This window comes from Carcharhinus amblyrhynchos, chromosome 16 (assembly GCF_965287045.1).
Source record: "Carcharhinus amblyrhynchos chromosome 16, sCarAmb.v2.hapA, whole genome shotgun sequence".
Lineage (NCBI taxonomy): Eukaryota > Metazoa > Chordata > Chondrichthyes > Carcharhiniformes > Carcharhinidae > Carcharhinus > Carcharhinus amblyrhynchos.
Genome location: NC_137339.1, coordinates 42,927,574 through 43,057,566, shown reverse-complemented (window position 1 = coordinate 43,057,566; position 129,993 = coordinate 42,927,574). Strand labels below are relative to the sequence as shown.

At 40.5% G+C, this 129,993-nt stretch overlaps 3 protein-coding genes across 7 annotated transcripts; 1 reads left to right on the top strand and 2 right to left on the bottom strand.

The window, feature by feature from the left end:
• Positions 1–13,629: 13,629 nt before the first annotated feature.
• On the bottom strand, positions 13,630–45,801 carry tti1 (TELO2 interacting protein 1). Of its 3 annotated transcripts, none has more exons than XM_080205032.1 (8): positions 45,697–45,801; positions 32,861–35,221; positions 29,468–29,635; positions 27,372–27,523; positions 19,487–19,627; positions 19,010–19,214; positions 16,841–16,928; positions 13,630–15,233 (listed from the first exon to the last, which is right to left on the bottom strand). In XM_080205032.1, the coding sequence occupies exons 2-8, from the start codon at positions 35,172–35,174 to the stop codon at positions 15,050–15,052; spliced, it is 3,252 nt and encodes a 1,083-aa protein (XP_080061158.1). In that variant the 5' UTR covers positions 35,175–35,221; positions 45,697–45,801; the 3' UTR covers positions 13,630–15,049. The 3 variants fall into 3 exon arrangements, with proteins under 3 accessions (XP_080061158.1, XP_080061160.1, XP_080061159.1); XM_080205034.1 differs by lacking the exon at positions 45,697–45,801 and adding an exon at positions 41,521–41,694; XM_080205033.1 differs by lacking the exon at positions 45,697–45,801 and adding an exon at positions 35,850–35,948.
• Positions 45,802–45,918: 117 nt separating this feature from the next.
• Positions 45,919–87,831, top strand: rprd1b (regulation of nuclear pre-mRNA domain containing 1B). 2 transcript variants are annotated; one of them, XM_080205035.1, is made up of 8 exons: positions 45,919–46,315; positions 49,841–49,970; positions 53,239–53,372; positions 57,181–57,345; positions 73,859–73,968; positions 74,406–74,532; positions 74,678–74,853; positions 82,609–87,831. In XM_080205035.1, exons 1-8 carry the CDS (start codon positions 46,165–46,167, stop codon positions 82,756–82,758), a joined length of 1,143 nt encoding a protein of 380 aa, XP_080061161.1. In that variant the 5' UTR covers positions 45,919–46,164; the 3' UTR covers positions 82,759–87,831. The 2 variants fall into 2 exon arrangements, with proteins under 2 accessions (XP_080061161.1, XP_080061162.1); XM_080205036.1 differs by lacking the exon at positions 57,181–57,345 and having other exon boundaries at positions 45,921–46,315.
• A 13,719-nt stretch (positions 87,832–101,550) lies between these two features.
• LOC145353977 (protein-glutamine gamma-glutamyltransferase 2-like) lies at positions 101,551–129,650 on the bottom strand. Of its 2 annotated transcripts, none has more exons than XM_080205029.1 (13): positions 129,597–129,650; positions 122,867–123,046; positions 120,608–120,838; positions 119,000–119,118; positions 117,204–117,332; positions 116,635–116,812; positions 113,534–113,669; positions 112,691–112,794; positions 111,627–111,869; positions 110,978–111,250; positions 108,455–108,615; positions 107,223–107,356; positions 101,551–103,971 (listed from the first exon to the last, which is right to left on the bottom strand). In XM_080205029.1, exons 2-13 carry the CDS (start codon positions 123,036–123,038, stop codon positions 103,821–103,823), a joined length of 2,031 nt encoding a protein of 676 aa, XP_080061155.1. In that variant the 5' UTR covers positions 123,039–123,046; positions 129,597–129,650; the 3' UTR covers positions 101,551–103,820. The 2 variants fall into 2 exon arrangements, with proteins under 2 accessions (XP_080061155.1, XP_080061156.1); XM_080205030.1 differs by lacking the exon at positions 129,597–129,650 and adding an exon at positions 126,064–126,162.
• Positions 129,651–129,993: the final 343 nt, after the last annotated feature.

Genomic DNA, 129,993 nt, shown 5'->3' with positions numbered 1-129,993 from the left:
AAAATTCTGGAAAATCTCAGCAGGTGTGACAGCATCGGTGGAGAGAGAAACAGAGCTAATGTCCACGATTCTCCCATCGCGACCCGTAACTTTCAGATGGGTTGTGGTGGGAGATGCGCCTTGCTGGCCTTGAACCGGGATTTGCACATGCACCGGGAAAGCGTGTGCATCTCCCAGAGCCAACAAACAGTCGCTGGTCAAACCACACTGGAAACTGGCAGGAAGGCAGGTAAGTCATTTGAATCTTTTTTAAACGTGCTTTAAATATTCATTATCAGGAACTTTCAAGTCCCGATTATTCAGTTAATTATCGGGAACTTTCAAGTCCTGATTGAATTTCCCATCCTGCCAGGAGTACTTCATTCTGGTGGGATATACAGTAGCTCCTCACATTTGGGGAACTAGTGGGAGACACTGCCAGAATGAAGAGGGGGAAATTAGGGCCCCCCTCAGGGGGTTCGGCAGAAGGGGATGATACCTGTTGGGCATGGGCACCCTGGCACTGTCCAAGGGGCAAAGTGCCCATGCCCAGGGGAACTTCGGCACTGCCCATCGGGCTTCAGGCAGTGCCAAGGGGGTGGGGATATTGTGGGCGAGGCGTATGGGTGATTGGTGGGGGTGGGAAGTCTCACTGCCACTCTGCAGACAAGATCAGTCTGGGATGGAGGGAGGGCAGCGATTGGGGCAGTCTGCCGGGGAGAGCGGGATGCGGCTGCCTCCAGGGCAGGGGACTACCTCCAGGCTGTGGGGGAGGAGGGGGTGCCAGGCGGCCCCGGGGGAGGGGTGTTTGCCGGAGTGGTGTGAATCACTACTGATGGGGGAGTGGGCTGTGTATCGGGGCGTTCCGGGACAGGGGGAGGGTCAGGAATTGCTGTGGGGGCTGCGATTGGGCTGTGGGGGGGCCAGCTGGAGGGGCAGCACTGCAGGGGTCCCAGGCTGGCCAGCGATCAAGCTGCCCAGCAAACGGGGAGTCTGACAGATCAGAATCAGAACTGTAGGCACTGCCTGCTGGGTTTTTAATAAGATTCACGACTGGGACCTCCGCAGGGCACAGAGTGCGGAGATTTGGGTGAGAAGCTGAACTGACAAAACAGTTGGGATTTTGAATAGTTTTCCCACCAATTCAGCACTTTTGGGAGAATCGCAGCCAATATTTCGAATCTGGATGATTCTAACAAAAGAGTCATCCAGACTTGAAGCAATAGCTGTTTTTCTCTCTCCACAGATGCTGTTAAATCTAACATTTGCTGGCATTTTCTGTTTTTGAGGAGATACAGTTAATAGGTCCTTAAAAAGTAATTGAAGATCCATTGTTAAATGTTTGCTTATCTTTTCAGTGAAATATTTCTGCAATCAAATTGACATTTTGTGTGGCGTGTTCTAATCTTGAAATCTATAAAACAATTTAAGTTTCCCAGAGTGAGCAATGTCAGTTATCTTGCTGTATTTTTTTTTGAAGTGATGCTCTATAGAAATGCACATAAAGTACTATAGAACATAATATGAGCAAAATATAGACCCTGTGTCTCTGTTGATATTGTTCTCTGAAAGTAATGAGAAAATCGAATTCTCTGGTCTTTGAGAGATGAAGTTCAAAATGCCTTTCTAGTCTATAATCGTGCATGAAACATGAAAGTTTGAGCTTTCAAAATAACTTTTCAGTCCATGTAACTTCTACAAGAGTAGTTTGCTGTGATTTCTTAGTTTTGAATGTTATAAAATCAGAGAAATTAAATTTGGGACGGCACAGTGCTGCCTCACAGCACCAGAGACCTACGTTCAATTCTGGCCCCGGGTCACATTCTGTGTGGAGTTTGCACATTCTCCCCACGCCTGTGTAGGTTTCCTCCGGGTGCTCTGGTTTCCTCCCATGGTCCAAAGATGTGTGTGCATTGGCCATGCTCAATTGCCCCTGTGTCAGGGGGAACTAGCAAGGGTAAATTCATGGGGTTATGGGGATAGGGCCTAGGTGGGATTATGGTCAGTGCAGACTTGATGGACCAGATGGCCTTTTTCTGCACGATAGAGGATTCTATGGCAGTCGTTGCTTAATCAACAGTAACCAGACAGAGATCTGAAGTAATCATTGAAAGCTTGTTGAATGTTTGATTTTGCTGCTGAAATGCCACTGCAATCCTAATAAACAACTGGGCAGCAAGAAAGATAGTGAGGGGAATAAAATGATAGCATATGCTTAGTTGCAGATGCTATTAGAGATAGCCACCAAGGATCATTTCCTCTGCTTGTTGTCCAGAAAGGGATACATGGGGTCCTTTTCCACTTACGAAACATAACTGAGGTATAACAGAGGCACTCTCAAAGTCTGCTAATTGTTTCCGTAATGAGGCAAAGATGACCCTTAAGTGGTCTTCTCATTTCTCTCGGCACTGTACTTGCGAGTTCAGTTAATCACCATTTAAAGGCCATGTTATTGAACTACAGTTTGCAAAATTCAACTGTAGAACATCTGGATTACCACTGCCATTTCTCCTTTTCCCTTCAGGACAGGTGAAATGTGCTTATATTTACTACTTTTCCCAAAAATTGATTACATCTTGGGCACGATCCTACCTCAAGTTTCATATTTGTTAAAAGCAAAATACTGTTTTTGCTGGAAATCTGAAATAAAAAAACAAAATTGCTGGAAAAGCTCCGCAGGTCTGACAGCATCTGTGGAGAGAGAAAGAGTCCATGTGATTCTTCAGAGTGAAATAAATTGGTTATTTTGGTCTTATGTTATTTCTAGCAATTTGTATACCCAGGCAAGAAAAACACATAATATTTTCTTAGTTCAACCAGCAACAACAAAGGAAATGGTGCTAAGTATCCCTGACTTTTTAGAAATGCATTCATTCAGGATGTAGGCATTGCTGGCAAGATCAACATTTATAAGCCACTGCTAGCTGTCCATAAAAGGGGTAGGCCTTCTTGAAGCATTGCAGTCCATTTGGTGAACATACTCCTACAATCTAGGAGGAAAAGGAGTGCCAGGACTCTGAACAAGTGGCAGGGTGCTGTGTAATTTGGAAGTGTTGATGTTCGTTTGCAGCTGCGGCCTTTGTCTTTCTAGATGGAAGACATTGTAGTTTAGAAGACAATGCTGCTGTGTCAATCAGTCAGGTGACTTTGTCCTGGATTGTCTGGAGCTTCTTTGTTAATTAAGTTGAGTCCATCAAGCCAAGTCAAGAGCATGGCACTGGAGAGTCACGAAATGAGATGCTAACTGCAGAATAACAAATCTCTAGCAGCGATAGCCTTTATGTAACCGGCCCACTTGAGTTTCTGGTCAATGATGTCCTTAGAGGAGTATGTCATGAACATTGTAGAAAGCCATGGGGAAGTGGTTAAGTTCTCTTGTTGGCTTGTGCTTGTGTAGCACAAATGGTCATACACTGCTCATCAGTTGAAGCCAAGATGTTGTTCAGATCCTTTTGTGTGTAGCTGTGGACAGCTTCATCATCTGAGGAATTGCAAATAAAGCTGAATGCTGTGAAATCATTAGCAAACAGCCCAGTTTCTCACCTTACAATGAAGTGAAGGCTATTGTTGAGGCAGTTGGGTCTATCAGAATGCTGTTCGGAGGAACTCTTGGAGCAGTGTTCTACAGTTGAGGTGATTGCCCCTCAATAACCACCTACTTCTTGTGCTAGGTATGACTCCAACTGCTGTGGAGCTTCAATTGCCAAAAGATGTAAGGATAAACTTGCAAGAAACAAAGAAGTGAACTGTAAAAGCTTGTATCAGTACGTAAAAAGAGAAAAAAGAATTAGTGAAGGCAAATGTAGATCCCTTAGTCCGAAAAGGGAGAATTGGTAGTTGACAATAAAGAAATGGCAGGACAATTAAGAACATAAGAACATAAGAAATAGGAGCAGGAGTAGGCCATCTAGCCCTTCGAGCCTGCCCCGCCATTCAATAAGATCATGGCTGATCTGTTGTGGCTCAGTTCCACTTTCCCGCCCTCTCCCCATAACCCTTAATCCCCTCTCTTATCAAAAACCCATCAACCCGCTTCTTAAAAATATTTAGCGAGGCAGCCTCCGCCACTTCAACGGGCAGAGAATTCCAGAGATTCACCACCCTTTGAGTGAAGAAGTTCCTCCTCAACTCCGTTCTAAACTGCTCCCCCCTTTATCTTGAGGCTGTGCCCCCTAGTCCTACTGTCCTTTCTGAGCGGGAAGAGTCTCTCCACCTCTATCCTATCCATCCCATTCATCATCTTATACGTCTCAATGAGATCTCCCCTCATTCTTCTAAACTCTAGCGAGTACAAGCCTAGTCCTGTCTTCACAGAGGAAGACACAAATAACATAAAAGTAATACTAAGCTATCAAGGGTCTAGTGAGAAGTGGGAATTGAAAGAAATTTGTGATAGCAAAAAAATGGTCCTGGAGAAATTAATGGAATTGAAAGCTGACAAGTCCCCAAAGCCTGCTAATCTACATCCCAAAGTATGAAAGACCATTTAATTTCCCCTTCATGGTTGAATTCCTCTCGAGTCCTGCCTTTGTTCCTAACTGTAATGTTAATAGACATTTTATAAACAACTTTGATGTTCAGGTTGGATATTTTACAAGGTTTAAATTCCTCTTTCTGACTGCAATGTTTACAAAGCACTCGAGCTGCATTCAAATGTGAAGAGAAATAAAAACAAATTTAGCTCTTTCCTAGTGGATAAGTGATCCAACCTGTCCATCAAACTACTTCAAAGGAATCAGACACCTTACTCTTTCTATGTTAAAAGGGCACTGCCAGTGAAACTGACCATCAAAGGCTTTAAAGGAAGTGACAATAATGGAAATATTTCCCAGAATGGTGTCTGAAATCCTCATCCTGAGAGTGAACACTACACCTTTCCCAGGGCAACAAGGAGAGGTGCAGCCTGAGACCCCCTTCTCAGGGGAGAGTCCTGAGGTCAAACGCTTCCCCCCCCACACCCCCCCATCTGAGGCCATCCAACCCCCCCAGGTCCCTTGGGAACCCTCACACAGCAGCTTGGAAGTGGCAGATGGGTACATGGATCCAACACTTACCTCCTTGTCCCCCTCAGAATCATAGGTGCCAGGTAAGGTTGGCACTTCTTGATGGGGCCTGGAGGGGGCAGGAGAAGAGTTGGGTTACCCTCAAGCCTGCTTGGTGTGTGTGTGTGTGGCAGGGGAGGGGGTGTGGGATTTGACCTTCTATGCTGAGGGGTTGTGGGTGCTCCCCTTGTCAGTGGGAGTCACCATGTCTGTTATGGGGGGAGAGGGCTATCTCAATGCTGAGATTGGAAAGTTAGGGCCCCAATTTCTGTGAAACTGGGCCGGCCAACATGTTTCACTCTGACAGGCACTGCTAACACCTACAAGAAACACTCTTGATTTCCTACTGGCAAGAGCACTTATAGAGTAACAGGAAAGGGTGTCAATGGGTGCTATTCGGATTGGCGGTTGGTGACTAGTGGAGTGCCCCAGGGATCGGTGCTGGGGCTCAGCTATTTACCATTTATATAGATGATCTGGAGGAGGGAGCTGAGTGTAAGGTGTCGAAATTTGCTGATGACACAAAGATAAGTGGAACAGCAAATTGTGCGGAGGGTGTAGAAAGTCTGCAGAGGGATCTAGATTGGCTGAGCGAGTGGGCGAGGACCTGGCAGGTGGAATACAATGTTGGCAAGTGTGAGGTTATCCACTTTGGTAGGAATAATAGTAGGAAGGACTACTACTTACAGGGCGAGAAGCTGCAGCATGCTACGGTGCAGAGGGACCTGGGGGTCCTTGTGCATGAGTCGCAAAAACCCAGCCGACAGGTGCAGCAGGTGGCCAGGAAGGCAAATGGGATGCTGGCCTTCATAGCGAGGGGGATTGAATATAAAAGTAGGGAGGTCTTGTTGCAACTGTACAGGGCACTGGTGAGGCCGCAGCTGGAGTACTGTGTGCAGTTTTGGTCGCCGCACTTGCGCAAGGATATTTTGGCCTTGGAGGGAGTGCAGAGGAGGTTCACTAGGCTGATGCTGGAGTTGAGGGGGTTGAGCTATGAGGAGGGGCTGAATAGTCTGGGCTTGTACTCATTAGAGTTTAGAAGAATGAGGGGGGATCTCATTGAGACATACAAGATGATGAAAGGGACGGATAGGGTAGAGGTGGAGAGGTTCTTCCCGCTCAGAAAGGACAGCAGGACTAGAGGGCACAGCCTCAAGATAAAGGGGGGGGCGGTTTAGAACAGAGTTGAGGAGGAACTTCTTCACTCAAAGGGTGGTGAATCTCTGGAATTCTCTGCCCTCGCTAAATATATTTAAGACGCGGAGAGATAGGTTTTTGGTAGGCAAGGGGATTAAGGGTTATGGGGAGAAAGCGGGAAAGTGGAACTGAGCCATTTCAGATCAGCCATGATCTTATTGAATGGCGGGGCAGGCTCAAAGGGCTAGATGGCCTACTCCTGCTCCTATTTCTTATGTCCTTATGTTAGTCCTCCTCATAGCTTTGTGCAGTGGCTAAATGCACATACATATTTAATACAATGGAAAGCATGTGCCCAAAACATTTCCTGTCGTGGTGCTCTTCTGTGCAACTTAAAATTATTTTCAATAATTTTTAAAACTGAATGAATTTTGGGAGGAGAATGATCATAATTTAATGCTGGCAGTTTTCATTAATTATGCATTATTTTCTCATTTCCATTGATTATTTGAAGTCCAGTGGTTTAGTCCTCTTGCCTAACTGACCAACATTTTACCCTCTGTCCAGTTTCACAGAGGATCGATGTCAGCACGATTAGCTGAAAATATAATATTTTGCTTGTACAAAGGTATACTTTGCTGCTCCTAAACTTAGGGAGTAGTATCCAGTGTGGAATGCTGAAATGCACGTGTGAATATCAGGACTATACCAGGCTCTTGATGAAGTGTCTAACAAATGGTATTAAACTTTAGTTACTTAGTCTTGACTTATATTTTATCTTGTGATTAGATTTTTAATGTTAATCTGGGTTTTAATTGCATGCTTAAATTAAACAATTACAGCATTCACTGCTCCAGGTTTACTACACAATGCCACATAAAATGCAAATTGTATAAAACACATCGGATGATAGCTATTTTCGTTTTAGCATTTTCTTCTCTGTTCAGGATGGTTCTATCATGCTATTCCACATTTGGCCTCTCTACTCTGGGCATTGCCTCGTTGCCAGTGCCAGGCTGTGCCTCCTGGCACTGCCCAAGGAGAAAAGTGCCAATGCCTAGGGGGCACCTTGGCACTGCCCACCAGGTGTGGGGCAGTGCCAAGGAGGGGGGGATGATCTGTGGGACTGCCGGGGGTGGGGGGGAGGGGGGGTCCTATTGCCACTCTGCATCAGTGGCAGGGGGTCAGGTGTGTGGAGGGGGGGGCTGCGGAGGGAGGCTTGTAATTGGGACTGGCTATCGGGGGTAGGGAGTGGAGGGAGGGTTCGAGGCTGGCCCAGACATGTCCGGGAGACTAGTGATAGGGCTGTGGGGGGCTCAGAGGGCCAGCGATATGGGTTGTGGGGCTGGCCAGCAATCAGGAGGCCAGCAGACAGGGGCCCCTGCGCATGTGTCAATCTTGGCACTGTAAGTTTGGCGCATGTGCAGTCATCCACTCAGCCCTATGCTTCTGGCCTTCAGTGGGAATAGGCCCTTCCCACTGATATCTGGAGTGAATCACGCTAGTGCATTCTATAGTGCAGTGTGGGAGATTCATTTTGAAACTTCTGTGATTTACTTCAGTTTTTATGCAAATTCAACACTTAGAATTTTTTTGGGAGGATCCCATCCAAAATGTGCAGACATGTAATGAATGAAATTTAATGCAAAGAAGTTTCAAGTAGTGCATATTGAAAGATGAGACTTCAGCATTCATACATACAAATTTTTGAAGATGGCACTCCAAGTTATTCAGGTTGTTAATGTATATGGGATCCTGGGCTTTATTAATAGAAAAACGAGGTAGCTATGCTGAAAGTTTGTGAATCACTGGTTAGGCATTAGCTGGCGTATTGTGTCCAACTTAATGCATCACTCATTAGGAAGATGTTAATGTCCTGGAGAAGGTCCAGAGAGTCTGAAGGGAATGATGCTGTGGCTGAGGGCAAAGACAGTTAAGTCCAAATTTAAAAGCGATACTTAAAATTGTAAATGATTTTGATAGATAAACTAGGAGAAGCTGTTTCCATTGGCATCAGGATCAGAAACCAGAGGACAGATCTAAAGTAATGCATTAAAGGAGAGCTTACATACTACATATATATAGCATCAAAGCAGGTCACTGTACCCAACTAATCTGTACTCGTGCTTATGTTCTTTCTCTCTTATATGCGTCATCTGAGCCTTTTGGCTTATTTTCCTATTCCCTTTTCTCTCATGTACTCATCCAGTTCCCTTTTGAAAGCATAAAACCACCCATTTATGGACAAGTTTTGTTTTTGTTTAAATTTAAATACCATAATAAATTCAGTAGTATCTGGTAGCTGCTGAGCTGTTTTTTGCACACGGCATGTTATGATGTAGAGTGCACTGCCTAAAAGGATGGTGGGAGCAAATTTAATAGTGACTTTCAAAAGACACTTAGAAATGAGCTTGAATAAGAAACATTTGCACAATGTTTGTGGGAAAAAGAAACTTAGAATGAGGTTAATTGGACAGCACTTGAGAACTGACGTAGGCATGATAGGCCAAAGCCCCTCCCCCTTCCCCCATGCTGGATCATTTTATGAACACAATAATAAAATTGATTATCAAAGAAATTTACAGAGAGGTGGCAAATCTGTTAAAGTTTAAGTATCTTCCACTTGTCCTTCCAATTCCTCAGTTTTGGTTAACCTTATCCTGCTAGCACATACTTATTCTGTAGGGACAAGCATTCAAAAATGGTAAAAATAAAATACTGCAGATGTCGGAAGTCTGAAATAAAAACAGAAAATGCTGGAAAAACGCAACTGGTCTGGCAACATCTGTGGAACAGGAACAGAGTTAATGTTTCGAGTCTGTATTAAAATGCCAATTTCTCTGAGATATTGACAGAAAGCTGAATAAACAGCATATTCAACCTTTATTGTTGATTTTAAATGCAGCGGCTTGGTTCCACCAGTTTATGTTTGCACTGAAAACACAGCATTTCAAGACTGCTAACTGTTCCATTTAGTGGTGAGTCTAAACAAGTGCAGCAACCTGTTTAGGTGAAAGATGCCTGTTCATAACATGCTGAAGATACAAATAACATGAAAAATTGTAATGAGATTCATGTAATCAAATTAAGCAAGAAGTGCTATAGTCTTTATAATTAGGGAGTTAGGAAGTCATTTATTCTTTTCAAATGTCAACCCTGGATCAGTATCCTACTTAAATGGGTAACACTACATGGAGTGTGGGCTGAGTTGAACATTTGGAGAACATGTTTGTAGTAATGTACTGTGATTTCTTAAAAAAATGAACTGTGATGTATCAAAGGACTGCTAATTTTATCATAATCAAACTATCCAAGTGAGCAGTCACAAAACATCCACAATTAAATAAATTACTTAAAGGCAAAAGACGACACGCATGTCCTCAAGTTCTCCAAGATAAGATTTTACTGTTCGTTTTGAAATATAATAATTTTAGATCCTTTAAGACAAGTTAAAATTGTCAAGCCGGACAACGATCATGTGCAAGTGCATTGTGTGTGTCTAAGATTCTGTATTATTTATAAACTAATAAGAACCTAATCACATTAAAGTAGCTGCAAGCTGGAGGTAATGCCCACTTTAATCATTATAGTGTCACTGGATAAAGCCAGCAAACCACTTTTTTTACTGACATTGTACAAAGATATTGCCATATACCTCAGAGGATAATGTCTGGGTCTGTGCGGTAATGAGTTTATTACAGTCATTATTCTGAATGACTGTGACTTTCTAATGTCACACATTTATCTCTGTCGGCACTGCATGCTGCAACGTTCCTCCATTAATCTAAGTAATGTGGATCTAAGCAAATCTGCCCCAGCAGAGAACATTAATTTGCAGCCAAGGGCTGGACCACAACTCATTACTTCTCCATTTAGAACTAAAGGGGTCAAGTGCACAGAAGGTCAGCCTCCATGGACATTATACAAGTGTTTATCCTCATTCCACCATTCTAAAAAAAGTTACTCAAGTGGCAGTAGAATATTGATGCTGCAGCACAAAGGGACACTTAGCTCAGGCATTTGGCAACTTCAATACAATGGGTTGCTTTCAGAAAGTTTCAAATTTAGTTTCTGAGGTGGTGGCAAGAGAGGGGCAAAGCAGTTTTTGGAGTCAGTACTTGACACCAGCAGTTTGCATTTATATAGCACCAATAACATGGTAAAATATTTGGTAATTCAAAACTTTCAATGTTTGCTATATTGTTCCCTATTTATTCCCTTGATTGTCCTGTAACTGAGGGCCAAGAACATTACTACTGGAAGCAGGTTAAGAACATGCATTTAAGATTTTTGATATTGATTTTCCTTTCTAGTTCCAAATGGGTGTGTTTTTAAGTGATTTGCTCCAAATTCAGTGCTTAATATATATGCTTTAATTTCTCATTAAAAAATACAACTCACATGATTATTGGAGTCCCTAAGGAGTAGCACCATTTTGTATTGCTTGATTTTTAAAATTGACGTGGCAAAATTCCATTGGATAATATACAACACAAAAGCTGCCATATGTTCTCAACTCAAACCTCCTCCCATCTTTCTTCATCCAAATCTATCATCTATCCCTTTCACCTTCAAATTTTTGTCTACCTTGCCCTTCAATGCATCCATACAATTTGTTCCTAGCACTCAGTATGGTTGGAAATTGCATATCCTTATCGCTCTTTGGGTGAAGAGATTTCTTCTAAATTTCTTCTTTGATTTCTTGGGGTGGCTATCATATGTCGATGGCTTCTAACTATGCTGGTGTCCGCAAGAGAAAATATTCTCTTTATAGCCACTCTATTAACTAAAACCACTTATAACATTAGAAAGACCACTATTTAGTTACCCTCTCAGTTGACATTTCTTCATGAGAAACAGAGACCAAGCTTCTTGATCCTCTTCTGAAGCGTAACCTTGCATTTCTGTTATTACCTTCGTACATCTTCGCTGCACTCTCTCCAGTGTCATATTCTCATTGTGTGGCGATCAAAATTAAACGTGACTAAACAAAGATAGCCACAGGCAGTCAATGAAACTCTTGAATTTTGATTATGAACTGAACTCCACTGCTTCTTAAAAAATAAATTTAATTTCAGGCACATTATTATTTTAACTGTAAACTAGAGACCCTGGTAATCTATGCATTTTCTGTTTCAAATTGGAAACTGGTGGGCATTCATTTTAACTTTCTACCCCCTGCCACTTAATATTTCCAACGGAAAGGAGATCTGCATGCAATGTACAACAAATAGTTGATACAATGATGGCCATTTTACACAATCGAAGTTTAGAATGCCTTTCTTGGGATTTAAATTGTGGGAATAGGGGAGAGAAGTTCTAACAAATACAGAGAAGCATTGTCTAACTAGACATATTTGCCCAATGGATTTTATTTGCATTTCCTACCTTCAAGTTGCAACTAATTTACCTCTGGTGCACAGGTCTCATGCGACCTCTGGGCATAATTGGATTAGAGTTCATTTCAATTTCTTCTGCTAAAATATGCTTCAGTTTATAATAACAGTGCAAAGGAAGTTTGGTCCTGGACTTTGGAGTGTTGGTAAACAGGACTCAAAACTCATCACTGCGCTGCTGATATTGTAAGGCTGGCCTGCATTCTTTTCAAACCACGTATGATGCATGCTGTATGATTGGTCATCTGCATTGTACTTTGCTGCTTGGACCAAGTACAGTATATTTCAATTTGGAACAAATTCACTCACCTTAAGCCCCACTGTCAATGGTAAAGAACTAGGTTGCTTGCCAAAGCCATCTGAAATGAACCTTTTTATTATTTGTTGGAAGGTTTTCCTTGTTTTCCACCCCTCAGAAAACTCCTGTCTCCATTTTCTTCCAACCATAAATTCATCAGGATCACTGCCTGGAATTCAACACAACTATTCATGTGACTGAGTCTTTAGCTAGCATAAATAGGATTCGCAGGAGAAGGAAAGGAATAAAATAAGGATAGCGAACAAAGGTCAGTTTGTCTCTCACGAGCTGTGCTTCCAGTTGGGCTGTATCGAATAGGCACACGGTCAGCTCAGATCTTTTGACTAGAACATGCTATCTTCTCCTCTAGAGCTCAGCAGCGAGCTAATTGAGCTTTAGGACCACTCTCACTCAGGTTGAAATTAGATGTTGCCAGCCCTTACTAATAAAGGATACTGCTGCCTTCCCATGTGAGCACACATAATAAGTGCACTTATTGTGTGTGCAAATCCATTAAGTATTAACTCCAGAATAAAGGTCAACTTGACACAGATGATTAATGGAACTGGGGAGTGTTGTGGTTCGAAAGACTGAATAAGGAATTATAGATATCAGGGTCAAATGGGGAATATTTTTCTTACAATGCTCTAGGATGAAATCTTCATTAAAAAAAGCAAGATTTCAATAAGTTTTTTTAAAAATGTAACTTTTTCCTGATTGGGGCAGCACAGTGGCCAGCACTGCTATCTCAGCACCAGGGACCCAGGTTTGATTCCAGCCTTGGATGACTGTGTGGAGTTTGTATATTCTCCACATGCCTGTGTGAGTTTCCTCAGGGTGCGCTGGTTTCTTCCCACACTCCAATGATGTGTAGGTTAGGAGGATTGGCCATGGTAAATTGCCCCTAGTGTCCAGAGGTGTGCAGGTTATAACCATGGTAAATGCACTGCATTACAGATAAGGTGGAGGGTTTGAGTGGGATGCCGAATGGCGTGGTTCTGCACTGTAGTAATTCAATGATTACTTCCCTTTCTTAATAGAAGAGGTAGTTAATGTAACTGTCAATTCAAATGCAGAATTTTTATCCATTGGCTGTTTAAATCAAATCACAAAAGTATGTCACAATTTGTAGTGCCAGGAATCAAAAGAGAAGTCATTTATTTTTCAGGAAATGAGAACACAAGTGCTGGCATTATTTTCTTCAATATTATTTTGATAAAAATGAGAATCAAAATATTTGTTGCATCACTTAAGATACTTGAAGTTGCAGCAAATAACATGATAATCATGTGTTTGTTTTTACAGGCAGTTTCATCAAGTGCTGGACCTCCTTTGGCCTGGTTTTTAAGTGATTTTATTAATGATTTAAAGAAATGATCAAGTGTCAGATCAAGCCCAAGATGAGGAGCAATGCTTTATCTTGGATCTTCTTTGTCTCTCTTGTGGGGACCATGAAATAGATTCAATTGGAATTTGAATTTGGTTTTTGGAGAAAGCATCGAATGGATTTGAGTTTGTCCGGTCCACACTGAGCATTGGCTTTGTAACCTTAAGGATGGAATAAAAATTTTAAATAAAAAACTATCAGATATAATTGCTAGAATGGGGGTTTTATGGAACATACAGCAAACTCCAGTTAAATATATGATAAATAATTAGATGTCCAAAATTTAAAGTTAAATATTTGTCTAAAGTGATTTTGTGGATGCCTCAATGGTGTATTATTTTTGGTGCCATGAACATAGTTAACACTTGAAAAATAAACACTAATGCTTAATACAGTTTAATCAGAATTTAATTTAATCATTTAAAAATTATCCAAATGGTGGTCAATTACATATCTATGAGCAGGCATTAGAATAGAATCTAGCAAAAGTTATCAGCTTTTGTCCAAATTGGGTAAAAAGTTTTAACATATTCAAAGTATACTCACATTTAAATGCTCTTCCTTCTCTTATACTGCTAAAAGTTTGAGTAGTGGATGGAAGAAAGGAGAAAAAAAAAACTTGCATATAGATAGCGCCTATTATGACTTTTTTGAGCGTGACGAAGCAGTAAAAGACTGAGATAGGTAGGCCTGGAAGCCAGTTTGTAGGATGTCAGCTTATGCAGTTAAAAGTTTTATAGAAAGAAATGCAATGAGAAACAAAAAAAGTTATCCTGCAAGAAGACAGTGTGCAAGTATGGTTCACTGTATAATCCCTCCCCCATTAGACTCAGAAAGAAGTTGGACTGAGCAAAGTCAGCAAAACTTCCATTGACCGTTACTCTAACTCACTGTATGTGATAACAGCCACTTAATGTTTTGTACCTGGCTTTGTCCCACCAGCATTTAAATTAAAAAAACTGGTTAAGTGCAGATGCTAAAGTAAAGATAGCCTGTTCTAATCACAAGGGGGAGCTGCTGTCACACTGTTGGGTTATGCTATTGTTCAATTAGCCACAGGCATCCTGTGTACAGTTTAAGACACCCTGACCTATTGCCAGAGTGACCAGCACTATACTGTAGCTGCAACAAGGAGGACTTGAAATTTGTAACACAAATAAGTGACACTGTTTATAAAGTTCACTCATAATTCAAAATTTGACCTGCTGCATTTGTCAGGTAGCAAATTACTTGCTCCTCAGAATTTCTACATTCTAGCAACTAGTTATCTGTCCATGACCATTAAACTATCACTTCAGACAGTTAGATTTTTATTAGGAAGTTGAAAAGCTTTGTGTACAAAGTTTCTCAGATGAAGCAAATATTGATTGCTTGTAACATCAAAAATAAGAACATCTGATTACATTCAGTTATCCTTTAGACAATATTGAGAAGTGATGCCCTAAATTTGGTACAGATGTTGTGAAACTCAAATCTATTCAAACCTGATGAACAAAATGCTCCTTGTAGATTCTGAATGCAAAATAACCTCAAAGAGACAGAAAGGGTTAAAATAATTTGGAAACTCATCACACTTCTATTACTTGTATTTTCTTGGCCTTTATGTCATGCACTCTACATGTGGTCAGTGTAAACATGTGTCTTGACCTCTGACAGTGTTGCTGTACAACAAGCCACCGTACACTAAGAAGCACTCCATAAGTGCCTTTCCTCAGCTTTACACATTCCTGCATCGATGTTGATATTGGCAGTCCGCGTATGCAGAATTTTAGATATTGTATAGTACTGTCAAGGATCACAAATTCCTAAGTCATTCAAACTCTTTCAGAAGTTGGAAAACATTGTCCGTGAATGCATTCCTTTGCTTTCCCATTCCAGTCAGATGTATTGATGAGAGGCTGGGGTGTGGTGGATTGTAAGCATTTGGGCAATAAACTTCATTCAAGATGAGCCAGGTAACATCAGGATCAACTTCATTTAGATAACGAAAAACACTGGAGGAGGGAAGAATAGAAATATTACTTACACATTAACAAGAACTTATATAGCAACATTAGTTTCATACAATTTCCCAAAGTGTTTCATAGGAATATAAAACTAAGTACAACACTGAGCCACATAACAGGATATCAGGTCAATCAAAAAAGCTTGGTCAGAGGTAGGTTGTATGGAGTATAGAGGAGGGAAGTGAGCCAGAGGTGCAGGGAGGGAATTCCGGAGCTTAGAGCCTCAGCACCTGAAGGCACAGCCATTAGTGATGGATCTATTAGATTTGCAAATACACAAGACACTAGAATTAGAGTTCAGATATCATGGAGAGTTGTGGGGCTGGAGGTGATTACAGAGGTAAGAAGGGTCATGGTAAGATTGAAAACAAGGATGAGGATTGTAAAGTCAATGCATTCCTTGACTGTGGGCCAATGTAAACCATTAAGTACAGGAGTAGTAAGGGGATTGGAGTCACTGCAAGTTTAGACATATGCAGCTGAGTTTTGGATGACCTCAAGTTTTTTGTAGAGTAGAATGAGGGAGACAGCCCAGAAGTGCATTGGAATAGTCAAGTCTAGAGGTAACAAAGGTATGAATGAGGGTTTCTGCAGCAGCTGAGCTGAGATAGAGGGTGACGACAGGCAACGTTTTGGAAGTGGAAACAGGCGTAAGAGATGACACAAATATGACGGCTGAATCTCACCTTGGGAAAGAGCGTAACATCAAGGTTGCAAACAGATTGGCTTAACTATTGTCAGGGAGCAGGATAGAGTTGGGAACAAGGAAACAGAATTTAGAGTGGAGGCCAAAAATAATAGCTTCACTTTCCTGAAATTATATTTGGGAGAAATTTCTGCTCATCCAGTAGTTGATGTAAATGAGCATCTGTTAATTTAGCAAGAGGTGGTGGCGAAGTAGAGCTACGGGTCGTCAGTATACACATAAAAATATACTGCGCCTTCAGGTGATGTAGCTGAGGAAGGGTTTTCCTTTTAAAGTGCCTTTGATTCCAGTTGAAGCAGCTTTAAGATAAATGATTACTTCTTTTTTTTTTTACGCATTTTTAACCATCAATTCTCTTCCATCTTTTGGGTCTCTGCTGTAACTTCCTTTCTGGAGGTCATTCAATCAGTGTTCTCCTCTTTAATTCAGCACATTGAGGACAGTTTAGTATCCCACATCACCTCACATTCATCTGTTAATTCAGCACAGACCAAGAAGCTTTGTGGTGCAGCTAATCAATCTTAATTAGTTGGGTTCTGTTTCTACATCTAATTTTGATATATGATGAAAAGGGCTGTTAATCCAACCAGAAAATTCTCTGTTGTGACAAGTGTGACTACATGCTAATTTCTCCTTTTACTCAATAATGCAACCTCGCGCTGGGTCATATATACTTATTTATGGGGAGCAATTGCACTCCCATCGTCCCTCTGCTCCTAAGCCACATAAATGTTGGGAACAATGCATCCAAAGGGATTGTCAGAATAGCCTGGTTAAACTTCTCCCTGATAAAGGTATGAAAATGAATGCAAGAGAATGCTAGCACGGTGAAAGCTCTCTTTTTTAAACATTTGTGATATTAATCATTGATTTGAACAAAATGAATTACCTGCAAGCTGCATCCTGGAGTTTTAGAGGTTGCCTACTACTCAGGTATGGTAAGCAGGTGCTAGCAACCACATCCAGGTCAGTCTCCCCTGCATAAGAAAAACATTGATAACATCTCCTCCAGTGTAATTTAACCAATTGTGCTCACCAGGCAATATTAGGCAGTCCCCTGGTCAGATGTTAGATGGAAATTGAACTCAACCCAAATTTACTTCAATAAGTGTTTCTTTGCTCTAAATTCAAAGTAATAACTTGCCATTTCCTGGCCATGATTCTCCTGAATTGGGATAGATGCCCATGCTGGCAGGAAAACAGGAGCGCTTCCTGGTGTTGGCACCATCAGGAAATGCTCCTGGTTTCCCGTGGGATTCACCACCTGAAAGATACAAATTAGGTCATCTCGGGGAACCCCTCGCCAGCCCCTCTGTTCAGAGAATGGGGCATCATTTTTAAAGGGTGCCCTGATCTCTGCATCTGGAAACAGGTCCCTTTCCCACAAAAAAAGTGGTGTCCCCCGCATTGATCAGGGGAGCACCACCAACCCCTCACCAGAGAGGGACATCCTATTTCTCTACCCACAAATAATGGGGTCACCAGTCCCTAACAACGCAGGTACAAAGGTAACCTAACTCACCACTCAGCCCCTTCCCCCTCAGATCCCCCACAGCCTCCCCCCGCCCTTGCATCCTGAGGTGGGGGTGGCAGGGGAAATCAACTTCGTGTGCGTGTGTGGAGAGGAGGACGTCTCTCATTGCTACGAGGTTAGTGGTGCTCCCTGGACGTTCAACACACCGGATCCATGATTCTGAGGACCTCTACCAAAGCCCACCTAGTTCAGATCCTGCTGGCAGGTGGATAAATAGCAGGAAGGAATTGAATCGGTCCTCAAACCAGTAATGAGATGTAAACTAGTCAATTGGAATCTTTATTGGTATCCACTCATATTTTGTCTGACGCCCTATTCTCTAGGCCATCATGATTCTCATCGAGAACCAACAGGCCTGGAAAACACCCTCGGAACTAGACTGCTAACACATTACTATCTCATAATCAGCACAAACTAGATGGAGGCCTTGTAAATTCATTCCATTGTTAAACTCTGTTAACTAATTCATTTCTATTTGCTTCAAGCTCTCTTTCTGTTTGTTATCGCAAAATTAGAAAAACTACTATTTCAAATAATGCTTCAACATACATCAGAGTGGAACCTGCTGCCTTTTCAGCAATAATCTGAAGTTATATCTGCAGGAGTAAAGGAAATCAAGTCACCAATCTGGCCAATTTGGACCTACCAATTATTGTCTGTTGTCAGTCAGATTGTTTTAGCTTAATTAGCATGTGGTTTGGCTGCTTCTTCTACTCCCGTCTCTGGGTTTAGTATTCTGGTGAACATCCTTCTGCACGGTTAGTGCAATAGATGATTCAGCAAACTTAGCACCAATACTCACTTCACCAGCCACGTACTTGCTGGGTGCATTAATTTCTAAATCTTAAGCAATAACTTACTAGTTCTGCTTTGCTCACAAGAGATAATTCATTGCAGCAGGGTTGAGAAACAGCAGCCAAAAATGATAGAGTATGTGATGCACAATCTGTTATTATTCCACTTGGGTGACAATTAAACTTATAGAGGGAATATGTTCTAGTTTTGAAATTTGGGGAGGATTAAATCTCTCTACATCTTATTTCCTGCATGGCCAATCACATTAAAAAGTGTAACTCAATACTGGCAACCAGCACATTGTAAAAGCAAAGACAAGTGTCCATTGTGGAGAACTTGCTGGCCTTGGAGGTTAGCATGGCTACTGCATATTTCTGCAAACCATAGGGAACAAATGACCTTTGCCACAGAAGTCTATTGAATACCCACAATTGGAAAGAAAAGGCAACTACCACATAGCTGAATTAATTAATCACTACTTTTTCTTTAATACAGGATTTTGAACAAAAAGGTCTCACGATATGAACTCGGTGTCTAAATGTATGAATGATGAAGTTGAAATGCTGCAGCTGTATTTAGAAATTAACTGAATTAGAGCACACCAATGAAATAAAACTCTAGACCACACCAAAAAGAGTAGGAATATCCTTGAGAAATATCTTAGTTTTCTTTCCTAAATTTTCATAACAACATAAGTGGTTTGACTGTTGAATGGAGGTAAGTACTTACCAAGATCCAATTTCTCACAGAGTTTTCCGAGACCTTGAAGTTCAGCTAACTGCAATTTATAGGACAGGGTGTGTCTATAAATAGGCCCAGCCTTTGCACTGACCAGACCTTGGCTTACTAAAGACTTGGTCACCTTAGGCAGAATGTCTTTAGAAACCCTGCTCCTCAGGAAATCACCAGATGCATCTGCCAACTTACACAGCACCTGAAAAGCAAAAAGGAAATCACTCAAAGTTCTGCAGTTTGTTCATACAAGGTCAGAAAACAATTCCAATAAATTTCCGTTATTTCACACCCATCAACGCCCCAGCCGTTCAAAAAAAGCGGCTGAATGTCAAGAGATTGTGATCCAGAGCATGCCTGGAGGACTCCCATTTTCTCATCGTTTTGGCACTTAGAATTGTTTTTGGAAAATTCTACCCAATGTGTGACATACATAAATTCACCAAAATTGCTGAATAGGAAATATTACTTCACCTTGAATGCCCTGAGGACCACAAGAGGATCATCACTAGTCAATCTCTGCACAAAAGGACTCCACAACCGGTGTACCATTGGGAGCAATTCATTCACATGATGCTGAAGAACAACGACACACAGCTCCAAAACATCCAACACCTGTGGAAAAAAAGAGGTATGATACATAGTAAGTAATGAGGCAGAGCTTTGAAAGGATCTCAGTATAGAGATAATTTCCATATTCATTGCAATCATACTGCTTTCAGGAAACAATAATTTACTGTTAAAGTATCTTGCTGTTCAAACATAGTTCTTTTTTAATTTTATTATTTCCGTTATATAATATTTGAATTCATGGGGGTTTGTTAGTTTGACAATTGGGAGAGTCATAATCATTATGGCATGGAGGAAGGCTATTCAGCCCATCAAGTCCATGCCACACTCTATGGAATAGTGCAGTCAGCCTTATTCTCACATTCTATCGCGCTAACCCTGCAGGTGCTCGTTCAATTTCCTTTTCAAACCATTGATTCATCTTTCCTTTAGGCAACGAGTTCCAGGTCATTACCATTCACTGTGCAAGGCAGTTCTTCTTCACATTCCTTGTTTCTCTTGTCCAAAACTTCAAATTGGTATCCCCTGCTCCTTACACAGTGAGGGGAACAACTTTCAATAGTCTGCTTTATCTAAATCTGTCATAAGCTTGTAGTTCTCTATCAAATCTCCCTTCAATCCCCTTTGGTCCAAGATTAACCCCAGCTTCTCCAATTTAACCTTGTGGTTAAATTCCTTAATCCCTGGAATCATTCTGGTAAATCTTCTCTGCACCCTCTCAAGAACCCTCACATCCTCGCCAAAATGTTATTATTAGAACTAGACATAAACATTTTAACCAGAGCTTTATAAAGGTTCAACATAACTTTCCAGCTTTTGTACTCAACACCTCTATTTATGAAGTCCAAGGCTCCATATGTTTTGCTAATTATCACCTTCAAAGATTTATTTGCATGAACTGCCAGGACCTTCGTCCTGCCCAATCTTAATATGCTATCAATTCTATATTGCCTCTCCCTATCCCTTTTGCCAAAATGCATATAGACAACATCCACTGCATTTTCTTCAATGTTCTCTATTACTTCATCAGAAAATTCAATTAGATTACTCATGCACAATATGTCTTTTCTAAATCCGTGCTGGCTATTCTCAATTAATTAAAACCTCTCCAAGTGCCTGTTGATTTTCTTCCTGATTGTTGTTTCTCAAATCTTACCCAACACGGATGTTAAACTGATTATCCTGTATGTACTAGAAATGTCCTTACACCCTTTCTCAAATAAGGGTCTCATATCTGCCACTCGCTAATCCTTTGGCACAGTGATAGGCTAGTCTACTGAGTGGCTGTATGAATGGCCCTTCTTCATCTCAGGGGGCCGCACGTGGCACAGTGGTTAGCACTGCTGCCTCACAGCGCCAGGGACCTGGGTTTAATTCCTGGTTTGGGTCATTGTCTGTGCGGAGTCTGCATGTCCTCCCTGTGTCTGCGTGGGTTTCCTCTAGGTGCTCCCCTCACAGTCCAAAAGACATGTTGGTTATTTAACCATGCTAAATTCTCCCTCAGCGTACCTGAACATGTGCCAAAGTGTGGCGAACTGGAGGAATTTCATTGTAACTTCATTGCAGTGTTAACATAAGCCTACCTGTGATTAATAAATACACTTTAACTTTAAACTGGGCACGTTCCCTAACCATGTCCCCATGATTAAATACATTTAAAACATGTCAAACATTTGATAATGAGTTATAGAAAATGCTTAGTATTCACTGTAATAGAACTGTCATCAACATCAAATGTAACAAAAAGATTTACATTCTGATTGGATGCAGAGGGAACACATAGCTCTTATAATCAATGTTGTGTACAATCAGCATGCACCTCACTTCAGGTGCCCTTGTTTTGTGAGTATATCACTTTAGTCATGCCAGTAGGAAAAAAATTACATGGATGAAAATTAGCAGAATCAGGCAACCCTGCATGTGTCAGCAGTCAAAAAAACACTGAGGGCCACGCTCAGTATCTTGATGGGCCGTATGTGGCCCATGTGCCACACACTGCCCACCATTGCTCTGGTAACTTCTGTGCATTGAAGGAAGATTATCACAAGTGCTTTTAATATCTACACCTCCATTTCCTTTAGCAACCTAGGAATCAAGCCATTGAGACTACTCTACCTATCCACTAAACAACTTCTGTACATTCTGCCTATCAATTTTCATCCCACCTATTACATCTTCACTTGTACCTATATTTTGTCACTGTTGCAGGCTTTGATATTCAACCTTTTAATTGGGTACAACTTTGTTCCCTTCAAGTACCCAGATCAAGTCATGGAGTTTCCTTAAAACAGCTGTTCTAATGCAAACGATAGAGGACCCTGGCAAGTCATAGGTCACCACCTGTAACCAGCCAGGGTACAGAATTCAGGAATATACAAGCAGATTTAGTTTCAAATTTAATTACGAATAATTAACATATACCCATCAAGGTTTAGGAGTTATCTCTATCTATTAATTAAGGTTACATCAAGCATAAGATAGATATTAAAATCATCATCACTTCCTTAATTATAAAATTCAGTGTGAAAATTATGTTAGATCTAATTCATTATTGTTACATTATTCATTATTGTAATATTGGGATGTCCTTGATATCCCAGCTTCTGTCTGGGTTTGTCAGTACCAATTACCTCTCACGTACAGATGTTCTATTTAATGAATTCTCTCAGACTGAGGGCCCTTGTTAGGTGAACAAACCTATATTCTATGCTTTCCTGCCTTGTATCTAGGCCTTGATGTTTATCTGAGTTGACTTTAATGAAGACCTCTGGTTTCTCTCACAGCAATTTATGTGATTCTTAATCTTGTGTGATTATTAACTCTTTCAGTCTTTTTTTTTTAGCAAACACTGGTACAAGTATTCATTATGTATTGCCCTGAGCCACGAAGCATATATAACCCTCTTTATCCTTAATGGAGTCCACTGGTATAGAATACAACTTGCATGTATATAACAAAATATGATGTAGCAAATCATTCCGTGGTACTCCTGGGCGCCTGTAATTTCTGCAGCGTGGAGGAGACAGTGTTTTATATCTTTTCAGAGCATATGAGTTACTACTCCTCCTACATTATCTGAGGGCCATTCCTCAATTTTTTTGTTGTACTTTAGTCTCATGCTCCTGGTGTCTGGGGCAGAGGGGAGCAAGCAAGCTGGAGAACCTTCTCATGGGACTGCTCCTGCAGTTTGCTGAAGTGACCACCAACAGGTCAAAGCAACTGTTCTGCCCAACTGCCTGCCTCTCTTCTGCAGAAAGGACTGCAGCTGGGTGTCTCTAGAAAAGTGACATAGTGTACACACCAGTATCTTCAGTCCTTTTTCAATCAGTGGGCACCAGGAAGTCATCACCTAAGTAATGCCACTTTAATCTGATTAGCTCAGCTTTTATGTTTTCTGGGAATTTTATTTTGTTACAGTACATCAGTGCTTCTGCCTTTAGAAGGAGCACTTAGTTTCTCTTTATTGGCAAGCTTCCGGATGGATCAAAAGAAGTAACTTGAGTGCTTTAAAAAAACATTTTTAACACTGAACCAAAGAAGTAGATTTCATGATAGATGACCAAAAAGGTAGGTTCTAAAGAAAGCGTTAAAGGAGTAGAGAAAGGTATATTGGCTTGGCAGAAGAACTCCAAAGCTGAGGGCCATGACAGCTGGATGGAAGCAAGGCTTCCAACGGTAGGATGATTAAAACTGATGATGCTCCAAAAGCCAGAACTGGAAAGTAAAGATCTTGAAGGAGAGGTAACAATGAAAGAGACATTGACGTCATAGAATGATTTGTAAATAAGGAATAGGAATTTCATTATTTCCATCAGTGAGATTGCCTCTTTCCACCTGGGGCCATCACCTGTCTTCTACTGAGACCTCCATCCATGCCCTTGCTGCCTACCTGTAAGCTTCACTATAAAACACACTTCTGATTGCTTTTGTATCATCCACCTTATATAAACTTAAACTCATCCAACAATCTGCTGCTTGAGTTTTAACATGCCCCAAACTTCAGTCACTCAACATCCCTGAGCTTCCTGACTGACACTTACTCCCAATCTGACAACACCTCATTTGATGTTAAAACCAATCCCCATCGCTCACTTAATTATAATATCCAGTGTGAAAATTTAATCATGTTAGATGACCTAATTCATTATTGTTACATGTTGTCCTCTACATTCCAGCTTCTGTCTGGGTTTGTCAGTACCAATTAATTATCTCTCCCATATCCAGATGTCTGGTTTAATGAATTCTCTCAGACTGAGGGCCCTTGTTAGGTGAATGAACCTATATTCTATGCTTTCCTTTGGTCTTCATTAAAGTCAACTCAGATAAGCATCAACGTCTAGATACAAGGGATGAAAGCATAGAATATAGGTTCGTTCACCAACTAGGGCCCTCAGTCTGAGAGAATTCATTAAATCAGACATCTGGGCATAGGAGAGATAATTGGTACTGAAAAACCCAGACAGAAGCTGGGATGTTGAAGACAACATGTAACAATAATGAATTAGGTCATCTAACATGATTAAATTTTCACACTGGATATTATAATTAAGTGAGCGATGATGATTGGTTTTAACATCAAATGAGGTGTTGTCAGACTGGGTGTAAGTGTCAGTCAGGAAGCTTAGGGGTATTGAGTAAATGAAATATGGGGCATGTTAAAGCTCAGGCTGCAGATTGTTGGACGAGCTTAAATTTATGTAAGGTGGATGGATACAAAGGCAGTCAGAAGTGTGTTTTATAGTGAAGCTTACAGGTGGCAAAGGCATGGATGGAGGTCTCATCAGAAGACAAGTGATGGCACCTTGGTGGAAGGAGGCAGTCTCACTGATGGATTTGTGGCAGGAAGTTTATCTCTGATCAAACATAGCACCAAGGTTGCAAATGATCTATCCACTATTAAGACAGTTGCCTGAAATGAAAACAGCAGTCACGGAACATAGTTTGTGGGAGGGCCTAAGACAACATTTCGATCTTCCCAATATTTAGTTCAAGGATTTCTACTGATTCAATACTGGATATCAGATAACCAGCGTAACAAATCAGAGGCATTGGAAGAGGGCGTACTGGAGTTGGGTCCTCCACCTCGACGCAGATCAGAGGCCAACGGGGATGCCAAGTGCTGAAGCGGTCTAGTTAAAAACCCTATCTCTGTTCTCTGAGACTTCATTCTATTTGTGTTAAATATTAATTCCTCTGGCCCTCAATCTTCACCTTCATCCCCATGCTTGACGCATGCTAACACATGTCTGTTGATCAAACCCCAATGCTCCTCGAGTCTCGATGCCATCCAATTGCTAACTCATGCCAATCCATGTCTCCCTTTCAGAAACCTTTGGCATTATATTCTCCATGCCAACTCCCATGGCAAACCTCAGGAGCCATGCTGAGAAGAAATAAAGTTCTAAATATCTATTACAGATTTCACTTTTTACATATGACTTCAGGTACTTAATCCCTTTCAAAAACAAACATTTATGTTCACAACCCTCAAAGATAGGTAATGCTTTAACAGCCTCTTGGAGTTATTAATCAACCTGTGAACTTATAAACCCCCCACTGATCTTATACACCCTTACGCATACTCTTAAAAAGTCAAACATTGCCTGATAAGGCTCTTGCTGCAGGGAAAATGGGGTCCGTTTGAACTCATCAAATGGCCCTACTGAGTTTGATCCATCTCCTCTCTCTCCTCCTCTCTCTGTCTCTCTTCCCCCCCACCCCCGCCACATGAGAACTGCGTCCTGTACTGGCAAAAATGAGCAGGCAGAAATGGGGTGGGACTTGAGAATTTAGGTTCCCAATGCCGTTTTGGAAGAGCTGTGGCATAGGCCAAGATGTCCAAGAACTCTTTGTACCTGTTGTAAGGGGTACGGGCACACAGACCAAAACAGGGTGTTTCAAAATGAAGGTTTGTGGTGAAGAAGCACGACTATTGAATAATAAACAGTTCTAGCAATAAAGAGCAGGACCTGTTAATGCTTTATGTCATCTGGTGATGTACGTTCAAACTCAATTTCCACCATAGATGTTCAAATTTGTGTCACTTGAAGATCGAGGATATACTAGGAGACCAACCAGGCTGACAGAAAAATTGTTTAATGCTTAAACTGTAAACATGTTAAATATCTATTTGCACACAGGTCCATTCAAAACAATTGAGCACTTCACTTGGGCTGCAAATTCTTGGGAATTCTCCTGCTTCATTCCTTTCATAAGAAAGAAACTAGACAGCATGGTAGGCTGAGAGTATTCACTTCAGCTCTCAATTTCCATCCCTGACAATTCTCTCTTATAGAATCAGATTGAGGAATACCTGACAACTCTATTTAGGAGCTAACTCAGTAGAGTTGATTTTCACTGTATTTAGGCAAAGCTTTTGTTTTGCCGTCTGGAAGTGTTCAAATAACAAATTACAGGGTGCATATTATAGTAAAGCTCTCAGATTACGTTATGATAAAGGTAGTGCAATAGCTAAAATGTTTAACATGAGAACTGAGTGGACAAGACGGTAAAGAAAGCATCTGGAAAGTTTTCCTTTATTGGGTGAGGTATTGAATACAAAAGCAGGAATGTAATAATGGAACTGCATAAAACACTGGTTAGGCCACAGCTAAGAGTTTTGTGTACAGTTCTGGTCACCATATAAGAAGGACATAACTGCTCTGGAGAAAGTGCAGATGAGATTTACAAGAATGGTTGCCAGGGTTTGAAAATCATAGCTAGGAAGAGAGATTGGATAGGCTAGGGTTGTTTTCCTTTTGAACGGAGGAGGCTAAGCAGTGACTTAATTGAAGTGTACAAAATCATGAGGCATCTAGACAGGATAGGCAGGAAAAACTTGTTTTCCCTAGCTGAGAGGTTAATAATCAGGGTGCATAGATTTAAGTGACTGTAGAAATAGTGGGGTCATAAGGAAAAACATTTTCACCCAGAGAGCGGTGGGCATCTGGAATTCAACAAGTTGGCGGTTGAAGCTAAAAGGCTCAACTCATATAAAAGGTGCCTGGATCTATTTTTGAAGTGTTATAACCTGCAAGTCTATGGACCAGGTGCTGGAAAATGGGATTATAGGAGAGGCTAGTTTCTTTCTTCTTGTCTGTTCTAGCCAAAAAGAGATGAGTTGAATGGCCTGTTTCTGCACTATAACTTTTCTATGGTTCTATGGAGTGCAAGTTACTCAGCTATGGTTATTAATGATTAGAACGCCATTCCCAGTATTTTTGTTCTAACTGCTGCAAGTGGAAATTGGACCTTATTTAGCAGTTAACAGTCAAGGTGCAACTCCAAAACATTGATCTACCTTTCTGTATAGATGCTGACTGATGTAATTTGTACTTCCAGTATGTACTCATGTTCTTTTAATTAAGACATATACAGAACAAATTAGAATTATGCTCTGAAAATTAATACCAATTCGCTTAATCTTAAACAAGTCATTAGAATTCACTAATGCCATTCCACAAAGATTGGAAGCAACTTTGGACTAACGGAAATTCAAAATTCTGTAATACAGTAAAAAGGGTAAATGAAAGATTATAACATCATTCTGAGGGAATGGCGAGGAACACAGCTTTCCCTAATAGACTTGAACACTTCTTTGTCCGTTGGGATAATCAAAGCAATGCTTTAACTAGGTTTCTAGCAATCACATATTCTCTGGGTTATTTTTTAAGTAAAATCCCAAGAATTTTGAGCCTTACTTTCACAGAAGAAACCTACAATCAACAAATATCTAGTAAACACTTGAAGATTCTATAAGGTAATGTCAAGATATGAAACAGTACAAGACCTTTAGCCGTAATTTAATGCTTTTGTCTGACAGGAGGTGAATGCATCTCTCCATCACAGCTTTGGCAACTTGGATATGAGCAGGCAGCTCCTTTTCCACATTTGGGTGGTAGGAGCTGATGTCAGGCTCCAGTTGATCAGGGATTTCACCTTCTAAAAAAAACACACGCATACATGTTTAGTGTCACTGATAACATTTTAAAACATGACGGCTATTGAAACAGTGATCGGATCAAGCTGCTGGGTCTTTCACATTCACAGATAAATCAGACCGAAAAGACAAATGTCACTGCTTGGACATCAGGCAAACCAGCAACCCTAGTTACTTGGAAATATACTACAGCACAGATGAGCAGTGAATTATCTTGTTTGTACAAGTGACCACCAACATCATAGGAAACTCCCAACCTAAGATCAAGCTTTTATACCAATGCAATACTGGCATGAGTTTATACTTAAGCTCTACTCTGGAGAAAAACTTACCCAGAGTTAAACTGAAACTTATGTGTGCAAACTAAGACTCATGTTTAAAAGCCTACAAGAGCAACCTTGAAAATCATATCTTATTTGAGGTTTCAGTATGCACAACTATCCTGTGGAACTTGCGATTAGGTTTGCACAAATTCTACAGGTAAGAATGTTCAAAAATTACAACCATCCAGAAGGTAATGACCTGCTGTAAGTAAATAAAACCATCCACATAACAGCACTGGGTAGTTATATTTAAAACTCAAGCTCTTCAGACACTACAGTCATCTGAGGAGAAAATCAAAAACAGCAATAAGGTCAAATGTATAAATGATAAAATAACACAAATGGGCTCAGTCCATTGAGACATTAGGATTGTGACATTCCTCATGACTCCAGAAGCATCAAAGCTGCCTGACCTTCATTTTTCTAGAATTTGTTTCTTTTTATTATGAGGTTAGATGTTCAGCGCAGGGTCAAGTAGCATACCAAGGTTTTAAACAGATTAGTTCATCCTCAGATACAAATTAGAGAAGGAAAGAGTTTACAGCTAAGGAATAGAGTTCAGGATGGAATCTGAAGACAATAACTTCAGTCTTTCCAATATTTAACTGAAGGAAATTTCTGCAAAAAAATGAAGCGATTGCTTTGCTAGTCGGTTTTCCAACTGCAATACATTCCGCTTTGCTACTTATCTAACCCTCTTGTTCAGGGCAGCAGTCAGAAACATCCATTGTTATTGAAGTATTAAATTATATAAAATCGAATATTCAAAACAAGCAGCATACATTGAGAAGCTATAAGAGAACTTATTCACAATAATTAATCCCTGCATTATTCTAAATTGAAAAGATTTTGCATTCCTTCTCAATAGTACATAGATTTCTGGTAAAATAATTGACTGAAACTACCATATTAGAAAGATGGCTGATCAGGTGTAAAACATTAAAGCACAAAGTAAGTTAATTAGGGGACTGTGCAGGTCTGATATGCAGGATCCTCTCAGTATCACAGCCAAAAAAACACAGTTCAAGAATTAAGACATAAGGAGGGCTTAAATAAATATAAAAGGCAAAACGGATGAAAAAAGGCAAAACGGATGAAAAAAGGCAAAACGGATGAAAAAAGGCAAAACGGATGAAAAAAGGCAAAACGGATGAAAAAAGGCAAAACGGATGAAAAAAGGCAAAACGGATGAAAAAAGGCAAAACGGATGAAAAAAGGCAGACTGCAATGAGGCACGATGAAGCAAGAGGTTGTAGAAATGCAATGAACACATGAGAAGGGATTAAGAGGATTCACTTCAAGTCATTGCATGCAACAGCTAATAGATGGGTTAATCAAAGAAAAAGCTTGTATATTTGAAGACAGCTGAATTTTGAAGTGCTTTTCAAATAAGTACCAAAATGGAAAAAGTATAAAAGCATCCAGTTTATTGACACAATAACATAAAGCTAAAGCTTGCAGCATAAACTTTAGAGTATCAGTCAGTTACATAGCTTTGACTGGATGACAGACTCCTGTTTGATAGTAGGTTGACATTCACGCTATGTCCATTGAGGATTTTACTAAAAATAAAATTACATGCCTTCATTATGCAGAAGAGAGGCATTCTTGCCCAGCAATTACCTGTTATATCCAGATCAATATTGTCAATGTCCCCCTCAGCCAGACGTTTCTGTTTCTGATATTTCTGGAAAAAGCATTGTATTTCTTCTGCTGTGATATCAGATCTGCAGACTTTATCTTTAGACTTTTCCTTTTTCAGAATAGGATCCTTGGGTGGAAACCAGCGAGCTGTTTTGTGATCAAAAATTTATACCTCATTTTGTTAAAGAACTTCTCATTAACATGCTAAAGAGTTTCTTCCCCTCCTCTTTCGGCTTTCCCTATGGGATCGCCACAACATTGATTGATTATGCCTTCATATTTTGGATTTGGTGGGTTGTTTTATAACCAAACGCCCTTCCTGCTGCAAACCCTCCCATTTATCCAGGCTGGGGATTGGCACTGATATAAGCTGGCTTGCCTACACCAGTGGCAGGGTTTGATTGAAGGGCTTTTGATGATCAAAATTTACAAAAGTTAACTGAGTAACATTTTCAGGAGCTATATTGTTAACTTGGACCACAGTTTCTGCATAGATTCACTGGAGAAAACAAAGGAACATCTATCTACCTGGAGGATGCATCTCTATTAAATTTCAACCGTGTTAAAATAGAGTGACCATATGTAATAGCACAAAACTTTCTACTTATAAAACTCTCCATCATGTGGAATTTAAAAAAAAATCTATTTAATATTGCTCTGGAATTAAGACCTCACACTATGTTATATATACACTAGCATGACTAATTCATAAAATCTTTTAAACAGGGCTTTACAATGGCCAAAGCCACTGCTGATTATCTCTCATATATTAGGAACTTCTTGGCATTCAGAGCTGCTACAATCTCATTATCCCTGAAGATACACTAACAACCTTATGCTTGCAGAGACCAAATTCCAAAGGGATTTCACAATGGAATTTACATTTCTAAGGCAGGCTCTAGCCAACATTAATGGCCCATCTGTGAGGACAAAAGATCCTAAAAACTTATTGTAAACTTATCAATGGATGAAACATTAACCATCTCAAGGCCCTAGACCAAGAAAATACATCTTTTGTCCAAACCAAGGGTGTCACATGCACATACCCCCTTCCCCTCCCCAACTATCTTCACCTGCCTTCTCCTTAAGCTGCTGGAACCTGTAATATTGCCTTGTATAACTAAAACAGGCAGCCTGCCATTTTCTATCAATAAAACAATAGCAGAACCAGATAAGTATCCAGTCACTTGGCCCTCGCTTTCACTGCTTCTACTGGAACGTCTGAACTTTTGTACCAGTGTTTACTATAAGATTAATTCATGTCTACCTTTGCTACTGGAAAAGAGGATTACCCCAACAGCTTCAGCCTGTGAATATGAAGAATTACAATATTAGATTTAGACTTGTGTGAAACAACAATAAAGATTGGCAGCCATTCTACAAACAGTAAGATCCCACAAGTATCAATTAAATCTATGGTCAATTTTTTGTAGGGGACAGTTAAGGGATAATTGTTATCCAGGACACAGGTTAAACTTCCCAGCTATTCTTTGAATAATGAAGTGAGATCTTTTATATCCTCCTGAGGGAGTAAACGAGCATTCTGTCTCATGTCTTCTCTAAAGAGTACTGTTCTGACATGTCTGCCTAGATTGTGTGTTCAAATCTCCACAGTGAATCTTGAACCCACAACACACTTGCCAGGATTTTACGACCTCTTTTAGGTGTAAAATCCTCCCTGAGGCCAACGGAGAATTCCGTTCCATGCACCTTGGAATCAGGATGTGTGTGTGCTGGTAAAATTCCGGCCACCATCTCAAGAGATGAAAGTGTTACTTTGAACCAAATGTCTATGTCCCAACATGACTTTAGTGCCCTTTTGATCATGGTGATGCCCAAAATTTTGCACAGTGTACTAGCAGTGTGCAATAACCAACATTTGACCTCCATAAATATGATCTAGTTCAACGCCTGTTGCCTGTATCCTAAATCCCAGTAAACCCGGTCAACCCATCACCCTGATCTACACAGTTTGATCTTAAAATTTTTATGCTTGTTTTTAAATCCCTCAATGGCCCTTCCCAACTCTCTGTAATCTCCTCCAGCCATACAACCCTCCAAAATCTCTGGTTTCCCCAATTTTGGCTTCTTTTGCAATTGATTTATATTACGCCACACATCACCACACTCGCACAGCCCAAGCCCAAAGCTCTGGAAGTCCGTTTCTAATCCACTCGCACTCTCCTTTTAAGGTGTTCCTTAAAATCTACCTTACGTCCTAATATCTCATATCGCTTGGTATCAAATTTTGTGTTAATAATCACTCCTGAGAAGCACTTTGGGATGAATACTCCTTCAAGGTGGAAGTTGTTGTTGTTCAAACTTATACTCCCTGCCTCTAATTATACAACCCAAAATGCTGATGTTTTATATATATATTTACACTCCTCAACTTGCAAGGCTACACAAAAGAAATTCAGGCAATTAGAGGTAGATAGCGCCATTAGTTAGTGATTGCTGCTATTAGAATAGCTTTTCTTCTACAATCATTAGGTTAAATTGGCAACAAAGAAAATGCTGGAACTAAGGTTTATAAAGGGAAAAGAGCAGGTTCTGATAATTGTAGGTCCATAGTCTTCATCAGAACTGAAGACCAAAACAAAAACAAATCTATGATGTGCAGCACTACAGTTGCAAAACTTGGCTTAATGATGTTCTGTGCGAAACTGAAAGCATTATAGTCTTTAGGAAGAAGTCTCACAACATCAGGTTAAAGTCCAACAATTTATTTGGTATCACGAGCTTTCCGAGTGCTGCTCCTTCATCAGGTGAGTGAAGGAGCAGTGCTCAGAAAGCTTGTGATACCAAATAAACCTGCTGGACTTTAACTTGGTGCTGTAAGACTTCTTACTGTGCCCACCCCAGATCAAGACCGGCATTTCCACATCATAGCCTTTAGTGAGAGTCATATATCAATGAGGGGTTTAAATGAGCAGATACAGTACTGAAAACCTAGTTTATCACAGCTTGAGACTAATTCTGCGAACAAAGGCCCAATAAACCCAGTAGACACAACATTTATAAAATGTTTTTAAATTTTGAAAATTTATAGTTTGCTCAAGTGCCATTTGTCTGCTATGGGATGGATATGGAGTAGTTACTCTCTCTGGTGGCAAAAACAGATTTTGCCATTTATACAAAATTTCATAGGTCATATTGTTTTAAAGATGATACTTTCTGTAAGCCTTAAAGGTTTTTTTCCTTAACCTGCCCTGGAAATTGCTTTCTTACTTCAAATTATCCTAAATTTCAAACAAAAATACCATGCTAACTGCAAAAGGGAAAACCCGCACAGAAAGTTTGATCTCAGCTATTGTTGAAAAGTGCTCACATTCTAATAAGTTCCATATTATTTTAACACATGACACATACCTAAAGCTGACATCAGCGAATGGAGGACAGCGAAAATTAGCTGGGCCTTTTCATTGTAGTAATGATCAAGAGATAGCAGCACATCCTGGACCATATCATCAACTAAAGGCAGGAGACTGGCATCGGAATAGCTAAACATGACACTAATAACACGGGGTGTGAGAGGGTGTTGAGTAAGTCTTCTCAGGTTGAGGGAAATTGTGTTCACTAGATAGTCAGAATTCTGATTTATCAATTCCTGAAGTGAATCATAACCACAGGCTTGACAAAGATCCACTAAAGTCCTTGTGGCCATTTGACTAACCAGCAGAGTCTCAGCTCCAACCTTTTCTATCACTGGGTAAAGAGATATCATTAAAAGTAAACGAGCTTCTTTATTTAGTACATGAGCAAAATAGCCAATTCCTTCAAGCTGGATGCAAATTTGCCAGATATTACTATTCATTGTGTGAACTGTTAGACTTTGCCTTGAGTACAGGTAATTACTGTGGGATTCTCTAGTAAAATCCTGAAATTTTGGTTGGTTAGGGTTGAGGCCAGTCTCATGTTCTAACTCAATACTTGTTACCAAATGCCAGTTAGCCGTGCTTGTGTACTCCTCGATAATGGAAGTCACGGTTCCCCTGAGATCACCTATGTCAATTGGAGTTTCTCTTTCATGCAGAACTTCCACATCTAACCCTGCAGCTCCGAGCAATAGTTCATTAATCACTATTGCAGCCTGTTTCCTGTACACTACTGACTCTTGGTAGAGGTCCATGAAATGATCCACAAGCAGATAGAGATTGCCATAGTAACCCAGAACCCTGCAAATCTGCTGGAGTAATGCAAATATACATTCTTCTGTAAAATACTTGAAATATTTTTTCTGCGTCGTGGGCTTGCACCTTGTTCTTAGGTGATCCCAGCCAGGTAAAGAGTATGTTGGGTTCTGCAGATCCTCAGCTTCAGAATTCTGACGCCGTTCTTCTACAATTCTCACATCTGTGACATCCAGCTCTAGGATTTGCATCAGTGCTTTTGAAAGACGCTGAAGGTGAACAGTTGAATTTAGAACAACATTGACTTTGTGCCCTAATAATTTTAAGTAGCCAAGTAACAAACCCAAGGATTTCAATTTACCCTGGTCATCCAGTGTTCTCATAAGTCTTGGAAGAGCGGTTGTGAGTGCGTGCAAGTTTTCAGAAAGTATATCTGTGAAATCTTTGTTCTTGCACATCACATACTGCTCAGAGACGCTTGTCAAAACTTGACTACATCTAGTTTGCACCTCTGGTCTCTCATCACCCACCAGACCCACTAGAACTTCTAGCAAATGACTGATGGACTGTTTCAATGATTTGTTACAGTAAGACAGCAAATGGAAAACTAATTCAATCAATTCCAACCTTACTTTCCAATGTGGATTACCAGCAACACAGCTGCAGATTTTCTGTAACAACACATCCAGCTTGCTTGCAGTGTTTCTCACCCATTCTGGTTTTCTGCAGATTACAAGCTCAGCAAGCTTTCTCTCTTCTACAAACGGTATTTTCTTGTTGTGGTGATTTTCAGACACTTGATCATTGGCCATGACTAAGCCCACCACCTTATACCAAACCTTAATGGCATAAATTGTAACTAAATGACCCTGATTAATATCTCCAGAGATAATTCGTGTCATTCCTAAAGTGATCCCAGGCAAAAATGAAGCAAATGAATCTCCAACTTGACGGAGGCCATTGTTGTCAAAGGAACAGTGCAATTCTGGGCAATCACACTGTAAAATCAAGACCAGCAAACACTTCAGGGCAAGAACTCGGAGCTGTCTTGACTTTTCATGTTCAGCCATGTCTAATAGCAGTGAAATAACAAACCCTTGGGTGGGAAGCATGTCTGACTGGTACAGGTTTAGCAGAATGTCACCATATGCTGAATGGAGCAGGGCAATGAATCCTTGGACAACAGCCATTTTAAGCTCCTCTGAGATAATGGCCAGCTTTCCATGGTTGCCTGGGGAGGACAGGCAAAGGGAAAGTTCAGAGAAGAGGTCATAAAGTTGTTGCGTATTCCGCACGCATGTTCGAGAAATAATAAAATTAATGCATTCCACCACACTCTGAACAAATCTTTCTTGTTTTAGACCTGGTGTCCGCAATGAAAATCTGAGTGGAAACAAGACATATTCCTGCAATTCCTGTAAGGCAGCATCTCCAACCATCTGTAGCTGAGACTGAAGGCATTGTATATTGTTGACAGTCTGTTCCTTTGTTATCTGAACACAAATTGGACGCAGGGCACCAAAAGCCTCTTTTGGGGTATCAAAGATGGCCATAGTTTTGTCTTCCTCACTCCTACTGTTTCACATGTTGTTTTACCATCCTGTAAAAGGGAAACAGAATATGAAATATTCAGCAAATTGAATATAAAAACCAAATAAGTAGCAACATTGCTTTGCTGAAGTAACAAGTTATTACGAGAGGCATATCATGTTGCTCATGGAGCAATCTGTACACAACTGCAACGACTGAAGCTCTCACACTTGCCTGAAATCAGTTAAATTCACAGCCACAATATTACAGGATTAGCAATCATTTGAAGTCTGAGAATGTGTGTGGTAGATATTATAATCCAATTAATTTATTGAACCAAGTCCTCATTGTCAGAATTTAAATAATCACAAATCCTTTGCCACCATCATTGTGAATTTGCTAAAGAACTCAGCCCCAACAGCAACACAGGTGATACTTTTGACTTCAGCATCTCACTTATAAAGGAAAATTAGTTAGAGCCCTACACTTCCTAATGGAATATGCTTGTGAGTAGGGTGAACATCAAGTGTACATAGGTTTAAATTCATTTGTTGATGCCACCAGTATTTGAATAGCTTCAAAATACTCTCTTTAAACTCACGCAAGTAATCAACAATTGTGCAAGGTACAGGACAGCAGCTGACACAAACAGAGCCATAGCTCAGATTATTCATGAAGGCCTGTCTTCTCAACCTCACCTAAGATGTGGTGATCCTTGGGTTAGAATCACCACCAGTCAGCTCTCCCTCTCAAAGGGGAGAGCAGCCCCATGGTCATCTTGATTATGGTGACTTTACTCACCTGGAGCAGAAGAACAGAAAGAAAAGCTTGCAAGAAACTTTGGATTTAGTCTGCAAGGCATTTTTAGAAAAATGTTCATACTGATTATAAAAGGCTAATAACGAGTAATGAATGAATGATATGGCTGTGTAAAAATTGTAAAATAATAGCTCACAAGATAACATCCACATGGAACCCAAAACTAAAGGCTATTAAATTTAGTAACTAATCCTATGAGGGCTAAGCAGAAACTTATTTTAAAATTATTAAAGGCTAGACCAGGTTTGATTAAGATGCGGTGTGAGGGCAGGATCTAGCCTGTATGGCATTTTTAAGTGGCCTATGTCGTCCAAGTGTAAGGAACAGTTCAACTTCAAACTTCTTGGAGAGAATTTTTAAAAATGCTCAATCACATTTGATTTCTCCATGCACTGGCTGCTGACAAACAGCTGTGATTGGACTAGTGAAGCATCATCAGTGGCCAGGTAAGTTTTTCATCTCTGTTTATGGCTGGGGAGCTTAAGGCAGAAAAGTTAAATGTGAGCAGGTGGGTCAGAGCTGCCGGGGCCTGGGGCTGGAGGTAAACTGGCCAGGAGACTGCGACCCAGGATGGGAGAGTGGCTAGGATCAGGAACAGGAGGCTGAACTTGGGTGGCCCAAACAGCTCTGGCCCAAATGAATGGCCCTCAGCGTGGACAGCTGCAGAGTAAGCAAATTTGCTATCACCAGAGTGAGAAAACCTGAGTGTGTAAAGATGTTTAAACGAGAGTCTGTGGGTGCTCGGAGATTGATGGATGGAAGGAGTTGGTGATGCTGTTAGCTGCTCAGAACTGACAGCTACCCAGGCTTCACTTTTCTTCCTCAAGGAGGAGTGCGGTCATGGCTGGCCCAGGGTGAGGTGTGTGCGGAGGTAAGTGCGGCACTGATGGAGTGGGTGGGGGTGAGTGTAAGACACTGAATGATGGTGTGGGGGTGAACATGAGTTTGCCTGATGTCCAATCCTCAATTTTCTCACTGACTTTCACCACGACACATCAACCCACACATACTCATCCACATATACTGACCCTCTGACACCCTGTTGGTTTTTGTTACTTACTGTTCTTTAATGGAACAATTTATTGCGATGACAGTGCCGTTATGGAATGCGATAAGTAGTTGAAGAGGAAAGAATTTCAGGGAAATAGAAAAAAAAGGAAAAAATTAGGAGTGTGTCTAATAGATTGTTCTGTGAAGCAAATGGCAAAGGAGAGTTACAAAGAACAACCCAGCACGGGAAACAGGCCCTTCGGCCCAACGAGCCCGTGCCGCCGCATCACCCTACACCTATTCTACCCTGCATGTCTACAAATGGAACCCCTAACTTAGCCAGATTCAGGGGAGAATAGTGTCAATTTGGTAAAACCAATCAGCCTAAGAGCACATCTTTGGGGTGTGGGAGGAAACCGGAGCGCCCGGAGGAAACCCACGCAACCACAGGGAGAATGCGCAAACTCCCACAGACACAGGCCCAAATCCATGTATCTGCACAGCTAGCAGTGCTAGTCACCGAGCTGTTGCGGCGCCCGTCTACCGGTCCAGGATCAAGCACACACACCGACACGAAGTACTAGGCCACTCCCGGAACTTCCAAGAGCAGCCCACGCACGACCCACCGTGTGCATGCCCCTCGTTTGACACGAGGTGGACCTCCACCTGCGGAATAAAAAGAGAAAAACGTTAATCTTACAAGCCTGCTTTTCCGGTGTCTCCCGAGGTTCTAACCTTATTTAATAGCCCCTACCATAACCCTCCATCCTCGTTTCACTCATGTGTCTATCTAACTGAACCTTAAATGAGTCCAACGTTCCTGCCTCCACCACCCTACTCGGTAGTGCGTTCCATACCCCCACAACTCTCTGCGTAAAGAACCTTCCTCTCACTTCCAAATTATACCTCTCCCCCCTCACCCTTAAATCATGACCTCTCGTGTTTGTACCCAGTCTAGGGAGCAGTCTCTCACTATTAACTCTATCTATTCCCTTCAGTATCTTATATACCTCTATCATGTCCCCCCCTCAATCTCCGTCTTTCCAAGGAGAAAAGTCCCAGTTTCTCCAACCTTTCCTCGTAACCCAGCCCCTCCATGCCAGGCAACATCCTGGTAAACCTCCTCTGCACCCTTTCCAGAGACTCCACGTCCTTCCGGTAGTAAGGTGACCAGAACTGGACGCAGTACTCCAAATGCGGTCTGACCAACGTTCTGTACAACTGAAGCATTAGACGGCAGCTTTTATACTCTATACCCCTTCCTATAAAGGCTAACATTCCATACGCCTTCCTAACAACCTTCTCCACTTGTGACGCAACCTTCATGGATTTGTGAACCTGCACTCCCAGGTCCCTCTGTATGTCTATACTCCTAATCTGTCTACCTTTTATCACATAGCTCCTCTCTGCATTATTCCTTCCAAAATGCATCACCTCGCATTTGTCAGAATTAAATTCCATCTGCCACCTATCTGCCCAATGCACCAACCTATCTATATCCTGTTGTATCACCTGACAATCCAGTTCAGTACCCGCCAACCCTGCCATCTTGGTGTCATCAGCAAACTTGCTGATCACACCACCTACACTCTCTTCCAAGTCATTTATGTATACTACAAAGAGGAGAGGTCCCAGTACTGAGCCCTGTGGCACACCACTGGTCACTGGCCTCCAGCCCGACAAGGTCCCCTCCACAACTACCCTCTGTCTCCTATTACCCAGCCAGTTCTCAGTCCACCTAGCTACCTGGCCTCGTACCCCATGCGCCTTAACCTTTTCTACCAGCCTACCATGAGGGACTTTGTCAAACGCCTTACTGAAATCCATATAGATGACATCAACGGCTCTCCCATCGTCAACCATTTTTGTCACCTTCTCAAAGAATTCCACCAGATTCGTAAGGCAAGACCTCCCTCTAACAAAGCCATGTTGCGTATCCCTAATCAGATCGCAACACTCCAAATGCTCATACATCCTACCCCTAAGTATTTTTTCCATTAATTTCCCTACCACCGATGTCAAACTCACCGGTCTATAATTTCCAGGGTTATCCCTACTACCTTTTTTGAACAGCGGTACCACATTTGCTACCCTCCAGTCCTCTGGGACCTCACCTGTGTCCAAAGAAGAGACAAAGATTTGCATCAGAGGCCCAGCAATTTCATCTTTCACCTCCCTAAGCAGCCTGGGATAAACACCATCAGGCCCCAGAGCTTTATCCGTCCTTACGCTACCTAAAAGCCCTAGCACTTCCTCCCTCGTAATAGATATCTCCTGCAACTGATCCTCAGCTCCCTCCAAGAGACCGCACGATTCCGAACCCCTCTCCTTTGTGAATACCGACGCAAAGTATTCATTCAGGAGCTCCCCCATTCCCTCCGACTCAATACATAACTCTCCACTCTTGTCCCTAAGAGGACCAATTTTCCCTCTAACTACTCTCTTGCCTCTAATATAGGAATAAAATGCCTTTGGATTTTCCTTAATCCTACCAGCCAAAGCCATTTCATGCCCTCTCTTCGCCCTTCTAATTCCCCTTTTTAGCTCCCTCCTACTCTCTCTATATTCCTCCAGCGCACTCTCCGTACCCAGTCGTTTCGACCTAACATACGCCTCCCTCTTCTTCCTGACCAATACCCCCTGTAATCCACAGCTCTCTAATCCTACCTTTCCCATCCTTCCGCTTAACCGGAACATACCTCCCCTGCAACCATTTCATTTTGCCCTTAAAAGCTTCCCACTTGCCAACCGTGGACTTTCCAGCTAACAGTCCCTCCCAATCAGTGTCCTGCAGCTCCCTCCTAATCCTGCTATAGCTCGCCTTTCCCCAGTTCAGCACACTCCCGTTTGGCCGGCACTCGTCCCTTTCCATTTTTATCCTAAAGTAGACGAACTTGTGGTCACTGTTAGCCACATGTTCGCCTACCTCTACCTCACCCACCTGCCCCAGCTCATTACCCAACACTAAATCAAGTATAGCCCCTCCCCTAGTCGGGCTAGTTACATACTGCTCCAGCGACCCTTCCAAAACACATTTCACAAACTCCTCTCCCTCCGTACCCCCAGCTCTAGGCCCCCTCCAATTCACTCCTGGAAGATTGAAGTCACCCACTACAACCACTCTATTCTTCCTGCACCTGTCCAAAATGCCCCTGCAAATGCCTTCCTCCACCGACCTCGGGCTGTTGGGTGGCCTATAGTACACCCCTAGCAATGTGATCTCTCCCTTTTTATTCCTCAACTCCACCCACAGTGACTCAATCCCTGTCTCTTCCATATCGTCCTCCCTCTGCACTACTGTGATGTTTTCCTTTACTAACAGTGCCACCCCTCCACCTCTCTTCAACCCTCCTCTGTCACACCTAAAACACTTGTACCCAGGAACATTCAGCTGCCAGTCCTGCCCTTCCCGTAACCACATCTCCGTTACAGCCACCACATCTAACTGCCTCACAAACATCAAGGCCCTAAGCTCATCCGTTTTCCCTGCCACACTCCTAGCATTGAAACAGACACAGTTCAACCCACAAGTGTCCCTCGGAACCTCCTTCTCCCTGACAATTTTCCTTTCACCCGACTCTCTCCCAGCCACCTCCCCACCCCCCCTCCCTATTAGTTTAAACCATTCCTGAACACCCCAGCTAACCTCCCCGCTAAGACACTAGTTCCCCTCCCGTTCAAATTCTCCCCACCCCTCCTGTACAGTTGCCCTTCTCTCCTAAACACCTCCCAGTGATCCACAAAAGTAAAGCCCTCTACCCTACACCAATCCCTCAACCATGCATTCAACTGCATGATCTCATCATTCTTTGCCCTGCTAGTACTGGGCAGCAATCCAGAGAGTGCCACCCTGGAGGTCCTGCTCTTTAGTTTGGACCCCAACTCCCTAAATTGCCTATGGACCTCTACCCTACTCCTCCTTCCTATGTCCCCCTCCCCTACTATGTACTATGTACTATGACCTCTGCCTGGGTCCCCTCCCCTTTCAAAATACCCTCTACCCTTCCCGTTACATCCTTTACCCCTGCTCCAGGGAGGCAGACCACCATCCTGGAGTCGCGCCTCTGTCCACAGAACCTCTTATCAATATCTCGGATCCTCCCATCCCCTACCACTATCACCTTGCCAGCCCCCTTCTGTCCCTCTAAGTCAGTCTCCCCTTCCTGCCTATCTTTCTGCGCCCCTGTCGACGAACCTTGGGAGGCCTCCAGGGAGGCCGGGGGACCCTGACTACTCTTCTTCTTCCTCTTTCTCCTCCTAACCGTCATCCACCCTTCCTGCTCTTCAGCCCTTGGGACCTCTTCCTGCTCGTGGTTCCTAGCCATCAACTCCTCGTTTTCCCTGATTAGAAACGCATCCTCCAAACGCCCCTCGAGTTGCCTGACCCGGGCCCTCAAGCGCTGCAGTTCTAAACAATTACTGCAGATGTGGACCTTGGGGACACGTGACACCACCAAGAACTCCCACATGTGGCACCTGACACAACTTATATTCCTCCCTATATTCCCTGCCATGTCCCAACCTCCTGTATGTGGCAAAAGGTAGAAATCTGTCACTCACCTTCTCTAAGCCAGAGTTGGGTTGAATGTCCTCCTTAAACATAAGATCCTAAGATGCAGGAGTAGAAGCAGCCCATCGCATCTGCTCCACCATTCAATAAGATCGTGGCTAATTTGATATGATAATCCTCAACTTCACTTTCCAGCCTTATCCCAATAATCCTCAGTAATGACTCATTAGAGACTTGTCTATCTCAGCTTTAAATATACTTAATGATTTAACTTCTACAGCCCTCTGCGGTAAAGAATTTCAGAAATTCATCACCCTCAGAGTGAAGAAATTCCTCCTCATCTCCGTCTTAAATGAGTGATCCGTTAATCTGAGATTATACCCTTTGGTCCCAGACTTTCCCACAAGGGGAAACTGCCAAGTCCCCCTGTGAATCCTGTATATTGCCTCTCATTCTTCTAAATCAAATGTGTACAGGCCCAACCTTTTCAGCCTTTTCTCAAAGAAAATCCCCCCATAACCAGGGCGGACCTTGTGAACTTTCTGCGGACTGCCTCCAATGCCAGTATAGTTTTCTGTGGGCAAAACTGCAGTATTCCAGATGTTATCTAACTAATGCCTTGTATAGTTTTAGCAAGATTTTCCTATTTTTATATTCCATTTACTTTCCCTGTTACTTGCTGAACTTGCATGCTAGCTTTTTGTGATTTATGCACAAGGACTCCAAAATCCCTTTATGCTCTATTTAAATAATATTCGGTTCTTTTATTCTTCCTACCAAGTGCATAACTTCACATTTTTCTACATTATATTCCATCAGCCAAGTTTTTGCCCATTCACTTAAACTGCCTAAATCCCTCTGTGGACTCTTAGTGCCATCCTCACTACTTGCTTTCCCACCTATTTTTGTGTCATCAGCAAACTTACCAAAAGTACATTCACTTCATTTGTTCAAGTCATTAAATGTATATAACTGTGGCTTCGGCACTGATCCCTGTGGTACTCCACAAGTTTCAGGTCACCATCCTGCAAATGCTCCTCATCCCATCTCTGTTCTCTAGTAGTTATCCATGCTAAATACTGCTCCAACACCATGGGCTCTTATTAAGTAACCCTTTTATCAAATGCTTTTTGGAAATCCAAGTATATTATGTCTTTTGTTCCTGTTTATGTATAACTGTTCGTTACCACCTAAAAAGTGTAATAAATTTGTATGGCATGATTGTCCTTCATGAAGCCATGGTGGCTGATTGATTATTTCCTTCTCTGCAGTATGAGTCTATGATTGTGACATTAGGCATTTTCAATTGATGAATGCAAGTTTCTTTAAAAAAAATCCAAGGTTCAGAAACTTGTTCCACAAAAATCTGAAACCATATCCTAACACAATAAATTTGAATGGGAAATGTTGACATGCCAATTTACAATAGAAAATGTAACAAAAGTATGATGGAAAATTAGAATCATACAATCTTACAGAGCAGGAGGCCATTCAGCCCATCGAGTCTGCACTGACCACAATCCCACCTAGGCCCTATTCCCATAACCCCATGCATTTACTCTAGCTAGTCCCCCTGACACTAAGGGGCAATTTAGCATGGCCAATCCACCTTAAATTATGACAACAGAAAGTAGAATATCAAAATGTATAATGGAAAACGTTGACAGAGACTGCCCATTGAAAACTGTCTATTTGTAGACAGTAACATAAAAACAGGATTTGTCCATTAAGCCTGTTCTATTATGCAATCAGATTATGATTATGTATCTCAACTCTAATGAATAAATGCACCAAAGTATCACTTCTTAAACTGAAAGAAATGAGAGTTGACAGCTCCAATGATGGTCTTAAAAACTAATCTTCTGAGAGTTCAAAGCTGCAAATCTGTGACCTATCATGAGGCAGATTTTTTCAGCCCATTTAATGTTGAGGGGCTGGATAAATGGAGCCGATTGTTGCTCAAGTTTGGAAGGATGAAATATACAGAATATTCAAGGGAGTTGGTGACTTAAGAGCTTGTTTTCCTCAGCTAGGGAAAACATAGGGATATGGTCTGATAAGAAACCATCATTTAAGATTGAGATGAAGATAAATTTTTTCAACAAGAGGGTTGTGAATCTTTGGAATTCTCAACCCCAGAACTTGTGGATGCTGCATAATTGAGTAGTTTTAAGCCTGAGATTAATAGACTTTTGTCACTCAAGTATTCAAGGGATATGGGGAGAAAGCAGAGTTGAGGCAGATCAGCCATGATTTCACAAAATAGTGGAGCAAGCTTGACAGGCTCTTATTGCTATTTTGTATTTTCTTAACAACATCTCCTTCCTAAAAGCACTTCAATCTTAATTTTGAAAGGGCAGAGTATCAAGATAAGTGGTGAATCACTTACAACTGGGAGGAAGAAATAATTTTTTTAAAAATTTGAGGATCTTCGGAATTATTTATCCCAGACAACAGCGGACGCTCAGTGTTAAATGTGATCAAGTTAGAGATTGAAATATTTTGGGGAATTAAGAGATGCAAGGAAAGTGCAAGAATATGGAGTTGAGTTAGATCAGTTATGATTGTACTGAATAGTAAAGCAGGATTGAAGAGCTGACTGACCTATTCCTGAGCCTATTTGTCTGTTATATTCTTGGACCTGATAAGCCCCCTTGACATGCCAGTCACAATTACTGCAGGGCAAGCTAAATTATTAAAATTAACAGCTCCAGGCCTGGCCTGGTCACTCTACGGAGCAGGTTCTATAGGCCAAATGGCATATTCAACCCCCTTGTTTCTATATTTCACCTTGATTCAAAAAAAATTCTGAATGCCACAAAAGTTCAAAACAAAACAAAATTTTTTGGAAATATTCAGAATCAGTATTGAAATAGTTAACATTCAGTTTAAGGTCATCAACCATAAAAAATAAAGTCTTATTTATCCTTTCTCCAGCAATTTATCCTTCCTCCTGTCAGAACTATTGAGGATTTCCAGCATTAACCATTTTTACTTTAGATCTATGAACAGAGCAAATGTGACCTGGTCAGTCAGGCCAGGCCACCTCACACATATATCTAGTGTAGTGCAGACCCCACATTCACCAATTTCTTGCCATATGTATACAATGTGCAGACCCCTCACTCACCAATCTCCTATTCTATTTATCCAGTGTACAAACCTCCTTAGTCTTCAATCTCCTATCCTATTTATCCAATATACAACAATAATCAATGTCAACAAAATGATGAAGATTGTCATTGACTTCAGGAAGTGCAGTGGAGAACATGCCCCTGTCTACATCAACAGGGACGAAATAGAAATGGTCAACAGCTTCAAGATTTTGAGGTCCAGATCACCAACAACCTGTCCTAGTACACCCCCCCATGCCAACACTACAACACTATAGTTAAGAAAGTCCACCAATGTCTCTACCTTCTCAGGAGACTAAGGAAATTTGGCACATTAGTTGTGACGTGCATCAATTTTTACAGATGCACCATAGGAAGCATTCTATCTGGTTGTATCACTGCTTAATATGGCTTCTGCTCTGCCCAAGACCACAAGCAACTACAAAATGTTGTGAATGTAGCCCAATCCATCACACAAACCAGTCTCCCATCCACTGACTCTGTCTACACTTCCCACTCAGCAAAGTAGCCAGCATAATTAAGGAACACAAGCACCCTGGACATTCTCTCTTCCACCTTTTTTAAATCCAATTCAATCAAATCAAGTCCAATCCAGAGTCTCAACAAGTTGAGGGATTCCCGATCCAAGCTGACAAGACAGGGCTCTCACCTCCTGTCTTGATCTACATGATCCAAGCTGATTACAGTAGGCATCACACCTCCTCCAAGGCTTGATCTCATCTGCATCTTAGCCAAAAGGCCGAGATGCCTCTTTTAAAAACTGCTTCAAACAAATCTAAAATGTAACCTAAAATATAAAAGCCTGCGATCACGTACCAACCGACTCAAGAACAGCTTCTTCCCTGCTGCCATCAGACTTTTAAATGGACTTACCCTGCACTAAGTTTATCTTTCTCTACACCCTAGCTATGACTGTAACACGACATTCCGCACCCTTTCCTTCTCTATGAATAGTATGTTTTGTCTATATAGTGCGCAAGAAACAAATATTTTTCACTGCAATACTCATACATATAACAATAATAAATCGAATCAAAATGTGCAGGACCTCCCCCCCTCCTCACTAATCTCCTTTCCTCTTTATTCACTCACCTCGCCTTCGTGCGGCTCCAGTAACTGTCGACGTTGCGCATGCTCCAGTCCCGTGCCCTGCCGGTTTCTGCGCCTGCGCGTTCTCTCAGAGTGATTTGAATTAATCGGCCTTGCAGCCATTCTCCCGCACGTTGGCGTCACACTCTCAGTCACATTGGCAGCGCTCTCGCCCCCACCCCCGCCCCGCGGTTTCGAGTCGTTGCGGTGGCTCGCTCTCAGTCACGTGGTCGCCCTCTGACCTCCCGCCGCGCGGGGACTGGGGGGAGGGGGTGAAAGGTCAGGCCGCCATTTTGCGGAGGTCCTCCTTGAGAGGATTGACGGCGAGCAGTGCGGAGAGAGAGAGAGAGATAGAGTCAGGGTTAGAGAGTGTGAGTTAGAAAACGCAGAGAGAGCGAGTCAGTGTTAGAGAGGCTGAGTGAGTGAGAGAGACACACACACACTGTGTGTATGTGAGTGATAGAAAGAGAGATGTCCTCCTTCTCCGAGTCCGCGCTCGAGAAGAAGCTCTCCGAGCTGAGTAACTCGCAGCAGAGTGTGCAAACACTTTCCCTGTGGCTCATCCATCATCGCAAACATGCAGGCATCATTGTGCACGTTTGGCATCGGGAGCTGAAGAGAGGTGAGCGGCTCCCCGAGCCGTCACTGAGTTGGCCGGGGATGGGATGGGAGGGGAAGCGAAGGGGCAGCGCCGCGTTTGCTATCGTTATCTGTGTTGAATTGCTTCCACTCGCAGTCGCGTTACTGCTCATCAGGTCAAGGGTGACGCTGCTGCCTCACAGCTCCAGGGACCCGGGTTCGATTCCCTGTCTTGGGTCACTCTCTGTATTGAGTTTGCACGTTCTCCCTGTGTCTGCGCGGGTTCCCTCCCGGTGCTCCGGTTTCCTCCCAAGATCCAAAGGTGTGCGGTTTAGGTGCATTGGCTATGCTAAATTGCCCCTTAGTGTCCTGGGATGTGTGTGTTAGAGGAGTAAAAATATGGGATTACAGGGATAGGGTATAAATGGGGTGGTTGTTGTTGATGCAGACTCGATGGGCCGAATGGCCTCCTTCTGCACTGTAGGATTTCTGTGAAATGCTTGCATTTATATCATGCCTTTTGAAATCAGGACAACTCAGAACAGTTCGTAATCAATGAAGGACTTCTTGAGAAGTGTTGTCACTATGGAAACAAACCACTCGAGTTTTCCACAAACCAATGAGTGAACAGGTGGGGCTTTGGTTTAAAATCTCATCCCAAAGGTGACAGCTTTTGACATTGTAACTGCACTTTGGTAATACACAGGAGTGTAAGCCTAGATTAAATGCTGTAGTTAGAGCAACTGGTTTAAACCAAGTGAAGGTAAATGCTCAGAAATCTCTTTATTTAAAGTTCAGATATGTTTATTAGTTTAAGGTTCTGATACATTTACTAATTTATTACAAGATTGAGACTGTGGCAGTATTTTTTGCATTCAAGCTGGAATTAATGAATTTAAAGTTTGGAGGATTAGTGTTAGATCCAGGAGGTGCTGTTTCTTTCATTGTCCACTTTTTGTTATTCCGATGAGAGTTCTTGCTGTTTTAGCATTAAACTTATTTTGTATGAAATAGGATATAAGAATTTTATGTGATATTGCGCCAATGGGTGGGATTGTTGTCGATGCAGGTTCAAAAGGCCAAATGGATTCTATGCAAACTCATAGAAAATAGCAAGAAGCTATATGGCTTGTTATGCCTGTTTTGCTAGTCAGTAAGGTCATGACTGATCATCAGCCTCAGCTTTCCTGCCTGATTCCCACATTCAAGAACAACACAGTTATTAACACTGCTGCCTCACAGTGCTAGGGACTTAGATTTGATTCCAGTTTTGGTTGACTGTATGGAGTTTACATGTTCTCCTGCATGGGTTTCCTCCCACAGTCCAAAGATGTGCAGGTTAGAGGGATTGGCCATGTTAAATTGTCCCTTAGTGTCCAAAGATGTGTATGTTAGGAGGATTGGTGGTGTAAATATGTGGGGTTGTGGGTTTAGAGAGAGGGAGCATCCGCAACTGTCTGGGATAAAGAATTCCAAAGATTTTGAGTGGAACAATTTCGCAGCTCAGTTGAAATGACCATCACCTTATCTTGAAACTATGGCCCCAACTGTGGGCTCTGCAGTCATGCGAAACAGTTTTTTTGCATCCATCATGTAAAGTTCTCCCAGAATTGTATATTTTTAATGAGATTCCCTCTCCTTCTAAACTGCAGGGAATAAAGGCCCAATATACTTTATTGCTCTCATTCCAGGAATCAATCTAGTGAACCATCTTTGTATCTATCAGTTAGTTCTAAGGCATAATTTTAAAACTAATGGAAATAACTAATATGTTAATGATTAATTGAGCTAAATCTTTGCATTGTGAATTGAATAGCATTATTCCTTGGTTTAAGTACATTAGTGTGTAAACATGTCTAATGAGAATTAAATGTTATCCAGAAGTGGAAGCTATTATTATCAATAACTAATGTTATTTAAATTGTGATGCTGTCAATGTAATGTGTCAAAGCATATTTCCAATTTGCTAGAGTTTAAATTATTGATCTTTTTGACAGTTGTGCCTCTGTTCTGCCTTTTTCTGATTAGTGTACAGTGTGCTGTTTCTGCTTCTCTTTGATAGTGGTCATGATTTTCTGTTGGATCTCCTATTCTAATGACAAATTTGTTTAGTGAATGAAACACAAACCTCTTTCTCCAGATTGCTACATCTCTGATCTTACCTGTATAAAATAATCAATTTTGCCAGGGCTTTCTTAAAATAAACTCTGGGCATGTTGTAAATAGGAAATTAAAGAGCAATCCACACCAATAAGTTTGTTTATTTGATGGGCTCTGTGTACTTTCGTTGATAGCAGAAAGATCCATATTTATTTCTTTGCCTCGTTGTTGAAGTAGACTGTGTTTTGACAAGAAAGAAGAGGATGGCATGAAAGTTAAACTTTGTGCAGAACTTTTAAAACGTATGAACTGCTGTACCTGTTATACAACATGTCCACTTGTAATACATTTCCACATTTTGTTTTAATTGGCGATGAATGAATTTGTCTGTTCCTCGAGATTTTTCCATCTATTCTGAAAAAGAATTGAAAAGGTTTTTTATAAATGTGTTGGGGATGGGGAGATGCAAACAGTGTTTTGGGGAGAATAAAAGTTGCATTGGAAAGAACATGTATGAGTACTGAGTCTGTCTGCAATAAAGGGGCAAATTCAATCAGTGTTTGGGAAACAAATAGCCTTTCAATGTTTGATATATTGGGATTTATTCTCCGTTCATGGATTGTTGCAATGTGCTTTTCTATACTAAAATTAATTTCTATACTAAAATAAAGTTAAATTCATGCACAACAGTTAATTCCAAATTGTTCAAAAAGTAGTGACACATCCTTCTAAAAGAAAATTTGATGGTGGACTCAGTACTAAATTAAAGTTAGCAAGAGACTGATAGCATGTGAAGAAGATTGTCCGTTGGGCTTGGTTATTTTAAGTATTTGACTTTAAAATTCTAGTTTATGTTGTAGAGATCAGAAATCACAGAAAATAAAATTGTGTGTGGAACGAAGTGAGGCAGGTTAACACAGCAACATCTTTCTGCAATATAGAAAAGACAATATCCTGTTCCCAAGTTATTTCTCCCTACTTCACTGGGACTCGATCATGAGTCAAATCTAGAGAATTATTTAAAAGTGCAGGAATGTTAGAATACACTGATTTATTTAACTTCCTGTGATCAAGTTTTATTTTTTCCAAACATTACATTATATTGCAGTCATTTTATATGTATTATGTTTCAGAGAATTTGTTTAAACATAGCCTCCATTTGAGTCAATTTTTCCCAGAATGTGCCAATTCTTCAACTTATGAAGATTGCCCATATTTTCTAATTTCTTTTAAAGTGAAATATACTTTCTCTAAAAGTTGCTAAAATTGAGGTCTTGTACCTCGTTTAGCCATCACCCAATCAATTCTGCTATGACAGATCCATCCAGATTTACACTCGCACCTTTAATCCTAAATTGTTAAAGGTCTAAGGTAAGTTGACTACTGTTTGAAACAAATGAGAAGCCCTTTTGTGGTTTTGAATGCGTTTGTATTCATTAACAGCAACATTTTGTTTTATTTTGTCTAGCTAAACCAAGCAGGAAACTGACATTCATCTATTTGGCTAATGATGTCATTCAGAACAGTAAGAGGAAAGGTCCTGAATTCACCAAAGCCTTTGAAGGGGTTCTTGTGGATGCATTTTCACATGTTGCTAGGTACTGTACAAGTTACAGAAGAGCTATATAATAGCCTTGGAAGCTTTTATTTTTATAATGACTTGAGATGAGTGTGTTGTGCAGTGTGTAGGATGTTCACTTGACTGATTGGTGAATAAGTTGGAAAGAAGATGAGATATATCCAAAGTATTGTTGCATTTGTTGTTACAATTGAAATGTATTGTTAACAAGTCTGTAAAGGTGCATCAATTAGATTTGGGGTCCTGGCACATCCTTAGCTTTTCCAGCATCTTTCATTTAATAGATGTACCTGTGACATAAGTGCACTGAATCTCAGACTGACCATGGCACCAAGTGGCTAGACTGATTAAATGTTGGTATAAAATGTCAGTGGCAGTGCATGAATGTCAACAGGTGACTTCCATGTGGACACTCTTCATCTCCATTTTCAAGAGGTACGATGCTGGAAGAGTTGCCCTTGATCCTATCAGCAACTAACTGATGGCTAATCTACACATGCATAAAAGTCATTTTATTGTTAATTCACTTTATAAAATACAAAGCACAGACATCAACTTTAGAAGAGAGGATGTTGAAAGAAGTCCAGCAGATTTGTAATTCAGGGAGAAAGCAGAATTAATGTTTTGAGTCCTTTTGACTTTTTGTTAGAACTGAAGAAAGGCAGAATGTGTTGGGGCTTTAAGCGATGGCAAGAAAAGTAGCAACTTTAAAAAAAAACGGATGGGCTAATGTGAGACTGGGTGGTAGGAATTTTGTTCAGGTAATGCATATATGGGATTTTTAAAAAAAATTTAAGATGGAGGAGAGAGGTCACAATCCAAAGTTTCCGAACTGAATGTTTTGACTCAAGGGCTGCCAGATAAGATGTTCCTCCAGCTTGTGCCAGGCTTCGCTGGAGCATTGCAGCTGGCCAAAGGATGACGTGAATGTGATACCAAGGTGCTGAGTTAAAATGGCAAACAACAGGAAGGTTGTAGTCATGTTGAGGACTGAGCAAAAGTGTTCTGCAAAGTGGTCACCCAGTCTGTGTTTAGTTTTTTTTTAGTTTTCCGACGAGGGAGCGAGCTATCTTGGATCTGGTGCTATGTAATGAAGCGGGTAGAATTAGGGACCTTGTGGTGAAGGATCCTCTTGGGGAGAGTGATCATTGTATGGTGGAGTTTCTGGTGTAGTTGGAGGAGGAGAAAGTGGGTTCCCGGACACGCGTCCTTTGTTTAAATGGAGGGGAGTACGGTAGGATGAGAGAAGAATTGGCGAATGTGGACTGGGAGAGCGCGTTGGAGGGAGGGTCTGTTGAGGAGCAGTGGAGGATCTTTAAGGAGATCTTTCTTGGTGCTCAACGGAAATTTATTCCGATGGTCAAAAAGGATAGTAGGAGGAGAGGTAATAAGCCGTGGATAACGAAGGAGGTGAAGGAAAGTGTTAAACTAAAAGCGGAGGAATTTAAAGTAGCTAAGAGTAGTGGGCAAGAAGAGGATTGGGAGAGGTTTAAATGTCAACAAAGATTGACAAAGAAGTTGATAAGGAAGGGTAGGAGAAACTATGAAGCTGGGCTAGCGCTTAATATAAAAAAAGATAGCAAGAGTTTTTATAAATATATAAAAAGGAAGAGGCTGGCTAGGGTGAATGTTGGTCCTTTAGAGGATGAGAAAGGGGACCTAGTGGTAGGGGATGGGGTATTGAATACTAAGGTATTGAATAACTTTTTTGTTTCTGTCTTCACGGAGGAGGACGTGAATAATTTGCCGGGTGTTAGCGATGGAAGGGTGGTAGGACTGGAGAGTCTTAATGACATTACTGTTACTAGAAAGGCGGTGCTCGACAGACTGGAGGGGCTGATTGTGGACAAGTCCCCAGGACCGGATGGAATGCATCCGAGGGTTCTGAAAGAAATGGCGGAGGTGATAGTGGATGCCTTGGTGGTTATTTTCCAAACGTCGCTGGATTCCGGGGAAGTGCCGGATGATTGGAAAACGGCTAATGTTACGCCGTTGTTTAAGAAGGGTGCCAGGCAAAAGGTGGGGAATTATAGGCCGGTTAGTTTAACGTCTGTGGTAGGTAAAATGTTAGAATCTGTCATTAAGGAGGAAATTGCGAGGCATCTTGAAGGGAATTGCTTGATAGAGCAGACGCAGCACGGTTTCATTAAAGGGAAGTCGTGTCTGACAAATTTACTGGAGTTCTATGAGGATGTGTCTAGGGCGGTGGATAGAGGAGAGCCGGTGGATGTGGTCTTTCTAGATTTTCAGAAGGCGTTTGACAAAGTGCCTCACAAGAGGTTATTGCAGAAGGTCGAGGGACATGGAGTTGGGGGTAGGGTGTTAGCGTGGATAGAGGATTGGTTGTCAAATAGGAGGCAGAGAGTGGGGGTCAACGGGTGCTATTCGGATTGGCGGATGGTGACTAGTGGAGTGCCCCAGGGGTCGGTGCTGGGGCCTCAGCTTTTTACCATTTATATAGATGATCTGGAGGAGGGAACCGAGTGTAGAGTTGATGGGTTTTTGATAGGAGAGGGGATTAAGGGTTATGGGGAGAGGGTGGGAAAGTGGAACTGAGCAGCGACAGATCAGCCATGATCTTATTGAATGGCGGGGCAGGCTCGAAGGGCTGGATGGCCTACTCCTGCTCCTATTTCTTATGTTCTTATGTAGAGGAGACTGCAATCACTTAAAGTTCTAATACATTCTCCCTCCCTTTGGTTCTGATGAAGAATCAAAGGACTTGAAACTGTGCTTTCTCTCCAAATCTCCTGAGTTTCCCTAGCATCTTCTGTCCTTGCTTCAGATTTCAGCATGTACAGTATTTTGCTTATTCAACTTTAGGAGAGTTAGCTTTACATTAGATTACAATGTATGCGTGGCATTCGCCAATGTCTCAGCTGGTTAGGAAAGTAACTGAGCCTCATTAAAATAGGAAAGTTCACAGGTTTCTGCCAAGCAAACTCTTGATTCACAGTGATAGGAGTGCTACAATTGGAATAACATGTTACCGTTAGGAATAGAGAAATGAGCTAAGGTACTGCTTTCAGTCACCAACCACCAATCACTGTTGCAGGTGATTGAGTTGAGTACTGGATCAACTTTATTCCAATAGCTACCCATATGCCCTTTTCCTAATTTCTCTCAACATGTAAAATTTGAGGTATGTCTTCTGGTTATTTTTTAAAAATTCAATATTGCATCAGGATAACTATATAGAATGTTGTGATGTTGGTAACAATCTCAAACAAGAATAATAAAATTACTAGGGTTTTTGTTGATTTTCTTTTTTCCTTTTCTTTCCCCAGAGAATCTGAGCAGAGTTGTAAGAAGCAAATGGAACGAGTCTTGAATATCTGGCAGGAAAGAATTGTCTATGATGTTGATTTTATTCAACAACTTAAGTTAACTGTGGATGAATCTAACAGTCCACTTCCAGTAGGTATGCATGTCATAAATTATAATGTGACCGTGTCAACATTTCAACCTGTGTATTATAGTCTTTGTCCTTAAAGATACATGATTGAAACAAACTGTCTCTTACATGCCATTTGTAAAGCCAGATAGTGTAGTTGGAGATGATTTCATTTGATGGGCTATCCACTAATCAATGAGTCTGTTTATATGGTTTGTTATATTAATTTGCCACTTATGGTATTATTTTGAGAAGGAACCAAATGCAGTGCAAACATTATTCCAGAGTATTGGGAAACTGGAGAAGCAGTCATTCTGTTTTCTAATGCCTTTACATGTTTGACTTGAGAGCAGTGGAGCTGATGGTCTGGGAGTGGGTCTCCATGTATAGCCTGGAAAGATGCGCAACATAAAGGGAAAAAAGTGGACAAAATAAGTATGTACTTAAAAAGGAGTTCTTCAGTGGAATGTATTTTGAAAAATTGTCATTGGCAGTCACAAATCTTATCAAAACAACATTCTTAAATTCGTGTTGTGATAAGGAATGGCAAGACATAGCTTTTTACAGGTGATGTTCTGCATGCTGAAATGCTGCTTTTTACCAATGTCATTGAGTGAATCTGAGCAGAGATGAAGAGCCCCCCAGATAGGGAAATATGAAAAGGCTGCTTGCATCTACCATCAAATTCAATGCAATACTGGCACAATATTCCATGTTTTGAAAGTTGAAAATGCATAGGAATCCTTTTGCATGTTGAACTTGGAATAAATTGGGTCTTGGTGATCAGTTTGTCATTTCAATTTGCATATAAAATTGAATGAAATAAGGAATATTACAGTGGCTTGTCTGGTTGTCCGTGTTTATTTTTGGGGCGTACTGCTATGATGCTGGTGCATCCTGTTGCACATTTGGCCAAGTTACAGTGATTGCAAAAGTACAGAATGTAAAACTCTGTGTGTGAAACACAGGAAGGTGCGGTCAAGACTTAAGATGTTAAGTATTATTACAGAGCTGTTGCCTACACTAAGGACTTTAAAATTTTGATTCAGGCCTGAAATACACACTTACTACTTGTTTGAGCTGGAAAATCTCAGCATGTCTGGCAGCATCCATAAGGAGAGAAAAGAGCTGATGTTTCGAGTCCAGATGACTCTTTGTTAAAGCTTTGAATGGGCTCGTGCTACCAAATAAACGTGTTGGACTTTAACATGGTGTTGTGAGACTACTTAATTGTACTGTACTAAAACATGTGTTTTAAACTCTAAATTTGCTGTGTGCTTTGGTGCTGTTCTGACAAATCAAAATTAAGTTATGGTAAGGGTTAAATTCAGGATTGGTCAATGGTAATAAGGGTTGTTACTGTTTCCTGCTGCTTGTAAATCTGCATTAGCAGTGCTAGATTTTAGACAATGTAGTGATAATCTAAAATTCAGCAGTTTATCTCGTTTTGTTCTTTGAGAATGTTCTCCAACTACTCCTCTTGCATTTGCTTTGATGTTGTAATTATTGATTTTCATCCCAATAAAAATTAGAATGGTTTTTCAAATGTATAATCAGTGATCTTTGAAGTATATATTTTCCTTTCTTGTACCTACTGAAACTTAAGATAGAATTAAAATATATATGCTTTGCTGATTTAAATGATGTTGCACGTTATATTTTCTCAAATTCTTGATATGCTGGTGTTGCCTTCCTGTAATAATTCCTAAAGGAACAAATCCATCTTGGATTAAAATCTTGCAGGCAATATATTAAACTGGCTGACAATGTATTCTCAGTCCCTGGAAATAGATCTTGTGTTAGAGTTTGCTTTTCTGCATGTAATCTCGCAATCCAAGTTGTGTGGTCATGTCAGTGAATAAGACGTATGTGATGTGATGCTGTATTTTTTTTGCTTATGATCCTTTATTGTAAATTGAATAGTTCTTAAATTTGCTCTTTGAAAAGATTTAATCTACAAAATGGGCCTTGAGTATCACAATCCAACATCAGGTAACTAATTGAGTAATTGACAAAAAATAACAGATTAAAATCTTTGACCCTTGTAAATATGTTTTCCCTCTACAAAAGTTTTCAATGAGTGTCAGGCATTAGTTGCATGAAGTAGTTGAAGAAATGAGGGAACTCTTGGACTTGAGTCACTGATATGTTCTGTCACTCCTAGATAAATCTAGGGCCTAAATAAATAATTGAGGGAAAAACCCTGAAAATATTAGAAACTGCAGCAAGAGATTGCCTAAATGTAATTTTATAAAATTAATACATTTTTAAAAATCAGTGAAAACTTAATGAACTGAAATTCAAATTTGTTTGTGGAATTGAACCACAGATCTATGAAAGTACGTGACAGCAATATAATTGAACAGGGAAAACAGGTTCTGTGGCTAGGATGTAGCATTAATTCCATATTTCAATAGAGGCTGATATTTGTTCCTTACAGGTCGAATGTCATGTTGATCATATTTTCTGTAGCTGCATTAATGGGAAATCCTCATGTCTTTAATTTATAAATTGAGTATAGTTTGAATTAGAACAACAGGGCCAGTGGAATATCATTGAAGCTTACATTTATTGTAGTAGTGTATAGAATTGAATTGTGAAGGGAGGAAACAGTAGGAAAAATGTCCATTTGTAATCATTAATAAGACTATATACTCAAAAAATTATTGGTTTTGCTGGATTGATGTTTTTTCCTCCGAGATGGGAGCATCTCTACCTATCTCCTTACCTTTGACCTATCTAGCAAATTGCTGACTACTCTCACCTTTTTGAAAGCTAGTACTTTCTAGCCTGTAAAGACTCATCCAACTTGATCAGATTTCTTAATAAACTTACATTAACACTGCTGTGAAGTTATTATAAGCATACTACTTGTGACATTGATAAATAAACTTTAAAAAAATGTGGAGGTAATGGCCTAGTGGTATTACCTTTCATTAGATTATTAATCCAGAAATTCAGCTAATGTTCTGGGGATGGGTTCGAAACTTATCATGGCAGATGGTGGAATTTGAATTTAATTTAAAAATCTGAAATTAAGAACTTACTGATGATTGAAACTATTGTCAATTGTCAGAAAGGGACACCTGGTTCAGTAATATCCTTTAGGGATGGAAATCTGGAGTCTTTACCTGATCTAGCCTGTGTGTGACTCTAGAACCACAGCAATGTGGTTGTCTCTCAATTTCCTTGAGATGGGCAATAAGTGCTGGCTAACCAATGATGATGATGCCTGATGAATGAATAAAAATAATTCTTTAGCTAATCTTATGCTCCTAAGAGAATTTGCATTTACGTAGGATCTTTCATCCTTATTGGATTCCCCAAGAAACTGCCCAGCTAATGGTAGTTTAAACCATTTTTGTATTCTGCCTGCCACATGTTTGAGTTGGGAATTTAACTTTAAATTGCAAGTAAAATCTGTCCAACAATATTGCCATGTGGAAAAGTCAATTCTGATTAGACAATACTGACTGGAATTTAGTATGAGCATCCCTCAAATTTTTAAACCAGTATAGTAGTTAAATTTTAGTGAGTTTTGCTATAAAAAATGGCCATGGATCTACTGGGTACAACAGGCAATGACAGTTGTAAGACTTAAACATTACTCAGCATTTCTGCTCTGTTTATTTTTGCTCCCTTATTACCATTTTAGGATTATAGTATGGGTTGAGAATTCCCCTATCCTTTGAATACCTTTTATAATGTTTTTTTTTGAAGGGCAATATCTTAAAGTGATACAGAATTGCATTAGCATTTCATAGTACAGTGAAAAATTTTGTAAACCTTTTCTACCCTAGTAATTACCTTCTGACAGCAAATTTAATCTTTGCAGAGAGTGCTGGTTCTAAAGTCGTATATGATCAACCACCATCTTGCCCGTCATCCAGTGAAAGGCATTCTCGGTCTAACAGAGTTCGTAATGCTGAGGTTGTAAAATGTCATGAATCAGCAACATCTGACTCTTCATCCAGCATCTCATCTGAGACCAGATATATAGGTCAGTAGGTTTCCAGAGAACCAATAATACGCCATCTTTCTAAGAAAGATGGATTTGTTCCATAAAAAGTATTTTAAGATGCGTCCAATCTTTACTATTTTGTAAAATTGGTTGTGCCTGTGTCCAACCTTTGACTCTGGCTCAGAATCTTAGAGCTAGTTAATGGTTATGCTTTTTTTAAGCTCTTGATTTAAGATGTGGGATTGATTTATCTGTATATACTGCTCATGGATTAGATTTTGGGTATTTTGCTTTCTGTGCTGAAAATCTAGTGGGAGTACAAAAGCTTAGTTGGTGAGAAGTTCAGGTGATAACTGAGATCAACCAAACCTCACTTTCCTTTTATTATTAAGAACAGAAACACTTCCTGTTTGTAAATATGCAAAGAAGGTAGATTGCATTGATATAGTGCTTTTCGCATCCTCATAACATCCAAAGCCTTTATAGCAAATTAACTACTTCTGAAATGTCGTCATTGTTTTTACGTAGGTAGGCGAAGCAGCCACTTTTCTACTCGAGTGGTTTTGTGGTATCTTAAGTCCCTGTACATGAAAAAGACAAAACAAGGCCTTGGTATGAAGTTTCATTAGAAAAGCACACCCAACAATTGCATCTTCCCTCAATTTATACACTGAAGTATCTGCCTAAATTTATGGACACAGATGGTGTAGTGACTCTTGAACCATTATTGTATGATCCCAATGTCAGAGAGCTAGCATTGAAATCAACTGATCAGTAAAAAAGGCAAAAACAGAAAATGCTGGGAAATCTCAGGAGGTCTGACAGCATCTGTGAGATCTCTGTAGATGCTGTCAGACTTGTTGAGATTTTCCAGCATTTTCTGTTTTTGTTTGATTCCATCAACTGCAGTAATTTGCTTTAATCTTAGTTTTAAAAAAAAGCAAACTTAATTAGCTTACCAAGGAAGGAAATAGGGGTGAACAGCAATTGACCAGTTTTGCATCGAGAGAGAATCTGTGAGACATCTCAGACCAGTCTTTGTATATAGAATAGTTATAGACAGAAGGAGACTGTTTGGCCTAGTGAATCCATGCTGCTTGTCTACAAAAACAATTTGGTTTCCATCCCATGTCCTTTCCCCATAGCCTTGCATGTTTTTCCTCTTCAGTTGCTTACCTAGTTCTGCTTTAAATCTGCCTTCACCAGCCTTTAAGGGAACGTATTCCAGATTCCAATGACTTTCTTCATGTTGCCTTTTGTTAGTCACTTTGAATCTGTGTCTTCTGATCTTGATCCCCTCCCCCTGTTCCATAAATGGAAATAATTCCTCCCCATTAATCTGTCAGGGGAGGAGAGTGGAGGAGGGGAGAAGATACTGGATGAAATGAGATCAGGAGAGGGAAGCAGCAAGTGGAGGGGTGGGGGGAAGAAACATACCGGTTACAATGTGGTTCAAATGAACATGACAGTTAGTGTTTATGAAACGTCTGTTGTAACCGCCTCAAAACAAAGTGGAACTCAAGATTAGCTGAACTATTCACGTAAGTTCTCAAATTTGTCAACCAAGCTAAAATGAAAACACATTGAGAACATGCAATAAATAGTGGACTGCAACTTTGCTGGCAAGCCTATTATGTTAAACTCATTCAAGCACCTTTTTTTAAAATCCATGTACATCACATTGTTTCCTGATGGCCAGATGAAAATTAATGAAGTGTTGACTGAAGCCTAAGAGAAAGTAAGTAGAAACCTAAAATAGAGGGGAAGAAAGAAAAGTTACCAATAAAAGAAATGATCCGGCGCCATAAGTGATTGGTGCCCTTGCAGTACAAATAGAAGCTAAGGTTAATATCAATTGAACCCTTCAACCAACACTATCTTTCAAATTCATGTTTGGCAATTTGAGTCTTGGATATGATAATGTTAACCATGCATCTAATTTGTATGATTATTTTGCATTTGGAATGTGTTTGTTCTGCCAAATATTTTTAATTATATGATAACCCAGGAGTATATAATGATGTCTCTGTAATATCAACCGCGTGTTTGTTTTTTTGCCCATATGCTGCTTCAATCTATTCAAAGACAAGACTCCGAAAAACACTTGCCAAAATAACGAGGCCAATTATAAATGGATAAACTATTTCAATTTGAAATAAATTAACGTAGTTTTCACTTGCTTTACTTGGTTCAATTGGTACAAATTTTCAATGTATAGATAATCTAAAGTGAAGAGGCTGCAAATCCCAACTGAAGATAGCTTCAGTTTACCCTTCCATATCCCCCTCTGCGGCTTTTTTATTTTGAAATTTAACTTCTTGCAGGACGGACTTCTTGGGCCTGACTGTCTTCATTTTTTTCCTAAAGCGTGCTAAGTGACAACCTGATGAGGTTGTTTTTGGCAACAACCAGCCTGAAACATGACTGTTTTAACTTATTCTAGGAGAAGTCATCCAATTATGTTTTAAAACAAGTCTATCAAGTTGATAAGTGATATCTGTCTAGGGCCATATGCACTTTTCTGGTTTGTTTCATTTTGGTGCTTTTCTGGTTTCCATTTCATTTTGGTACATTTCAGACAAAGCATACTAATGTTCTAAACAGAGATAAATAATGTAAGTTTAAACATTACAAATGTTACAATTTAATTTGAAATTCTTCATTGATGAGTTTTCTGTTCCTTGAGTAATGGAAAAGTTGGAGCCTAACAAAGCAGAGGATTGTTGTAATTCTTTTCATACAGAATGCACAGGGCCTCTTACTGCATTCTTGCAAAACTATTCTAATTTTATTCTTACATTTCCTATCATCGTAATGTCTGTGACCTGTTTCATTAATTGTGGGCTGCCCAATCACACTCACAAGAAAAAGAAAAAACTAAACTTCACAAGAAGGCTCCACGGTCTACAAATTTTTTAGAAGAGTAAAAGAATCATTTGAGTCTAGTATCTCAGCAGTGGTATCATTTAGGAGGAAGTTTATATCAGCAATTAACCACCACATAGGACGGAAGAAAATTTCATAACAGGTCCTATAGTTCCTCATGAGGTAGTATTATCCAAACATTGTCATTTTCCAACGGTATACTGTTTAGCTAGGACCTGAGCAGTGGCATAGTTGAGTTAAACCTACTAAATAATGTTTTCTAAAACTCAAATGGATTGCACCTTAATTAGCTTAAGGTTGAATGATGACTCCTAGCTCTGTAATTTATCCCCATCATAATATGTTCATTAATGAAATCCAATTAATTTTTGAAAGTTACTCATCAATATGCTTTATCACCTTTTCAGGCAATTCTTTCATAAGTGTCGTAATTCACTATGTAAATTTAAAAAAAAGGTCTCCCTACTTGTGTTGTTACTTAAATCTGTTCAATCTGATTATTGTCCCTGCTGCAAGTAGAAAGGGTGTCTTTCTAGTTTCTATATTAAGTCCTCATTGGCACAAATCTACACAAAAACTGTACAAGCAGACAAGCTAAATTTGTTTGAAATGCAGGCCACCTCATTAGCAGTTAAGGTTTAAGTTGTGGCTTTTGAGATTCACATATTTTTCAATAAATAGTAAACTTTATTTGCCCTTCAAAATGTCTCCATTGTGTAAACATAAATTTTCAATATTGCTATCTTGGGAGATGGTGTGGCATTAAGCACATGTCGATTTGGAGGGTCGACGGGCCTGTTTCCTGTGCTGCTGTATTGATTTACGAACTCAGTAAACCATATACTTTGTTGCTGAAGTTATGCTACCTTTGTTGTCATGAGGTATTGTTTACATTTTGGATGTTCTATTTAAGCTCAATTTGATATGGATCACCCTTCAGCAGGTCTCAATCATGAATCAGATGATCAGCTAAACTATTTTGAGTTATTTAGAGGTTACAAGTTTCAAGATTGGCTAGTTCCCTCATCAATTGTGTATAAGCTTCATTAGATTTAGGAGCAGAATTAGGCCATTTGGCCCACTGAATCCTGTTTCAGTGTTGGTTGACAGGGTGAGAACACTGGCCAAGTTTGAACCCCTTTCTCAAACAATGGTAGCTGCCTGGACTAACATCAGTTACATAAGTCTTGGATTTGCTACACTTCTCCTAAAAGCTGTTCGCTCGCAAGTGAGCCGACACAACCTCAACAAGTTTATACACTGTGCTACAGAATCACAGCTGAGCACTATTTTCTCCACACATGATGTGCATATGCACATACAAAGTCACTCTATATTAATAGGATGTGAATCTCAGCCAAAGAATAATTATATTTCCCCATCTCTAATAATCACTCCCTTTGGGGAAAATGAAGCAATTTATGTACTGCCACTGTACTAAAGATCATTTAACAATATCAGTGGGCCCTGGACCTTCCTGGTCTTGGTACTCTTGAAATATTAGAGGAGCTGAAAATTCGTGCCTTCAGTAAAAATTGTTAGGTCAAGCTGCATATGCAAATCTGCATGATTTTCTCTGCATCTTTGACAAGTAAACTATGTGTTGTTTTGTTGCTTGGTTTCTTCTGTTCTGTTTCTAATCCTCAAAATTTAACTTCATTACAATGGTAGAGTTAAACTCACAACCAGCAGTCTTGCAACCAAGACTGTGCTGGATTTTGGATTTTGCTGGATTTTAGGTTGGGCGCTTTGGGCAGAGGACAGTTCAGACCAGTGTGGGTTGAGTAGAGCCAAGAATCACTTGGGGCGTGGGATCAGATGTGTGCAAATGGCAAAGGGGATAACTCACCTGGAGTCTTGCAGGCATCTAATTGAATTGTCCAGATAAGTTTATTTTAATTGAAGTAAATTTTAAGTATGATACATGGCAAATTCTAAAAATATACGATTTGTGGACAGTTCTGGTTATTAGACAGTCAGGTTCAGGAAAGTGTTCAGGAGACCCCTTTATGGCCATTGTATCAGGTTTCAAGTATTTTTACACATAACTTTACATCCTTGTTTTCAAAGGATGTAAAATGTTTAATTCCATATATTAGTAAATAATTTCATTTAAATTTGTTTTTTTCATTTTGCCGGTAGATTTTTCTTCCTATGTGTCTTTATAGAAAAAGTGTCTCATTCGTTGCATCTTCTGCCAAAATGCTTAGTGAACCAGATTAAAGAAAGGTGATGTGGATTTCAGATAAGAAGTCTTGTGAAGGGATTGTAATTGTTTTTTCCACTTGTAATCAAAACAAACATTGCATTTATATAGTGCCTTTCCCATCTAAGAATTCCGAAATGTTTTACAATCAGTTAATTATTTTTGAATGATCAGCACCATTGTTATGTAGGGTAACGTGGACCTTGCTATCAATATTTCTTGCAATCCAGCAGTCAACTATGGTGGGCAAGAGAGTCGAATAAATGGTGTGGCTTTTAAAGGACTAAAGAAAAACAGGAAAATGGCCCCAGACAGTTAAAAAGGTAAAGTCACCATAGGTGACCATAAGCTGTTTTCCCCTTTGAAGGGGAGACACCATCCACGACCCTGTGGAAATGTCCATGGCAATCAGGGAAGAGAGACGGCTGAAAACACAATACGGGAAGACAAAGGGACCTAGGTTCACCACATCTCCAGCGAGGGGCAAGGTTGAGAAGGTAGGCCTTCATGGATAACCTCAGCCGGTACAGGAAATTAACCCATGCTGTTGTCATTGTTTTGTTTCACAAACTAGCCATCTAACCAACTAAGCTAACCAACTCCAGTTGTTATGCCAGTTATGACAGTGGCATTGGAGGGTCCTGCTTTGCCATAAGTCAGGCTCCCAGTATACAGTTGTGAGCCTGATTAAATGGTACATTTGCTGCATAGGTTTCTTGAAGTCTGAAAACCCAATTATGAAAGGGTGTTAAGAGCTGTTAAGTGCCTTTCTTAAGCTATCCTTGTGGAACAGGAATACTTCCCACATCCAGTCCCTGCAGGGATATTTGACCTCTTTCTTTCTCCATTCCCTTTGTGTTGTCTTTTTCTTCCCAAATCCATCTCCCTGCTCCCCCTCAGTGGTTTTTATTTTTCTTCCTGTGCTGTGTTTTCAGCCCGTATCGCTTCCCTGATTGCCATGGACATTTCCACAAGGTTGTGGATGGTGTCTCATACTGTTGGTTTTCCTGCCCAGCTGATGGTCAGCAAATGGAAGAAAATAAATGACTGTAGTTAGATTTCTGTACAGCTGGTCTTGTCAAATTCTTTAGCTCTTTTCAGTCTCCTACAACCATCCTGTAAAAATTAGAGTCAGGGTGTACAGTTTTGTGCATAGCAAGGTTTCAGATCAGCAAATAAATAGATAATCAGTTTTTACTACTACAGATTGAGGAATAAAGTTGGCTTGTGTACTGAGTCCTTCCTGCAACTTATGCTATGACGAATTTGCATCTTGGTTTAATATCATCTGAAAGCAGCTCTTTGGGTTGACATTCCAGTTCTCTGTGGGGCTGGATTTCATGACTTCCTGTTGGAAGCGCTATCTGATGAACAACTTCATGATCTGTGAAGTATATTTTCATTCAAAGAATGCTGACTGTGCTAGAGTTCATGACATAATCAATTTTTATAGTTATAACAGACACATATCTATTGTTTTCAACTTATTTACCCTTTCAATCTGATCTGCAGGTAACAGACATTTCTGATGGTTAAGTGGTTATTTTGTATGGCAGCAATATTAACCGATTTTGGAAGGTATTGGTCAGGGCAATTGCTTGTGTTTGACTTACAAAGCTGTTAGAAGAAAACCATTTCTCAATGAGAAATTCTTATTTATTGGACTTTTCGAAATACAAACATACAAATTAGGAACAGAAGTAGGCCAGTTGGCTCCTTGAGCCTGCACTGTCATTCGGTAAGATCATGGCTGAGTTGACTGAGGCCTCAGCTCCATCACACTTATCCCAATAACCTTTCACTTCCTTGTTAGTCAAGAGTCTACCTGCCTTTACCTTAAAATACTCGATCCTCCGGGGAGGGGGACGTTCCGAAGATTTGCGACCTTTTGAAAGAGAGATTTTCTTCTCATCCCTGCCGTTAATGGGAGACCTTTTATTTTAAACAGTGTCTCCTAGTTTTCATCTCTCCAGCACTAGTTACTTTGAAGTTTATCTGTTGAAAGCTCTTCACCAGCTCATTACTTAGCTCCTGACCCATTATAGCCTTGTGAGAAAATTGAACTCAAGGGGAGTGACAGTGACTATCACTGATATCAAAGCAGCGTTTAACCAAATATACCATCAAGTCAGCCTGTGCAAAATTGAACACAGTGAGAATCGGAAAACCCCCATGTTGGTTAGGGTCATACCCAGCATGAAGGAAGATGATTGTGGTTTTTGGAGGCTAATTATCTCAGCCTCTGGATATCACTGCAGTAGTTTATCAGAGTAGTGTCCTAGGCCCAAATATATTCAGCTGCTTCATCAATGAATGTCCTTCACCAGAAGGTTAGAAGTGGAAATGATTGCTGATGATTGCACTGTTTACAGTTGTATTTGTGACTCATTGGATCCAGAAGCAGTCTGTGTCTGCATGTCGCAAGACCTGATCAACATTCGGGTTTGGAGGCAAGTCAAATTTGTGCCAAGCAAGTGCCGGGTATGATCATCTGCAACAAGAGAGAATCTAATCATAGAATCCCTACAGTACAGAAGGAGGCACTTTGGCCTGTCGGTCCATCAAATCTGCACCAACTCTCTGCCCTATCATCGTAACTCTGCACATTTACCATGGCCAATCCATCTAACCTGCACATCTTTGGACTTTGGGAGGAAACCAGAGCACCCGGAGGAAATCCACACAGACACTGGAGAACATGCAAAGTTCACACAGTCGCCCAAGGTTGGAATCAAATCTTAGTCCCTAGCACTGTGAGGCAGCAGTGCTAACCACTGTGTTGATGTTCATTGGCATGACCACTGCTGAACCACACCATATAGAAACTGTCCACAAGACCAAGCTAGAGGTTGGGAATTCTGCAACAAGTAACTCACCTCCTAACACACCATAGCCTGTCCATCTATTAGCAAGAGAAAAGTGCTTTGTTCAGTGTAGCTACAGCAACATCAGCTCAACACCATCCAGAATAAGATAAAGCAGTCTCCATTTGATTGGCACTGTATCCACCATGTTGAACATTCACTTCCTCTAAAGCCACTGCACATTTTCAGCAATGTGTACCATATACAAGATGCACTGCAGCAACTCACCAAGCTCCTTTAACAGCACTTTCCAAATCCGCAGCCTGTACCACGTTATGAAAATATCTGATTTTATATCTGATTGTGTTTTACGAATTAAACTTTTAAATGTAACCTAAATAGGAAAAAGGCCTGTGTTTGAGAAATTAGTTAAAATCCTAAGATAATTGCCATTCAGAGGCTGACCTGCCTTTACTTAAAGGAGTTAGAGGTGTAAAAATAATAAGCAACACATAACCTCTTCGTTTAGAAATTGAGAAATCAAGTCAGGTAGGAATTCATTCAGCCCCAGTAGAAACACAAATTACTCAGGTAATTTTAAAGAATTTAAATTATCTATTTACATTTCATGTCAAAGGACAGGCTTGGAAAATGTGAATGATTGATTTGAATCTCTACCTGGAGCGCTCCAAATGTGCCATGAGAATAGAACCGTCTATGCTTGCAATGAAAAGCCTGAATTCGTGACAAATTTAAGTTGTCAGATCTACCTGGAAAGCTAGTAGAAGAAATTAGACCTAGAATCCTTGCAGTGTGTGTTCTAGATATCAGACTGCCAAACAGGGTAACTGAGGAATGTTGAACTTTGATTCAGTGAATTTGTGAGAATTATGGCTTGGTCTCAGGAAAAGTGAAGAGATCCTCTAAAGTATAGGGGAATTCTTTGGTGGAATTAAAAACAGAACATATTGTCTGGCATAAGTAAATAAGCATTAAAAATATGTTAAATTAGTAGTACTTGCATTGTTTAATTTGTGTACAGTAAAGCATTTTTGTTTAAAATGTCATCTTGTGGCATAATCTTGGGAGTTCGGGTTTATTTTTACAATTTTAATAGTCACCTTCGACTTTAATGGACCTCCTGCAGAAGGCTAGGCAGCAAACTCATGAAAACATCACCACTTGCAAATTCCCTTCCAAGCCACATGCTGACTTTGGAACTATTGCTATGATCGCTGTATGGGCCACTAACTAAAAACTTAAAATTACCAGTTATTAACAGAAAAGACCATACGGCAATATTACACTTTTTAAATGGGAAAACATTTTACTGACGGAAGAAAAGGAAAAAGCACTATTAACTTAATAAGCCCTTACATTAAAGAGCAGAATGCTCCCTTTTAAACTTGGAATTTTAACCTTTTACATTAGTTTTCAAATCTCTTGGAACCAAACCAATGTGCCTCTCAGCTCCAAAGGATTTAATGTGTTTTTTTTTCCCCTTGTCCCAAGGTGCAATGTTTCTTGGAGATTCTCCCAACAGCACCTGATTAGGCAAATTCTTCAGCCCCTCACAAATTTGAATTTTCCTAGCCTAAGCATGGGCCTCACTCGCATTCTTAGTGACTTCAAATTAAAAATATCCCTGATTCCTAATGGCCTTTGCTCCTTGTTCTGACTGCTGGCAGATCCCCCTTTTTATGACTTCTTCAACTGCTTCAAACCTGGACTGACTCCCAGACTGCCAAAAATGGCAGAAATCTGCCAAAGTCAAAACACTCCCTAACCCCACAGCAATCTCCATAACAATGTGACAGATGGCCTGCTCCCAATAGAAATATAAATTAATTATCTTTTAACTTTAAACCCGTCCATTGGTCTGAAAATATATGGATTCTTTTACAGTTCTCCTTTACAGTGAAATCTTTCTTTGATCTGGGAAAATTACATAAACAATTGAACTCGCTGCCCTCCACACCTCATTAGGCTTGCATTTTAACTTCAAATCCTCTTCCTTGACTTCTATAGAAAGCCTACAGAGACTGCTAAACCCTAGGTGTGAATTTCATGTCACCATCCCAGCAACACAAGATTTCTGTTTTCCTCCAGACAAAACTTTTTTTCATCTACGTCCCACGTTTAAAATCAGTCATCAAACCCGAATGACACAAACCAAATTTATAATCCTAAAACCATCTTAAAATAATTTGTAACACTATATTGCTGTTCCTTCACTGTCACTAGGTCAAAATCCTGGAACTCCCTTCAAATCAGCACTGTGGGTGTACTTACACAAGGACTCAAGAAGTCGGCTCAAGAAGATTGCTCACCATCACCTTCTCAAGGGCAATTAGGGATGAGCAAATGGCCTTCCTGGTGATGCTGATCCCATTGAAGAATAAAAAAACTGACATTCAAAGAGTGAGCCTTTTGTTGCAGAAATAAATAATCCTTTAAAATATTTCCATTGCATTCGCTTAAGGTTTGGAATGCAAATGTGAGGAAGGGGGCACTTCAGTTGTACAAGAACTTTCTAAGGCACTATTTGAAGTACTGTATTCACTTTTGGACACCACACCACAGGAAAGATACATTGTTCGTAAGGGGATACAGTGGAAATTCATTAGGATTATAACAGGTCTTAAAGCATTTAATTATCAGCATGTCTTCCCTTATGTTTAGCAGATTGAGCAGAAATCTTTACAAATAATGTAAATGGACAAAGGGATTTAATAGAGTAGATACAGAGAAACTATTTCCTGTAGTGGGGGAGCCCAGAACAATAGAGTGTAAACTTAAAATTATAGCTGGACTACACTGAAGTGAGTTCAGGCAATTACTTTTACTATGGAAATGGTTGGGGGTAAACTGAAAATTTTAAGATGGATTTGTAGATTTTTGTTGAGTAACACTAACACAGGATATCATAAGAAATAAATATGAATAGCTCATTCAGCCCCTTGAGCCTGCTCAACCATTCAAGATCATGGGTGATCTATATGTGGCATCAACCCCACTGTCTGGTCAGCACACACCCAGGCCCACTCCACCCCATAATCTTGCTCCCTTATAGATTAAATATCGGACTAACTGAGCCTTGAATATATTCAATGAACCTGCTTCTGTAGTTCTTGGGAGAGAATTCCAAAGATCTAATGACCTGACGGGGGGAAAAAAATCTTCCTCATCTCAATTTTAAATGAGAGGCAATTGTACTCTAGGTTCTAGTCTTCCCCACAAGGGGAAAGCATCTACCCAGACCTTACCCTGCTGAGTCCCCTCAGAATCTTATGTTTCAATGAGATTACCTCTCATTTTTCTAAAATTGAATATATTTTCAATCTTTCCTCATTGTGCAATCCCTCACCCTGTCACAAGGCTAGGCCCCTTTATTTTTGAAAATATGATTTTTAGACCTTCACCTGACTGGAAATTTTGTAATTTGAACTGAGATGGAGCAAACTGCCTAAAAATGCAAAGCCAAGGTGAGAAACAAATCACCTTCAGGGAAGTGTAATGAGCAAGACATTTCCCATAAGACAGACACCCATTGTCTACGAAAGCGACATTAAAAATACAAAGCACTAGATATTGAAACAATGGCTACCTCAGACAGACATACCCATAAACTCTTGGAAATACATTGAGTGAAGTATTTCAAGGTAAGGCTGCTCATCCACTGGAGATTGTATGTGACACAGGCAGTGCCAAGGAAGTTTTCAGCAGAGGAAACAGGCTGAAGGCTGTTCTCCAAAATTACATATGTTGCCCAGTTTGAGAAGCCAGTTCTGCCAGTAATCAACCAGCGAACTGACACCTAAAATCTACATCTGACCATGCCTGAAGCTGACTGACCTAAAATGGATGTGGCATTTTAGAACCTATGCCTCATGGACATTCAATGGACACTTAACCATATGTTATTTTACATTTTTTCTTAATTTGACTCTTAATTCCTTTAATTTCTGATAGTGTGTGGGCCTAAATGACTGTGTGAAAGCCGAATACTTGATGTCATGTTTTTATTTTTTTCCGGTTTAGTGCTTAATAAATTTATTCTTTCTTGGACTCAAGAAAACCTTTTTTTTGATTGGCTCCTTATTGCTCACAGCTTAAATAGTTAAGTATTTTCTAATTTTGAAAAGGCATATCCTCATTGAAAGTAAATTCAAAACATTTGTTGTGACTAACCAAGGAGGTTGAATAGAGGGGAACCAGTTCACTCTTCCATCTGTTTGTAATGATCCCAGAGTTCAGCCTCATGGACTTTCTCTTATATCCCTCATTTTAAGAAAGGAGACCAAAACAGTACACGTTGCTGCAGATGTGGCTCTCCCTGCCCCTGTACAGGTGGAGCAATACTTCTCTATTTTTATGCTCCAACCCATTTGCAATGAAAGCCAACACTCCATTTGCCTTCCCAATCGCTTGCTGTACCTGTATTTGTGATTAAGTACCAGGACACCCAGATCCCTGTGTACCATGCATTCCACAATAAATGTGTGACACATTGGCCCATAATAGTAGATCAAGTGTCAGTAGAAGAACATACAAAGGGCGTTGTCTATTGTGTCATACATTTTAGGCTGACTATGGAAAAGGACAAACAATCTAGAAGAAGAAAATCTAACTGGGTGCAAGTCAACTTAATGGGTTACAAACAAATTTAGGCCTAATTAATTGCTGCCAAAGGTTGGCGGGCAAAATGTAGTTGATCCATTGGGCTACCTTTTGGAGATGAGATAATCCGAGCATAGTCAAGGTATATTCTCTTGAAAGGCAAAGGTAGGGCAAACAAGTCCAGAGCTCCTTGGATGACAAAAGAGAGATATGTGTGTGCTTTGGACAAGTATCAAGTAGAAAATACAATTTAATACCAAGGTGAATGGGCACTTTGGAGAAGAAGTGAAACAGCAAATAAGAGAATCAAAAAAGGAGCATGAGAAGAGACTGGCAGCCAGCATAAAAGGAAATCCCAAAGTATTCTACAGACATATAAATATTAAAAGATGGCAAAGGGAGAAGTAGGGCTTAATAGAGACCATAAAAGGGATTTACACATGGAAACAGAGGACGTAGCTGAGGTACTAAATGAATGCTTTGCATCTGTCTTTACAAAAGAAGATTATACTATCCAAGTCATAGTAAATGATAAGGTAATGCTGACGCTAGATGGGTTTAAAATTGAAAGAGTGGTTGAATAGGTTACTTGTAATTGAAGTTGATACCAGAATTGGATGCCACTAAGGATCACAAGGGAAATGAGAGAGGAAATTGCCGAAGCACTGGCTGTAATTTTACTGTCTTCTTATGACTCGTGTGGTCCTAGAGAGTTGTAGAATTGCAAACATTCCTCCCTTATTCATAAAAGGATAAGTCCAGCAATGACAGGCTAGTCAGTTTAACCTCAGCGAAGAGGAAACTTAAATAAACTATAATTTGGGATAAAATTTAAGAGTTGTATAGACAAAAGTGGATTAATTAAGGAAAGCCAGCATGGATTTCTTAATGGAAGATTGTTTGACTAACTTGCTGGAGTTTTTTGTGAGGTGGTGATGGTGTAAAGAATAATGCTGTTGATTTGGTGTACATGGACTTCCAAAAGACACTTGATACGGTGCCACAGAGCAGAATTGTAAACAAAGTTATAGCTCATGAAATGAAAGGAACAGACAAACAAATGGAGTTGTACAGCTCAGTCATGATCTAATTAAACACAAAAGCAGGCTTGAGGAACTGAATGGAGTATATCTGTTCCTCTGAACATAAGTTGAAATGTATTTGTATAGAACAGTAATGCAGTTGTTTAGATTTAACAAAAAAAAACAAATAGTTTTCCCCAAGCATGAGAGTGGTGCTTCAAAATGAAGGAAGAAGCAATTGTATTTTTGTGCTTTCTCCATTGTTCTTTTCCTGTACTTATTTTGTGGCATGTGGTAATGCAGGAAAAAGTTATTTGGTCCATCGTGTCTGTTTTCTCCTTAAGCCTGTGGAGAAAAGTCTTTCTAAGTAAAATAATGTTTCATGGGTTTTTCAAATGTTCATTCTGTTTGGAATGAATAGTATAAACTAGAATGTGCTAGTAGACTTTTTCTTACTTGAAATAGACAGAGGGGTAGGCAGGATGTATACATAACAAATGTCACATGCAGCGCTGGCTGCTGAACTAATTATTACAATACTGTCCTGTGCAAGCACAGAAAAATGCAAGGCACTTGACTGAATCAGAAAGCAGACAAACTTCAATTTAGAAGAGGTCCTATGAATCTCTGAAATATGTCTACTGTCTCCAATCTACTGGTACCAACAGGCCAAGGCTTCTCATACCCAAATTCAAGAAAGCGTTCATTCAGCAACAAAGTGGCAATTCACAGGTAGCCATCAACTGCTCCACTGATGGTCCTCCAAAACAAAGTACGCAACTATGTTCCTGTTCAACGGCAAAGCCCCAAGAGCTGCTGATACTAAGCTGAAGTCGACGAGGCTTGAGGATGATGCCTGAAACAGCTCACTGAACTCTTTTTTTTTAATCAAAGAACCAATCCATCAGAACACATACTCCTCCATTGTCTACCTGAATAAGCTGAAAGGAATTTGCCAATCTTTTGCCAATCTTTTGACAATTGTAGAGGCGTTTCACTCCTTCGATTGCCAGCAAAATCTTTAGAATTTTTCTAAATAGTTTAGTACAACGTTTTGACCAGGATCTGCTGCTGGAGATTCAGTGTGGTTTTGAAAAGAATAGAGAAACCACTGATTATGGTATTTGCAGTTTGTTCCAGGATAAATGCCAAGAACAGATCATGGACTTCTACACCACGTTTGACCAAGGGCTTTGACGCAATCAGTTGGAAGAAAATAGAGAATTTGATTAGCCTGTGAAATTCATACAATGGTTTCACACTTGAATGGCAGCATGCACAGACATGTTGTGTTCTGACCTGTTCCCAAACACTATTTGAGTTAAAACACAGCTAAGTGTGAGCAGCAACCCTCTTCATCAAGCTATACTCTTCCGTGCGTATTCATGCTGTCCATGATGGCAATCCTGGCATTGGGAATCAGATAATGTACAGATGCGCAGCTGCTAAATCTGAGAGATTCGAGGCAAAGAACAAGGTCTCCAAGGATATATTTCACAATTTCTTGTTTATTGATAACCATGCACTAGCTGCCAGTTCAGAGCCTGCCATACACTGTGGCCTGGACTTGTTCTCCAATGCTTGTTAACCTTATGTTCAGCATGAAAATTCTGATGCAATGTACCACCTTGCCTCAAGAAAGGCCTATTGTGTTCCCCTCATGAACCCCTCAGCACTGGATGTCTTGGCAGCGCACTCTCGAGCCATCTATATTCATGACCAGAATGCAAGAATTGCCAAAGCAAGAGTAGCCTTCAGCAGACTTTGAACATCAGTTTGAAAAAGAGTAAGTCTGCCATCCAAACAAAGTCTATAATAGTCCTGTCCACTCTGCCCTACATTGACTCTGACTCTGTACCAGCATCATGTCAAGAAGTTCAACCACTTTTATCTGAGCTATCTTTAGAAGCTTCTGAAGATCCGATGGCAATGAAAAAATATTAGATGCTAAGCTACTCACCTGAGCTGACAAACCAAGCAGCCACACCATATTGAGACAGTCATAACTGAGTTGGGCTGGTATTGTAGCCAGAATGCTTGACAATTGCTTACTAAAGCAAATCTTTAATGGAGAATTTGAGACTGCGGCATGCTTTCATGGTCAAAGAAAGTGCTGCAGGGAAACTCTGAAGGCTTCATTCAGGAGATTTGATATTGAAGTTCGAGTCCTAGGAGCGACTTGCCCAGGATTGTTGCATCTGACAATTAAGTATGAAAAGTTGCGACGTCAAAGCAAGGGCATGTCAAAGGCAGAGAGGAACTCCCAAGCCAGCAACTCACTGAAAGCTCAGTTGTTTGCGACCTCTTGTCTTGCTTGCAATAGAACATTTTGCGCATAAACCAGCCTGAGCACCCACCAGAACCAGAACCCTTCCAAACACCGCAGGTGATGAACATGATCACCTTCGCCTCAAAAGACATTAAAAAGCAACTTTGGTACCTAGTTACTAAATTACACAGTCACCTGTCTTTTCTTCCTGCATCACCACTAATTGCATTTTAATTTTGTGACTTGAAAGCGGTGAATAGAATGAGACTTATTTCCACACCTTTTTAGTGTCTTTAGAACGAAACCAGCATTTTCAGTATTGACACATTTCTCTGTTCCCTTATTGTAAATCATAATTTAAATTTATATGCTTGGGGTAATTGTTCAATCTTAATCGCACTTTAGCATTGTTTACTGCCTCTGGTGCTGTTGTTTTCTATAGTTATCAGTATTCTACATATTTTCACCAGTAATTTTTGATTTGTTTTTATATAAGCTAATTGGGAAAAAAGATAAGCTGCAAATACTCCCACAGCAGCTAGAGTTAGAGCCAGAGTGTTTTATTTGCCATTTATTATGGGAAGTGAAAACTTCTTTTCCAAGAACAACAGGTTTAATTCTGCACTTCTTTATATCTTTTGGTACACCCTCTCAATCCATCTTATTTTGCTAAAGATGCATGTTTTGATTTTGCCTGCAGTGTTAAGCATCGCAATACGTAAACCATAAATATTTATTTTCATAGCTGAAGAGAAACGAGCACCAAAACGTAGCTATCCTGTTGTTGAAGATGAAGAAGATGATGATTACAGAGTCAATTATTCTCCTATAGACACTGGCACAGGTCCACTGTTGGTATGTACTTTAATGGAAGCCATCAAACCACTAAGAATGTAGGATTGTGTGTGTCTGGTGCTAAAATAATGTTAGTGACTTTGTCATGACTTGAGTTTGTTCCTTTTTGTCATAGAATAGAATTGTTAGAGAACAGAAGGCCAATCAGCCCACAACTGCACATCTAAACTAGTAGGATGTACATACCACTAGTTTTTTCCTTCCTTTCCCAGAATCTCCTTGCTGGTATAAAAACTTGAATCCTTCATAGTTTGGGTGGCTCGTTGTGGGCAATGTGTTCAGAAAATATCAAATTAATATCATGTGATTGCTTCATTCAGCCTTCTATATTAAACATTTGTCTATTTTCTTGAATTAATAGCCTGTACAGTCTGCCATGTTTTCATTTAGACTGATGAAAGTACATAATCTTGATGTAATTTATTTTCTTCTTAAAGACCGAAAATTTGATTAAAGCTCTGCAAGACTTGGAAAATGCAGCATCAGGCGATGCAACAGTTCGACAGAAGATTGCATCATTGCCTCAAGAAGTGCAAGATGTTTCACTCTTAGAAAACATAGCAGGTAGAGAGCTTTCTGTACAATTATTGATCACTGGGGCTGAATGGTGCAGTTGGTCCCTGCACTGTTACTGGGTCTAAAAACCATTACTTTATCCTCCTTTCCATTTACTTCAATGTAACTAGTTTCTTCTGTTCCTTTCATGTAGATAAAGCAGCTGCTGAAAGGCTATCGAAAATTGTGGATGAGGCTTGTTTGCTGTTAGCAGAGTACAATGGGCGGCTTGCAGCAGAGTTGGATGACCGAAGGCAGCTGGCACGAATGCTAACGGAATATATCAATAGTCAGAAGGAGATTCTGGGGGAGAAAGAGAAAAAGCTAGCGGTGCGTACTTCATTCTCTCCTGTGCCATTAATCTTTAAACTAAGTTTAAGACATTAGTAGTTTCCTGGGCTGTTGTGGCATGCTCTCTCATCACAGAATTGTTAGGGTGCAGAAGGAGGCCATTTGACCTATTGTGTCTGTTTCGGCTATCCAAATAGACATCCTTACTTAGTGCCATTTCCTTGTCCCTTTTCCCGTACCCCTGTACATTTCTATTCAAGTAATGAATGCCTCGATTGAATCTGCCTCCACAACATTTCTAGGCAGTGCATTCCAGACCCAAACACCTGTAAGAAAATGTTTATCCTCATGGAGGAGTATAGTGAATGTAGGAAGGAAATTGAGAAGGGCTGAAAGGGGCCATGAAATGTCTTCAGCAAGTAGAGTAAGGGAGAACCCCAAGGCTTTTTATGCATGTATTAAGAGCAAGAGAAAGAGTAGGCCCACTCTAGGACAATGAAGGGAAGTGGGTGAGTTCCTTATTGAGTACTTTGTATCAATATTCACCATGGAAAAGGATATGACGGCTGTTGAGGTCAGGGATAGGTGTGTGAATGCTCTGGAGAATGTCGATATATCGAAAGAGGAAATGTTAGATTCCTAAATTGCATTGAGGTAGACAAGTCCCCAGGGCCAGATAGGATCAAACCCAGGTTACTGTGGGAGGCAAGGGGAGAAATAGCGGGGGGTCTTTATTAGGTATCTTCACACCCTCTTTGACCCACAGGCAAGGTTCCAGAGAACTGAAAAATAGCCAATGTTGTTCCCTCCTTTAAGAAAGGAAGCAGGGATAATCCAGGAAATTGTAGGCCGGTGAGCCTGACATCATTAGTGGGGAAGCTTTTGGCAAAGATATTGAGGGACAGGAGAGGGTTACGCTCTCTCCACTCACATAGTTTGTACCTTTAAGACTTGATTACCTGTAAAGACTCGCATTCCAACCATTATTTTGTAAATTGAGTTTGTGTCTTTATATGCCCTGTTTATGAACTGAAATCCCACTCATTTGATGAAGGAACTTCAAAAGCTAGTGGCTTTTGCTGCCAAATAAACCTGCTGGACTTCAGCCTGGTGTTGTGAGACTTCTTACTTGGTCATGAAAGACAGAGAGTAGCAGTGGAAGGGTGTTTTTCAGAATATAGCTAGCAGTGTTCCGCAGGCATCAGTGCTGAGACTTCTGCTGTTTGTAGTATATATAAATGAGCTGGAGGAAAACGTGGGTGGTCTGATTAGTAAATTTGCAAGATACAAAGATTGGTGATGGTGGCGGGGATTGTCGGAGGACACAACAGGATATAGATTGAGGACTTGGGCACAGAAATGGCAGATGGAGTTTAATCCAAGCAAATATGAGGTGATACATTTTGGAGGATCAAATTTGAGTGTGAATTATACTGTAAATGGGAGAACCTTTAGGAACATTAACGTGCAGGGGGATCTAGGCATGCAGGTCCGCAGTCCCCTAAAAGTGACAACACAGGTGGCCAAGGTGATTAAGAATACATTTGTCATGGTTGCCTTCATCGGTTGGAGCATTAAGAGTTGGGAAATCATGTTGCAGCTATATAAAATCTTAGTTAAGCTGCATTTGGAGTATTGCTTGCAATTCTGGTCACTACATTACCAAATGGGTGTGGAAGCTTTGGAGAGAGTGCAAAGAAAGTTCACCAAGAATATTGCCTGGTCTCGAGAGTGTTGGCTATGAGGAGAAGTTCAATTAACTAGGATTGTTTTCACTGGAAAGATAGAGGCTGAGTGGAGACCTATAGAGGTTTACAAAATAATTAGAGGCATAAACAGGGTGGATAGTCAGAAGCTTTTTCCCAGGTGCAAGTGTCTGTTACAAGTTGATATAGGCTCAGGTTGAGAGGTGGAAAGTTTATCGGAGATGTGCGGGGAAAGTTTTTCATGCAGAGAGCGGTGGGTGCCTCGAAGATGCTGCCAGAGGAGATTGTAGAAACAGGCACATTAGCAACATTTAAGAGGTATCTGGATGGGTACATGATAGGGAGGTAATAAAGGGGTACGGACCGAGTAAGGGCAGAAGTTTTTTTAACTTTAGGGCACCATGATCGACACAGGCTTGGCGTGTCAAAGGGCCTGTTCCTGTGCTGTACTTTTGTTCTTTATGTCACTTTTGCTTCCTTTACTTTTAAATCTATTCCCACTTGGTCATGAACGCTTAATGAACAGGAAAAGTTTATGGCTACCTACTTTGTCCAGCTCCCTTACGATTTTGAACATCTCTATCAAATCTCCTCTCAGCTTTCTCTCCAAGGAAAACAATCCCAACTTCTCCAATCGATCCTCATAACTGAAGTTTCTCATCCCTGGAAACATCCTTGTAAATCTCCTCTGAACTCTCTAATGCACTCACATCTTCCCTATGGTATAGCACCCAGAACTGTACGCAATATTCCAGCGAAATTCGAACTAATGGTTTGTATAAGTTCAGCATAACCTTCTTGATCTTGCACCCTATGGCCGTATGAATAAAGCCCAGAATACTATATGCTTTATTAACTATCCTGCCACCTTCAGTGTTCTGTACACAAATAAACCAAGGCCCCTCTGCTCCTGCACCCCTTTAAGAATGTTATCACTTATTTTGTATTGCCTGTCCATGTTCTTCCTTAGCTCTAGCCAAATCGATTCTGCTCTTAAACCCTCTGGAACATTCTCTTTCTCCAGCACTGCCATTCTCTCCTTAACCAATACTGTCACCCATCCCTCTTTCCTTTCTTTCCTATCTTTTCTGAACACCTTGTATTCAGGAATATTTAACACCCAATCTTTTCCTTCCTTGAACCAGGTTTCTGTTATTCACATAACGTTATATTTCCATAATGCAATCTGTGTCAGTGGTTCCCAATCTTATTTACTGTACTTTGTACTAACATACATGCTCAGTAACCCTGATTTAGATGTCATTACTTACTACTTCAACTTCATTTATTAACTTGCTGTTCTCTATACTTTGCCTTTAGCTTGAACAAAGAGTTATCCTGGCGTTGGACTGGGGCAGGCACAGTAAGTAGTCTCAACACCAGGTTAAAGTCCAACAGGTTTATTTGGTAGCACAGGCTTTTGGAGCATTGCTTCTTCATCCGATAAGTGCACTCACTGGATGAAGGAGCGGCTCTCCGAAAGCTCATGCTACCAAATAAACCTTTTGGACTTTAACCTGGTGCTGTGAGACTACTTACTCCACAGATGCTATCAGATCTGAAGAGTTTCTCCAGAATTTTCCATTTTTGTTTCAGATTCAAACATCTGCAATATTTTGCCTTTGTTTTCTATACTGGTGCTTTCTGTCCCTCCCAGTATTTTGTGTATCCTGTATTCCTCTCTAATATTTCGTTTCGTTGCCACGGTCCTGCTGAGTTAGTTTAAAGCCCTCCTGACAGCGCGAGTAAAACGCCTCGCAAGGAACTCAGTCTCAACTCTGTTCAGATGCAACCCATCTAGCTCCGAAGCCAGTCCCAGAAATCTAAAGACAGCCAAACACAGTCATGCATTCATCTGCTTTATTCTCATATATCTGTACTCATTTTCACATTGCATTGAGAATAATTCAGAGATACCAACATTTGATGTCCTGCTTGCTGATTTTCTGCCTGGCACACTCAATTCTGATTGTAGAATCCCATCCTTCTTCGTATCCAATTTATTGGCACCAATGTGGATCATGACCTCTGACTGTTCATTCTCCCCAAAAGGCCCTAGCACCAGCGAGGCAACATCCTTAAGTCATGCCTACAGCCTCAGGAACACCTTTCAATTCCACTAACTAATGAATCCCCCATCACTGTTGCTCCTTCTTCCCATCCTGTACAGCCTAGTCACTCGTGGTGCCATAATTCTGGCTCTGATTGCACTCATCTGAACAACCAGCATCCTCACTAACTTCCAAAATGTAAAACCGATTTCTGAGTGGGACCCCTGTGGACTACTGTGCTACCTGCTTGGTTCTCTTGGATTGCCTGGGAGGTCACCATTCCCTCTCTGCCTCAGGTCCGTAAGCTGCGGTATAAACACCTCGCTGAATGTGTTAACTCTCAGCCTTGCAGATACATCACAGTGGCCCCAACTTGAATTGTAACCGGAGCTCAAATTTCTGCAGCTGGCAACACCCTGCACATATTGTTGATCTAGGACACCAGAAGCAGCCATGACTTTGCACATATTATAGGACATGCATTCTACTCGACTGAACTGCCCTGCCATGCGTTTACTTCTCTTGCAGTAATTCCATTTTATTTTGGGTTACTTGTATCACCTTATTATATTGGCCTTGATTTTCCCTTATTCCAGACACTAGTTTCTCACATGCTGCCCCCTACACTGAGCACTTACTGGCCAATCAACTTAGCAGTTCCCTGTGTTAATGCAGTTGTCTTTCATTTGGCAGAGAGTAGGGGTGAATGGTTGTTTTTCAGGCTGGAAAGAATTAAAACAGTATTCCACAAGGGGTGAGTATTCAATCCATTGCTCTTGCCCATTAGGCTTGTGCGTACTTGGCATTGTTTTAAAGTTTTCTGATGGCACCAGACTTAGAAATGTAGTTAAACAATGAGGATAGTAAAAGACTTCAGGAAAACATAGTGCTTGAAGTATAAAGTTTTGGTATGGAGATTGAGGAGAGATAATATAGATTGTGATACAATGGTAAAGTAGGTGTAGCAGGAGAGAGACCTGAGGGCTACATGCAAAATCTTTGAAAATGACAATATCATTGAAATGGCTATTTTAAAAATATAACAAATAGGATCCTTGGCTTTATTAATGGAGGCAAAGTGTACAGTACAGGAGGGATTTTGCTAAACCTTTAGGAAAACAATGATTAGCCTTCAGGTGGGCTATTATCAATTTTTGACCCTTTAGGTAAGATGTCAGGTCTTAGATTGTGCAGAACAGATTTATTAGAACGGTAGAGGAATGAGAAGATTCCAGTTATTTGGAAAGATTGGAGAAATCTGTGTGTGTTCTCTTTTGAGCAGAGAAGGGTAATAGGAGATTGGTTTGAACTGTTCAGAATTATGAATGGTTTTTAGAATAAATCAGGAGAGAGTGACGGAAGGTTCGGTAACAAGAGGATACAGATTTAGTATGAGTGGTGACATCAAAAATCATTTTAGAATTGTAATGTGAAATGTGTTGCATGAAAGGTAGGTGGCAGCAGAAGCAATAGTAACGTTCAGAAGAGAATTGATATATGCTGCTTGATGGGGAGAAAATCTATAGGGAAAGAGCAGAGGACTGGCATTAATTGGATAGTTGCAACAATGAACTGGGACACACACGAATGATCTGCTTTAGTACTGTATTATTCTGTAGTTATATAATTAGTCCATTAACAGGTGTTGACATTTATGAAGCGTTGTCAGTTTTGGAATAGCAGGCACAACCATAACATTTGCAAAAATTCCTGGTCGTGAAGTTGAGATGTCAGCAGAATCCAAGTTTTGTTATGGCACAACTTTGTTAGTACAGTTGTGACATAGATTGAAAGCTTTGTTTGGAGTTGTTATTGATGACTGCACATTGACGATGTAGAAAAACAATTTTGCCATTTTGGTTCACTTTGAGTAGTTGGATTATTGTTGCCTGGAAAAATAGTAAAGACATGAAAATATCAGGGAAATCTTGGAATATTTTCTGCTGGCTATATTTTAAAAACTTTGGGAGCATGTAAGCTGCTTAAGGCAGGACAGTTTGGCTATGCTAATTGAACTAATGCTTTTGATATGTTAGTAAGTCTAACAACATGAACAGATCTTTACCTGAGGCAAGCTAATAACAGTGGGGAACAGAGCATAAAGGGTTTGAAAAAGGACCTGTAGTTCACACCTGTCTCCTCCTTTGAACTTTGCAATTAAAAAGTGGTTTGCTCAAACATGAGAAAACTCATTATATCAGGAGATGATTAAACCTGTTTCAGACTTTAGCCACAACTGGCGCTGTTTAACTCCCAGCTAGCACGGTGAAAAGAAAACCTGTCTTGAAAAGCCTCAGAAGCAAACCCCAAAGAGAGAACTGCTTGGTTTGGCAACTGTTACTGGATTTTTAAATTTTTTAAATCTATAAAATGTTGTGGAACACTGGGGAGAATTAGCTCTGAATGTAGTGAAATAAAGCTTGTATTGAACTGACTGTACAGCACTTGTCTTAGTTAAGGGTACTTCTAGCTTATTTTGTTTTTTTATTGAGAAATGAACATTCATTTCATTTAAAATCATCACAATGTTTTGGGACATCATTCTCTAGATTTCAAAACTTTCTTCATGTATCAAATTGCAAAATACAGTTGAGGGGCATAAATTCAAGTATCCCTTCTAGATATGTAATAACCCAGTGTACCTCGGCCATCTTCCTAACATTACTAATACAGTATAAAAACCGTTCAGCATGTTAACGTCATTGAAATATCTTTCTTTTCTGTCCTTGTTAATTATCACCTTATCTTCAACACCCCCTTTCTCTCCACAGTTCTTTGTATATTGACTGCTAATCTCTAGCTCCAATTTTGAATTCTCCGGTCAGGTTTTTGCTTCTCCCAAAGTTCCAAAACAATCCTAACTAAAGTCACAAACCACATTCTCTGACTGACCATAGTGCATTATCCTTCCTCAACTATCCTCCTCCAGCCTATGCCCTATCAATATCCAGATGGAGGAGCTGCCTCAACTTAGCTCAACTGTTACTTGGTCATTGACAGAACATCCCTAGCAATGTTTTTTTCTTCCCATTGTAGCATGAAGGATTGCATATCCAATGTCTAGTATTCAAAGGACATTGAATTTCCATCTGCTAGAAGGACCAAAAGCATGGTGTTCAGACCCTCCATACAAGTTCTTTATCTTAGCCATTGACTCAACACCCTCCCTGGCCACTTTTTCAGACAAAAATTTATTATTTATTTCTTGGCATTATGTTTGACCCCACATTGTGTCTCCAATTCAATATACCCTCCATAGGTGACCACCTACATTCCTCACTAGCTTCACCAGCTTCCAAATTTATCTTAGTCCATCTTAAGGGTGGTATGGTAGCAGAGTGTTTAACGTTGCTGCCTCACAACGCCAGAGACCCAGGTTTATTTCCGGCCTTGGTGACTGTGTGGAGTTCTCCCCATGTCTGTGTGGGTTTCCTCTGGGTGCTCTAGTTTCTTTGCACAGTCCAAAGATGTGCATGTAGGTGAACTGGCTATGCTAAATTGCCCCTTAGGGTCCAAAGATGTGTGGGGTTAGGTGGTTTACCTACAGTAGGGTTAAAGGGTTAGGGCGGAGGGGGTGGGCCTGGGTGTAAGATACTCTTTCAAAGAGTAGATGCAGACTTGTTGGTCCAAATGGCCTCCTCCTGCTCTGTTGGGATTCCTCTGTCTCTGGCCTTGTGCATCCTTCTCCTTTTGCCTCGCCAATCACTACTGTACCTTCAGGCAACTAAACCATATGCTCTTTAGTTCCTCTCTGTATTGTGCCATTTCTTCATTTTGTTCTCTCCGAAAGACAGTCTTTAAAATCTGTTATATTTAACTAAGGCTTTGGTCACCTAAGGTCACCTCTTTATCGTTCCTCCTTTGGTTTTGCATTTGTTTCTTAAGGCTTCTGTAATATGCTCTGGTACTTCTCTATGTTGAGAAGTGTGTGAGATCTCTATGCCTATGTAATTTAGTCAATTGTTTTAGTAGCAGAATTAAAGACTCTGTTACAGGTAGAATTATTGTTGTCTAATGGTGATTCTTCTGTTTTACAGGAATACAAACAGAAACTGGCTCAAGTAACTCAAGTCCGGAAAGAGCTGAAATCACACATCCAGAATTTGCCAGACCTTTCATTGCTCCCAAATGTTACAGGTGGTTTAGCACCATTGCCCTCTGCTGGTGATCTTTTCTCTAGTGACTGAACTGATACCCTTTTCTCAGGAGTCAAACCGCAGTACCTCTGTTGTGTGTGACAGCTTCTTAAAGACATGGTTCTGGAATATGATGGGGCCTAAAACAGCAGGGCTAAACTTTTGAGACATCTACATGCAAATTGCATTGGAGCTGTAGTAACCCTAATGTGATGGTTTACAGCAATTTGAAATATGGAGAAAAATAAACACTATTCAAGCCACTGCTATTAACCTGTAAATTCCAAATACACATCAACCCTAGGCCATGAGTGATGGATGCTCTCTTGTCTAATCAGGATGTCAAGTGGCATCTGTTGTGACCGTGAGAACCAGATGAGCAATATAAACAGTGTGCATGAGTCCACAGTACAGATAATTGAGTGAATTGAAGGACGGTGCTAGTAGAATACATCAACCTGCATCTGAAGTGGGAACTGTGACAAATTGTTGGCACAAACAGGAATGCAGACTTGTTAGAAGCCTATATACTGCCCATAGGTTAGAAATAATTATTGCACGTGAATATGACAAGTTAATGACCAGTTCCCCAAACTGGCCACTCACTTGGCCCTTTTTTAAGCACAGCTATTTTAACTTTTTTTTATATGTTCCTCCAAAAGTAAGGAAACTTGAAAAATGACTGCTAGCTATATAACGCAGAATAATAAATTCAAGTATTCAATGATGGTGCCCATTGGGCCAATCATAAGGAGAAACTTCCTTACTATGGAAATTTATAGTAACCTGTAGTCAGTTATATCCTTACAAAAAGCTAGTCCTGCACAGAAGCTTTTCATATTTGATTTAAAAATTGACATGTCCAAACAAGTCTGGCTCATGGTACATCAGTAGATTATGTACCAAAGTTTTCTAATTGGTGCCTGTAACAACTCCAAAAATACTGTTTTGCCACTAAAGTAAAAGCAAAATACTGTGAATGCTGGAAATCTGAAATAAAAACAGAAAATGTTGAAATAGTTCAGCAGGTCTGACAGCCTCTGGAGATAGAAAACAGAGTTAATGTTTCAAGTTCACATGACTGTTTGTCAGAGGTAGAGATGGATAAATGTGATGGATTTTATCCTGTTTAAGAGGAGATGGAGCAAAATGGAAGGTCAAGGATACGTGGAGCTCAGGAACGATTTGACAAAGAAGTCATGGAAATCAAGGCAAAGAGAATATTAGTGATAGCGTTACATGCCATCTTTGTTAAATTACTCCTAAACTTCCACCTATCTGACCTTCTATTGTGCTCCACCTCCTCTTAAACAGGATAAAATCCATCGCATTGCTCCCTTCCTTTAATTCTGAAGATGAGTCGTGCAAACTCAAAACATTATCTCTTTCACTCTCCATGGGTACCTCCAGACCAGCTGTTCTTTTCCTAGTTTTTTTGTTTTTAAATACCGTTTTGCCCTCTGTGAAGGAATGTGGTGCAGTTTTGTTAATATTTTGAGCTTCAAGCCTAACTTGTTAAGGTGTGTGACTGCTGAATTTGGTTTTGTACTGTGGGCTCATAATTCTAACTGGCTTTCCTCTCACTGCAGCAGACTACATTAACTAATGAACAGCCTGCTATATTTAGAACGATTTGTTTTGTATCACGAGTGTGTGTAAGTTGTTTCAGCTGTTTAATGACACAGAGCAAAATCAATGCCCCCGCCCCCCCCCATTAAATTGCTTTTTTGTTTAACTAGGAAAAGCATTTTTAAAGCTGATTCGAACCTTTTCAGCCACAGAGACGTGACAAATCAAAATGTAGCTTTATATCATGCAGAGGGTACTTTACTTTCCGTCATTAAAAAATCCTCAGTTCAAGCATGTGTATGCTTAAAGTTTAAAAGTCTTTTAAAAGCTGTGTGACTGTTTCTGAACTCTAAGCTCTTTAGTAAGAGATCACTGGCAGTATTTTTTTCCCCCGAACTGCATTTCATGAACAGTTTGGTGAAATCAAACTCCATACTTGTAGATAAATTTTCAGTTTAAAAGATACTGGAATGAGTGCCCTTGACAACATGTAAACTATTGTGTGAATTTGATTGACTAAAAGCTTACATATTTAGTGCTTTTATTTGTTTTCAATGGATTAGCTCCAAAAGGCAGCTGGAAATTTTTATTTTAAATAAGAGATAATTCAACTACCCTGACCAAACACTATTAAATTGCCTTGGTCCTATGAATATAAATTTCTCTTTTTTGTTTGCTTTTTCTTATTTGTATGAACAAATTAAATTATGCACTGGATGAAATGCATTTGTACATCTTAAGAGGAAAGTTAACCACATTTTCAGTATAAGTACAACTGTGAACAAAGGAAGTGTCCACCCACCTGAGTGAGATTTTGATGAGTTGCATCATGACACAAGAGCGCCATGCCGTCTCTTGACTTGTGACAACTAAGCCCCAGATTCCAGTCCTGATTGACATTTTCTAATGGGTTCCTCCTGGAATAGTGACTTTACATTTTTATTTGCTACATTTACATGGGGTGGGAGGAGAAATTATCCAAAAGGAACTTCCTCTTATGCAACTTGAATATCACTAAAGACTAATCAACCAAATTAATGGAGCAGAAATGCCTCATAGTTGGAATTTCTAACTACATGTAATAACAATACAGACTCCAGGTTCATCTGCAGTGATTTGGGAAAAATAAGAATGCTTTCTAAAATTCTAAATCTGTTTTTGCTTTATTTGCAATATGTCTGTGGTGCATAATTGGGAAATGCAGTTTATCTTAGTACAGTATCAACATTGTGCCTGGGCTTTCTTAAAAAAAAGTCTGTTTAAACCTCTTGGGTTTGACAGTGCAACATAAGTTTGGTATTCTCTAAATTTACAGTTACTTATCCTCTTGGCTGAAAATTAAGATAGCATTGTGTAATGACATTCCCACCATTATAATTTATATAAGACTTAACAATTCAACGATCATTAATTACTATGAGCAATCAAATTGTTACTATTTGTAATTCGTTGCAGGAATTTGTATTTCTTCCAAAGCCAGTAAGATAACCTTGCCTATTCTAATCTGGCAGCTATTCTGTCCAAATATTTCAGAGTATTGAGGGAAAAAATCTATTTTTTGCTCAGTGGAAAACCAGCCGGGGATTTGACAAAGGTAATATTTGTATAATGTGTCCTCGCCAAGCTGCATCACTACTGTATTTTCAATGTTGCCAAATATAGCAATTTTGCTCGGGACTGGGCATCAATTGTCAATAGATAAAGAGGGATGTGATCTTTTTACTGCACAATATTCTCAGGGGAATTGCAGAGTGAGGCATTTCTTTGTCTCCCTAAGCAAGCGCACTTTGTGCAATTTGCTGATATCTGAAGCTTTCATGATTACCCAAAAACAATCCCTGATACAGGTCAATCTCGGTCATGGTACTTAATGTGGAATTCCTCTTTAAGGTTAGGTTATGAGAGTACTCAGGCCACTTAAGTGCAATTTAGTTTTAGCTTGTAATGTAGCACCCTTCAGAATATGCCTTAAGTCTGTTCCATGCATAATTTTCAAATGTCTCTTAAACAGGAATATTCTTGGAAAGATTACTTTTTTGTGTGTAATTTCTCCACCTGCAAATATGTAGAAACCTTTGAATGTAATTTGTAAGAAGCTTAAACGGTAATATTGAATAGAAATCAAATTGCTAGGTGAATGTGAAATGGGTTAGTGTTGAATTATAAAATAAAAAATGAATTAGAAGTATGAACTATTATCTGGTACACCCTTATTTTAATGTTTGCTTATCTTCAACCAGTTGAGTATACATATGATGTGTTATTGAGAAAAATACATCTGAAATGTTCAATTCAAGAGAAATTAAGAAGGCTGATGGGGCGGGTGGGACAACTCAGTTGACCAAAAGCAGAACATTATGGCTGCTGTTAGAGAATGAACCAAATGCAATTGATATAAGTTCTGGCATAAAGGTGTTAGCTTTATTGCAACTCTTGAATTAACGGACCTGAAAGTTCCAACTAATTTTGATTACTTTGGAGTGTTTGGGACAGGACTTTGGGTAAAATCGCAGCATTTGAAAACTTTTAACTAGGACTTTGGCTCAAGTGGAAGAGAGTAGTGCACTTGTCATCCCTAACTCTTGCTGAAGTTTTCTGCAACAAATAGTTACGGTCCATCAGCTAAATAAAATGTAGTGCAGTCCTTTGGCAATCAATGCTTTAGAAGCATTTTATTTTCCATTTCTACTTGATCCATGGTAATTTTCCTACTCCATAGGGTAAAGTGCACTCATACATTGTCATTACGTTTATAAATTGAGCTATGAAATTCTAACCTGCTGGAGGTAAAATACTAAATCTACAAACTGATAATTAACATTGGCAAAAACATTAAAAGTGAAAGATCTGTTTTGGTTATAAATGATGTATACTCTGCAACTGAGGTCAGAGGTGTTCTAATAGGTCATATGACAAAACACTATAAAACACAAAAAGCAAAGTGCCAAAGGATTTTGTCTTTAATTATGTGCACAGTATTCCTGTTATAATTGTTACCAACATCAAACCCTGCTGCAAATGTAGCAATATTTAAATTAAAATCAAGTGAACTAATGTTTTGACTACCATTTAAAAAAAAATGATCTCGGAGCCATTATTGTTGAAACATTATTGAAAGAAATAGATCTATCAAATCCTACAATCAGTGATTTTATATTTTTATATTATTTTGTATCAACATCTTGTGCATGCATGTTGTATTTTTCTTGATTTAGTACAACAGCTGAATTATAAACTGAGTATCGTGATTTTAAAAATGGATGTCCTTAAGTCTTTTTAAATGGCCCCGTGTTTTTATGAATCAAAAATGGGAAGTTTATGCTTCGCCCCTTTATGAAGCAATTTTCTGGTCATTGAGAACTTAAACATGAATATCATATCTACCCAATTTCACAAAATATTAATACCTGTGATAGTCAAATATTTTTAAGCTGCAATTAATTCATACTTATTACAAGCAAACATGGTAAATATGATCTTGCTAATTAGTTTGGTTCTAGCAACATCCTCTTCCTATCAGCAGTTCTGTTTGTAATTGTAAAAATAAAGTATTTTGCTAAGATGATGGCTTGTTATTTCTTTCATCAGTTAAAGATCACCTGAAAGAGAGTTAATTTCAAAATAGAGTACAGAGGGAGCGCGCACAACTTATTTGGCTAAAAAACCCAGGAAATTCAAAGAACCACCAGTTGAAATTGTACAAGTTGTTGGGAAGATTAAAGGTTGGCGATTAGACTGATTTGTCAGTTGAAGAGCTTTTCCCTTGTATCTTGGCCAGGCAGTTCTCATAGAACCCTACAGTGCAGAAAGAGGCCCTTCAGCCCATCGAGTCTCACAGAATCCCACCCAGGCCCTACCCCCATATCCCTAAATAATTATACCCACTAATCCCTCTAACCTATGCATCCCTGGACACTAAAGGGCAATTTCTCAGCATGGCCAATCAACCTAACCCACACATCTTTGGACTGCAGTTGTGTGGAAAGTCTCCCCAGATATTCTTCAGGTTTGTGCCACTGTGGATTGGAAGGTAAGACCTGTTTGGCACAGGCTTGGTTTAAGGAAATGATTTTTGGAGGTGATTTCTGCAATGAGTCTATTTTGCAGTCAGCAGAGGTGCTGGCTGAAAAGACAAAAGTAGAAATTACCTCAGCAGTGAAGCTAAGTGGCTGTTTCACTTTGGGCTACCTGTTTTATGCAAAACCTGATAATTTTATTTGATTTAGTAAAACCAAATATTAGGGGCTGCATATAATGGGCAGCCAATCTGATGCTGCCCAAAATTAATTTCTACCCCAAGAATTTTGATAGAACTTGTGGTGTAGAGCTATCAAATGTACTCATCCCTAGTTAGATTTGGAGACATGGAAAAAACTTAAAACATTTTCAGTGCCCCAAGAGTGTGGGGAACTTCCCAAAACAGTCAATTAAGTACTTTTTGTAAACATTGTAAGAAACATAGCCGGCTGTGTACAAACAACATTGTGATAATGACCAGCTAATCTGATGTGACAGTGTTTGAGGGTAACATTGGCTAAGCGCCAGAGGTAACATACCTGATCCTTTTTGCAATAGTGCTGCAGGATATTTTGCATTCAATTAAAGGTCAGAACAAACCTTTGTTTAAAGACAGCAGGGAAGACTCAATGATTAGGCAGTGGACAAGGCTAGCCCATTGAACTTTGGGTATGCTGATGCCTCTGATCGTGGTTTGCCTAAGCTAGGGTAGAGTAAAGGTTTAGGGTAGCCAATGAGGTTATACCGAGACTTTACTTGATGTAATTTTTCGAAGCTATCTCAGCATAAAGATGAAGCATTAGATCAAACCCAGGAAGTGGTGAAGTGCCTCATCCTGTCAGCTTGGATATTGTTTGGATTGAGCCAAGATGGAATGTCTTGTCACCTTGGATCTTTCTTGTCCCTTGTGGGGAACCATGATTGGACGTAATTTGAATTGGCTTTTTTGATTAGAAATAAAGGGCAACAAATTTTGGCCTCACCAGTGATGCCCACATCCCCTGAAGGAAATAAAAAAAAAAATTATAGCATGAAGTGACAGCCTGTTCAAGATTTTTCCAATTTTGAATCAAGCCTAAAAGGGAATGATGATCATCACAAGCAAAAAGAACTGGTGAATCTCTGGGTGTTACAAAGAGACCATCTGGTTTGTGGACTGAGAAATAAAGCTATTCACCAGAGATTGCTAATTGAATGAAACTTGAGTCTGAAAACAGCCTTGGGGATAGCTGTTTTGATGGAGCTTTCTACTAAGGAGGCTTCTTGGCTCCGAATAGGCACGAGGATCTATAAAAAGGCTGCTGCCCAGAGAAAGTCTACACAGCAACAGGCACGTCCATCACTGCAAAAACAGGCCATTGACAGCAATGACAGCCAATGCAGAAATTGTACCCCACTGCCTGCCGCTTGGAAAAATGTCCATTTATTCCTACTCTTTGTTTTCTATCTGCCAACCAGTTTTCTATCCATCTCAATACACACACCCCTGCGCCGCTCCCCCCCTCCTCCCCCCCCCCCCCAACCAATTCTGTGTAATTTATTAATCTCTTATGTGGGACTTTGTTGAAAGCCTTCTGAAAGTCAAAATAAAGCACATCCACTGAATTCCCCCTCTACTAGTTCCTTGAAGAATTTCAATCATTTTCAGGCATTATTTCCCTTTTGCAAATCCATATTGATTGTCTAATTCTGCCACTGCTTTCTAAATGCTCTGCTATAAAATCCTTGATAATGGACTCTAGAATGTTTTCCATTACCAACGTCAGACTGACTGGTGTATAATTTGCTGTTTTCTTTCTACCTGTCTTTTTAAATAATGGGGTTACATTAGCTACCCTGCAAAATGTAGGAAATGTTCCAGAGTCAACCATTGAATGCTCCAATGCATCCAATATTTCTAGGACCACTGCCTTAAGTGCTCTGGGGATTTATCAACCTTTATTCCCATCAATTTCCCCAACAATATTTTCTACTAATATTGATTTCCTACAGTTCCTCAATCTCATGAAACCCTTGATCAACAGCATTGCCATCACTGAATTCCCTCACTGTCAATGCATGATTGGGGGGTGATACTATTGACAATTTAACTGGATCAACCATATAAATACCATGGCCACAAGGGCAAATCAGAGGCTTGGAATTCCAAAATGAGTAACTCACCTCGTGACTCCGCTATTTGGTTCATTATCTACAAGAAGTGTAATGGAATACTCTCCACTAGCCTGAATGAGTGTCCAACTACACTCAATAAATTTGTTCACTTGCGGAATAAAGCAGCCCATTTGATTGGCACTCCATTCACTAAGTTATGTATTCACCCTCTCCAGACCAGTGCATGGTGGCAGTAGCATGTACTATTTACAAGAAGCACTGCAGCAAGTTGCAAAGCACTGTTCAACAGCACCTTCTAAACCTTCAGTATCTATCAGACGGACAGGGGTATGACCTATCTAGATTCTCCTGATTCAGAACATTCAATGAGTTTGTGGACCTGGTGAAAAACCACTATAACCTGAATCCCTCTGATACACTCCAGAGATATCACTTCAACATGGTGGGAGAACTCCAGGGGAATCTGTCACTGAGTCCTTGACAGGGTTGGGAAAATTGGCTGAATGTTGTGAACTTGGACTGACTTTTAATGAAATATTCCAAGACTGGTATGTGCATAAATGACCCAACTACCCAAAAGAAGCTGTTGGCAGAATGCAATTTGGACTTTAAAAAGAACCCATTGAATTTGCCAATCACTTGAGAATGCAGAAAAAGGGGCTCAGGAACTACAGGGGGCTTCAAGGAGCAATGTCCTCCAAGTATGGGGAGGGGCCTTGTGTAATCAGTCCTCAATGGAGAGTCTTACATAAATCAGATATTAAAGGGCTCCTTTTGATATATGAACCCTAATATCACCACCAAACAGTCAAGTAAAGACAGTAGTGACTCCAAGAGTATTAGAGAACATAATCCAGGAATGTGCAGTTGGCAGGCAACAGATTATTGCAAACGTTGTCAAAGGACAATAAAGCTTCAGGAATAGGCAAAATGCATTTGCCTAGTGAAAAAGCCAAGGCCACCACCTATCTGAACATATCAAGCAGTTATCTTCTCTTCCAGAGATTACAACTGAATTGTATCATGACAAAAAATGTTGCCCCAATAATGGTAGAATTACAAATGAATGGTGAATCCTTGAAGATGGAGGTCAACATAAGAGATGCTGTCTCTGATATCAGGGAACAGACATATAAGCAAGCATCTCCAATCTAGTACCTAACTTCTGAGGTTGGAAGACATGAAGACCAGGCTAGCCATCTACGTGGTGGTGGTGGAATGTTTTATGAATAAAAGGCACCACAATGGTCACAGTAACTGACAGCAGTTGGCTTGTCTCTCATCCATTGCTGAACAGGGGTGTTGGGTTTTTTTTCCAGAGACTAGGTAATGCTGAAACTTCAGCTAATACAAAGACTCATGAAGCCAGTGTCCCGGTTAAAGACATGTCTTTATTTGACCAACGATTGGTTAGCATTGGGCAGTCCAATGTCTCTAGAAGAGAAGGCCCTGAGCATTCCAATGTCACTCTGAAGCTGCAATGCATCAGACAGATCAATTATACATTTCTCAAGATTTACTTTTCCTGCCTTTCCGGTAGTTATGAACCAGTCATTATTAGTGCAAATCAATCATTGTTAACAGTTATCATATACCTTAACCAATTGCATTCTACCCTCTGACATCATGGGATTTCATTAGTCTGCAGAATCTGGATGCTTCCTCCCCATGTCACTTTGCAACCCCAGATACTTCACTATAAAGATTAACATTTATTGTTCTCACCACTTATCATTCATGTCAATGCCTGAACCAGACCATTGACATTCTCATGTCTGAGAAGAACTGTCTTATCAGGACAACTTGACCAGCTCTATTCATAAAGTGGCTTTGGGAACCATACTGTTTGTAACTTGCTGATAAAACTATGTACATTCTGTGGTTTCATTGTTCCAAAGAATATGCTAAGTCTTCATTCCATGATGCCTCGCAGCAGCCAGCCCTTGGCTAAAGTGTACAATTACTTTAAAAATATAGCTAAAGTACATTTTAGAATCCAAAATATATATTTAAATCAGAAATACTTGTTCAAGTCTCATACTTATTTAAATTTCTTATTGTGTTCATACCGTCTTCATGCAAACAATTCCCCTCTTAGACTATGAGTCTGATCTGAGGTCATTTCACTCATTGCTACTGGTTTTATTAGTGACTTAAATCCCTGATTATTTGAAATTTCTCTAACCTGTCATGAATTTCTCCATGTCAATGGTAGTCAAGATGTGAAGGGTCAGAGGCCTGAAAGCTAGTGGCTTTTGCTACCAAATAAACCTGTTGGACTTTAACCTGGTGTTGTGAGACTTCTTACTATGAATTTCTCCAACAGGGAGCATGGACCAAGCCTTATGGGAAGAGATTGGCTCCAGCGGATACGGCTGAACTGATTGGTTAGGTATGGGGGGACTGTACAAAGTTATTAGTAGACACCCTGGAGTTTTTCAAGAAGGACTGGGGAAAATAAAAGGGGCCAAGGCCAAGCTCTATATTGACCCCAGTACTCCATCGAGGTATTTCTGAGCCTATATAGTCTCAGGCTCCATGCTGGAGAAGGTGGAAACTGAACTAGGGAGCCTTGAAAGTTTAGATATAATAAAGCCTGTCCGATTTGCAGAATGGGCTGTACCTGTAATCCCTGTTCTCATAGTTTTTCTTTTTGGGGACTATAAAGTAATAGTCAATTGGGTCTCCAAACTAATAGGAACCCCATGCCCCGAATCAAATATTTGTACTCCAAGCTAACAGGAATTCCAAGTTGAGCATGAACCTCGCCTATCTTCAGATTCAATTGGATGAGTTCTCCTGGAAATATGTGATGATCAACACACATAAGGGACTCTGTATATACTCGTTTGCCCTTTGGGGTGTTTTTAACATGTGCCATTTTCCAAGGAGTTGTCCTTCAAAGGCCACCCAAGATAGTGTTGTATGTAGATGACACCTTGGTCATGTGTGCTTCAGAATAGGGAAACCTATCCAATTTAGAAGAAGCCGTACAGAGATTTTCTGGAGTGAAAGTTTGCTTGAGGAAGGAACAATGCATTTCCAGCTGAAGTAACCTATTTAGGCTACTGAGTAGATGACAAGTGATTACATCCAGTAGAGGAGAAGGCAAAGGGCATCAGGGAAGCACCAACCTCAGGGAACACCACGGAGTTGAAATCCTTCCAGTGTGAGTAAATTATTATGGAAAATTTATCCTGAACTTGGCTTCCATATTGGCCCCCTTGCATGCCTGCTGCGGAACTACCAGTGATGTTCCTGGGAAAACTGGGCAGATGTTTTTTCTAAAGTCAAATGCCAACTACTGTCATCTAAATTATTGGCCAATTTTGATCCGAATAAATAATATATCGATGATGGGGGTAATATAGAATCCTTACTATGAAGCCCTTCATTTTGGTCTTACTATAATAAGTAGACTAGGTTAAGGTAATTATAAAGCGCCTTATGTATATAGTGAGAATTCACAATGTTCCTGGAACAAAATATGCAAAGGTATTATAAACTGCCAAAGTATTATAAACTGTATAACCACAAATTAACCAAGTATAAGCTTAAACTGTATTTTCAATATATATGTATTGTGCACCTCGGCCAACTTTGATCTGAATGCAGTATTATTGGAAACACAACTTCTTTTAATATAATAGAGCTTAGAAAGACAGCTTCTTATCTACTTTTGGATACGCAAAAGCAAGTTTAATCGTAGGCCTGGTATGTCAGGGAGTGGATTTGTTCATGGATAGTGAGGCCGGAGAAGTCTCGTAATCTGAAAAGGAGAGGCCAGATTTGGGCAGAGAATGACTTCTTTTGCCAATTAAGATTCACAGCTGCAAGCAATGGCCTTCATTACTGGAATAGACATGGATTAGGCTTCCTAGGTAATGGGGAAGGAACCTACAAGGGCAATGAACTAATGGTCTCCTCTTCCTGTTGACAGGTGGAACATTATGGTTAATTATTGGTAATAATGAGTAATATTGTGATTAGGCTCTCCAGTCTGATTGACAAGGCTGAGCGGGATATTGAAATTTTCACAATTGCGAGATTAACTCAGAAAGGACAGTCAATGCTCATTGACTGTGTTTTTCTCCTGATACATGCATTAGCAAATAAATTCCTTTTCATTCTTTAAATATATGCTACCTTTCACAGTCTATGTATACAGGGCACTCCAGGAGGACATCTCAGAAAATTCCTCTTACAATTAACTTGTGATATTTCCCCGTATGGGGTTGGGCAGTGCCATCACATTGCTTGAAAGACAAGACAGAAAAGCGCATCGCGTATACTTCCAGGACCCTTTCAGATGCAGAGCAAACGTATTCTCAGATTGAGAAAGAAAGGCAGGCAGTTTGGTGTGAAAAAATCAGTGCATCCTTTTTTTTATAGTTACCGACCATAAACGCTTATTGAGCCTTTCCAAGGAGGACAAGGCAATCCCCACTATCTCCTCTGCCCCTGCTACAGTGCTGAGCCTTGTTATTGGTGGCCTATGAATATCTTCTAGAAGGCCATCCTGGAAGCTGGATAGCCAAGTTGATGCACTGAGTTACCTCCCATTGCCCACCAGTTTGATTCCTTCTGTGACTCTACATATGGGCAAAATGCAGGCAATTGAAACTATCTTAGGGGTTTAAAAAAAGGGTGGCATGGACAAGTTGGGCTGAAGGGCCTGTTTCCATGCTGTAAACCTCTATGACTCTATGAGTTTCTGATGACCCTGCATATTTTGGAGAATTTACCAGTCGAATTAAGGCCTAGATCCAAAATGATCCAGCCTTATCTAAAATAAGGCACATGATTGTATATGGTGGATTCCTAGGACAACCCTTCAAAGAAGTGAAACCCTATCTTATTAAGAAGGACGAACTTAATGTTGAGGACCGGATCATTTTTTAGGGGGATCCTGAATATTTGTTCCACCCCCAAGACAACTTCCAATATAAATGGAACTATATAATGCACACCCAGGAGCATCAAACATGATTATGCTGGCTTAGTTTCAACTCTGATATCACAGAATTTGTTAAGAGATGCAAAGTGTGCCAAGAAAATTAAAGGCTCCTTCTCTCAGCCTCCCTACACCAATGGGAGTGGCCTGGAAGGCCATGTGTGCATGTACATGTGGACATTGTGAGGCTCTTTATGGGTTCCATGTTCTTACTCATAGTAAGTGCACACGTCAAATGGTTGGAGTTACACTGCACATATTCCACGGCTCAGACGTTTCAGGCTACGATTGAGAAATTATGACAAAACTTCAGTACACTCAGAATGCCAGACATCCTGGTTTCTGATAATGGCACTGCATTTACTAACAATGATTTCCAGAACTTTGTGCACTCTAATGGTATCTGACGTGCCTGAACAGCTCCTTATCACTATTCGTCAAGTAGATTGACGGAACAGGTGGTTCAAACATTCAAAAATGACATGGAGACCAAATTGGCATGATTTTTGTTCAATTCCAAGATCACACCACATACTGGATTTGTCTCCGTGGAGTTGGTAATGGGATGATGGCTTCATATCAGAGTAAACCTAGTATTTCCAAACTTGACGAGAAGAGTACAATCCCAACAAGAAAGTCAGCAGAGAAATTACAACTTTGCAATGACAAAAAGTGCTTTCACAACGTGTGATCTGGTCCACATAAGAAACTTCACAATGGGTGATCTGGTTCATGTGAGAATCTTTAGGGATGGTCTCAATTGGATCCCTGGGATAGTTAGGGAGAAAACAGGACCAGTGCCTTACAAGTTCAAAGTCCAGGGTAAAACTTTAAAGAAACACTTGGATCATCTCAGAGCCAGGGAGTCCATGCCTGAGCCAGCCACACTTCCAGCCATGAAGATAAATGGTCCTGACCAGGGTCAGGCCTCAGCTCAAAACTAACTCTGCTTTAACTCTTCTGGATCATGAAGGCATGGATGTGGAAATGGAAGCTGAAGAAGCCGACTTCCAGGCTGCAACAGAATCTCAGTGTGGACTCGCATTGGTAACATGGCAATACTCCTTTCAGAAACAAAGGTCCCCTGTTTGGTTTACATAGCTTGACCCTGTCCCACCTTCGACGGACTTCAGGCTGACCACTATGAGGTGGTAACGTTCCATCACAGTGGGTTTGCTGGGGGAGATATGGACCTAGAGGGGGAGGGATGTTATGATGACCATGAAGGGCACGGGTGATCATCAATACATTTTCCTATGGGCTTCATGGAATGCGAGCTTCGTCTTGAGCAAGCAGAGGTTTGTCCAATGAGAAGCGGACAGCGGGGCTTCGAATCCTGCTACACAAGCCAGATCGGTGTTATAAATCTCAGGATGTAGACTATCTAGCTGTAAGTGGGGGTGCGGCTCTTCTCATTGGTACACAATAAAGGGGTTTTTCTGACAAAAAATTAGCATTTAACTGAATTATAATACCACCCTTTACAAATAATTGAGTGATGACTTAATTACGTGTCTTATATAAGGCTAGTGTGTAGATGGTATTGCGTGTTATTTAGCCTGCAGCAAAGTGGGTGTGGAAGTGTACATCTGAAAGGTTCAATTCAGTATTTCTTGTGAATCCCACCCCTTGGTGCAAGTTACGAATATAATACTTCATTGGAGCTGTCATGCTTTCAATAGCAAGTTCAAGCAAGTCTTATCTGATTTTTCACAGCCCGACAATGTTTTCTTCCCGTTTGTTCTCACAAACCAGGATCATGGGATACAGCACTGTGTCTGTCTGCTACATGCCTCGTAAACTTAATGCATGTTGGAGCGTAAATAATTTTATTCATCAGTAAGCTTGGCCATCCCTGTTAATTCACACAATCACAGAACAGGGGCAGCAAAACAGAAGGAGCGTTTGGCCCATTGTTGTATAAAGCTGCCTGTGCCCGCTCTCTGTAGCAGCAATTTACCCAGTGTAACTCCCTGCCGTCTTTGTGTAGAACTGCAAATTCTCTCTTCACAATTTGATTCTCTTTTAAATGCCTCGATTGAATCTACCTCCATTACCGTTTCAGGCAATGCATTCCGGAACCTAACCTCTCGCTGCATGAGAAAAAAAGAAAAAGCTTTTCCTCACGTCACCTTTGTTTCTTTTGCCAATTACCTTTCCAATCTGCGCTCTCTTGTTCTCAATCCTTTTATCAGTGGGAACAGTCTATTCTGTCTGAAGCCCTCGTGATTCTGCATGCCTGTATCAAACTTAACCAGACAACTTCCGGAAAACTAACAGGTGCCAAACAAGGAATGCACTCCTGCCAACGTTCCTGTCAGCAGCTTACATCTTTTCAATGAAGTTGAGCTGCTTCCAAAGAAAAGCAGAAGAAGAAACTTGTTAGTTTGAATTGAGAGCTGTGGCATTTTATGATTGTCTCACTCCAGGTATCTCGATTTAAACTAACCAATTTCTTATTCTGTATTTCCTTTTAGGTGCAGCACATCTTCAGTGACAAAAAAAACAAAGATAGCCAAGGCCAGTCTGTAATAACATGACCCACTTCATGGACAATACACAGGGAACCTATTATAAGTATGTTTATGAGTCAACTTTGCAGAACCAGATGAGAAAGCTGGACACACGTTCTGCACAAAACCCCATGATAATGCAACATTAGAAACCAGAGAAACGACAGAATTCCTATATTGGAGAAAGAGGCCATCCAACCCACCGAGACTGCACCAAAAAAGAAATCCCCACTCAGACCCTCCCTCTGCTCGATATTGGTAACCCCAGGCATTTGTCACGGCAAATCCACCTAATCAATGCAACTTTGGACACTAAGGGGCAAAATAGCCTGGCCAATCCATCTAACCTACGTATTCAGCCATGTCACTGAATTGATCACTATGTGGCATTAAAATGGTTGCAGGTAAACAAAAAATCAGGATATGAAGGAACAATGATTGGAAAATAGTAGCAAAAGCATAATACATCAAATAGAATGGCTGCTGTAAATTAGTAAGATAACATGAAGGTAAATAGACTATCTTAAAGATTGAGCTAAGAATAGAGTTTGGTAGGTAAGTCATGAAAAAACATGAGATAGAATTAGAAAATGTAAACCAATTTTGCACTGACAACGTGACTGTAAAATGAGAGGAAAAATTTAAGATGGATGATTATGCAACAATTTGACATAGCACCTTTTAAGGCACTTTACAGTAACATAACCAAACAAATTTAGGCACTGAGTCATGTGAGAATTAAAGCAGAACTTGGGGCCTTGGCACATGGAGGCAGGGCCTCTAAGGGTGGTGTGATAAAAATCAGGGATACTTAAGAAGCCAGAATGGGAGGAGTGTGAATATTTTGGAGTTGTAGGGCTGCAGGAGATTACAGAAGGTAGAGAAGAGATGAAAATGCATTTGAAACAAGGATAAGAATTTTGAAGTTGGGAGATGATGACAAGCACAGGGGAAAGGGGTGAATGGGACTTGCTGTGAGTTAGATCTCTGCATTGCAGTCTGTTCATTACTCTTTTCAATTAGAGTGAATACAAAACAGGACTAACCAATTGAGAGAGCTTGGGCATCGGAAATGAAAATGTACAACCTAATAGACTGTGCCATTAGACAATGTGATGTATCATTTCATTTATCTCTCCAGAAGCGATTACTCCCAATGATGTTTAACTCTGAAAAAAAATATGAAAAGTGATGTGTCTTGCGCTCAGCACTAGGGGTCAAAATGCATGGGAGCACCAGCTGAAATAGCCCTCAAAAGTCCCCAGAAATCCTGGGAAAAATCAGTCATGGGGAAAGTCAATGAGAGAATACCCCACATTGATCCCTACTCTTGCTGTACCCAAGTCACAGTCCTGAGGCCTCAGCCACTATTTTTTGCAATTTTGTAATACGCCTTTTATTTCTGCTTTGCTCTTGACTTTAAGCATATAGTGAATATTGAAATTATTTTTGATCAATTCTTACTTGGTAGACATTGATCTTAATTGATTAATTAATAGATAATAATCAGTTATTAGCCAGGGCGAGAGGTGGAAAATTGGATTTGCGACCAATTTCTTGCCTCTCGTGATCTTGCCAGCTCTGTTTGTCCAGCAAACTCAGCCTCCCACCTTGAAAGGGTGTTAGGTGATTTAAATATTAACGAACCTGGGACACTATTGTCCGAGCTCACTTACCCTAGTCCCCTCGCCAGTCGACGACCATTTACGGTCTGCACCAATGGAGACTTGATATAATGGCATTGCTACTGGGACTGGAGGCCAATGGAGCCCCCAACTGGTTCAAGGCAGGGCTGGGCAGTGTACATTGGGCAGTGCCAGGCTGGCACCCTGAGCTGTCAGCCTGGCACCCTGGCAATGCCCCTAGGCACCATGGCACCGCCTACCAGGCACTTGGCAGTGCCAAAGGGTGGGGCTTAGGGCCTAATAGGGAAGGGCCTAATGGGGTGGTCTGAGGGGGGAAGGACCATAACTGAGGGGGACCATAAGCAGGGGGACATCCATAGGCAGGTCAGAAGGAGGATGGTTGACTAGCTGGGTGACGACTGGGAGAGCAATAGGCCAGGACCATGATTGGGGTTGAGCGATTGGCCTGGGCCATTATTGGGTTGTGATTGGCTGGGGCTGCAATCAGAGGGGCAATTGCCGGGGTGGCAGTGGGAGGGGGAAGAGGCAATTGGCCAAGGTGGCAATCGGGAGGGGGAGGATGCCCTTTGGAGGAGCGATGGGATGACAGGTCTCCCAGTATACTGTGTACACAGTGTACATAGTACACTGTGAGATTGGGGCACCTGTGCAATGGCAGCTGACCTCATGGGTGAGATGAGATGCCACCTTCCTTACTGGTGAAATTCACATCACGGCCTCTGTATTGTACAGAGTGCCATCAGTTGCCATTACTTACCTTACTGGAAAACCAGCAAGAAAACCTTCCATTTTCTTGCCTATTTTACCCTTAGAATTTTTTGAGAAAATGCAGCCTGATGTGATGTGTCTTATTGCCAGCACTGGGACTCAAAATGCATTGGAGTGGTAGCCCTCACTAACCCACAGAAATCCTGGGAAAATCCAATCATGGGGTAAATCAATGAGAAAATACCCAATATTGAGCCCTACTCTTGTCCTACCCAAGTCCCAGCTCTAAGGCTGTCAACCACTAATTTTTTTTACAATTTTGCGATACGTATTTTATTTTTGCTTTGCTCTTGACTTTAAGCGCAAAGTGACTATTGACATTATTTTGGATCAAATCTTACTTGGTAGACAATGACCTTAATTGATTAACTAATAGATAATAATCAGTTGGGACCTACATTTTCTGAATTTGTTTCGTCCTTACTGGCCATGTACAACTTGTATTTAGGCGAGATCTTTGTTTTTAGTTTGTCAGGCTAAAGTACTGAAGTAAGTTGTCTTTTGTCTGACAGAGGACGTTTTTTTTGCATTCCGTGACCCTTGAACTCCAGACCAAGACAATGAGTAACCTTATATGGAAAGGTCACTTAGTATGAAGCAACAGAAGGTGAAGTTTGATGGACATAGTAGCTGATTGATGGTTGATGAGAATACACGATCAAAAGATACGTAAACAACTTCAGTAATGCAAAGTCTACATGGCCCTGCAATGCCTGCGAGGAGAATTGTTGAAGACTGAAACTTGTTTTGAGCATGTCTGTACCAGACCTGAAAAGGCTGGAATGGAGCCTGGGTAAGATACTCTTTTGGGGAATTAGTGCAGACGTGATAGGCCAAATGGTCTCCTTCTGCACTGTAGGGATTCTATGAGATTCTATGGTTTAGAGTGTTAACAGACGAAGGTGGGGTTATTGTCTTTCTTATTTTGATATTTAAAGTGATTTCCTTTCAATAAAGTTATCTCTCTTTTTATTACTTTTCTCTTTTTTATGTTATCAATTATAACTTTTCATATTCTAATTTTTCAAAATTCAATAAAATTGCCGTTTTAACACATTACTTCTCAAAGTTCCTTTTACATCCAGAGTATGGCTCTGAATCTAAGTGAGATTGTGAAAGGGGCTCTTTAAACCCTGGGACATTCTTTCTACGTTGCAGGTGTTATATAAATGCAATTGGTTGTCGATTCTCAGATTGTTCCCCAGTTCAATGATATCATTAATGTAAGAAATGGAGCCTGATTAATGCAGTTCATCCAGAATTCATTCATGAACCTTTGCTTTATTTTCTTTACTAATTTAATCAATACAATTCCCAGTCCTCAAGATATCAATCAGTAGAATATAGGGGTGATTTTCCAACCTCGCTGCGTCTGGTGCAGATCCCGGAAAACAATGTGGTCCGTAAAACGATCTTGGTTTGCAATCACCCCAGTCCTTTTCTACTAACATGAACTGGATTGTGCTCTGTTAGCAGAGACCAGACATGATGGCCACGCTTGGGAGGCATGGAGGCCTTTGAAGCACCTGGATGGTTGGAAACATGGTCCAACAGTGCCCATCTGGCAGTGCCCACTTGGAACACTGGAAGTGCCTACCATGCACCTTGAAAATGTCCACCTGTCATCCTGCCAGTGCCAAAGGGGGTGTGGGATGATTACGATCCAGATCTGTGCAGGTCAATTTTCCTGCCATTATGACACTTTGGGAAAATCATGGCCCATGCATAAAGATTACAAGCATTTGTATTCATCAAATTAAAATAACGAAGGTATATAAAGATACATAATCACAGGGAAATAAGTCATTTTGTTGGTCAGGTAGATAACATATAATATGATGGATAATGTGATACAGAGGCTAAGATAAGAGGCTTTAAGACAAACAGCAGGTAATAGGATCTCATGGCAAGCACTGTCCTCTCCCTCTAGATTTAGAACAATAGAACCATAGAACACTACAGCACAGAAACTGTGCTGAACCATTTTTCTGCTTAGTCTCACTGACCTGCGCCTGGACCATATCCCTCCACACCCCTCTCATCCATGTACCTGTCCAAGTTTTTCTTAAATGTTAGAAGTGAGCCCACATTTACCACTTCATCTGGCAGCTCATTCCACACTCCCACCACTCTCTGTGTGAAGAACATTCCTTTTAAACATTTCCCCCTTCAGCCTTAACCCATGTCCTCTAGTTTTTTTTCTCCCCTAGCCTCAGTGGAAAAAGCCTGCTTGCATTCATTCTATCTATACCCATCATAATTTTATACACCTCTATCAAATCTCCCCTCGTTCTTCTACACTCCAGGAATAAAGTCCTAACCTACTCAACCTTTGTAACTCAGTTTCTCAAGTCCTGGCAACATCCTTGTAAACCTTCTCTGCACTCTTTCAACCTTATTAATATCCTTCCTGTAATTTGGTGACCAAAACTGCACACAATACTCTAAATTCGGCCTCACCAATGACTTATACAACCTCACCATAACATTCCAAAAACATTTGTTTTCTATTTTTTGGTCCCTGCCACAATTTACTTATGGTCCTGATTTCAAAGGTGTGCACAGTTAAAATGAAATAAATTTAACCTGACCGACATTTCTTGTTTTCATTTCACATTCCATTGATATAATTCAACAGTCTCTCCTTTGTATATTACTCCTCCCCCCATCAGGGAAATGCAACAATTGGGCTGAATCAAAAAGCTTCTGTCGAATGTTCTGTGCAACTAGGTTTAAAAAATTCATCCAGGAAATTGCTCCCATGTTCTCAAGAATAAAAAAATATAGATAGAAAGTGTGCCTGCCCTGTGTGCCTGAAAATGAAGGGCCACAGCTTTCCAGAAATTGACCATTTGTCGTCACCTGGAGGATTGGATACTGGCGGGCCATAGATATCAACTCAGCAGCTAGGCCTACTCAAAATTGGCTGGCTTAGGCATCCACAGATAAAGTCTGGACAGGATGGCCCACAGAGATGTGAAGAATGCCAGTTAGCATTGGTCCACAGGACTGATGTGGAGACGAGCTCATTCTCTCTGGCTCCTTGGTAAGGTATATTTGAAAACAGAAATGAACATCTGCATTGAGTTTGCTTGCCTCAAGTAGTTCCTTGTAAGGCCTACTGATTCAGCCTCTATAAACCACTGAGAAAAGAATTGGTTTTCACCCAATCTAATATCAGATTGTAAACGTTGGGGCGCTGATCAGAATATTCAAGAGACCTAATGCCTGTTTTAGATGGATGTTCCAAACATTCTGAAATCACTGACTGCTGTCAGACACAGGAGATAATTCTCAGAAACAGGCCATTCTGTGTCTATAGGGCTTTTGCCCAGATATTGGCTGTAATGGTAACCAAATTCAACCCAAGTACCTCATAGATTAGTCATCTTAAAAATGCACAATCACAATGATTATAGCAGGCTGAGACACCTATACAATTCCCACGGCCTGAGTAACTTCGATGAAAAATTACAATAACAATACACAGTTATATCATGTAATGGCAGTAGGTCACAGATAAAGCAGAGTTTAAAAACTTTGGACAGTGATGTTCTGGAATCCTTTCACGTCCATCATCTTGTCGCAGTCAAAATCCACCATTAACTTCCGTGGGCCAGTTTTCTTTGGCGTGAAGTCAACATGTATTGTTGCCGTTTGGTTTGCACCTATCTCATTGATCCTGAAACAGTGTGAGAAAATGTCAATGTATATAGAAAACAATCTCCCAATAGATTTTCAAATCTTCAAAAAAGTTAATATTAAAGCAGAAACAAACCAAAATCATCTTCAGCTTCCTTAATGGCTGATTTGATAATATCAGCTTGTATTCTATTCTGTATGTCTCAGGTCCTCTGTCTGTGTTCAGTTAGTTGGCCAATTCTGACTGACTTCTCAGAATTTAGTCATCTGAGTTTTGACTTTATCATCGGAATTTTAGTGGTACACCTGCCTGAGGCTTGTAAGATTGTTCTGTGAGCTTCGCCTGCCCCGATTCCAGGGCTGGTGTGCAGGTAAAGTCAGGACTTATTATCCCTCATCAGCACAGCTATCTTTCCCTTGCTTCTGTTTTGTCCTTCCAAAGGACAGAGGAGCTCACAAAGGGAAACCAGCTCCACACACACATTGTACAGAAGCACAAGCTTTTCGTCTTTGGCAATTATTAAAAATGAAGAAATCAACTGAAAAGGAAGACCAGAGATTAATTCTTTCCATTGTGCTCATGGAATTCTCAGTTCACTGATGCTGGAGTAAGGAAATTATTGCCAGTCAATGTGAGGTCCATGATTCCTTAGGCTTTCCAGAGCAGCTAAAATTGGTGTAATTTAGTCAACACCTGTAATAGGTGTAGACCCTGTGTTTGCATACCAAAGTGGCAAAGGGCACCTCCCTGGATTTCCTGCTTCAGTTTCCTCTTAAGAAGTGCAGTTTATACTGAAATATTTTGCAGAACTGGGGTTCTGTAAGAGCCCATGAGCACAGTAATCATAGATCAAAGAATTATAGAATCCTTACAGTGCAGAAGGAGGCCATTTGGCCCATCAAATCTGCACCAACAACAATCTCACCCAAGCCCTATCCCCGTAATCCCATATATTTACCTTGCTAATCCCCTTGCACTAATGGGAAATTTAGCATGGCCAGTCAAACTAACCCGCACATCCTCGAACTGTGGGAGGAAACCAGTGCACCCAGAAGAAACCCATGCAGACACGGGGAGAATGTGCACATAGACAGTCACCCAAGGTCAGAATTGAACTCAGGCCCCTTCACTATCATTGGTTCAGAATCCTGGGCTCTGCACCGTGGGGGCACTTTCACAATATATGCTGCAGTGGATCAAGAAGATGTCTTGTCCTAACCTGCCCAAGGGCAACTAATGAGGGGTAGTAAGATTCAGACTTGTGGCATTGCTGATATCCCGAATGAAAAAATAATCTGTCTCCTGTTCAAATTTGACTAGAGCTTCTGGTCCCATATCATCTCCACTAAGATCATCTAGTCCAACACAATACATTTGTATGTCTTTGTCAATCACCAAACTCCATATGCTGATGCTTCATTATTGAATATTCTTAGAATCATAGAACCCTACAGTGCAGAAAGAGGCCCTTTGGCCCATCGAGTCTGCACCGAACACAATCCCACCCAGGCCCTACCCCCATATCCCTACATATTATACCCACTAATCTACACATCCCTGGACACTAAGGGACGATTTCTTAGCATGGCCAATCAACCTAACCTGCACATCTTTGGACTGTGGGAGGAAACCGGAGCATCCAGAGGAAACTCACGCAGACACGAGGAGAATGTGCAAACTCCACACAGACAGTGACCCAAGCTGGGAATGGAACCCAGGACCCTGGAGCTGTGAAGCAGCAGTGCTAACTACTGTGCTACAGTGCCACCCATTGAATTTGATGATCAACCATGATCAAAATGAATAGTAGTGCAGGCTGGAAGAGCCAAATGGCCCACTCCTGATTCTATTTTCTATGTTTCTTTCATGCTAGTGCCCATCCTCCATCCTTTATAATTTCAGTTATCCCAAAATCTTTTGTGGTGATTGGTCCTTTCAGCATCCACCTGCAGAGTAAGCATCACATGACCCAGGGAGCCAATCAGGGAGCAGGGTGGGGGGAATCGCTGTTTGGATTTCTATTCCAGAACCTTCTCAGGAGCTGACTGGCAGCCATGAGGCTGCGAGCCTCTGGATTATAGTTTAGTGTAAATATAGGGAGTGGGACAGCTTGATCTTGGGTTTGGACATAGCTAGGCACAACATCGAGGGCTGAAGGGCCTGTACTGTGTTGTGCTGTTCTATGTTCAATGTTCTAAATATAGGTTGCAGTTATTACCTACCTAACAGGTGAACTGGAATTATATTTTCTGTTTGTACCTTAGTCTGTGCCGAGTCCTACTTCATCATTACCTGTGGTTTAGCTGACCTGCATTCATCCTGGTTCTCTACTTTCTCTAGTTAAAATTCTCTTACTTTCTGCAGTCACAGAACACTTTTCCTCTGAACTCTACATTCCAACTCTTTGGTCTGTTGTGCACCATTTCTCCTTCTAACTCACTATCAGCAGCCTTGCATTCAGGCCTTTTAACTTTGTGTTCTGGAAACTCTGGCTTAAGACTCTCTGCCTTTCCTCCTTCATGTTTCTTTCATCAAATCTTTGAACGTTGCATTTGACAACTCTTCCTTATACACCTACTTGAGTCTTTGTCAGAAATATAAATGCAGTTAGATCTTGTAAATGGCATTGTCCTATGAATTTAGAAGTTATAAACTATTTTCGTACATAAGAAATGGAAACAATGGAAGACCACTTGGTGCATGGAGTTTGCTTTGCTATTCAATATGATCATAGCTGATATTGGACTCCAATTCCATTTTCCAATCTGTTCCACAAACCCATTAATTCACTGAGAGACCAAAAATCTCTCCATGTGAGGCTTAAATATCTTTAACAATGGAGCATCTGCAACTCTCTGGGGGCAGAGAATTCCAAAGCTTCACAACCCTTTAAATGTAAGTATTTCTCCTCATCTCAGTCCTAAATAATTGGTTCCTCATTCTGAAATTGTGCTCCCTAGATTCCCAGCCAGGTGAAATTTCTCAGTATCTACCCTGTCAAGCCACTTCATAATTTTAAATGTTTCAATGAGATCATCTCTCCTTCTTCCAAAGTCCAAAGAATATAGGGACTCAAAATATTAATTCTGCTGAGTTCTTCCAGCATTTTCGTTTTTCATTTCAGGTTTCCAGCATCTGCAGTATTTTTGTTTTTATTCCAGGGAATATAGACTCGGCTTACTCAGCCTCTCATCACAGGAACATCTTCTCACCCCAAGCCAAAAATGAATGAATTGTTTGTCCTGTTGTGTGAATTTTATATATTTAACAATTGTGTCGTTCCCACTTACCTGAACCTTTCCATCCCATAAATGAGATATGTTCCTTCCACAGTGAAGACACAATGTTTCAGTGGCACTTGCAAAGGGTTGGTAAAACGGATTTCTGCTGTTAGTGGTTTGTGTACAACAGGATCACCATGGATCTGAGAAAAGAAATCAGTGTAAATGCTGATTAAAGTCAATGTAAATGCTCAAATTAGCCCTTATTATTCCATCCTGTTGAAATCAGTCAGAGTCATGTTTACTAAGACGGTACAGTTGGAGCTGAACATTTGCTGATTTTATGTTATACAAAATCTCAACTGCTCCTAAGGTGAACACTTTCCTCTTCTACTTCTCCCTTTTGAATAATATAGACAATTGTTCTGTCATTAATTTGAGAGCTCAAAACCCTTACCTGGATGTCAATTATCAGCCTTTCAGTCTGACAGCCATGATTTGGAACTTCAATCCAGTGTTTGCTAACAAATATCATTGCAATCTTTCCCCCCTGTTCCTGTCCGAGATCTGCTGGTGATTCTGGCCACCATCTTATACAGTAGATAGGGATTCATGCAAGAACTGAAGTTCCTACATACAGTAGAAAGCAACCCACATTTAAGATTGGACTCAGTTAGAAGTGGCACTGAGGGGAGATGTAAAGGAAAAAGCAAGGGAAATGGAAGAAGAGTACAAAGAAAGGGGGTCACACATTTAGTCAGTACAGTGGGGGCTAGAGGAAGAGGAGAAGCTGGAAGTGCTTTGGGGTAAAGGGAGGATCACTTCATTATTAACTAAAGGGGAGTGGAAATATTGCAGCTTGAAGAAGGTCAACTTGAACCATGTTGGAAGTGGAGGAGAATGCCACATTGACTTTACTGGTATGATGCAATAGGTTTTCAGTGCAAACTGGAAAAACTGGAGGAAACAAATCTTTGGAAGATTCCTTGGAGCTGCTCCTAATCCACTGAAAATCCCATTTAAATTCAATTCATTACCAAGGGCTGAGTGTTATCTATTATTGCCTGATTATTCTTTCCATTGAGTTATTAATGGATATGATCCAATTTAGCATTATTAGTTAAAATGTTTTATTCTTTTCTGGAAGGAAAGTTTGAAAATCATTCCCTCCATTTCGAAAAGATAAGCATAGGAGGACCACTGAATGAGATGCAAAAAGTGAAATATCTCCAGAGAGTGGCAGTTCAATTAATGGTTTCAATAGTGGTAATGCAGTTGATGGAGTTGCTACAGTTAATTACCTGAATTGCGATAGAAGGATTAATCACAGAAAGATCATTCATTGCCATTGTAACTACATTTGTCACTGTGTCAATTGCAGAAGCAGTCAGCTTGATCAAACGATGTTGTCCAAGGTAATTGGCATAGTCTGAGTAAGGCACGTTAAGAGTTATAGTCTTGTCTGAAAAAACAATTTAAGAACAGGAAAAAATGTTTAAGAAATCAGCATAAATTTCAATGGGAATTTTTTTTATATTTATGTAATGTTGTTGAAGTCCCACAGCACTCCATAAAGGGTAGGAGGGTGTGGCATTGGATGGGGAAATAACTAAGGCAAGATTGAAAAGATTGGTTTAAAGACAACTTCTAAAGGTGTGAAGAGATGTAGTGACTCAGTGTGATGTAGAACGAGAATTTCAGTGCTGAAAGCAATTATGATTGAAAGTATTGTCGTGAGAGATCATGTCAGGAGGTGAGTTTGGCAGGGGATGATGATGAGGGAGAGAAGGGAGAATTCAAGCTTCAAAAGTGGAGAACTCTGATAATACTCTGCCTTTAAAAATGTATTTGTGTCATGTTTCTTGTGCAGGATTTGTTTTGGCAGTCAGCTCTATTCTCGGTGCTGCTTTGTCTGTACCCGGCAGCCCCTGTTGTTGCTTCAGCAGCATAATTGATCTTAATTGTATAATATTTGTTTTAATCAGGACTAATGCAGGGTTGGTATGTTAGTGGTTTCCCTGGGGATTTTTCAGTGTGGGGCTTGATTAGGGTTTTAACAGAAAAAGTCATGTGGGATAGACTCATGGAGAGAAATCCAATTCAGTTGTTGGTTTGGATCAGTAGAGAGAAGATACAGCTCTCTGACTGTTTCTTTCTCTAGATTTGGAGACTAGAATTTGTCAGAAAATAGGTGTCTTTCTCTGAAGTTCTGCTGCTTGAAAGTAACTGCTTTAGAAACTACTGTGTGGGAGTCAGACAGCAATTGTCTTTCTACATCTGTGCAGATGGGGTAAAAGTCTGCAACTTTAGCATCCATGTGAACATATCTGTTTTTGGCTCTAATTGGTTTCAAAGAAGGGTGTATGTCTGTGGGGATTTTGCTTAAATTAGAACTATAGAGACAGAATTATACTTTGTCATATCTAAATATTTTAATTGGTAAGATTTCTGCAATGGTGGAGGTAAGGTAAAGGATGATGATTTGCAAAAATGAAACAAATATTGGATTCTTTGTTTGGTTTAGAAATAGTTTCCCAGAGAAGTCAGTCAGTATTTTGCTTCTTAAAACAGAAAGGACAGGATTTTCCATGCATGACTGAGGCAGGGTGTTCAATGGCAGTAGTGAGTGAGGATAATGGTAAACATTAAGGATTAATTATGAATATTAATGATGGAAGTTATGGATTAATGATTAATGTTACGAATAACTGCCAATCAGAATGTAACAAGGCAGTTTAAATGTGAGATCTGAACCAATCAAGAGATTGCAATGCCTCAGAATATGATGGAAAGCTAATGGGTTTAAGTGCTTTGGTTTTCCGGCTGGTGCTGTTAGCATCTGACAAGTGCAATTCTCCCATCTGATGAATGCAAATTTAGGCAACGCAGGAATCACGCCAGCCAATCTGGCTTCTCAGAGATCGCCCACTTTAGCGGGCAGGTCCTCTTTCCCCTTAAAACTAAAACCTCAACATACACCATACCCACCCCCCTGCCCTGTCATGTGCTCACCCTCTCCCACACCTGCTGCTGACAAGGGGATAACTACCAATCCCTCAATGTCTGAATTCACCATCCTGAAACTGAACAATGCCTTTCCCAGGATCTGAGCCAAAGCCTGCTTGGTGCAGATCCCTGAGGGGAAGCAGGTGAACAGCGGAAGGGAATTGAATCAGGCTCCAAATCTTTGTCTCACATTTTAAATAAATCAGGTTGATAATTATTGGGTTCCCACCCACGCTGGCTGGGAACCCGATCATGGATGGCAAGGCAGGCAGGGACCATCGCAATGAGTTTGGTGCAAAATGCAAAACCCATTTTTTGCCCAATTCTCTGGGCCATCACGATTCCTGTAGAGACTTAGCAGGCCCAGAGAGTCCCAGTCACGGATTCATGGCATTTAATTTAAGCTGTTCTTAGTTATTAAGTTATGTCATTTAGTCAGCCTGGCAATTTGAACAGATCACATAATAACATCATGGCTGAAGTTTTCTGGCCATTCCTGTTAGGGGAGCCTCTTCAGCAAAGGATGAGAACAACAGGAGAACCCATTGATTGTAGCGGTTTAGGAGATCTCACCGCCTGTTAATGGTGGGCCATCTCTGCCACTGCAAGACACACTTCTGCCCAGGTTTCTGGCATCATGGCAGGTGTGAGCAGATCATCATGGAAGGTCACAGAGCTAAAATTTTAACTCAGTTTTCTCTCTCTAGATACTACCTGATCCCCTGTGTATCATGAACACTTTTTGGTTGTCTTTTCATTGTCTGTTACAACAGAAAATGTAGATTAGAAAGTGAAAAAATCAATAACTGTTCCATTACCTCCATTGCCTCGGACAGCAATTTGTTGCAGATTCTTTTCTGTAATTTGGTGCACTAGTTTTCCATTATAGCTTTTCACATGGGCATGGAAGTGAAGGTTGCAGACCATATCCATTGAAGTGCAGTTGGAGATGGTTACAAGAACCTGAACATTAGATCCATTGGTTATTGATTTGTCAGTCTTCACATGGACTTGGAGTTTCTTTTCTGGCAGGGGATCCAACCTATTTCTCCAATCAGCTTCGGAAACAACTGCTCTTTCTTTAGCAGAGCCTAAATAGGTCAAAAAATAAAGTTCCATAAGGTAACAGTGACTTATTTTTTTTTGCTCTCCTTGTTGGACAATTTGTATAAATGGGCCAGAATTCTCCGGTCTCTTGTGCCTCACCACCACTGCCAGAGAGAATGGAGAATTTGGCGCTCAGCCAACTGCAGCGGGACTGGAGAATCCCAGCCATGGTTTCCTACACCATATATGTAGCTATAAAGGCACACTATACTCGCAGCTCACTTAAGTTATAAAATGTGATCTGGGAGTTGAATCCATTGCTATCAAATTAAATTGGTAAAACTGTAATCAAGATGTAAGCACGAACAATATTAAAGTAATAAAAGATCACATTTCAAAATGTCTGCTTCTGTTCCTTACCCTCGGGATACTTGTAATTATGTGTGATGTCATCACGACCATCTCTGCCACAACTCTTTGTGCTGATATTCTGACCCACGTGCTGAGTTTCGACCCTTATTTTTGCCTTTGTGCCATCTCTACCCAAAACCCAAGATACTTGATCTGCATTTACTTCAGCAAAGACAAAGGGAATGTCATACTTCATATCCACAGCTCCTTCTTTGATTGCCTTAACTGGAGCTGGTCCACAGCAATAAATTCCTTTTAAAAAAAGAAGAAATACTTGAAAATCAACCTCAATGAATTTAAATGATCCTGACCATGATTTATATTTAACAAAAGCTTTCAGAAGCCCTTCCAGCCATCTCACTTCAAAGAATAGACACTTCTATTAAAATATTGCAATTCCAGTTCTCTTCCCGCACCCTGTGGTGCAACAAACTTTCATCTATTGCCACAGCTAGTTATTCCTGGAATAGGTCACAAGTCTGTTGCCAGAGGCTTATAGCATGAGCAGTGGCATTCCACATCAAGCATGGCTGACCAGGAGTCTCTCCTGCTCTTACTGTGTGTCACTGGCATTTTGGAAGAATTTGCAGGTTGACATAATCAACCTGTTTGGCCACATTATAAACACATCTTCCTTTGCCATCAAGTTCTGGGGTGGGAACCCAGAACTTCTATCTGAGAGGCAGTGATGTTACCCACCACCACAAGAGCTCCTACATTAAAATATAACTGTTCATTTTTATTTTATTTTTAAAGATTTGCTTTTGCCATGCAATCTTGTTAAAATACTTTAGAGAGATTACCTCAGGATCTCCGGCATGAAAGGAAACATTGAAAGTTGTGTGATTAACTAATGTATAATAATTTATTGTATTGATCAGAGGGCATTTCCCCCTGGGAAGTTGATGCTGCTGAATTACATGGCCTGGGTTGGCCCAGAAGAACATTAGTCCATGCACAGCACTATTCATAATCAATACAACAGTAATTAATTCACAGTGATGGGAAAAGCTATGAACTGTTTAAGGTAGGTACATCATTATAGTTTATGATGTTGGAATTGCTCTCTGTACCTTCACTTTTTTCCTGTGGGGTTGAGTCCAGCACCTGCCAACCATCATAACCTGGCCGCAGATCATTTCTTGCCATCCAGCTCTCTATCCAGACATGGAAGTTCCTAAATTGCAGCAACAGTGAAAAGTCTTCAGATTACTAAAATTCTCACAGAATTGTGATGATTTGTTTGTATGTTTAAGTTGGGAAATAAATTTCAGGTGAACACTTGGCTGACTTAATAGTGGCTATCAGTATTAATGATTGAGAGAACATTCAGTTTTGTAAGATCAGTTATGATTTATCTGTACATATTCTGAATATTTATCAGTGATTACTATTCGAAAGCACTTTACTGTTCTCTTTTGACATTTGATTAAATTACCTAGTATATATTCCAACTATTAGAAAATAATATCCTTGATATAATTAGGTTTGTTATAAGAATGAAAAAGAGAGGAACAATTAAAGATTATTTTAAAACTGTCCTACTTTCAGACATGCAACAAAATGTGACATCAGGCCACATAAAAAATAATGAAGTCCAGAATCCTTCGTCTTCCCAATCCCAAACCAGTCCTGATCAAAGTCACAGATTCCACTCCCTGTAATTGTTTTTATGCTTCATTCTTTCTCCTTGTCCACTTCAATCTTTCTGCAAACTGTGACATTGTTCTGCTCAGTCACTCTATGCTCTGTTCACCCTCTGACTTTGCTGATGATTGCTCGAGTTCCTCCAGCAATGGCTTCTCTTCCCAGGTGTGCATCCTGAAAATTTTGTAAGGATTTATTCCTGGCCTTCCCCTCTTCCTCATCTATGTGCTGCACACATGCATTTGTATTTTTATGCTAATTTGACTCACCAAATGCTATCGTCTTGTTTTCCACATTTTCTCCCATATTTATCGTAGAACGAATCAATTGTTAAATTCCCATTGCTGTCGTGAGCAGAATTAAAGTTTGTGACAACACGAGTAGGAATTCCTAAGCATCTCAAAACTAAAGGAATAAAAAAAAACAGTTAATTTATAATTACTTAGTAACTGTGACAGAGTGGGATATGTGAGAAAACTGCTAGCATCTTAATACAATATATGCTAATTTTGAATGATCAGGAAGAAAGAATATTAGCTTCTGCAAAATATTTTTTACTCAGTGAGTTTCCATTCATATAACAAGAAAGAACTTTCATTTATATAATGCCCTTTACAATATCAGCGTGATTCGCAATCAATTAAATACTCTTTCATTGCAGTTGTAATGTGGAATTGCCAGCGTTAGATTGGGGTATATCACCTGATGAAGGAGTAGAGCTCCGAAAGATCGATCTATCAAATAAACCTGTTGGACTTTAACTGGTGTTGTGAGACTACTTATTGTAGTTGTAATTCTTTTTATGCTATTTATTGAGGGATGTGTGATGGTCAGGATATCAGTAGAACTGATATCCTGCAGCATCATTCTGAAGAACTAATTGACACCAAGCTTGAGTTGGTGGACTTAATTCAACAACTCAACTGTGAGGCAGGTTCTCTGGCAGTGCAGTTCTCCCTCACTATTGCCTAGAATACCTACTTTAATCTCCGGATTGGAGCTCAAACCAAGGGTTTTGCGCCCTAGATGAGAATGTGACGAATGAACAAAAGCTGACATCTAACAGCCATTCTTCTCACCAAGATCTGACATGAGAAACATTAGGGTCTTATAATGAGATGAAATGGGTAATGAAATGTAGATTTTGTTTGTGTCCACTTAGTGGTCAAACTTACTAAACAGCAGCGTTGTTAAACAGAAATTGCTAGCCCAATTTTAAAACTCACACCCCATGTAATGAAGAATCAAATCTGGACCTGTAAGTAATGAGCCCCCTTTTGGGCGTCCAATAGTGTAGTGGACATAAGGGACAGTCAGAACCCCAATGGATTTGAGTGTAGGAATAGCAATTGTACAGGGCATTGGTGAGGCCACACATGGAAAATCATGTGCAATTTTGGTTTCCTTATCTGAAGTAGAGTATTCTTCTCTCGCCAACTGCTCAGTTGAAGTCGGCAAGAGAACAGTTTAGTCTGCTTCTAAAAGACTAATTCCTGAGATGGTGGGTCTGTCATCTGAGGGGAAACTAAGTCAGTTGGGATTATATTCATTGGAGTTTAGAAAAGTGAGAGGGAATCTCAAAGAAACTTATAAATTTTTGACTGGATTCAACAAGGTAGGTTCATAAAGAATATTCTCTATGCTGGGGGGTCCAGAAAAACATTGTGTGATTTCAAGAAGAAATTAATTCTAGCTCTCAGGGTTAAAGGGATCAAGCGATATGGGGGGAAGGTGGGATCAGGATATTGAATTTGATGATCAGCCATGATCAAAATAAATGGTGGAGCAGGCTCAATGGACTGAATGGCCTACTTCTACTTCTATTTTCTATGTTTCTATGTAAATGAGTCTACAAATGGTCAATGCAGAATCAATAGGCCAAATGACCTCCTTCTGAAATGTAGGGATTCTATGATTCTATAAAGACAGGATTTGCCAGTGGTGCAACTAGAAATTCCCACCCAAAGCCAACAGAGTTTTTGACCACTGTCCTCACATTGTCCAGTGTTGTCAACAATGATTCCTGCCACTAGTGGGATGAAACAATCTCAGCCTAAGTGTCTGAATCTTTATGAAGTGTTTCGAAAGGCTAGTCGTGGCATGAATCAATTCCAGCATCCTGGCGTACCTGGATCCTCTACAGTTTGCCTACTGCCACAACAGGTCCATAGCAGACACCATCTCCTGGTCCTGCACTCAACCCTGGAACACTTAGATAACAAAGACACCTACGTCAGACTCCTATTTATTGACTACAGCTCAGCCTTCAACACCATTATTTCCACAAAACTCATCTCCAAACTCTGTGGCCTGGATCTCAGCACCTCCCTCTGTGACTGGATCCTGAACTTCCTAATTCACACACCACAATCAGTAAGGATAGGCAACAACACCTCCTCCACGATCATCCTCAACACCAATGCTCTATAAGACCGTGTTCTTAGCCCGCTACTGTACTCCTTATACACCTATGAATGTGTGGCCAAATTCCCCTCCAATCTGATCATCAAGTTTGCTGATAATACCACCATAGTAGATCAGATCTCAGACAATGACAATGACAATGACAATGATCTCAGAACATGCCCCTGTCTATATCAATGTGGACAAAGTAGAAAGGGTTGAGAGCTTCAAGTTTTAAGTGTCCAAATCACCAACAACCGGTCCAGGTCCCCCTTGCTGACATTATAGTTAAGAAAGCCCACCAATGCCCCGTCTTTCTCAGAAGACTAAGGAAATTTGGCATCTCAACTACGACTCACACCAACTTTTACAGATGCTCCATTGAAAGCATTCTTTCTGGTTGTATCACAGCTTGGTATGGCTCCTGCTTTGTGCAAGACCGCGAGAAACTGCAAAAGGTGGTGAATGTAGTCCATCCATCACACAAACGTGCCTCCCATTCATTGACTCTGTCTACACTTCCTGCTGCCTTGGCAAAAAAGCCAGCATAATTAAGGATCCCACGCACCCCGGACATTCTCTCTTTCACTTTCTTCCATCAGGAAAAAGATACAAAAGTCTGAGGTCACGTACCAACTGACTCAAGAACAAATTCTTCCCTGTTGCTGTCAGACTTTTGAATGGACTTATCTTGCATTAAGCTGATCTTCCTCTACACCCTGGCTATGACTGTAACACTACATTATGCACGCTCTCTCTTCCTTCTCTATAAATGGTATACTTTGTCTATTTAACAGGGAAGAAACAATTCTTTTCAATGTATGTTAATACGTGGCAATAACAAATCAAAGCAAAATCTGTCATATCAACATATTTCAAATGCTTGAGAGCATATTTCAATGCACAAACATGTGGTGATTTAAAATTCAATTCCAGTTCAGAATAAAATCCCTTTTCCCCTTCGTACCTGTGCAGGCCACTCCTGCAAACACCCAGCACTGCCCAAACTGAACCCTCTGACCACCACGATTGAACCAGCGATGAAGGATGGCAACGCTTCCATTCCAATTCCAAGGGCATACCCCACCAGAATATGGGCTCTGCCATCTGCCTTCAAGTATCCCATTGTCATCACAACAATTCACCTGCAAAAGAATCAATGTTAACATTGTGGTGTCGAGCCCTGAGGTTAGCAATTCAGTCCATTACACAACGTGAGCACTGGGTTATTGCAGTGGAAAGAATACAGCCTGTCATCATACTTATGTTAAAACAACTAGTTTTTCCTTTGCTGGAAGGACCATGTTCACCTCAGATTTTCTTTTCTGCTTAAACTTGCTGCTGTTGAAAAGGTTGAGCAAGCACAACAGAAATACAATCATAAAAAACATGACCAGGAACAAATGAATAAGACAGAATGCCTGAATCTGACAATGCTTATCATGGTCTGGATGAGGGATGCAGAGAGATACAGCACATTATTATCAACTAATTATTATTCTCATTACTATCAGCTATAATGTACACAGTGCTTACCATAGCTGACACCACTCTGCCGATGTATACGGGATCATTTCTGCGTATATAGTCCCTTTCTGGGCATTTCTGGCATTTGAGATTCTTGTCCAATAACATCAGACAGACGTCTATGATTTTCTCTTCAAACTGAAAAAGAAAGTGCATTACTTTTACTCCATGAATATTGTTCAAGAATTATTTAGAGGTGACAGTAGATGCAGTTTTACAGCCCCATTGTAACAGGGGTGGGATTATAAAATCTGGCAAACTGGTTAAAATGCCACTGACTCCGATGGGAACTGAGGATCCCGTCAGTGCACGGGGCCATTAGTTCAACCCAATGGGCGGGATTTTATGCACCCCACCCTACCCACCCCCCACACAGCTTGTTTTGTAATTTCAGAGGTCTGAAATTGGCTGGCAGTGGGATCCTCTGGTCCCAAATTGTCAACAGGCTTTCCCATTGCATGCACCTCCCTCCCCCGACTTAATGCACACCCCCCCCCGCCCCCCCAGCCCCTTCAACCCCCCAACCCCATCCCCTCCTGCCTGGAAACCTGCAGTGGGGTTCACCATCAGTAGGACTGAAAGATCCCTTTGGCAGGAATGTTGGAAAAATTCAGGCCTCTAGTGTATTTTATATCTACTATTGTTAGATTGAATTATCACAATAGCAGAGATATGAATATATGACTAGTTTCAATGTTATATTGATATTCAATTGCTAGGACATTGCAGAACATGGGGATGGCCTTTGCTGTCACACCTGCCACCACATTAATAAGCTCATGGAGCTCTTGGCGATAGCCCAGTGGTCCATTTGTTTGGAATGTCTGATTCACAATGCAATTGATCTTTGCAAAACTAACCTTTGAATGTTGAAAACCCTAATTCCTGACAAGCCCAACCCAACCCCTCATGTGCTAGGCAATAGAACTCAACGTGTCTTTGGGATCTTCTAATGGAATAAACAATGACAATTGACAAATTGCAGAGATACTATGCATCTGCCCCTGAAATGCTGGGATTTTCAATGGGAATAAAAAGAGTGGAACACTGATGGAGGTGTGTCCTTCCGAATCAACTTGAACTGACAGTGCAATGCAAATCAGTTCTAGCTGGCCTCAGGAGTTTTGGGGTTCCTACTTTGGTCTTGATCTGTTGTATTACTGGAGTCTCCACCATCATTGATTCAGATGTAGCAGTTACTACACATGAAAGAATTCTTGTGTTCTGCTATTGAACTTTTGGTTGCAGAATTTGGGGTAAAGTCAAATGCTTGTTGGTGACATTAGTGATTACAATGTATTGGCATTGCATTCTTTTTCACTATTTTATGTCTACATTAACTGATTTATTTTAAATAGCTTATTGTTCCTGTTAAAAAAAAGCAGACAAAAAATGTAATATGAAGGTTCTAAATCAATATTCCCCACAATAATGTGTTAGGCTGCAGTATTGTACTCGAGGGAAGCAAATTTCTCTTCAATATATCACTTGCCCTATTTACATTCACCTTCAATGCATGTGGCTTTGAAATCACTGATAGGAAGTTTGTATGTGCTTGTAATTTGAGTTGAACATATTTAAAGATAAATCGCCCTGAGTCTGCAGGCGGTTTAAGGTTCATCTACCTACAGGGTGTTAGAGGCTGCAATTTGGATTTGGTGTTGTCTAATGATTCTTAAAATTGAAACATTTGTGGACTGGGAGCCAATATAAGTCAGAAAATTTGAGGGTGATGAGTAAACAGACCTTAGTACAAGTTTGAAAATTAAATGCTCACTGTGGAGATCGACAATGGTTTCAAATACCTGTCCAAAGTACCATGAGCGACTTTGAATAGATTGATTAGTCCCCGTGAAGATAATCCCATCTTCATTCAGCACATATTCCTCTCGTTGTTCATCACTGTCCAGGAAAACCTCATCCTCTGACAGGGCAAAGCATAGATTTAATAACACAACAATAATTTGCAATTTGTTTAAGTGAAATTCAAAAACTAATGCAAAGGGGGTGATTCTCCCAACCCTCTGCACTGCTCAAATTGTGCAGTGGGCCAGGACTATCAGCAGGGGCCATATCGTGGGCTTCCTGCTGGACGTCACGGCCTCCACAAGTCTCTGAGACTGAGATTTTGAGCGTAATCACCTCCACATTGGAAATCAGCGTGGAGTTGATTCCAATGTGGAAATCTCCATTTACATTTCATTAGTGGGCCTGGGACTGAATCCTCCGGGCCAGCTAATGTGCTCCCAAGCTTGCCGGGATTGGTTCACTCCAGTGGGGTTTACAACTGCTCCTCACTAACAGGGAGCAGGCGGCCTGACTCCACTGGAGGGAAGAGGGGCCATTGAGAACCCCCCCTGGGGGCCAGGGGTAAGAGGGGAAGTGTCCCTTGGGCAGTGCCAGCCTGGCAGTGCCAGCCTGGCCCTGGCACTGCCCAAGAGACAAACTGGCACTGTCACTGCTCACCGGACTACTAGGACAATTGATGGTGGTGGGGGGACCCACTCCGCACGGGATCGGTGGGAGAGGGAGAGAGGAGGTGGTGACAGATGCTGGCATCCAAGTAGCGATGGGGGGTGCAGGGGACAGAAGAGCCAGGGCTGCCGGGGGAGGTGGGTTGGGGCTGTCGGGGGAGTGGGATTGAGTCTGCCAGCAGAGTTGGATTGGGAAATTGGTACTGCCCGGGGTGGGGGGGGCTGCAACGATGGGGGTATTGGGAGATCTGGACTGGCTGCATGGTGGGTCAGGGTTGGCTGGGAAAGTGGGGGAACACCGAGGCTTTCCATGGGAGGTCCAGGAGATGTTGGTATCCCAGCAGCATCCATTGAAAACATTTGTCAAGCAAAACTTAAAGATAAATTGATACAAACAATTGACAGTATTTCAAAGAATGGAATTCATTAAAAACTGCTTAAAATTTGCCACTCGGCTTTGTGAGTCCCTTTACTGGTTGCTCCATCCAACAGCCAGGAGGAAGTAAAAAGTCAATTTATAAACCCTTGACATGAAGCTCCAGGCCATTAGATTCAAGGCCACAGGGTTCACTAATATTTTTGGACAGGGGTTTTCCAGCCTTTCCCACCAATGGGATCTTTTAGTCCCATCAAAGCCCTGGTCTGGTCCTGTTGCACTGACACAGAATATTCACAGGGTTTGTTGAGGTGAGGCAAACATTAACTTTGAGGACATTCTTGCAGTGTGACTTCAGTGTGCCATGGAGTGAGGAAAAGAGAAAACAAGATCGTGAGACATTGTATTATTTCCTGTGATAATGTACCTCATTAGTATGCCACAGATTTAGCATCAAAAATTGGGCCTCACAAAGTTGGCCCACATTTCAAATAATATAGGCCCTTTCTCATTCAACAAACTGGTTCTAAATCTCTCAGAATCTGTATTATAAAGATTCATACCAGGGCACCATGGATTGAAGAGTAGGATGAACTCCCCAAGTTTGGAGATTGTGGATTCTCTTTTAGTTAGAAGAGATAAGCTGTATCGTCCGATCTTGGCATTTGGAGAGGTATATACGGCTAAGGTCGATCTGGTTCCAGTGCTGGAAGAAACAGTGAAGCCCCAATCATTTGCAGGTGAAGTTGCTGAAAACAGGACTCTGGTTCCAGTTGTTGTGGCAGGTCTTGGCCCTAAAAAAGAAAAATAATTAAACCAAGCTCACAGCCAACCAAACTAGAACAAATCAAGCAATTCTATTTGCTAAATAATCTCCACCTTCTTCAATTTTAACACAATAAATGAGTGAAATATTTTTCAAAAAGTTGCTTAAAGTATATTTTGTGTTTTTTCTTGGTAGCAAGATAATTTGGGTGACATCTGCACAAAGCTGACATTTTCCTTATCATAAAATTATTTTGATTACATTATAAATGTAACAAGTTGCACACAATCTTCAGCTCACAATGGTCTCTTTCATTCATGTCATTCAAGTTATCCCCAACGTCTGTAACAACGATATTAGGTCTCACAGCTTTGTGGTGAGATATCCAGTCGTTTGCTTAATCACCCTGCAGTTGGATTATAAAGAATGCTTTGCTTCTGGAAGTGACTTAGCCTCTACATCAAGACAAAACATAAGGAAATAGTTCAGAAACCAGCCGGGAGACTGTTGGATGTTAGTCTGGAGCTGCGACTCAACCAGATATAGGTAGGACAACTGCAATATCTCAAACATGAGGTCGCTAATGTGCAGTCCTAGGTGCCTGGGAGTTCATGGCCACAAATCACAATGCAGAGACCAATAAGGACAAAATATTTTGGAATTCATAAAGAAGCTTAAGACCTCACAAGATCTGCAAAGGTTGCTTTAAGAACTATTTCATTCACTGAAGTGTATTATGTTACCTCAGACCATCTGTCACCCAAGATAGTGCTTACCATCAAGGTCTGTTGTGGTGCACATCAGAAAAGAGCAGACAGGAGGAAGGGGATAACAAAACTACTGTCTCCTCAGACCTTTGAAAAAATTCAAGTCACTGAGCATTGTAGCTATGGATGGTGTTGGGAATTGGAAAGGTGACACACAATGGAATCACTGACATTAATATGTGACAAATTCCCATGGAATCGACTTTCTTTGAGAATCACCCATTACAACCTATTCACCTTCACTTTTTCCTGATGTATAATGAGTTAATTCAAATACCTATTGAAGAGAGTGTAGAAGTGGTTTAAAAGATTGATTCCCGTGATGAGAAACTTCAGTCATGAGGATAGATTGGATAGATTGGAGAGTTTGGGACTGTTCTCTTTGAAGGGAAAACGGCTGGGAGGACTTTTGATAGAGATATTCAAAATCAGGTAGGGATGGAGTGAAGTAGCTGGGAGAAATTGTTCTGACTCATCAAGGACTAAAGAGCACAGATTCATGGTGATTTGCAAAAGGAGCAATATGAATGAGAAGAAACTTTTTCACACAACAAGTGGTTCAGGCTTCAGCTGCTCTGCCTGGAAGTGGAGTAGAGGCAGGCTCAATTGATGCACTCAGGAGGGATTAGATGTTTATTTGGATAGGAACAATATGCAAGGACATAGGGAAAAGGCAGGAGAATGACACTAAGTCATAATGTCCCTTGGAGAGCCAGGGCAGACATGATGGACTGAATGGCCTCCATCTGCACCGTAACGGTTCTTTGACTCTGTGTTTCATGAGCCTCATGTGATCAATCATCTGTCCTGAATAAATCAGGCAGTGAAGGCGGTGTTGCGGGCAAAGAAAAAGTAGGACCTTGCATTCTGAAGGGCTAGCATATTTTTGAGCCATATCTGAGAAGCCAGGAAATGTAGACTCTTAGGTTTATACCATCACTGGTTGCATAAAGCACAGGAATATAGGCAGATAGGAACAGAAATAAGCAATATTTTTGAATGAAAATGTGCTTTTTGATTCCACTCTTGTACATAGCAATTACTTTCATAGGAGTTTGAAAGACTTCCTAATTTAGTCATCATTGCAAGCCTCTACAAGAGCCAACAGGGCTAGCTAACATTGTACTGTGATATGTGGTGATCTCATTGTGTATTACTTGCTGTAATCAAGAAACAGAAATGGTATTGTTCACACATATATTAAAAATAAATTGCTAAAGGTGGGACATGTATGATTAATTGTAGAGATGTGTAATCTTCATATAAATCATTCATCCATGACTGACTACCTGTCTCAGCAACGAGTGCAATTGTGTTGTGGTCAATAAATTCATCAGTGTAGGATTGCAGTGTGATGTAGAAAGGCTGTCCCCTCCTGACTATCAGTCGCTCGGTGCCGATCTCAGCAGTCCTGTGATTTTGGTTGTTCTTCTCACAATTAAAATCAGCGGCGAAATTCATTTCGGCAACTGTAACAGAATCCACAGGGTTTCAGATTATAAAAGCTAAAAGAAAACAAAACTATTAACTGTTCTGTTTGACTTTGTGCTAAATGGATCTGAGTTTCCTGCTCTATAAGAATCTTCAATGTCAATATTACTTGCAGACTGGTTGAAGGGCTGTCAATTCTCTACCAATCACATCACACTATTGCATCAATTCAAAATCTGCAGGTTAACATAAACTTCCAGATGGAATTCCAGAATGAAGGAGCCTAGGATTATTGCAGATACAATTATTTACGTGACTCGGGAAAACTTCCGATACCTTCTTGTTGGATGAATTAAGGTGGACTGAATGTGTTCCTTAATCATAATCACCATGTGATCTCTGAGCATTTTGTTTAAAAAGACTGACACTCCCTAACTCATGGCATGTTAGAATTACTGCTGCTGCTGCCGCTTGAAATTACTCTTTAGAAAAAAATAGTTTCGTTGCCAGCATTTTGAGTAAGGGTGTGTTGAGCAGATTGCTTCCAGTGTACATTCCAGATCATCTGCAATTTGTCTGCATGAAAGGCTGAGCTCTTCTGTAGATGGCAATAATTGAGAGCAAGTGGGTGTGTACATCTGAGATGTTAACTTGATAAAGCTTAACAGTTTGAATGTACTGGAGTTATTTCACCTAATTTCGGCCAAATTTATTCATTTGAGAGAAGGAATAGAATGTGACCAGCACACCTTTATATACATTCACTTAACAGAAGTATTTAAGCCCAGTATCACACATTGCCCAAAGTAGAATTGGAGTGACAGTTCCATGTGCTATCAGTCAGCCACCTCCCAGCATTAATAGTTGCAAAATCCTTATGCTCTTTTTGCTTAATCCTCCTTCAATGCTCATTTTTCTGCTGGATGGGACTGCACTCAATTGTATTCATTCTTATCTAACCAGTCTTAACCAAAGAATGACTTGAAAGATTTTATCTTCTCACTCCCACATTGTTATCTCTTGTAACCCCTAGGATCTATACTTGCCCTCCCCACCCAACTATGTTCTCTTTACATGCTACAACTTGGAGACACTATATGAAACCACAATGTTAATTTTTACTGATAAGCTGATGACACCCAGCTCTACTTTATCAGCATCACTCTCAAAACTGTTTCAGAAATGTCAAACTACTTGTCAAGTATTACATACTTCGTGTGCAGAAATCTCTTTCAGCTAAGGTTTGGGAAGACTCAACCCAATGAGTTCAATGTCCATCACAAATTCTGTTTCCTGATGCTGAGCTGACATCAAACCAGACTCGTATTTCACCCAGGGGTGAATTTCTCACCACATACACAAGCCGTCACTATGACTGGCTATTACCAACACCCTTAACATTTCCCGATTCCACTCATCTACTGCTGAAAACCTCATCTACGCCTTGTTATCTCCAAGCTTGCCTATTACATTACATTCTTGGCCAGCCTCCCTTGTTCTAGCAGCCATCAATCTGAAGTCATCAGAGACTCTGCCACTGTGTTCTAACTTGCACCTGCATCATTTCACCTGTCACTCTTGTATTCACTGACATATGTTGCCTCTTGTTTAAGCAAAGCCTCTCATCTTTGGTTTCAAATCCTTCCCTGGCCTCTTTTTTTATCTCCATAATCTCCCCTGGCCCTCTAACCTCCTGAGATATCTCAGGTCCTCCAATTCTGGCCCCTTGGACATCTCTGATTTAAACCGCTCCACCACTGACAGCCAAACCTTGAGTCGTCAAGACCCCAACCCAAGAATTCCCACCCACCCTTGACCTCTCAGCTTCTTGACCTCGCTTTCCTTTTTTAAAATGCTTCTCAAAACCTAATCTGCCCGTGTATTTCCTTACATGGGTCTCTGTTAAATATTGCTTCATCACACTTGTGTGAAGCACCTAGGCCATGTTGAGGTTGGTGGGTAAATACAAGTTGCTAGAACTCTGAAAGATGGCACCTCAGGCAGTGCAACACTCATTCAGGGCGGCATGGAATTGTCAGCTTAGTTTTGTACTCAATTCCCTGGAATGAAGCTTAAAGAGGTCAGACTGATGCTACTGAGAAACTGCTATTTCCACTTTTAGTGTAGAGGAAACTGTCTCACATTAGCAAGCTTTGCATCCTTTACCCCATTCAGTGCAAATATATAAATATACATATATGTGGCCAGTATTTGCTGCTCAGAGTATCTAATGGCATCTACTCTTAGTTAAACCTGTCCTTGTGGATGTTGATGTTTTTAAAGTTTGGTGTGGTAAATTGCTGGAAGTGTCAGCTGCAGTGAGGAATTGAGACCTGACTGTACAGGGCAAATAACTGCTTACCCCCTTAACCAATCTTATTGCAGATTTGGGAAATTAACACTGCAAAGGCATAAAGAGTACATTAACGTGGGTGAATAGAATTAAATCAAGTATGGAATTTTACATTTCATAGAATCCCTACAGTGTAGAAGGAGGCCACTCGGTCCACTGATTCTGCACCGACTACAATCCCACCCAGGCCCTATCTCCGTAACCCCAAGTTTTTATCCTGCTAATCCCCCCGACACGACACTAAGGGACAATTTAGCATGGCCAATCAAACTAATCCACACATTTTTGGAGTGTGGGAGGAAACCAGAGCACCCGGAGGAAACCCACGCAGATACAGGGAGAATGTGCAAAGTCCATGCAGATAGTGACCTGCGGTCGGAATTGTAGCTGGGTTCCTGGCAGTGTAAGGCAGCAGTACTAACCACTGTGCCACTGTGCATAAATATTCCAACAATTAAAATGTAAAGAAGTGAACCTCTGTTCTTGTGATGATTAATTTGCTGTACAAAGAGGTTAACAATAAGTATGACGTTAAAAAGGTACTTTGACTGAAGTGGACTTTTCTGGGACAAGTTGAAGTTGGATGTACATCTCAAACACAGCCACCTTGCACCTTCCCATACTTGGCTGAGAAAGTTGCAGATTGTGTGAGCATCATTACTCTGGTGAAAACCTCTGTTTTTCTACGTTGAACCACATCACCTGAAGTTACTCTAGCACTCTTGTGTATGTAACAGCAACACTATCAGCTTTGCTATTATTTTGACAGCAAGTTATGAACGACCGCTATGCAGTTGATGCAGCAGGTCTGCTGCCACTCCTTTAGGCTGCTTGTTCTCAGTGCGGGGATCTACGGTAGAGGCAGAGGTTACAGTAACACAGTGTTAGTCTCCACTCTCTACTTGTCTACATTGTTACCTTTTTAAGAAGAGGGGCAAAATGTATTCCTTTGAACAGGGGACTTCTTGAGAAAAGTTGGGTGGAATCTTTTCTTTAGAAACACAGCCTGATTTTTTTAAACCAGATACTCTGACACGCTGTCAAAAAAAAAATTGAGGGGGTCGTGGTTTGCTCCATCACTCTGGTAGGGTGGGGCCTGATCGAGCCAGCATGACCATTTGCACAAGTTTGGTGGGATGAGCTCAGAGGCTTCAGGACTACAACCTGGCCCCAGGACCATGAGTTGCACAAGCTTGTTGTGAGGGGCTTTTGGGGCATGTGGCATGCTGCAATACTGAGTAACTGTACCCTTGTATAGCAGCTGCTCTGTAACATATTGAGATAGCGTTGATACACACCCAATGATGTACTGCTGAGTCTAGGCGGTTCACAGCTGCTCTAATGGAAGGTGAGAGGCCAGGAGATTATTGAAGGGTTCAGGTATAAGTTTTGAAATTTAAGAATAAGGTAACTAAAAATTTTAAAAAATCTTTTTACAGTTGATGAAAGAAGGGTGGAGTTAATGCATGAGAACTTTGCCTCAGTTTTTACAGAACAGTGAGGCTAGTGGGGAAGAATAGGTAAAAGAGGAGGTGCCAAATTAGATTAGACAATAATAGCTAAATGAATAATAAAATGTTGATATATTGGAAAAAATCAAAGTGAGAGATATGCCAATCCTAGTGACATGCAGTCTGGAGTTTTGAGGAATGTCAGAGGGGAAATAGTGGAGGCTCTTTCAATATCTTTAGATATGGAAGCATTCCCAGAGGACCAGAGATCTGTCAATGAAACTGTTTTGTTCAGATAGAGGGGAAAAGTGTTCAGCTAAGTCACACTCAGCCTGACTTTGATGGTCGGTAAAACTTTAGAGGCCATCATAGAAATAAAACTCATGGATGAACACTCTCAACTACACCTGCCATAGCCCATTCCTCCCCTGTGATCTGCAAAGTGAGAGGAAAACAGGTCACGGTGAGTGATGTCATTTGACATTGTTTAATTGTGGTGTCCCATTCTGAGAGTAAACACCACAACTTCACAAGAGAAGAGAGGGAAGTTTGTATGCAAAACAATCAATGTCATAATGTAACGCGTCTCCTCTCAGCTTCCCTTCACAATGCATCCCAAGTTTAGACCCATCTCCAGACCAGGGAGATGGAAAATCACCTTGACATAGCCAGTTTCAGGTAGCTCACTTCAGAAAATATGTATTACTATGGAGGTGATGCAGAAAGACTTAATGAGATGAAAACAGGGATAAAAGGCGTTAGTCAAAAGAGTGGACAAGAGGGAAATGGGGCTCCTTTCATTACATTGACTAGGTTAGCTGGAGATCTTGTAGGGGTGCTCAAGATCACAGGAAGCTTTGGTAAAGCTTTTTAGGAAATCTATTGATTAGTCAACTAATTACTAAAAACCATAAATTTAGGAACACTAATGAATGAATTAAGGGAGCAGCCTGAGGAAACAGTTTCATGCCAAGGATTGATAGAAACATTCAATTACACACAATGCCCTATCAGAAACTGTTATGGAAATAGAATCCAAAAGCAAATGAACATATGAAAAATCAGATAAATGATATGAATGAGATGAAGTTTTTTTTTACTCATTCATCACTGGCTGGGCCAACATTTATTATTCATCGCTGAGGGAAATTAAGAATCAATCACATTGCTATATTTGTTTGAAATCACAGATCAGATAAGGGCAACAGATTTCCATCCTTAAAGGACATTAAGAAACCAGTTAATTTACAGCAATGGTCTCATTTTTATTGAAATCAAATATTACCATCTGCCATTGTGGGTTTTGAACCCAGGTCTCCAGAACATTACCCTAGATTTCTAGATTACTAACCCAGCAACAATCCGATTGGCTCCCTATGGCTTGCTTTTTCAGAGAAATGGCATTAGAGCAGTAGGCTGAATAGCTTCTTTCTAGTCTGTAGAATTTGCTGAGTGTCACATTCATTAAAAGATTTAAGCTGAAGTGATTAAAATCAATAGAAGGAAATAATTGTTAAAGTTGCTAAAATTATTTGCAATGAAGAAAACATAGAGGAGAATGAAGCATCAGGAACTGTGCTATGTATTTACCAAAGGCAATCATTTATTAATATCAAGAAAAAACTGACATGGTCTATAATAATCCAACCGCCAAATGCCAACCTGAATGTCACTATGCTGCTGATATCTTTAGTGAGAGATGCTTGTGCAACTCCTGCGATATATTAGGCAGAGTGTTTCCCACAAATTACAATTTCTAATGACACATTTTCTTGTTGCCTGTTTTTACATTTCATTCCTTTTCAAGTTTGCTGATGACACCACCATAGTGGGTCGGATCTCAAACAATGATAAGACAGAGTACAGGAATGGGATAGAGAATCTGGTCAACTGGTGCAACAACAATAATCTCTCCCTCAATGTCAACAAAATGAAGGAGATTATCATTGACTTCAGGAAGCATAGTGGAGGACATGCACCTGTCTACATCTATGGGGATGAAGTACAAATGGTCGAGAGTTTCAGTTTTCCGGTGTCCAGATCACAACCTGTCCTGGTCCCGCAATGCTAACATTATAGTTAAGAAAGCCCTTCAATGCCTCTACATTCTCAGAAGACTTAGGAAATTTGGCCTGTCAGCTACGACTCTCATCAACTTTTACAGATGCACCATAGAAAGCATTCTTTCTCGTTGTATCACAGCATGGTATGGCTCCTGCTCTGCCCAATAAACTGCAGAATGTAGCCCAATCAATCAGACAAACCAGCCTACCATCCATTGACTCTGTCTACACTTCCCACTGCCTCGGAAAAGCAGCCAGCATAATTAAGGACTCCACACACCCAGACATACTCTCTTCCGCTTTTTCTGTTGGGAAAAAGACGCAAAATTCTACAGTTACGTACCAACCGATTCAAGAACAGCCTCTTCCCTGCTGCCATCAGACTTTTGAATGGACCTACTTTGCACTAAGTTGATTTTTTTCTACACCATAGCTATGACTGTAACAACTACATTCTGCACTTTCTTGTTTCCTTCTCTATGAACAGTATGCTTTGATTGTATAGCATGCAAGAAACAATACTTTCCACTGTATACTAATCATGTGACAATAATAAATCAAATCAATCCTTCTACAGTAACACTTTAAAAGACAAGAGCTTTCCAATGTAACTTCTTCATAAATTTGTTTTAACTTTCCTCAATGTTTTTACAAACAAATCTTTCTTGTCTCGGTGCCTCCCCACCATCACCCTTAGGTACAAAGATTCTGCTCAACTCACATGTCGTTAAGTTACTTTCAGTGAAGTGATCTCTTCAGTGTTCTTCCTGTAACTGCGGAACTTACTACAATCTGTCAAACCTTTATACCATCAACGTTGTTGCTATTGGCTGCAGCATGTTTGAAAATTGTCATTTCTTGTTGATTAGGATGACCAAGTATCAAAGTTGCCCAACCTGTTAAACCTACTTTCAAATATGCCTGTGAGAACATAATGAATCAAGTTAACCCTTAAGGAATGCAGACGTCATCATTTTTTCTTCCTTTGCTTTGATTCTTGTCCAGTTGCAAACTAGGCACATTTTGTAACTGAGAATGTAGAATACACTCCCCTCAGATTACTGTCAGGACTACATGTGGCCATATGTTACTTGCAGAGTCCCTTAAAGCAACTGATA

Excerpts from the sequence above, each read along its gene's own strand:
- rprd1b (XM_080205035.1), top strand. The coding sequence starts at position 46,165 with ATGTCCTCCTTCTCCGAGTCCGCGCTCGAGAAGAAGCTCTCCGAGCTG. Across the intron at positions 46,316-49,840 it reads GCATCGGGAGCTGAAGAGAG|CTAAACCAAGCAGGAAACTG; the intron begins GTGAGCGGCTCC and ends TATTTTGTCTAG. Across the intron at positions 53,373-57,180 it reads TAACAGTCCACTTCCAGTAG|AGAGTGCTGGTTCTAAAGTC; the intron begins GTATGCATGTCA and ends TAATCTTTGCAG.
- tti1 (XM_080205032.1), bottom strand. The coding sequence starts at position 35,174 with ATGGCCATCTTTGATACCCCAAAAGAGGCTTTTGGTGCCCTGCGTCCA. Across the intron at positions 29,636-32,860 it reads TTCGCTGATGTCAGCTTTAG|CTCGCTGGTTTCCACCCAAG; the intron begins GTATGTGTCATG and ends ATCACAAAACAG. Across the intron at positions 19,628-27,371 it reads GCATTAAATTACGGCTAAAG|GTGTTGGATGTTTTGGAGCT; the intron begins GTCTTGTACTGT and ends TTTTTTCCACAG.
- LOC145353977 (XM_080205029.1), bottom strand. The coding sequence starts at position 123,038 with ATGAATTTCGCCGCTGATTTTAATTGTGAGAAGAACAACCAAAATCAC. Across the intron at positions 113,670-116,634 it reads TGCAGGAGTGGCCTGCACAG|TTTTGAGATGCTTAGGAATT; the intron begins GTACGAAGGGGA and ends TTATTCCTTTAG. Across the intron at positions 111,251-111,626 it reads TAATTACAAGTATCCCGAGG|GCTCTGCTAAAGAAAGAGCA; the intron begins GTAAGGAACAGA and ends TGACCTATTTAG.